General features: G+C 47.7%; 2 protein-coding genes and 1 long non-coding RNA gene across 3 annotated transcripts; 2 read left to right on the top strand and 1 right to left on the bottom strand.

Moving 5' to 3' along the window:
• Positions 1-29,106: 29,106 nt before the first annotated feature.
• On the top strand, positions 29,107-100,734 carry LOC141072527 (uncharacterized). The gene is made up of 4 exons (XM_073559800.1): positions 29,107-29,179; positions 32,739-33,541; positions 53,736-53,749; positions 99,484-100,734. Exons 1-4 carry the CDS (start codon positions 29,107-29,109, stop codon positions 100,523-100,525), a joined length of 1,932 nt encoding a protein of 643 aa, XP_073415901.1. The 3' UTR covers positions 100,526-100,734.
• On the top strand, positions 85,720-86,164 carry LOC141072515 (oocyte zinc finger protein XlCOF8.4-like). Its single transcript, XM_073559787.1, has 2 exons — positions 85,720-85,941; positions 86,024-86,164. Exons 1-2 carry the CDS (start codon positions 85,720-85,722, stop codon positions 86,162-86,164), a joined length of 363 nt encoding a protein of 120 aa, XP_073415888.1.
• On the bottom strand, positions 90,715-93,442 carry LOC141072504 (uncharacterized). The gene is made up of 2 exons (XR_012226690.1): positions 92,466-93,442; positions 90,715-91,260 (listed from the first exon to the last, which is right to left on the bottom strand). It is a non-coding gene; the product is annotated as an uncharacterized lncRNA (long non-coding RNA).
• Positions 100,735-144,179: the final 43,445 nt, after the last annotated feature.

Below are 144,179 nucleotides of genomic sequence, written 5' to 3'. Positions count from 1 at the left end.
ACTCGTTGCTGCTGTGCCTCCGAGTCTTATGTGGGAACAGAGCATTTACAGCCTCCTGTTCCTCCGGTTTCTGTTGCCGGAACATCAGCATCCATACAACCTTGGAGACCAGAATCCCGTCCATGCGCTACAGCTAGAAGTGAGCCTGAATTCCGCTCAATCCTCCAGCTCATCTCTCCCACATCCATACACTTCGCCTTCTCCACACGAACTCACTAACTTCCCTTTCCTGGCCACAGAGAGCAGCTCCTCAGCAGTTTGGGTTCAGAGCTCACTCTGCTGGCCTGGAGTGGGAACTGTGCTGTGTGCTGGATTTACCTGACAGAGAGTTCCTTCATTGCTTCCAAGCAAGACATCACACTCCCTAGGAGGAAGGTAATGCCACTGTGGCGACCATACTCCTGGGGGTGCCACAGAAGCACTCGGCTGAGTGGTTCTGTTCTGAATTTAGACGTTGGGCAGCTGAGATTTCTTGGAGTGATGCTGCCCTTTGGGGGTTCCGTAGAGGCCTGTGTGAACGTCTGAAGGATGCCCTGGCACTTCATCCTCCACCTGACTCCCTGGAGGATGCATGAACCAAGCGGTTTGTATGGATCGCAGACTGCGGTCAAGAGGCGTTATGCAACTCAAAACATCGTTATTCTCCAGTCGAGGTGATACCCGGACTCCTCCTGTGGCTATGGAGGTGAGCGCTGTCACCTGTGAGGAGAAGGAAAGAAGACGCCGCCAGGAGAAGCAGTTGTGCTTCTATTGTGGGGAATCTGGATATTGGAAGAAGGACTGCCCTTCCTGTTCGTCGTCCTCCAAGGTGGCGGGAAATGCCTAAGTCTGGGTAGTAGTGGAGGAGGCTACAAAGACAATCAGGTACACTTTTCCTCACTTGCAAAAATTGTGCTTCAGTTGGAACTGGAACTTGGTGATGGTCCTGTTCAGACTACCGCCTTTGTTGACTGTGGTTCTGTTGTTAACCTGATTGATACCCATATTATGACTCTTAATAAGATAGGGACAGTCAGCAGGATCCTGTTAAACTTGTTACAATTGACTCGTCCCTTCTTACCCAGGATGGTATCTGTTTCAGGTCTGAACTTTTTTCTCTGAAAGTGGGTCCCACTCATGTGGAAAAACTAAGTTGTCTTGTGTTAGATAACTTGCCTGTGGGACTGGTACTGGGGATGCCTTTGCTTCAACGCCATAATCCTACCATTGATTGGGTAACGGGGGAGCTCACTCAATGGGGATGCAAGGATAAATGTTATAACCTGAGACCTCTTGTTAACTCTGTTAAATCTGTATCTGTGTCATCTGTCGGTCTGGAAGGTATTACGGAATACCTGAAGGATTTCGAAGATGTGTTTTCCGAAAGCAAGGCTGAGGTGCTGTCACCACATAGACCATACGATTGTGCCATTGATTTACTACCTGGAGCCAAGTTACCTAAGGCTCGGTTGTTCAATTTGTCTGGGCCAGAGTGCCAAGCCGTGAAGGAGTACATAGCTGAGAGTCTCCGCAAAGGGCATATCAGGCCTTCTGTTTCACCCATGGCAGCAGGGTTCTTCTTCTTTGAAGAAGAAAGATGGTGGTTTGCGGCCGTGCCTTGACTTTCGGGAACTTAACAAGATAACGGTTCGGAACACTTACCCGCTTCCCCTCATCCCTGACTTAAGGCCCCGTCACACACAGCGATCTTGCTAGCGAGATCGCTGATTTTGTGACACAAAAGCGATCTCTCCAGCAAGATCGCTGTGTGTGACGGGGATCAGCGACCGACCCCCCTGCTGGTTATCGCTGATCGTCGTTGAATGTCCCGGGCCATTTTTTGAACGCTGGTTTGTAATGTAAACGTCAGGTAACTAGGAGCCCCGCGGCTCTTGGATACCCGCTGTTTACCTTGGAAATGAGCGTGCACGCTGATTTCCAGGGTAAACAGCGGGTATCTAGGAGCCGGGGGGCTACTAAAAAGAGAAGCAAAATGGATTGTGGATTGCGATGCACAAGTTCCCCTTGGCCTCAGTGATACATTGAATATGTCTGTGTGGCTATGATCTATGTTATATTTCTTTTAATCTTATATATTAATCATCTCACTGTACTCACTTTACATGTTTTGCACTTCTCAGTTAACCATTCCCTAACCCTTGTTAAGAGGAAGTGGTGTTACCCCCTGACAAGCATGTACCGGTAGAAGTGCTAAGCAAGTGCGAAATGGCCATAGTCCGTCAGGCTCTCTCCTCTGTATAGCTCCCTGCTACCTGCACGCCGCACTCTAATATGGTTTGATGTCACGGTTCACCACGGAATAAAATTGTAAGAAGGATCTGGGTGACAATTCTTTCAATTACTTATGATTACTCTTATACGTATACACAATGGTGATGAATGGAAGGCCGCATTCAATACACCTGAGGGGCATAGTGAAAATTTGGTGATGCCATTCAGATTAAACAATGCTCCGGCAGTCTTTGAAAATTTCATTTTTTTTCTCCTCGATGGGTAGATTTGCGGTAGTTTACCTGGATGATATATTGAGTTACTCACGTCCTCTGCAGGAGCATCATGAGCATGTCAGACAGCTGGAATGGGAAAAACATTACCCAGCAATCCCTTTTTGACATTTTGAAGACTTCCATCATTGAAAAATGTCCTAGCACCAATAAACAAAAGAGAAGGAAAATTTGCTAAAAATCGCCTGTCTCCCGAATAAAATCATTACATGCAATCTGAAAACTTGCCTCTGTTGTGACTCGATCTGCCATGGTCTCTCTGAATTCACCCTTATTTCTACTGGTGAAATTTTCCCTATCAAAACTCCCATGTCATGTTCCACCAGTCATGTTACATACGTGATTATATGCTCATACCAGAAATTATATGTGGGAAGGACGACCCAACCCCTCCACAAAAGGCTGAACTCACACCGTTCCAATACTCCATAGGGTTTTCTCCAACATGGGCTTTCACGTCACTGCACCATCAAACACAAGAAAGACTCCACACAACTGAGAATATTCCCCACAGAGGAGATTCCCCCACAGGATCAGAATCGCATTGGACAACTACATCGGGAAGAAATCTGGATTTATAAACTAAACCCCCTTACTCCAAATGGACTCAGTGAGATTACAGATGTTACAGAGGCTCCTGCTGCACCAGCCTGGGATAAGTCAGATCATCAACGAACACCTCCTGTGACCCGGCTCCACCAGCGCTGCCGATTCCCCCCCCCCCCGGGTTTACTGAATTCAGACTGTGGGACAGACCCTCATTTGACACATTAACTTTTGCCCTATTTTCCTTCTGAGAATTTGGGCTGCGTCTTATGGTCCGGTGCGGCTTATAGTCCGAAAGATACAGTATATCTTTATTCATTCTTTTAGGTGACCTCACTTCATTCATAGGCACTTTATAATATAATTATTGTATGTAAGTGTGTTCTGTTTTCTCATGAACTTTATCTTTGTGTGACGGACTTTCTCATGAGCTTTGACATTTTGTGATTTGTTGGCGTTTTTTTCATTTGAAAGACATACTGATAGGGAATTTAGATTGTGTGCCCCTTCGGGGACAGCGATGATAATGTGTGCAAACTGTAAGGTGCTGCGGAATATAAGTAAATAAACATTTTTAATGAAAATCTCCATCTCCGATCGTCTCCATCAGCAGCGCAGGTACAGACACATTATACCCAGATCAGCTCTTCTGGTCGGTCTTTGGCCCCGGGTCCGGCAGCAGCTGATTTATGCATTGAGCATGGTGTAAAGGCGCCACTCCATCAGGTGAGTGTAATACTCCCCTACTCTCATTACATCTGGTTATCAGGTAAGACTCTATTTTTCGCTTGTTTGTTCCTCAGTTTCTCGACTACAAGAAACCTCTGTAACACTTTCAGGTTACTTGGCTAAAACCAATGAAGGGACTGCTGGGACCGTAACGGGGTCCATCTGAGACCCCAATGCAGAAGCCAAATGTCCTGAGAACTGAACCTGCTGTACCACAAATTGTCATTTCTCCAGGTTACCAAATAAATAGTTGTCACATAGAACCTGGAGACCCTGTCTGACATGCTCAGCATGCTCCTCCAGAGGACGGGAGTAACTCACTATATCATCCAGGAAAATTACCACAAATCTACCAATCAGTGAGAAAAAAATATAATTACTGACATTGTCACAGACTGCCGGAGCATTGGTTACCCCGAATGGCGGCATCAGGTTGGGTTTTCTTACAACGAATATTGGATTTATGCTGGGGCCCCCTGTCCCTGACAGCCGGTGTCGTTTCCCCTACAGAGGCTAATCCACAAGGGCACTGAGGAGCGAGACTCGGGCGAGTTTCTCCCAAGTGTGACCCCGGCCTCAGCCGGACTCTGGAAGGGGGGAAATAACCGAGATTTGGGCATTTTAGCTCCTGGTGTGGAGTCGATAGCACAATCATATGCCGCCATATAGTAGACGGCCGGTAACTGGGGAGAATTCCCTCCTGTGTGGGGTCTATTTGTCTCCAGAGAAATCACACGTTACATTCCACACATAACACTGTGTAGAGAAGGCGGCGCGGGGTAATTGTGCCAGTAGTGAGGGGCAAATAATGGCGGGAATATCACTGACTGAGGAGAAGGCTCCATGGAGCCTCTTCACTCCGGAGATCATGTGACCTCTGACTCCTCCCCTCCTGTGACCTCATCACAGGTCCTGTGCGCACAGAGCAGCCATATATGTGGAGTGCGGCTCTGCAGGTTAGTGATGGGCAGTCCGGCTCTTCTGGCTCCTTCCCCCACTTTTCTCCCTCCTGTCCCTTCACTAGACCCCTGTTCAGCTGTATAATGAGGCCCAGGCTTTATAGTGAAGGCTTTTTAGCCCTTTCCTCAGTCTGTAGCTCCTGGGCACAGGCCCTCACTCCTGTCCCTTCACTTTAAAGCCTGGGCCTCATTATACAGCTGTACAGGGGTCTAGTGAAGGCTTTTTAGCCCTTTCCTCAGACTGTAGCTCCTGGGCACAGGCCCTCACTCCTGTCCCTTCACTATAAAGCCTGGGCCTCATTATACAGCTGTACAGGGGTCTAGTGAAGGCTTTTTAGTCCTTTCCTTAGACTGTAGCTCCTGGGAACAGGCCCTCACTCCTGTCCCTTCACTATAAAGCCTGGGCCTCATTATAAAGCTGTACAGGGGTCTAGTGAAGGCTTTTTAGCCCTTTTCTCAGACTGTAGCTCATGGGAACAGGCCCTCACTCCTGTCCCTTCACTATAAAGCCTGGGCCTCATTATACAGCTGTACAGGGGTCTAGTGAAGGCTTTTTAGCCCTTTCCTCAGACTGTAGCTCCTGGGCACAGGCCCTCACTCCTGTCCCTTCACTATAAAGCCTGGCCTCATTATACAGCTGTACAGGGGTCTAGTGAAGGCTTTTTAGCCCTTTCCTCAGACTGTAGCTCCTGGGAACAGGCCCTCACTCCTGTCCCTTCACTATAAAGCCTGGACCTCATTATAAAGCTGTACAGGAGTCTAGTGAAGGCTTTTTAGCCCTTTCCTCAGACTGTAGCTCCTGGGCACAGGCCCTCACTCCTGTCCCTTCACTATAAAGCCTGGGCCTCATTATACAGCTGTACAGGGATCTAGTGAAGGCTTTTTAGTCCTTTCCTTAGACTGTAGCTCCTGGGAACAGGCCCTCACTCCTGTCTCTTCACTATAAAGCCTGGGCCTCATTATACAGCTGTACAGGGGTCTAGTGAAGGCTTTTTAGCCCTTTTCTCAGACTGTAGCTCCTGGGAACAGGCCCTCACTCCTGTCTCTTCACTATAAAGCCTGGGCCTCATTATACAGCTGTACAGGGATCTAGTGAAGGCTTTTTAGTCCTTTCCTTAGACTGTAGCTCCTGGGAACAGGCCCTCCTGTCCCTTCACTATAAAGCCTGGGCCTCATTATACAGCTGTACAGGGGTCTAGTGAAGGCTTTTTAGCCCTTTCCTCAGACTGTAGCTCCTGGGCACAGGCCCTCACTCCTGTCCCTTCACTATAAGGCCTGGGCCTCATTATACAGCTGTACAGGGGTCTAGTGAAGGCTTTTTAGCCCTTTCCTCATACTGTAGCTCCTGGGCACAGGCCCTCACTCCTGTCCCTTCACTATAAAGCCTGGGCCTCATTATACAGCTGTACAGGGGTCTAGTGAAGGCTTTTTAGCCCTTTCCTCAGACTGTAGCTCCTGGGCACAGGCCCTCACTCCTGTCCCTTCACTATAAAGCCTGGGCCTCATTATACAGCTGTACAGGGGTCTAGTGAAGGCTTTTTAGCCCTTTCCTCAGACTGTAGCTCCTGGGCACAGGCCCTCCTGTCCCTTCACTATAAAGCCTGGGCCTCATTATACAGCTGTACAGGGGTCTAGTGAAGGCTTTTTAGCCCTTTCCTCAGACTGTAGCTCCTGGGCACAGCCCCTCTCTCCTGTCCCTTCACTATACAGCCTGGACCTCATTATACAGCTGTACAGGGGTCTAGTGAAGGCTTTTTAGCCCTTTCCTCAGACTGGAGCTCCTGGGCACAGGCCCTCACTCCTGTCCCTTCACTATAAAGCCTGGGCCTCATTATACAGCTGTACAGGGGTCTAGTGAAGGCTTTTTAGCCCTTTCCTCACACTGTAGCTCCTGGGAACAGGCCCTCACTCCTGTCCCTTCACTATAAAGCCTGGGCCTCATTATACAGCTGTACAGGGGTCTAGTGAAGGCTTTTTAGCCCTTTCCTCAGACTGTAACTCCTGGGCACAGGCCCTCACTCCTGTCCCTTCACTATAAAGCCTGGGCCTCATTATACAGCTGTACAGGGCTCTAGTGAAGGCTTTTAGCCCTTTCCTCAGACTGTAGCTCCTGGGCACAGGCCCTCACTCCTGTCCCTTCACTATGAGGCCTGGGCCTCATTATACAGCTGTGCAGGGGTCTAGTGAAGGCTCTTTAGCCCATTCCTCAGACTGCAGCTCCTGGGAACAGGCCCTCACTCCTGTCCCTTCACTATAAAGCCTGGACCTCATTATAAAGCTGTACAGGGGTCTAGTGAAGGCTTTTTAGCCCTTTTCTCAGACTGTAGCTCCTGGGAACAGGCCCTCCTGTCCCTTCACTATAAAGCCTGGGCCTCATTATACAGCTGTACAGGGGTCTAGTGAAGGCTTTTTAGCCCTTTCCTCAGACTGTAGCTCCTGGGCACAGGCCCTCACTCCTGTCCCTTCACTATAAAGCCTGGGCCTCATTATACAGCTGTACATGGGTCTAGTGAAGGCTTTTTAGCCCTTTCCTCAGACTGTAGCTCCTGGGCACAGGCCCTCACTCCTGTCCCTTCACTATAAAGCCTGGGCCTCATTATACAGCTGTACAGGGGTCTAGTGAAGGCTTTTTAGCCCTTTCCTCAGACTGTAGCTCCTGGGCACAGGCCCTCACTCCTGTCCCTTCACTATAAAGCCTGGGCCTCATTATACAGCTGTACAGGGGTCTAGTGAAGGCTTCATAGCCCTTTCCTCAGACTGTAGCTCCTGGTCACAGGCCCTCCTGTCCCTTCACTATAAAGCCTGGGCCTCATTATACAGCTGTACAGGGGTCTTGTGAAGGCTTTTTAACCCTTTCCTCAGACTGTAGCTCCTGGGCACAGGCCCTCCTGTCCCTTCACTATAAAGCCTGGGCCTCATTATACAGCTGTACAGGGGTCTAGTGAATGCTTTTTAACCCTTTCCTCAGACTGTAGCTCCTGGGCACAGCCCCTCTCTCCTGTCCCTTCACTATACAGCCTGGACCTCATTATACAGCTGTACAGGGGTCTAGTGAAGGCTTTTTAGCCCTTTCCTCAGACTGTAGCTCCTGGGCACAGGCCCTCACTCATGTCCCTTCACTATAAAGCCTGGGCCTCATTATACAGCTGTACAGGGGTCTAGTGAAGGCTTTTTAGCCCTTTCCTCAGACTGGAGCTCCTGGGCACAGGCCCTCACTCCTGTCCCTTCACTATAAAGCCTGGGCCTCATTATACAGCTGTACAGGGGTCTAGTGAAGGCTTTTTAGCCCTTTCCTCACACTGTAGCTCCTGGGAACAGGCCCTCACTCCTGTCCCTTCACTATAAAGCCTGGGCCTCATTATACAGCTGTACAGGGGTCTAGTGAAGGCTTTTTAGCCCTTTCCTCAGACTGTAACTCCTGGGCACAGGCCCTCACTCCTGTCCCTTCACTATAAAGCCTGGGCCTCATTATACAGCTGTACAGGGCTCTAGTGAAGGCTTTTAGCCCTTTCCTCAGACTGTAGCTCCTGGGCACAGGCCCTCACTCCTGTCCCTTCACTATAAGGCCTGGGCCTCATTATACAGCTGTACAGGGGTCTAGTGAAGGCTTTTTAGCCCTTTCCTCAGACTGTAGCTCCTGGGCACAGGCCCTCACTCCTGTCCCTTCACTATAAAGCCCGGGCCTCATTATACAGCTGTGCAGGGGTCTAGTGAAGGCTCTTTAGCCATTCCTCAGACTGCAGCTCCTGGGAACAGGCCCTCACTCCTGTCCCTTCACTATAAAGCCTGGACCTCATTATAAAGCTGTACAGGAGTCTAGTGAAGGCTTTTTAGCCCTTTCCTCAGACTGTAGCTCCTGGGTACAGGCCCTCACTCCTGTCCCTTCACTATAAAGCCTGGGCCTCATTATACAGCTGTACAGGGATCTAGTGAAGGCTTTTTAGTCTTTTCCTTAGACTGTAGCTCCTGGGAACAGGCCCTCACTCCTGTCCCTTCACTATAAAGCCTGGGCCTCATTATACAGCTGTACAGGGGTCTAGTGAAGGCTTTTTAGCCCTTTTCTCAGACTGTAGCTCCTGGGAACAGGCCCTCCTGTCCCTTCACTATAAAGCCTGGGCCTCATTATACAGCTGTACAGGGGTCTAGTGAAGGCTTTTTAGCCCTTTCCTCAGACTGTAGCTCCTGGGCACAGGCCCTCACTCCTGTCCCTTCACTATAAAGCCTGGGCCTCATTATACAGCTGTACATGGGTCTAGTGAAGGCTTTTTAGCCCTTTCCTCAGACTGTAGCTCCTGGGCACAGGCCCTCACTCCTGTCCCTTCACTATAAAGCCTGGGCCTCATTATACAGCTGTACAGGGGTCTAGTGAAGGCTTTTTAGCCCTTTCCTCAGACTGTAGCTCCTGGGCACAGGCCCTCACTCCTGTCCCTTCACTATAAAGCCTGGGCCTCATTATACAGCTGTACAGGGGTCTAGTGAAGGCTTCATAGCCCTTTCCTCAGACTGTAGCTCCTGGTCACAGGCCCTCCTGTCCCTTCACTATAAAGCCTGGGCCTCATTATACAGCTGTACAGGGGTCTAGTGAAGGCTTTTTAACCCTTTCCTCAGACTGTAGCTCCTGGGCACAGGCCTTCCTGTCCCTTCACTATAAAGCCTGGGCCTCATTATACAGCTGTACAGGGGTCTAGTGAATGCTTTTTAACCCTTTCCTCAGACTGTAGCTCCTGGGCACAGCCCCTCTCTCCTGTCCCTTCACTATACAGCCTGGACCTCATTATACAGCTGTACAGGGGTCTAGTGAAGGCTTTTTAGCCCTTTCCTCAGACTGTAGCTCCTGGGCACAGGCCCTCACTCATGTCCCTTCACTATAAAGCCTGGGCCTCATTATACAGCTGTACAGGGGTCTAGTGAAGGCTTTTTAGCCCTTTCCTCACACTGTAGCTCCTGGGAACAGGCCCTCACTCCTGTCCCTTCACTATAAAGCCTGGGCCTCATTATACAGCTGTACAGGGGTCTAGTGAAGGCTTTTTAGCCCTTTCCTCAGACTGTAACTCCTGGGCACAGGCCCTCACTCCTGTCCCTTCACTATAAAGCCTGGGCCTCATTATACAGCTGTACAGGGCTCTAGTGAAGGCTTTTTAGCCCTTTCCTCAGACTGTAGCTCCTGGGCACAGGCCCTCACTCCTGTCCCTTCACTATAAGGCCTGGGCCTCATTATACAGCTGTACAGGGGTCTAGTGAAGGCTTTTTAGCCCTTTCCTCACACTGTAGCTCCTGGGCACAGGCCCTCACTCCTGTCCCTTCACTATAAAGCCTGGGCCTCATTATACAGCTGTGCAGGGGTCTAGTGAAGGCTCTTTAGCCCTTTCCTCAGACTGCAGCTCCTGGGAACAAGCCCTCACTCCTGTCCCTTCACTATAAAGCCTGGGCCTCATTATACAGCTGTACAGGGGTCTAGTGAAGGCTTTTTAGCCCTTTCCTCAGACTGTAGCTCCTGGGAACAGACCCTCACTCCTGTCCCTTCACTATAAAGCCCGGGCCTCATTATACAGCTGTACAGGGGTCTAGTGAAGGCTTTTTAGCCCTTTCCTCAGACTGTAGCTCATGGGAACAGACCCTCACTCCTGTCCCTTCACTATAAACCGACCTAACCGACCGCTGCGCTCTGCAAATGACTTTCGACTAACCTCTGCCCTAATCCGTACCTCCCACTCCCGACTCCAAGACTTCTCCCGTGCTGCGCCAATCCTCTGGAATGCTCTACCCCAAAATATTAGGACCATCCACAATTTGCATAGTTTTAGGCGCTCGCTCAAAACACATTTGTTCAGAGCGGCCTATCACATTCAGTAATCAGTCATGTTTGTGTGTGTGTAGCCCATTCACTATCTCCATCTAACCCCCACCCCCTGAAGATGGCTGGACCGTCATTGTAAATACATCATTGTAAATACAAACCTGTGCTTTGTATCCCCCCCACCTCATTGTAGATTGTAAGCTCCACGAGCAGGGTCGTCTTATTTCGCTTTAATTATTGTATTGTTAACGTTGTTACTTATGACTGTTGTGTTTGAAACTGTTCAACTGTAAAGCGCTGCGGAATATGTTGGCGCTATATAAATAAAGATTATTATTATTATTATTATTATAAAGCCCGGGCCTCATTATACAGCTGTACAGGGGTCTAGTGAAGGCTTTTTAGCCCTTTCCTCAGACTGTAGCTCCTGGGAACAGACCCTCACTCCTGTCCCTTCACTATAACACCTGGGCCTCATTATACAGCTGTACAGGGGTCTAGTGAAGGCTTTTTAGCCCTTTCCTCAGTCTGTAGCTCCTGGTCACAGGCCCTCACTCCTGTCCCTTCACTATAAAGCCTGGGCCTCATTATACAGCTGTACAGGGGTCTAGTGAAGGCTTTTTAGCCCTTTCCTCAGACTGTAGCTCCTGGTCACATGCCCTCACTCCTGTCCCTTCACTATAAAGCCTGGGCCTCATTATACAGCTGTACAGGGGTCTAGTGAAGGCTTTTTAGCCCTTTCCTCAGACTGTAACTCCTGGGCACAGGCCCTCACTCCTGTCCCTTCACTATAAAGCCTGGGCCTCATTATACAGCTGTACAGGGGTCTAGTGAAGGCTTTTTAGCCCTTTCCTCAGACTGTAACTCCTGGGCACAGGCCCTCACTCCTGTCCCTTCACTATAAAGCCTGGGCCTCATTATACAGCTGTACAGGGGTCTTTTGAAGGCTTTTTAGCCCTTTCCTCAGACTGTAGCTCCTGGTCACAGGCCCTCACTCCTGTCCCTTCACTAGACCCCTGTACAGCTGTATAATGAGGCCCAGGCTTTATAGTGAAGGGACAGGAGTGAGGGCCTGTGACCAGTAGCTACAGTCTGAGGAAAGGGCTAAAAAGCCTTCACTAGACCCCTGTACAGCTGTATAATGAGGCCCAGGCTTTATAGTGAAGGCTTTTTAGCCCTTTCCTCAGACTGTAGCTACTGGGCACAGGCCCTCACTCCTGTCCCTTCACTATAAAGCCTGGGCCTCATTATACAGCTGTACAGGGGTCTAGTGAAGGCTTTTTAACCCTTTCCTCAGACTGTAGCTCCTGGGCACAGGCCCTCACTCCTGTCCCTTCACTATAAAGCCTGGGCCTCATTATACAGCTGTACAGGGGTCTAGTGAAGGCTTTTTAGCCCTTTCCTCAGACTGTAGCTCCCGGGCACAGGCCCTCACTCCTGTCCCTTCACTATAAAGCCTGGGCCTCATTATACAGCTGTATAGGGGTCTAGTGAAGGCTTTTTAGTTCTTTCCTCAGTCTGTAGCTCCTGGGAACAGGCCCTCACTCCTGTCCCTTCACTATAAAGCCTGGGCCTCATTATACAGCTGTACAGGGGTCTATTGAAGCCTTTTTAGCCCTCTCCTCAGTCTGTAGCTACTGGGAATAGAGTTGAGCGACTTTTGGTTTTTTAGGGTCGCGTTTCGTTTTGTGAAACCCGACTTTTCCAAAAGTCGGGTCGAGCAAGATCGTCCGATTATAGGGAAAAGTCGGGGTCGTCCCGAAACACGAAACCCAATGTAAGTCAATGGGGAATAAAAGTCGGCAGTGAGAGGAGGACAGGAAACACACCTACAGTACCCATTTGAATGCCAAAAGCATCAATTCTTCTTACTTAAGCTTGTCAACCTTAATTAACTTCATAATATAAGTTATGCACTGAAAAATGGGGGTTATTTGGCTAAAGTTGTGGGGGGGGAGGGCTGGCTGCAGGTTTTCATGTGCCCTGGGCGAAAGAGCTCCCCTTTAACACATACCACAACTCATCATGCTCCGATACGGCAGATAAATAGCGGTATAGTACTATGAAAAATACCTCACTTTTTACATCTCATGACGAGGCCCATCTATTTCTCCATACAGAATCATTGGTCCTATATAATGTTTGAAACAGTATATGATGAGCTCCACATAATGCTACAGTATATGTTGGTCCCCATGGATGAAGCTCCACTGTCTTATGGGCCCAAATAATGCTCCAAACATAATGGGCCCCATTTCTAATGCTCTAGTGTATAATGGGCCCTGTAAATGCTGCTCCAGTGTCTGATGTCCACCTTTGGAATGTTCCAGTGTATGGTGGGCCCCATCTATCATTCTCCAGAGTATAGTGCTCCCCAAAAATTGCTGTCCCAACATTGAAAACAATCAAATAAGTCTCCTCGCTAGGGAATCCCTGTACTTGTCTGGACAGGTGCTGTAGCTTGCTTAACAGCTCGCCAGCCATTCTCACGCCCAGTATGGATTGCACGTGATTGCACAAAGGTTAGAAAGGGTACCGTATCCCTGGATAACATGTATGGATAGCGTGCACATTCAAAATATATGTCTATACAGCATGAGGCAGGCTCAGACGGTGTTAGGCCCAGTATGGATTGCACGTCATTGCACAAAGGTTAGAAAGGGTACCGTATCCCTGGATAACATGTATGGATAGCGTACACATTCAAAATATATGTCTATACAGCATGAGGCAGGCTCAGACGGTGTTAGGCCCAGTATGGATTGCACGTCATTGCACAAAGGTTACAAAGGGTACCGTATCCCTGGATAACATGTATGGATAGCGTACACATTCAAAATATATGTCTATACAGCATGAGGCAGGCTCAGACGGTGTTAGGCCCAGTATGGATTGCACGTGATTGCACAAAGGTTAGAAAGGGTACCTTATCCCTGGATAACATGTATGGATAGCGTACACATTCAAAATATATGTCTATACAGCATGAGGCAGGCTCAGACGGTGTTAGGCCCAGTATGGATTGCACGTCATTGCACAAAGGTTAGAAAGGGTACCGTATCCCCGGATAACATGTATGGATAGCGTACACATTCAAAATATATGTCTATACAGCATGAGGCAGGCTCAGACGGTGTTAGGCCCAGTATGGATTGCACGTCATTGCACAAAGGTTAGAAAGGGTACCGTATCCCTGGATAACATGTATGGATAGAGTACACATTCAAAATATATGTCTATACAGCATGAGGCAGGCTCAGACGGTGTTAGGCCCAGTATGGATTGCACGTGATTGCACAAAGGTTAGAAAGGGTACCGTATCCCTGGATAACATGTATGGATAGCGTAAACATTCAAAATATATGTCTATACAGCATGAGGCAGGCTCAGACGGTGTTAGGCCCAGTATGGATTGCACGTCATTGCACAAAGGTTAGAAAGGGTACCGTATCCCCGGATAACATGTATGGATAGCGTACACATTCAAAATATATGTCTATACAGCATGAGGCAGGCTCAGACGGTGTTAGGCCCAGTATGGATTGCACGTGATTGCACAAAGGTTAGAAAGGGTACCGTATCCCTGGATAACATGTATGGATAGCGTACACATTCAAAATATATGTCTATACAGCATGAGGCAGGCTCAGACGGTGTTAGGCCCAGTATGGATTGCACGTCATTGCACAAAGGTTAGAAAGGGTACCGTATCCCTGGATAACATGTATGGATAGCGTACACATTCAAAATATATGTCTATACAGCATGAGGCAGGCTCAGATGGTGTTAGGCCCAGTATGGATTGCACGTGATTGCACAAAGGTTAGAAAGGGTACCGTATCCCCGGGTAACATGTATGGATAGCGTACACATTCAAAATATATGTCTCAGGAGGCAGGCTCAGACGGTGTCAGGCACAGTATGGATTTGACGGCCCAGATTACACAGCGGAGGAGCAGGGAGAGGTAAAGATTGCAAATGCTGGGGCCCTGCCCAAGCAAGGGGGGCCCACTCTTGGGCATCGGTACTGGCACTGGGCCCCTCATAGTACAGCGGTGTGTCTGACGGCGGGTGTGCACCACCACCGTCAGAGACACTTGATTGCACTATGAGGGACCCTGTGCCAGTGCCCGCGCCCAAGAGTCGGCCTACCCACCTGTCCAGGGCAACGGCACTCGCACGGTGTCGTGCGCTAGGTGGTTACCCCGGCCATGGGGGGGGAGGCAGCACAGTTAGGGAGTTTTAGAAAGTGGCATATGTTGATGTTGGACATTCAGCTGATGCAAAAGGCGAAATAGGTGAAGTACCAGGAAGAGGTGGACCAAAGCAAGCCATTTTTCTGTCACCCTATGTGTCATCAGGGGAAGGTGGGACAAAATCCTTGGAAACCCATGCGTGGTTCATTTTAATGAAGGTTAGATCATCCACATTTTGGGTTGACAGACGGGTCCTTTTTTCTGTCAGGATTGATCCAGCTGCACTGAAGACTCTTTCCGATAGCACACTTGCAGCTGGGCAAGCGAGCTCCTGTAAGGCATATTGGGCCAATTCAGGCCAGGTGTCCAGTTTAGCGGCCCAATAGTTAAAGGGGAATGACCTGTGTGGGAGAACATCGATATGGGAGGAAAAGTAGTTTGTAACCATAGTTGACAACTGCTGTCTCCTGTCACTTTCCATCGATGCAGTATTACCAGTTGTGTGAGCGGTATTTGAAAAATCAGTCCACAACATTGTCATGAAACCCCTGTCTCCAACGCCACTTCTGCTGTGTGCACCACGAACACCTCTGCCAAGCTGCCCCCGGCCCGTACGGCTCGTGTGAGAACCATCACCGCTACTGTGTGCTGGGAATGCCTCAAGCAACCGATTTACCAGAGTTGCTTGTTTATTAGCCAATATTAGGTCAAGGTTCTCCTGTGGCATGATGTTTTGTAATTTGCCTTTATAGCGTGGATCCAGGATGCTGGCCAACCAGTAGTCGTCATCGTTCATCATTTTGGCAATGCGGGGGTCCCTTTTTAGGATCCGCAAGGCATAATCTGACATGTGGGCCAATGTTCCCGGTGTCAATGATGCACTGCGAGTGCTGGGTGGAGGAGCACTTTCTGGCAAATCCACATCCCTCCAGTCACGCACAAACCCTGTACCAGACCTTGCCACGCCAACATTTTCACTTGCCCCACGAGATGCATCCTCCTCCCCTAAGTAATCATCCCCATCATCCTCCTCCTCCTCCTCTTCTTCCTCCACCTCGTCCAGGAGAGGTCCCTGAGCAGACAATGGCTGAATGTCATCAAGGATTCCCTCCTCCTCTTCCTCCTCATCAACATTGGCTGCAGACGCCTGCTACTTAAGGTGCGTCAAAGTTTGCATGAGCAGACGCATAAGTGGGATGCTCATGCTTAGGATGGCGTCGTCTGCGCTTACCAGCCGTGTGCATTCCTCAAAACACTGAAGGACTTTACAAAGGTCTTTCAGCTTCGACCACTGCACGCCTGTCAACTCCATGTCTGCTCTCAAAGTGCCTGGCCGTGTATCCTCCCACAAATGCATTATGGCCTGCCTCTGCTCGCACAGCCGCTCCACGATGTGCAGGGTGGAGTTCCACCTTGTTGCAATGTCGATAATGAGGCGGTGGTTGGGAAGGCGGAGCAATCGCTGCAGCTTCTGCATACGAACGGAGTGTACAGGCGACCGGCGGATGTGCGCGCACAGTCTTCGCACCTTCTGGAGCAGGGCTGTTAACTCCGGATAATTTTTGAGGAAGCACTGCACCACCAGGTTCAAGGTGTGAGCCAAGCAAGGTATGTGGCTGAGTTTTGAAAGGGCTATGGCTGCCACAAAATTACGGCCGTTATCACTAACTACCTTGCCTGCCTCAAGATGTACACTGCCCAGCCATGACTCAGTTTGTCGCTTCAAGTACTCGGCCAGCACCTCGGCGGTGTGTCTGTCGCCCAAACACATCATCTGCAACACAGCCTGCTGACGCTTTCCACTAGCTGCTCGATAGGGGGACACATCGTGTGCAACAGTGGCAGCTGCAGATGGAGTGCTCGTACGACTGCGCTCTGTGGACGAGCTTTCGCTTCTGGAGGAGGAGGAGGAGGAGGGTCGAACGCCTACAGCCAACTGTTTCCTATACCGTGGGCTAGGCAGCACTGTCCCACCACCGCTGTCCCCTGTGGACCCTGCATCCACCACATTAACCCAGTGCGCAGTGATGGACACGTAGCGGCCCTGGCCATGCCGACTGGACCATGCATCAGTTGTGAGGTGCACCTTTCCGCTCACTGCTTGAGTGCATGGACAATGCGGTCTTTCACATGATGGTGGAGGGCTGGGATGGCTTTGCGAGAGAAGAAGTGGCGACTGGGTAGGTCATAGCGTGGTACTGCATAGGCCATGAGTTCGCGGAAAGCTGTGCTTTCCACCAACCGAAAGGGCATCATCTCAAACGAGATTAGTTTGGCAATGTGGGCGTTCAAACCCAGTGTACGCGGATGAGAGACTGAGTACTTTCTTGACCTACTCATAGTGTCTGGGAGAGTGAGCTGGACTTGAGAGCTGCATATGGTGGAAGTAGCGGTGGACAGGGCGGACTGAGAGAGGGTTGATGATGGTGATGGAGTTGGTGTTCTTTCTGATGGCCTAGAATCAGTCTTTCGTTGATATAACAGTGGGATTCCCTGACTGCTGTGGCCTTGCAACGACACCTCAACATTTGCTGCTGTGCTAACCGGTGGGCTTACAGTGGGGGAAGCAATGTAGCGTTGCTGACTACCTTCGTTGTGATCAGTTGCACATGTGGCACTTGAGGTTTGGTGTTGTGTCCACGCTTGCAAGTGCATGCTGGTTAAATGTCAAAGCATGCAACTGGTATTCAAATTTTTCAGATTTTTCCCTCGGCTAAAGGTCTTTGCGCACTTCTTACAGATAACCTTGGCCTGATCATGAGGATTTTGTTCAAAAAAGTGCCACACTGCACTCTTCCTACTTTGGCAGACATTTTGCGGCCTAGCACGCTGTGATCTTTTGACCCTCTGGACAAGCTGTCCAGCAACTCTTTTGATGTTTGGAACCTGTCTTTGGAGTGCTCCGGGCCTGCCAGATAACAGCTGTTGCGATGTCGATGTCTGCTGTGGATGCTCCTCATCTGAGCTATTGGAAGCAGCACCCTCTTCCCCCAATGGATGCCAATCTGGGTCAAGAACTGGGTCATCCATCACCTCCTCTTCTATGTCATGTGCACCTTTCTCTGTGTCACCGTGTATGGTGGTATAGTGTGCGGGAAGGGGCACCTGAGTCTCATCAGGGTCAAAATCTGGCTCTGTACACTGCGAGGACAATGTAGTGCTCTGAGTGAATGTACCAGCAGAATCATCCATCAGCGGCTGTGCATCAGTGCACTCCATGTCAGATTCATCTTGGCCTGGGTAATTCACCATTTGACTTGATAATCCAGGCATGGTATGTGAAAACAGCTCCATGGAGTAATCAGTAGTATGGCCTGCGTCATCCTTCAATCTTGGTTGGGGTGAAGGACACAAGGAAAGGTGTGGTTCATGAACATGAGCCTCCAATGACGACTCAGTGCTTTTACTTTTTACAACTGAAGAAGAGGAGGCGATAGAGCTGGAAGCTGAGTCAGCAATGTAAGACAAAACTTTTTCCTGATGCTCTGCCTTTAAAAGCGGTTTGCCAACTCCTAGAAAACTAAGCGTTCGAGGCCTTATGTAGCCAGACGATGACGCAGGGTCAGCAACTCCTGCATTCGGTCCTATTTTGCTCTTGCCACTACCATCAGATCCACCACCAACACCATCATTACCAGCTGCCAACCCCCGCCCAATTCCACGGCCTCTTCCACCAGCCTTCCTCATTTTTGGTAGAAATGTAGACAAAATCCAACAAACTATATAGTAATGTAAAACAAGGTACAAGGTGTCTATAGGACAGGGGAGATTTAGAATTTCTGCACACACTTTTGGACACTGGACACTTTTGGATTGTGTGAGGCCCACTGATATCTGAGCGCTATGTGACACACTCGATGGCACAGCTGCCTGTGACCAAAGTGACGAGAGGATAATGGAGATTTTGAATCTCTGCGTACACTTTTGGACACTTGACACTTGTGGATTGTGTGAGGCCCACTGATATCTGAGCGCTATGTGACACGCTCGATGGCACAGCTGCCTGTGACCAAAGTGGCGAGAGGATAATGGAGATTTTGAATCTCTGCGTACACTTTTGGACACTGGACACTTGTGGATTGTGTGAGGCCCACTGATATCTGAGCGCTATGTGACACGCTCGATGGCACAGCTGCCTGTGACCAAAGTGACGAGAGGATAATGGAGATTTTGAATCTCTGCATACACTTTTGGACACTGGACACTTGTGGATTGTGTGAGGCCCACTGATATCTGAGCGCTATGTGACACGCTCGATGGCACAGCTGCCTGTGACCAAAGTGACCAGAGGATAATGGAGATTTTGAATCTCTGCGTACACTTTTGGACACTGGACACTTGTGGATTGTGTGAGGCCCACTGATATCTGAGCGCTATGTGACACGCTCGATGGCACAGCTGCCTGTGACCAAAGTGACGAGAGGATAATGGAGATTTTGAATCTCTGCGTACACTTTTGGACACTGGACACTTGTGGATTGTGTGAGGCCCACTGATATCTGAGCGCTATGTGATACGCTCGATGGCACAGCTGCCTGTGACCAAAGTGACCAGAGGATAATGGAGATTTTGAATCTCTGCGTACACTTTTGGACACTGGACACTTGTGGATTGTGTGAGGCCCACTGATATCTGAGCGCTATGTGACACGCTCGATGGCACAGCTGCCTGTGACCAAAGTGACGAGAGGATAATGGAGATTTTGAATCTCTGCGTACACTTTTGGACACTGGACACTTGTGGATTGTGTGCGGCCCACTGATATCTGAGCGCTATGTGACACGCTCGATGGCACAGCTGTGACAAAAGTGACTAGAGGATAAGGGAGATTGGATTGCTTTTAAAAAAGCAGTTTGCGGAGCAGTGGGTAAACAGCAATGCCAGCGTGTCAGGAAGCCTTAAAAGGCAGCCCAACAACCAACACCACTGATACACCACAATATAGCCTCCCCTTGCACTGCACACACAGTGACTTGTGTGTTGTGCAGGCCAAATCGCTAGCAGCAGAAGCAGTTTTTTTGTCTTCTTCCCTGCCTAACGCTCTCCCTACAGAATCAGCAGCAACCTCTCCCTATACTAAGATCGGCAGAAGTAAGATGACGGTCGGCGTGCACGCCCTTTTATACCCCCTGTGACGCCCACCAAAGCAAGCCAATCACTTGCATGCCCTTCTGAAAGATGGTGGTGACCCGTGCCTAGGTCATCACGTTGCCCACAGTGTCCGTGGATCCTGATTGGCTGAAAAAGAGCGCAAAACAAACTTTTGAAACGCGACTTTGGCGCGTAAGTCGCCGACCTCGTGGCCGACCTCATCCTAGGGTCGGGTTTCGTTTCATGAAACCCGACTTTGCCAAAAGTCGGCAACTTTTGAATTTTTTCGACCCGTTTCGCTCAACTCTAACTGGGAACAGGCCCTCACTCCTGTCCCTTCACTATAAAGCCTGAGCTTCATTATACAGCTGTACAGGGCTCTAGTGAAGGCTTTTTAACCCTTTCCTCAGACTGTAGCTCCTGGGATCAGGCCCTCACTCCTGTCCCTTCACTATAAAGCCTGGGCCTCATTATACAGCTGTACAGGGGTCTAGTGAAGGCTCTTTAGCCCTTTCCTCAGACTGTAGCTCCTGGGCACAGGCCCTCACTCCTGTTCCCTCACTATAAAGCCTGGGCCTCATTATACAGCTGTACAGGGGTCTAGTTAAGGCTTTTTAGTCCTTTCCTCAGACTGTAGTTCCTGGGAACAGGCCTTCACTCCTGTCCCTTCACTATAAAGCCTGGGCCTCATTATACAGCTGTGCAGGGGTCTAGTGAAGGCTTTTTAGCCCTTTCCTCAGACTGTAGCTCCTGGGCACAGGCCCTTCTGTCCTTTCGCTATAAAGCCTGGGCCTCATTATACAGCTGTACAGGGGTCTAGTGAAGGCTTTTTAGCCCTTTCCTCTGTCTGTAGCTCCTGGGCACAGGCCCTCACTCCTGTCCCTTCACTATAAATCCTGGGCCTCATTATACAGCTGTACAGGGGTCTAGTGAAGGCTTTTTAGCCCTTTCCTCAGACTGTAGCTCCTGGGAACAGGACCTCACTCCTGTCCCTTCACTATAAAGCCTGGACCTCATTATACAGCTGTGCAGGGGTCTAGTGAAGGCTTTTTAGTCCTTTCCTCAGACTGTAGCTCCTGGGAACAGGACCTCACTCCTGTCCCTTCACTATAAAGCCTGGACCTCATTATACAGCTGTGCAGGGGTCTAGTGAAGGCTTTTTAGCCCTTTCCTCAGACTGTAGCTCCTGGGCACAGGCCCTTCTATCCCTTCGCTATAAAGCCTGGGCCTCATCATACAGCTGTACAGGGGTCTTGTGAAGGCTTTTTAGCCCTTTCCTCAGACTGTAGCTCCTGGGCACAGGCCCTCACTCCTGTCCCTTCAATATAAAGCCTGGACCTCATACAGCTGTGCAGGGGTCTAGTTGAGGCTTTTTAGCCCTTTCCTCAGACTGTAGCTCCTGGGCACAGGCCCTCACTCCTGTCCCTTCACTATAAAGCCTGGGCCTCATTATACAGCTGTACAGGGGTCTAGTGAAGGCTTTTTAGCCCTTTCCTCAGACTGTAGCTCCTGGGCTCAGGCCCTCACTCCTGTCCCTTCACTATAAAGCCTGGGCCTCATTATACAGCTGTACAGGGGTCTAATGAAGGCTTTTTAGCCCTTTCCTCAGACTGTAGCTCCTGGGAACAGGACCTCACTCCTGTCCCTTCACTATAAAGCCTGGACCTCATTATACAGCTGTGCAGGGGTCTAGTGAAGGCTTTTTAGTCCTTTCCTCAGACTGTAGCTCCTGGGAACAGGACCTCACTCCTGTCCCTTCACTATAAAGCCTGGACCTCATTATACAGCTGTGCAGGGGTCTAGTGAAGGCTTTTTAGCCCTTTCCTCAGACTGTAGCTCCTGGGCACAGGCCCTTCTATCCCTTCGCTATAAAGCCTGGGCCTCATTATACAGCTGTACAGGGGTCTTGTGAAGGCTTTTTAGCCCTTTCCTCAGACTGTAGCTCCTGGGCACAGGCCCTCACTCCTGTCCCTTCAATATAAAGCCTGGACCTCATACAGCTGTGCAGGGGTCTAGTTGAGGCTTTTTAGCCCTTTCCTCAGACTGTAGCTCCTGGGCACAGGCTCTCACTCCTGTCCCTTCACTATAAAGCCTGGGCCTCATTATACAGCTGTACAGGGGTCTAGTGAAGGCTTTTTAGCCCTTTCCTCAGACTGTAGCTCCTGGGCTCAGTCCCTCACTCCTGTCCCTTCACTATAAAGCCTGGGCCTCATTATACAGCTGTACAGGGGTCTAATGAAGGCTTTTTAGCCCTTTCCTCAGTCTGTAGCTCCTGGGAACAGCCCCTCACTCCTGTCCCTTCACTATGAAGCCTGGACCTCATTATACAGCTGTACAGGGGTCTAGTGAAGGCTTTTTAGCCCTTTCCTCAGACGGTAGCTCCTGGGCACAGGCCCTCACTCCTGTCCCTTCACTATAAAGCCTGGGCCTCATTATACAGCTGTACAGGGGTCTAGTGAAGGTTTTTTAGTCCTTTCCTCAGACTGTAGCTCCTGGGAACAGGCCCTCACTCCTGTCCCTTCACTATAAAGCCTGAGCCTCATTATACAGCTGTACAGGGGTCTAGTGAAGGCTTTTTAGCCCTTTCCTCAGACTGTAGCTCCTGGGCACAGGCCCTCACTCCTGTCCCTTCACTATAAAGCCTGGCCTCATTATACAGCTGTACAGGGGTCTAGTGAAGGCTTTTTAGCCCTTTCCTCAGACTGTAGCTCCCGGGCACAGGCCCTCACTCCTGTCCCTTCACTATAAAGCCTGGGCCTCATTATACAGCTGTACAGGGGTCTAGTGAAGGCTTTTTAGCCCTTTCCTCAGACTGTAGCTCCTGGGCACAGGCCCTCACTTCTGTCCCTTCACTATAAAGCCTGGGCCTCATTATACAGCTGTACAGGGGTCTAGTGAAGGGTTTTTAGCCCTTTCCTCAGACTGTAGCTCCTGTGCACAGACCCTCACTTCTGTCCCTTCACTATAAAGCCTGGGCCTCATTATACAGCTGTACAGAGGTCTAGTGAAGGCTTTTTAGCCCTTTCCTCAGACTGTAGCTCCTGGGAACAGGCCCTCACTCCTGTCTCTTCACTATAAAGCCTGGGCCTCATTATACAGCTGTACAGGGGTCTAGTGAAGACTTTTTAGCCCTTTCCTCAGACTGTAGCTCCTGGGATTAGGCCCTCACTCCTGTCCCTTCACTATAAAGCCTGGGCCTCATTGTACAGCTGTACAGGAGTCTAGTGAAAGCTTTTTAGCTCTTTCCTCAGACTGTAGCTCCTGGGAACAGGCCCTCACTCCTGTCCCCTCACTATAAAGCCTTGGCCTCATTATACAGCTATACAGGGGTCTAGTGAAGGCTTTTTAGCCCTTTCCTCAGACTGTAGCTCCTGGTTACCATGTGATCTCACCATAACCCTAACAAGCTAATTAAGGTGTGAAATCTTGGTCAAAATTATCTCAGTACACAAATCTCCAAGGGTGCCCAAAGTTTTGCATCGCCCTTTTTCGTTTTTGCAATTATGAAATTGTAAAAAAGTCTACATATAAATATTTTATTATTATTGTTGCCTAAAATACAAAGGCCATGTGTCATCTTAGAGGTTCGGCCTCTTAGAGATCATTTCATCTTCCTCTTACTACTGCCCACAATAACGGTCATTTTGACCCGGGGCGCCCACACTTACATGCCGCTGTTAATGCTTCATCCCGCTGGTGCTCAATATTTAATAGGGTCTTACTATTAAACTTAATGAAAAGTTCGGTGAATTCCTTTGAGCTGTAATTACTAGAGATGAGCGAATATCGTCGGAGAAGTTGTTATTGGCTAATATCGCTTACCGAATAGCTGCATCGGGACCCCGGATCCCTGGAGCGCTCCCGATAATCAGCTGCATGTGTCGCCCTCCATGCAGGTGCTGTGACTATCACACAGCGCGACACACGCAGCTGATTATCGGGAGCGTTCCAGCACACTGAGTCCTGCACACACTGAGGCCCCTGATCATGTGAACCCTGATTCCTCCCCTCCTGTGACCTCATCACAGGTCCTGTGTGCACAGAGCAGTCATATATGTGGCAGACACTCCTGGATCTTCTGCTTTCTGGGCCGGTTCCTCCTGTGAGTCCTATTAACCCTTTCACTCCCTGTATTCTCCTTTCTGACAGGACAGTATCTGAATTCGGACAGTGTGACAGGAATATAAGCAATGTGGAAGGAAGAAATGACAATTTTACTTTATTTCCTCACAAAAATGTGACTTTAGCCCCAAAATTGGCAGCGTAACAAATCCTTATTTCCCCACTGTAGTTTGTAGACTCCATATACAGATCCCTTAAGTGTGAAAAGAGCTGAATTCCCCACTTAAGTTATTGCATTTTGGAAATTGCCCCCACTGGGAATTTATCTCCAGGTAAAGGCACAATTGTGTCTCCATGGGGGTTGTGCTCACAGCCCAACATCGTGTGGCCTCCAAAGAAATGCCACCCCACACCATTACTGACCACTGCCAAACCGGTCATGCTGAAGGATGTTGCAGGCAGCAGATCGCTCTCCACGGTGTCTCCGGACTCTGTCACGGCTGTCACATGTGCTCAGTGTGAACCTGCTTCCATCTGTGAAGAGCACAGGGCGCCAGTGGTGAATTTGCCAATCCTGGTGTTCTGTGGCAAATGCCAAGTGTCCTGTACGGTGTTGGGCTGTGAGCACAACCCCCATCTGTGGATGTCGGGCCCTCAGACCATCCTCATGGAGTCAGTTTCTAACCGTTTGTGCAGACACATGCACATTTGTGGCCTGCTGAAAATCATTTTACAGGTCTCTGGCAGTGCTCCTCCTGTTCCTCCTTGCACAAAGGTGGAGGTAGCGGTCCTGCTGCTGGGTTGTTGCCCTCATACGGCCCCCTCCATATCTCCTGGTGTACTGGTCTGTCTCCTGGTAGCGCCTCCAGCCTCTGGACACTACGCTGACAGACACAGCAAACCTTGCCACAGCTCACATTGATGTGCCATCCTGGATGAGCTGCACTACCTGAGCCACTTGTGTGTGTTGTAGAGTCCGTCTCATGCTGCCACGAGTGTGAAAGCACAACCAACATTCAAAAGTGACCAAAACATCAGCCAGAAGCATTGGTACTGAGATGTGGTCTGTGGTCCCCACCTGCAGAACCACTCCTTTATTGAGGTTGTCTTGATAATTGCTAATAATTTCCATCTGTTGTCTATTCCATTTGCACAACAGCATGTGAAATTGATTGTCAGTCAGTGTTGCTTCCTAAGTGGACAGTTTGATTTCACAGAAGTTTGATTTACTTGGAGTTATATTCTGTTGTTTAAGTGTTCCCTTTATTTTTTTGAAGTGTATATAGATAGATTTTTTTTTCTTTACATTGGAGGGTCCAATTCCAGCTATTGCTGTGTGATCTGTGATTTCTATCTACTCCACTGTGTACAGGATAATTGAGTATAATAAAGTAGTTATGGACGTGACGTAACTAACATTGTGCAGTGACTCTGCTTTCCATATAGTGATGGATATTTCTTGTTGCTGAAACTGTGATATTTTTTTCCTCTTTAAACCTTTTTTAAACCCCTCTAATCAGTGCGATCATACAACATACAAGCCTCTGATGGCTCCGGTGATGCCCTGTACTACTGTAGTGCCGTGTATCATCACTGCCTGTCAGTGTAATACTAACGGCCCCATACACATGAGATCAGAGTTGGCTGAACGGTCATTTGGCAGACGGCGATCTCTCCCGACTCCCCCATACACACAAATATTCCAGCTTTCCTGTGGTCTGTATGAGAGAGTCGCCTCCAGACTCCTCTAGAGGAGGATTATCTACAGGAAGAACAAACGGATTATCCTCTGAAATTCAGGATGTCAGATCCTTCTCTGCCCTGACATCATCTGTCGGGAGGCCCCCAAATACATTATATGGTCGGCCAATCCCCCCGAAATCAGTGCTTTCATGGAACTTTAGTCTAATGTGTATGGGGGCGTTATAAGGTAACTTATTGGACGCTGCCTCTGGCCTAATAGACCTTCATACATTGCAGCCCAGACCCCGTTATTAGGCATGTAAGTATCGGAGTAACTAGGCCGCCCCATACTATCGAGTACTTGGAGGCGGGGGGCATTCAGTCAAACTCTGTCACACCTTCTTAGATGTCATGTTTGCTTTTCACAGCAGCAAGTGGTAAAACTGTCAGGGTTTTTGTTGAAGCCTCATCTGTGCCGTCCCTGCGGTGTACATCTATGTTCTGGGGCACAAAAAGATTAATTTATTTTTAATAAATGTTTCACGTTAAAAATTATAAAATGTGTCTTTTGCTTTTTTGTTATTTTTTACTTCTTACAAGAATTGTTGGAGACAATTTTCTTTAGAAACATTTTAATATCGGCTTTTTCTGGAGTTTTTCTTGTAATATAGGAAAGCCTAAGGCCAGAAATAATCCCCATAAATCACTGTACATGGAGACTTTGGGATCAGATCATTTCTGTCCGTTGTGTTTGTCGAAACTAAAAATCTTTTCTAAAAGCCTCAAACTTCTGTGTGTGACTCAGAGCTGAGATCTAACGTGAGAGAAGATTCCAGTGCGGGGAAGACGGGAAACCTTCATATAGACGGCCGGTGGGGATGGAGGCAGTGACCGACTCTGGCCAAATCTGTCTCTAGAGCCGCAGTAGAAGATGAAGATGTCGTCCTCATCATGAAGTAGTTATTTCTCATGTTGCGTGTAATGAATATCTCCTGCAGTATTGCTAATGCCGATTCCAGTGTCGGTAATGAGAAGAGAATTAGCGTTATGGAAGATGAGTCTATGAGGAACGTGTTCAGCTGCCGACTCCGAGGAGGAAACTGCTTGTTGTCTGTGGCCTAAATATATAGGTTTTATTAGTAGATGTCAGGGAAGAAAACTAAACCCTGTAAGATAATAAATCTCATATGTTTCCCTTATTATCTCCAGTAATTGTATTATTACACAGGATTCTTATGATGTTACATCGGATCATCTTCTTCTCATTCAGGTCTCTACAATATCGGATCCTCTCAGTGAAGATCTTCTACAGAGGAGAATTTTCCTGATTTACCCATCAAGATGGATATGGACAGAGACAAGATGGCGGAGAGGATATTACACCTCACCCTAGAGATCCTCTTCCGTCTCACTGGAGAGGTGAGAGATTCTGATGACGTCACATTACATCATTCTTATCTATGGGAATAACAGATGGACAGAACTGGAGAGGTGAGGACTCTGGAAATGTCTGGAGTGAGATTTATTAATGTGTCTCTCCATTACCAGGATTACACAGTGGTGAAGAAGACCTCTAGTGATCGCTGTCAGGACCCTGTGTCTGAGGGATGTGGAAGACCCCTGAGCCTATTCACGGGGCCTCCACCTCACCCCCTGATCCATGAGGACATCAATGACCAGAAGATCCTAGAACTCATCTACAAGATGATTGAGCTGCTGACTGGAGAGGTGACACCGCTGGGAATGCTGGGACATTATACAGTAACACTATGAAGGGATCGGGGGGATGACGGTATCATTGTATGTGTCAGGTTCCTATAAGGTGTCAGGATGTTGCTGTTTATTTCTCCATGGAGGAGTGGGAGTATTTAGAAGGACACAGAGATCTCTACAAGGACGTCATAATGGAGGTTCCCCAGCCCCTCACATCTCCAGGTAATAGACAGGACTAAATACACACGGCCTATAATTATCTGTATGTAGAGAATGAATTCAGTCCCTGTATGTGTTTCCTCCAGATCTATCCAGTAAGAGGACAACACCAGAGAGATGTCCCCGTCCTCTTCTTCCACAGGACTGTAACCAAGAAGATCCCAGTGCTCCTCAGGATCATCAGGTAGATGGAGAGAAGGTGTCAGGAGATCTCCCCTATGATGTGTAGACGGCTGTGAAGGTCTTGTGCTCAGTCTTGTTTTATCCACCAGTATTATATGTTTTATACTTGTGTAATGAGAACGGTGGAGATGGCAGGATTAGAGCTGATCATAGATGGGACTTCTCCATCTGTCGGTGACTTTTACAATATTTGTTTCAGGGTGAAGATCTGACCCATATTAATACTACAGAGACATATGTGAGGGGTGATGAATGGTGTAAAGAGGAGATTCCCATATATGACTACCCAGGTGAGTAGTAACCACTGAATGCAGAGAAGTCACAGATTCCTCTCAGTCACCGGCTGTGGCTGCTTTATCGGTGGTGTAGTCCGGCCGTATTACCATGATCACCATTTTGCCTCTAGACCACAACATTCTCCTCCACCCAAAACTGTTCAAATGACTTTGGGCAGTAAAAGCCCTTTTCTATAGAACTTACCGCCAATTACATTGTTTCTGATCCTAAGGAATTCAGATTACTGCACAATCTCTCCTGAAATGGGGAGCAATATTATTTTCTCTAATCTTCTGCTCAGGATCCATAGTAGCTCCAATGATCCACCATAAATGAGGGCAACTCTGGTTTACTGTTGTGTAATCTGTATTTGTAGTTTTCAGTTAATGAGATTCTCGTGCTCTGGGGCGGGGCTGTGGGTGGGGCTGTGGGCGGGGCTTTATGTGGTGCTCTGATTACATATTCATCTGTATTGGCTTATGACAGGTCGCTGATCCCTCACTGACCTGCCCCCATTATTACATAATGCATATAATAGCATTGATATTATTGGTGATAATGCCTATAATATTGTGGCTATTGTGAGGCTTAGAAAAAAATTACATCCAGCAAAATGACACCAGCGGCGCTTGCGCAGTAGTATCTATATCAACTATATCACATTTTTTTTGTTGGGAAGTTATAAGGGTTAAAAGTTAAACAGCGATTTCTTATTTTTACAACAAAATTTAGAAAACCATTTTTTAGGGACCACCTCACATTTGAAGTGAGTTTGGGGGGTCAATATGACAGAAAATACCCAAAAGTGACCCCTTTTTAAAATCTGCACCCCTCCAGGTGCTCAAAACCACATTCAAGAAGTTTAATAACCCTTCAGGTGCTTCACAGGATTGAATGGAATGTGGAAGGAAAAAATAAACATTTACTTTTCTATAACAAAAATTTTCCTTTAGACCTAATTTTTTTTACTTTCACAAGGCTAACAGGAGAAAATGGACGATACATTTTGTTTTGCAATTTCTCCTGAGCATGCCGATACCCCATATGTGGGGGAAATCGACTGTTTTGGCGCACGGCAGGGCTCGGAAGGGAAGGAGCGCCATTTGACTTTTTGAATGTAAAATATTCAGGAATAATTAACGGTTGCCATGTCGCATTTGGAGAGCCCCTCGGAAAAAGCTAAACACGAAACGCATGTCGGGGTACCAAGGCCATTTAAAGGTAAAGTACTTTATATCCAGAAATTAGCTATTTTCTCCCTATAATTCGCTATATTGCATTCCTATACACCACCACATGGCCAAGATCTGAATCTGAGCATGCGCCGCCTACAGCGGCCATTTTTGCGAAGACCGCCGCATCGCAGCAATGGAACTGCGTGGGTCTCCGGGCTTTGACAAAATGCCAGCGGAGCCCTCCACACAGCACCACCGCCGCAGCATTTGTAAGTATATTCCGATTATTAGACACACCCCCATTTCCCCCCAAAATTTCTTAGGAAAAAGTACGTCTTATAGTCCGAAAAATATGGTTTATTTTACAACTAAAATGTTGTTTTAACCCCAGATTTTACATTGGAAAATAGGTAGATAGGTAAATGGTCACTACACCCATAGATGAATTCACAGAGGGGTGTCATTTCCAAAATGGGGTCACTTCAGGGGGGATTCTGCTGTTATTGCACTTTGGAGAGCCGCTAAGTGCCAGAACAACAGAATCCCACCTGAAGTGACCCCATTTTGGAAATGACACCCCTCTGGGAATTAATCTATGGATATAGTGACCATTTTCACTACATGGATGATTTCCAGAAACACGTAGTAGAAGTTTCAGAGCAAAAATTGCAAAATGTCATTGTAGTGCCCAATATATTGTGCCCAGCTTGTGTCTCTGGAGACCTCCCCCACCTACCCCCGGAAATTGTTAAGTCAGCTCTACTCAAATGTGTCTGTCACTAAATAATCCAAATGCTTGAATGTCAAAACAGTTCAAAAACGTGGTTCTGTGTGGAAGATTGTAAAGCCGTCATGGAGGCATAAGGCTGGCAGTGATGGGCATTGTGGGTAATAATAGCGGGGATCATGCCTCATTCCTCTCTAGGAACATACACGACATCTTCTCTGGGGGTTCTTTCTTGTTTCAGTTACTGGGATGAGTGCAATAAAATGTCGCTCAGTGAGTCTTCTCACATCTTCACATTCTAAAGGATTGGCGGGGACAAAATTTTCAAAAACAAGATTTTCAGTGACCTTTTCCTGATAATCAAGGAAAGTATCTGCATTTCCGGCTTTTTTGTATAATTCAAAAGAATTATATGTGGCCACCTGAAACAAATACATGACTAACTTTTTATACCAGATATATGATTTTCTTGATACCTGGTATGTCTGTAGAAACTGATCTGCAAGGTCCACACCCCATATATTTGTTGTAGTCAATGACAGACACAGGTTTTGGAGTAGTGGATCCCTGTTGGTCTGCAGTGGCCCTTGTGGCATCTGTGGGGATCGAGCTCAGGATAAAAATATCTTTTATTTATCCTTGTACTTAAGGGCAAGCAGCTCTCCATTGTCTAAAGCCCCTGACTGCCCCTTTCGGTACTTTTTGTTGACCAATGATTGTGGAAACCCCTGATGGTTTTTGTGAATGGTCCCACAATCCCCTATGTTATGTTCAACCAGACTTTTAAATAGGGGTATGCTGGTGTAGTAGTTGTCAACATACAGATTGTAGCCTTTTTGTAAAAAAAGGCTCAAAACCATTTTTCCAGATGTCCCCAGATAAGTAGGGCCTCCTGGTGGGTTTAGTTGGCTGTCTTTCCCCTCATAAATGCGAAAAGCTGTTTCATTTCTAGGACATTAGTTGGTTCCATAAATTTGACCTACCATAATAGGATTGTGGATTCTGGCTGATGAACTGGGACACATACTGTATAAATTTGTAGGACAATATGCTCTAGCAAACTATCTGTCATAAACAAATTAATATAATTGGTCCAAAATTTTCCACCTCCACATTTATACCAGGAATGGCATTAAAATTAGGGATGAATGGAGTAGCCGAATCCGAAGCCTCCCATCTGGGAAATGCTACATCAAGAGGCAAAGCCCCTTGGACATTGGTATGCGCCAATTCACGAGCACTAGGGACAGCGCTAGTACTGGGCATTGTTCCCTGAGTTGGAGACATTTCTCCAGAAGCGCTATTTGTCCTTCTTGTTGTACTGGTCCTTGTGTGTGAGGATGGACCAGAATCACTGCTCATTTCTGAGCTATCACTGTCGCTGCTACTAAAGCCCTCGAAATCCACATCGCCATCTGACACTGCACTTTCTTCACTGTCAGAACATAAAAGTGCATAAGCCTCCTCTGCACTATAATACTGACGGGACATTTTATTCGTTTTTATTTTTTTACCGGAAATAGAAAACTCTGACATGACTGACGTGACCAAATTATTGGGGAGACAATTGAGAAAAGCCTAATTCTTTACCCTACCCCTAACTTTAGCCTAACACTAACCCTAACTTTAGCACTAACCCTAACCTGCCTTATCTGTTTTTTACTTTATACCACAATCGCTGACTGACACAGCTGTTGGCAGCAGCACTTGTAACACTGTTTCTCCTCTATTCTCTCACTGACAGGAGATCTGAGGAGAAACAGCGTTTTTATGAGGCAGATCACCCGGGAAAGTTCGCTGCTACAACAACCTTCCAATGATTTGTCTCATTGGCTGGTGTGACGCTGACGTCATCAGGACCTGAACCAATCAGATGTCGATGAGGGCGGGGTCACAGGAAGCGATGTGCGCCGGAATCGTTATAAGATACGTGGGGGTCCTGATGAGCATAAAACCGCCAACAGAAGACAAACAGCGCTAGCGCCAACGTTTATCTATCGTTGGCAGTCATGAAGCGGTTAAGTTAAGGGTACCATCATTTCTGTAAAGGCAATTTCTTGAGTTGTTTTTTATTTATTTTTTTTAAATTCTGTGGAAGCATGGATGAAAAGCAATGTCTGACTTTCATTTGTTAATTTTGATAGATTTTTGATTTATTATTACTTTTTGTCAGATTCAAGTTATTTCTGTGACCATTGTGGGTTTTTCTGTCATTAAACGAGGGGTACCAACAATTTTGACCATGTGTGTAGGAGGAGTGAATGTTTTGACTCCACAGCCACTTCACCGGAAATTAACACGCAGTGGATGTTGGAGAGTGAAAATTACACATTTGCCATTTTATTACCCAGCACATAGTGCCCAGATTGTGCTCCAGGAGACACCGCAAATTAAGTGGGTTCTTCTCACTATAATATTGGTAAATACAGGGATCCTAAATGTTGTTTGCGCACACTGCAAGACTCCGAAGTGAGAGCGGATTTTGCTGGATTGGTTTATAGAAACCTTGTTGCTTTTCAGCAGCCTTTGAGCCACTAATAGTGTGGGAACCTCTGTTTTTCCATTGACAGATGATGGACCTGAGTGGGGACTTGTTTTTTGTGAGATAAGAATTGGTATTATTTTCGCCTACATAACATTGATTGGTTTCTTTTTATTCGATATTTGGGAGGCAGAATGAACAAACAGTTGAACACCGCACACTACTGGCTCATCCAACAAGATTTTCTATTAGACTGTGAACTGTCATTGTCTTGGTAAATAATTAAAGCTTTTACATAGCTTGCCATTTTTATGGACAATACGAGTAGACATGTTCAAACATATAAAACTCAAGGATATTTTATTAATAAATAATAATTGTTTTTTATCTTAGCAGATGACTGTACCAGAAGATCAGAGGGACAGCTGACATCTTCAACTTTTAAATCAGATGGTCTTGAGATCCTAAAAGATACAACTGAAGTGATTGCCATTACTCCAGATATATCATCATCCATTCACAGCAAAGATCTCTCATCTGATCCTATGAAACAGGTCCCATCTTCTGATTCATTACCGACTACTAAGGAAAATCAAAGTCACAAAAGAGGCAATAACAAACAAACTGCTCCTAAAGCAAAGAAGTCATTTTCCTGTTCAGAATGGGGGAAATATTTTAACCAGAAATGGAATCTTGTTAGTCACCATAGAACTCACACAGGGGAGAAGCCTTTTTCATGTTCAGAATGTGGGAAATGTTTTGCACGTAAATCACATTTTGTTGACCACCAGCGAACTCACACAGGAGAGAAGCCATATTCATGTTCAGAATGTGGGAAATGTTTTATAGATAAATCAACCCTGAGTAAACATGAGAAAATTCACACAGGGGAGAAGCCTTTTTCCTGTTCAGAATGTGGGAAATGTTTTAAACGGAAATGGTGTCTTGTTAGTCACCAGAGAACTCACACAGGGGAGAAGCCTTTTTCATGTTCAGAATGTGGGAAATGTTTTATAGATAAATCAGCCCTGACTAAACATGAGAAAATTCACACAGGGGAGAAGCCTTTTTCCTGTTCAGAATGTGGGAAATATTTTAACCATAAGTTGCATCTTGTTACTCACCAGAGAACTCACACAGGAGAGAAGCCTTTTTCCTGTTCAGAATGTGGGAAATGTTTTAACCAAAAAGCGCATCTTGTTAGACATCAGAGCAGTCACAAAGAGGAGAAGCCTTTTTCATTTTCTTAATGTGGGAAATATTTTACTTGGAAATCATGTGTTAATAAACATCAGAGACATCACATAGGGGAGAATCCTTTTTTATGTTCATAGTGTTGGAATAGTTTTAGCTAAATTTGAATTTTCTTAAATGGGTTGTCTCTTGTCATTCCTTATGCTTGCTGACAAAAGGATAAAATTTAACTTTATTAATTCCAAATGTAAAACTATAATTCACCCCCTGAAGGTTAGACAGTAGGTGACTAATAGAAAAAACATGTACTCCACAGTTCAGTATATAGGGTGAGGTGATGTATACACACTCACTCTTCAAGCCTCTCATTTTTAAGGGTTTCATCGTCCTCACCAAAGGCGACTCATCAGGAGACTATTTAATATTGACCTATATTCAAGAGAAACTAGACAAAAAAAACTAAAATCATGTATCATGTTATCCGAAACAGAAAACTAGCCACATATTGGCAGATCCCAGACCTCAAACTATATACTTCATGAGTTTATAAGCCACTCCAGTGTCAGGAATAGATAGTATGTAAGAGTGAGCGTCAGCATGTGAGTGCGTCAGCATAAGTGAAAGCATCAGCGTATGAGCGAGTGTCAGCATGTGAGCGTTGGCATGAGTGTAAGCCAATCACGTTGGTGGTTATTGTTTATACCGGCCCTTTCCTATCCAGGTTCATGTTATTGACGTGACACCTAATAGTGGTTGGGACGGGAGTTGGAAGTTTCGCCCCCAGCAGTTCGCCCCCAGCATTTCGCCCCCAGCATTTCGCCCCCAGCAGTTCGCCCCCCGGTACACTTCGCCCCCGAACATTTCGCCCCCAGCATTTCGCCCCCAGGTTGTTTCGCCCCCGCACATTTCGCCCCCGCACATTTCGCCCCCAGCAGTTCGCCCCCGGATGTTTCGCCCCCGGATGTTTCGCCCCCAGCAGTTTGCCCCCGGATGTTTCGCCCCCCGGAAGTTTCGCCCCCGGATGTTTCGCCCCCAGCAGTTCGCCCCCGGATGTTTCGCCCCCGGATGTTTCGCCCCCGGATGTTTCGCCCCCAGCAGTTCGCCCCCGGATGTTTCGCCCCCAGCAGTTCGCCCCCGGATGTTTCGCCCCCAGCAGTTCGCCCCCAGCAGTTCGCCCCCGGATGTTTCGCCCCCAGCAGTTCGCCTCCAGCAGTTCACCCCCGGATGTTTCGCCCCCAGCAGTTCGCCCCCAGCAGTTCGTACCCGGATGTTTCGCCCCCAGCAGTTTGCCCCCAGATGTTTCGCCCCCAGCAGTTCACCCCCGGATGTTTCGTCCCCAGCAGTTCGCCCCCGGATGTTTCGCCCCCAGGAGTTCACCCCCGGATGTTTCGCCCCCAGCAGTTCGCCCCCGGATGTTTCGCCCCCAGCAGTTCGCCCCCGGATGTTTCGCCCCCAGCAGTTCACCCCCGGATGTTTCGCCCCCAGCAGTTCGCCCCCGGATGTTTCGCCCCCAGCAGTTCGCCTCCAGCAGTTCACCCCCGGATGTTTCGCCCCCAGCAGTTCGCCCCCAGCAGTTCGTACCCGGATGTTTCGCCCCCAGCAGTTCGCCCCCGGATGTTTCGCCCCCAGCAGTTCGCCCCCGGATGTTTCGCCCCCGGATGATTCACCCCCAGCAGTTCGCCCCCGGATGTTTCGCCCCCAGCAGTTCGCCCCCGGATGTTTCGCCCCCAGCAGTTCGCCCCCGGATGTTTCGCCCCCAGCAGTTCGCCCCCGGATGTTTCGCCCCCAGCAGTTCGCCCCCAGCAGTTCGCCCCCGGATGTTTCACCCCCAGCAGTTCGCCCCCGGATGTTTCACCCCCGGATGTTTCGCCCCCTACTTTTTGCCCCCAGATGTTTCGGCCCCAAATTAGGCAGGGAATTTTGGCCTTGTGTTTTAGCCCTAAGACCGCTTTCACAGTAGCCACTTTCCCAAGTGCTAAGCACTGGAAAATCGCTAAGAAGATTGCCAATTTTGAATATACTACATGGTGGCCCGATTCTAATGTATCGGGTATTCTAGAAGGCACAGCCACGTGGTATGTTGCACAGGTTATGTAGTATATTGGACAGTCCACGTAGTACATTGTACAGGCCACGTAGTATATAGGACAGCCGACGTAGTAAATTGCACAGTCCACGTAGTAAATTGCACAGCGCACATAGTAAATTACACAGCGCACATAGTATATTGGCCAGCCAACGTAGTATATTGCACTGGTCACGTAGTATATTGCACTGTCCACGTAGTCTAGGAATGTGGGCACTATATTCGTGTTTAAAAAAAAATAATAAAGATATACTCACCTCAGCCACGGGCCCTGAAGTCCTCGCGCCTCTCTGCAGTGCTGGCGGTGGCTTCCGGTCTGAGCGTAGGACCTGCAATGATGTCGCGGTCACATGACCGTGACATCATCGCAGGTCCTGGACGGTGTGCATTGGAGAGAGGCGCGGAGGACAGCGCGACGTTGGAGGGGGTGAGAATAACTTTTTTTTTTTATCATTATTATTTTTAACATTATATCTTTTCACTATTGATGCTGCATAGGCACCATCAATAGCGAAAAGTTGGTCACACAGGGTTAATAGCAGCGTTAACGGAGTGCGGTACACCGCGATCCGTTAACGCTGGCATTAACCCTGTGTGAGCGGTCAGCGGTGAGTGCAGGGCAGTGAAGCAGCGGCCATTTTTATGGCAGACTGTGACCGTCGCTGATTGGTCGTGGGCGTTTTGCCACGACCAATCAGCGACTTGGATTTACATGACAGACAGACGCCGCAACCAATGAATATACGAATAAAACGTTACAGACAGAAAGACGAAAGTGACCCTTAGACAATTATATAGTAGATAAGTCAATGGCTAGAAAAGCGAGGTGTTGTTTCGGCCAGCTCTTTTTATTTTATTACAGGAGCTATTTTTGAGCACTTAGCGTTCATCAATAGCCTGTATCTTATGGGTCATTACCGAGAGCGCTCACAAAAGCGCTCTGAAAAATGCCAGTAAAGCACGTGCTTTGGAGTTCTAAAACAGTGGCAGCATAAGGGTGCTTTCACACTTCCGCTACATATGCACTACAGGCCGCCCGTTCGCTTCTGTAATGCCGCATTCCGCTAACCTGCAGCGGAACGAAAAGAAGAAAATGCTCTTCTTTTTGTTCTGACACTGATAGCGGAATGCGGCATTACGAAAGCGAACGGGCGTCTGCAGATCGCGGAACCCAGCCGTTCACTTCTATGGGCAATGCAAGCGGAATGCCAGCATTCAGCCAGCATTGCCCTGGGGTCAGCTGGATGTCAGATCCAGAGCGGATCGACCTCTGGCGGCCACAAACACAAGTGTGAAACCACTCTAAAATGACAGTGTGCAAGAGGCCTAAAATCTAAACAATTTTGAACTTTTACCTGACCCAGCACTGACCTGCTTTGTTGCAAGTTTTGTTGCAGATGTAACAAGTAGCATGGTCACATGTCCTGCAAGTTACATTAGACTAGCTTTTATTCCATCTGTATATCAGAATATAGCAGTGTCTGAAATCTCCACAAAGAGAGAAGTGTACTGCCACAAAAAATCAGTCAGCTTCCACAGCAATTCACTTTCTACAACTATGAATTCAGTTCTGTCCAAACGTGGAAGGAGGAAGTTGGTCCATGAGAATCACATTTACTTATTTTCCAAACGAACCGCTGACGATGTTCATTCCATCTGGGTATGTGAAAAACGGTCGACTTGCAAGGGACGTGTTTGGACCAATGAAGAATCTGGCGAAGTTGTGAAAGTAGTCAATCTTCACAATCACGCAGCACAAGCTGCAAGACCTGAAGCAATCCGACTTGTTAATGAGGCTGTGACCAGGGCAAGGACAACACAGGAGACACCACAACAGATTCTCACAGACGTCGTTTCAGGAGCCCATTCTAATGTTGCAGCACTTCTCCCAAGGAAAGCATCACTGAAGAGGACAATACGATTAGCAAGGCAACTTGGCAATATCCCAAGGTTACCTCAAACCCTTGATCAACTTGTTATCCCCCTCGAGTTCCAGGAGATCAGTATTGATGGTGTCCAGCAGCAGTTCCTTCTGCATGACTCTGGTAAGCTACTTAACCATTTAACATTGTATTAAAACAATTCCATTAGGCATAATTATTGCAAAGTTTATTTTGCACAAATGTGAAAAATGCTACACTATAAGGTGCTGATATAAAATACTATGTGATTTTTGCCTTCAAGGGAAACTTTGAGGGTAATATAATGTAGTGAGGCCTACTGATTCCAACTAGTGTTGGCCGATCACTGGAAAGATAGGATCAGATCGGGCTGATCATACCGAAAGATTGGAATTAATTCAGAATCAATCTCCAGAGCTAGATATATATATATATATATATGCACACTGTACGCCCGAACAGTGTGTGTGTGTATATATATGCATATATGTGGGTGGGTGATGGTGGTCTGGCACTTTTGGAACTTTGAAATGCAATAAAGGATTTGTATAGGACTTCAGGAGCGCGGAGGTCTTTCTTCATGGATGCATGTTAAGTACGGGCGGAAGCCAACCCCTGCTCTAGCAGCACACTGAGTCCTCAGCAACAATCTCAGTTGAGCCACTCTTCTTCCAGCTTTCTTGCATATATATATAATGGCCCCAAGCTGTGCTATTAAAAAATAAACAAACCCAGTTATTCAACTCTCTCTCCGGTGTCCAGCGCTGTCTCCGGCGGTGCAGGGAATTCCGAAATCCCAATGCTATGCATTCTGGGTTGTGCATCACCACCTCTGCACATGTGCCGGGCTGTTCTGTGACGTGATGTGGTGCTTTCCCAGGACCGTCTAGTGAGCGGTCCTGGGATCACTCTCCACTGTAGTTATAGTACGGCAGGCACAGAGGCGGCGATGCGCCGCCTGGATTTCGGGATTCCCTGCACTGCTGGGCTAGGAGCCGGAGCCAGTACTGGACACTGGAGAAAGAGGTGAGTAACTGGGTTTGTTTATTTTTTAACAGCGCAGCCTGGAGCCATTTACTAAAGCTAAATATGCACACACGCTGTACACCTGTATAGTGTGTGTGTGTGTGTGTGTATATATATATATATGCGCACACTGTTCGGGAGTGTATGCCCGGACAGTGTTTTCAGATTACGGAGGATTCCGATTTCTAATTCAGATCATCATCATGATCTGGCTACAAATCGGATCGTAATTTAAAATAACGATCAGCCTGAAAATCGTAATAAATTACGATCTTCAGTGATCGGAGCGGCCAACACTAATTCCAAATATGCAGCATTGTACTGGCCATACCTGTCCTGGATGCTGCCCCGGAGTTCAGCCTCGCCTGTCTGCGGCATGCACGGACTGAACTGCCATCGCCGGCTGATTCCTCGGCTCTCGTAGTTCAGTCCTGCAGATCCGTGGACAGGTCGGGCTGAACTCCGGAGCTCAGGTGAGATACGCCATGATTTGCAGATGCGTTTTGCCTGCTGCTTCCAAGCACTTTTTAAGCACTTTGCAAGCGCTTTGGCAAAACGCTTCTGCAAATAGGGGACGTGGCCAAGCTCTGCTATGGGCGTGGCCATGCCCTGCTATGGCCTAAACCGAGCGTATTTGGTGTGGTTTGCAGGCATTTTTCGGGAGGTTTCCCTCTTGCCCATTCCCATTCCTTCTGGGATCCGCCGGAAAATAGCTTTGAAGCTATTTTCCGGTGGGGTGTTTTCCGGCCCCGGCCAGAATCCGCCCGTAACCCGCACCATAGACATGAAAGGGCGGGTTTCAGGCAGGAAACACAGCACGGAATACGCCTGTAAATCCAGCTTGTCTGGATAAAGCCTGAGGCCTCGTGCCCACTGACGGAAGGGGATTGTGGAGCGGCATCTCCGCAGCGGCTGTAATTGCGGTAGCAATTGGAGATCCCACAGGAATCTATTTGTGCCTGCAATTGTGGCCACTATTGTGGTACCCTAATTCTGTATCAAAATCTTCACTTAACTCTATGGATTTAGGTGAAGGTTTTAGTGCAGGATTTCAGCCCCTTGTCTGAATGGCTGGAATTTTGTTTGTATAATGGCAGCATACATTGACATCCTGCACTGCATGTTTTTTTTTGTAAACAAAATTTTTTCATCAGCATGTGGATGGGATTTACACATTAATGCTGCATATGACCCCAGCCTAATGGACCATTCAGTTATGCCTTAGGCCAAAAGCACACTGGTGATTTTACTGGCGTTTTTTGCGTCCTGCACAATCCTCTCAATGAGACAGCATAGGCAGCGCGGACGTCACGAACGTCCGCGCTGCCCACCCGACGGCTAGCGTGCCCATCCGCCTGAATGGAATGCCCCATTCAGGCGGGCGGACCGCCCAGTCGTTCATTCAGACGTCCAGCCGCACGCCGCGTCTGGATGCGGCTGTCAACTAGACGGCCCATTTAGCATAGTGGCGATCGGCCGTGCTGAACGGCCGTCTAGTTGAAGGGTCTAAAGGTACCCTAAAAATGTGACCTATTTCAAGTTTGGAAGTAATTTTAATTTTAAACAAAAATATATAATTTTCCACTGGGACAATATATGCTGTAAAAAACTATTGGATGGCCCCTTCACACTAGATTTTGCTTCAGTTTTTTTATTATGAAATCAGAAAATCTGGAGCAAAATGTGAGTATTTAATGTGAGATATGAACAGAGGCTTCTGATTAGGATATTTTTTTTGTGAATTTATCCCAAAACTCTGTCTGCTGCTTGTTACACTTTTTCTGTTATTTCCTCTACTAATACTTTCATTTTAAATTAGGAAATGGACACAGCCGTATGTTGATATTTGGAACAAGAGACAATCTCCATCTACTGGCACAAAGTAAAGAGTGGTTTGCTGATGGCATGTTTTTCACTACACCAGCCTTGTTTAAGCAACTTTACACAATCCATGTAGTCCACAGCGGCCTTGTTGTTCCTGTAGTGTACACCTTGCTGACAGACAAGAGCCGTTCTACATACCAGAGGTTGCTGCAAGAGCTGAAGAACTTGCAGCCTGGACTGCAGCCAGACAACCTGATGTTGGATTTTGAACTAGCTGCAATACAGGCATTTGAAAGTGAATTCCCCAACCTTGTGAAGACTGGTTGCTTTTTCCACCTTTCACAGTCGGTTTGGCGTAAAGTTCAAAATGAAGGACTCAAGATGCAATACCAAGGTGACCATGAATTAGCTCGTTGGATACGCATGATACCTGCCCTGGCCTTTCTACCACCACAGAATGTTGTGCAATCATTTGAAGAATTGGTGGAAGATCCTGACTTTCCACAAGAAGCAATACCTATTGCCAACTATTTTGAAGACAGCTATATCGGTCGAATGAATCGCAGAGGACGTCAAGCACCTTTGTTTCCAGTTCAATTCTGGAATGTGTATGAACGAACATTGAATGATCAACAGCGAACAAATAATGATGTCGAAGGATGGCACCGTAGCTTTCGAGAAACATGTGGTACTCTTTTCCAAAATATATACCGGTTCATTAACTGTCTGAAACATCAGCAAGAGCTCCATAGTTTTGAAATTATTCAGATAATAGCAGGAAATCCCATCGCTGCAAGAAACAAAAAGTATGCTGCAATTTCAGCAAGGGTTAAACGTATCGTGCAAGATTTCGATAATAGAAGCTTGATGGATTATCTGAGAGGCATTGCCTACAGCTTTGATTTTTAGTTCATGGTCACATATTGTATGTTTTGAGAGCAGTATTTTTAGCTGTAAAATAATTCAAGCATTATAACCTGCAATTTGTATTTTCTCTTTTTCTCTAACCCTTCCCCTCTATACCTTTTTATGTTTCTTGTTAAAACAGTTTTGATATATACAGTTAAAGCATAACTCTGCAAAAAACATGTTATGTTATAGTACCTGTGCCCATGATTTTCATTTCCAAAGGAGACCTTCCAGCAGCTTCACTTCTGTGTGAAAAGTCTCATCCAAGTTAAAGCTCCATGTGCTGCAGGATTTCAGTGGTTGCTAAGGAGGTTGTTTCTCCTTAGTAGCAGTACTTGTGGATGGATTCTAGAGGGCGTGGCTGCACAGGAGCATGCAGCTAACAATATATTCCCTATGATGTATAAAGGGCTGCTGGTTTACAGCCCTCTGCAAAGCCCCCCCTATGTGTTCCGTCCTGTAACGGCTTTACACAGGCAGGGGGGAGCCCTCCTCTTGTCCAGGACAGAGCACATGAGCGGAGGGTGAAGGGGAGCTTTGCAGAGGGCTGTGAACAAGCAGCCCTGAATGTATCATAGGGAGCCAGGATCCGTTCTGCTCCCAAGGGGGAACGACCTCCTTAGTAACCAATGAAATCCTACTATTTTCCTGTCTGTTTGTAAAATTACTCATCTAGAAAACAAAGTTTGAGAATAAAAAAAAATAATTTGATCAGAATTGTATATCTTAGACTCATATGGTGTATTATTAGTGATAAGCAAACCTGCCAATGTTCAGTTCAGGCAGGTTTTTCCCGGATGCGAAAGATCCAGGAGCAAATTGCTAGAGGCAAAACATCCAGGGATGAACTGCTGGGCGCGAACTGACAGGGGGCGAAACATCCAGGGGTGAAACATCCGGGGGTGAACTGCTGGGGGCGAAACATCCGGGGGTGAACTGCTGGGGGCGAAACATCCGGGGGTGAACATCCGGGGGTGAACTGCTTGGGGCGAAACATCCAGGGGCGAAACAGCCGGGGGCGAACTGCTGGGGGCGAAACATCCGGGGACGAACTGCTGGGGGCGAACTGCTGGGGGTGAAACATCCGGGGGCGAACTGCTGGGGGCGAAACATCTGGGGGCAAACTGCTGGGGGCGAAACATCTGGGGGCAAACTGCTGGGGGCGAAACATCCAGGGGTGAACTGCTGGGGGTGAATCATCCGGGGAAGAAACATCCGGGGGCGAACTGCTGGGGGCGAAACATCCGGGGGCGAACTGCTGGGGGCGAAACATCCGGGTACGAACTGCTGGGGGCGAACTGCTGGGGGCGAAACATCCGGGGGTGAACTGCTGGAGGCGAACTGCTGGGGGCGAAACATCCGGGGGTGAACTGCTGGGGGCGAAACATCCGGGGACGAACTGCTGGGGGCGAACTGCTGGGGGCGAAACATCTGGGGGTGAACTGCTGGGGGCGAAACATCCGGGGGCGAACTGCTGGGGGCGAAACTGCTGGGGGCGAAACATCCGGGGGCGAACTGCTGGGGGCGAAACATCCGGGGGCGAACTGCTGGGGGCGAAACATCCGGGGGCGAAACATCCGGGGGCGAACTGTGGGGGCGAAACATCCGGGGGCGAAACATCCGGGGGCGAACTGCTGGGGGCGAAATGTGCGGGGGCGAAACAACCTGGGGGCGAAATGCTGGGGGCGAAATGTTCGGGGGCGAAGTGTACCTGGGGGCGAACTGCTGGGGGCGAACTGCTGGGGGCAAAATGCTGGGGGCGAACTGCTGGGGGCGAAACTTCCTAAAACCGGTTGGGACATACCCCTGATGACTTATTGGTAGAAACTGAACCACCTGGGGCAAATGCCAATCAGAGGTCACAGGGAGCGAGTATACCCCACGTGAGTAAATGTATCTGTGACGCCCCCGGGTGGTGGGTCACGTGCGGGATCCAGAAAAGAGCGTCACACACCATCCCGGGTAACTCCGCCTCCAGGCACCTCCGATTGGATGGCGTCACAGAGGGAGAGTGACCAGAATGATGCTGGATGGACTCGTTGCCATGGAGACCAGACGGGCCCACACCACGCAAGCGTTTAGCATCCTCAGGGAAGCAGGAGGTTCAGGATGAAAGCCTGTTGGTAAGACCATGATGAATAATGCTGTATAGAGCCATCTAATAGCGATCAATCAGGTGAAGTGATAGTGAGGGGGGTCCGGAAACAAAACAATGCAGGTGAAAAGAGCCAAATGTGACACTACCAAGTGACCAGTGAAAGTGCAACTGTGCAACGGGTAAGAAAAGAGAATAAAAAGTGATATGGTAAAGATAGTCATGCCCGCCATGGCTGTTATGCCGCATGACCCCTGGAGCAGTGTGCACATGCACCTCATAACTGTTGTGCTGCAAGATGCCTGGAGCAGTGTGCACGTGCACCCTATCTCATGGCTGCCTGCCATTGCCAGTGCGCATGTGTGCTTTACCTCATGGCTACACGTCGTTGCTGTGTGGCCATCCGTCTCTGCTCTGCCTGCAGCTGTCCTCTCTGTGATCCTGGAGACCCTGACCATGTGACCTTTCCTATGGTCCAGCACAGTCTGATCCAGCAATCCTCTCTATGTTCCTGGAGACCCTGACCATGTGACCTTTTCTATAGTCCAGCACAGTCTGACCCAGCTATCCTCTCTATGGTCCTGGAGGACTCTACCATGTGGTCCTCTCTATGGTCTTGGAGGACTCGAACATGTGATACTCTCTATGATCCTGGAGGATCTGAACCAGAAGTCCCCTCCTGGTTCTGATCCGGAAGTGCAGGTGCTAATGCCCTATATCAGACCGCCCCTTCCTATGGTCGGGGCCTGAGTATCGTGTTGCTTCCCTGCATAGCTGCTTGGTCTGCTTGGTCGCTCCCTGTATTCTGTGCCCCTGCACTCTGCCCTGTTGTGCGTCTTTGCACACGCTCTGTGCTTGTTCTCTGCCTCTTGTCCCGTGCCTTGTCTTGCGTTGTCTTTTGTGCCATGTTTTGTCCTTGCTATGCTTTGCCTTGTAATCCTTCCTATGTTCTCTGCTTTTGCCTGTTTTTCGCCATGTATTGTCCTTGCTATTCTTGGACTTGTAGTACTTCCTATGTTCTCTGCCTTTGCCTGTTTCGCCATGTCTGGCCTTTGCTATTCTGAGCCTTGTAGTACTTCCACGTTCTCTGTCTCTGCCCTATGATGCTCTCTTGCACATTTCCAGGCTAGTCTCAAGGCTCTGTCTTGACCCGGCTCTGGACTTCGGCCTACACTCCGCTGCTAGTCCTATACTCTCTCTGACCCAGCTCTGTGCTTCTGCCTATGTTCCGCTCCTTGTTCTGTACTTTGCCTAGCCTTGCCTTGTTTCTTGCCTTGCTTTGTTTCTTCAAGTGCCCTTTGCACACGCCTGGCCTTCCTAGCCTCCTGTCTGTGCCTCAGCCGTGCCCGTCTGCTTGTGCCTCAGCCGTGCTCATCGGCCAGTGACAGCTGTGTCGCCTGTTATGCCTCAGCCGGGTTCGCCTCAGTCTTGCCCGTCTGTCTGTGCCTCAGCCCGACCAGCTAGCCAGTGCCTCAGCCGTGCTCTCTGTGCTTTCTTGCACCCACGCTGTCTCTGCACTGGGCATTGCGTGCCCTCTTAGCACGCGCAGGCCATAGCCTGCTCCTTGGCATACCTCCCCGTGCTTCTCTAAAAGTACGCGCAGGTCTTGCCATGTACCCTGTCGTGCCCTCATGTACGTACAGGCCCTAGTCTGAACCCTGTCGTGCCCTCTTGCAGGTATAGGCCCTAGCCTGAACCCTGTCATGCCCTCTTGCATGCACAGGCCCTAGCTCGAACCCTGGCATGTCTCCTAGCATGCACAGGCCCTTGCCTTAGCCTGAACCCTGGCGTGCCTCCTAGCACACGGGGGCCCTTGCCTTAGCCTTAACCCTGGTGTGCCCCTCTGCACGTGCAGGATCTTGGACTTTGAACCCTGACGTGTCCCCTACACACGCACCTTGCCTTGCCCTGGACCCTGGTGTGCCCCTAGCACACACCCTGCCTGGAACTTTGCCTTGGACCTTGGCATGTTCCCTAACACGCACCCTGTCTCGACCTCTGTCGTGCCTCCTTGCCTGAACCCTGCTGGCTGTTGGATGCCCAGAACCTGCCGATCGCTGCCAGATATTGTAAGCCTGGCGACTGCGGCCTGATGTCCGGAGCTGATGTCTGCAGCCTGATGCCCTGATCCTGTCGATCGTTGCCAGCTGTCTGGAGTCCGATGCCATCGAGCCCTTGCCTGTACCCAGGCGTGCCACCTGGCACATACCATGCCATGGACCTTGGCGTGCCCATGCACGCACCTTGCTGTGTTTTTCCTGTTATCACGTTTTGCACCTGATGTTACCAAGTTCGCCTTAATGAAGATACCTTGAATTCACGTCTTGTCTGGTTTCCTGCACATCCTTTGTCGTCAGACACTCTCAGTGTCTACCTGAGCCGGCTGTCTGTTTCCAGCAGTCGTGGTGGCTCACCCTCTTGGTCTTGCCCCTGACACTCCCTGTATATGGGGTGGTTCCTCACAAGGTCAGCTCGCCCTAGGTGGGTGGGTGCCACGACCCAGAGGGTCCACTCTAAAGAAAACGACTCAGCGTAAGCTGACTTCGTCACAGAATACTTAGGCCATGGACTTCACTGGTACCTCGGCCACTGTTCTGATGAAGAATCAGACCCGACCCATGTCCTCTGAACTCGCCTGGAAAATTGTGGCCGCCAGAAAAAGAAGACTTCCTTGTCTACTCACAGTCCTCCTCACTGGATCTCCATGTCTTCATCTTCGGCTCCCGTATCTTGACGGGTGCAGATGTCCGTTTCAAGATGGCGGATCAACGTTGTTAGGAGTGGTGTTATGAATGAGTCACCGGAGGAGAAAACAAAAATACAAGCTAAGTCCAGAAAACCGGAGAGGTTGGTAGCTATCGGATTGCAGACCCCTGATTCTATTCACCACAACTAACAGTAGCCGTGGGGGGTTCCTACGGTGCCCTAGACCCCTCGTCACAGCCGGAGAACTACATAAGCCTAAAGAAAGAAAGGGGAAATCTAAACTGCCCCAGAGCAGACCCCAAAGCAATAGACAGCCCCCAACATGTATTGTCAGTGAAAAACAGATGAAAACACAAACACAGACAGAAAGACAGGCCGAGCAAACGATGGGGCCCAACTAACTAGATAGGACAGGACAGAAAAGATGCTGACTGCAATCCGCAAAAAACCCTACAAAAAAAATTTCCCAACCGTCTGATAGGAAAAAAGGCCCTGAAGTCGCTAGACTTCAAAATCACTATATCAGCACTCAGGTATATCCTGAAAACAGAGCAAAGAGATAAACTGATCAGAGACAAAAATGGAATTCAGCCAGTCCCAACCAGGACTGACTGAATACAAACACTAAGGAAACCAGGCAAAATCTCATGGAATAATAGCAGGGCAAAAACATAGCTTTTAGTAGACAGGAACTAAACTGGAGGCAAGAGCTCAGAGCAGAAAGGATCACCAGCAGCCCTGCAGGGCGTCAGCTGCCTTATATCCACTCAGAAATTCCAGATGTCCATTCACACTCCGCCTGTTCAGATGACAGGTTCTTCCCATCCCAATCAATTTCACTACCTCTCTTCACCAGCAGAGGGAGTTCATCAGACATCAAAGATGAAGGAGAAAATGAACTCACAACAGAGTGGCTTGTACTAAAACTCTGGATTCTGCCAAAGAATTGTTTTTTGCAGCCCTGGTAAGAGGGGGCTTAAGAAGGGGGGGTACTGTCATGCTCGCCATGGCTGTTATGCCGCATGACCCCTGGAGCAGTGTGCACACGCACCGAACTGTCACACCCGCCTTGTCTGTTATGCCGCATGACCCCTGAAACAGTGTGCACGCGCACCGAACTGTCTTGCCCGCCATGTCTGGTATGCCGCATGACTCCTGGAGCAGTGTCCACGTGCACCGAACTATCAAGCCCGTTATGTCCTATGCTGCAAGATCCCTGGAGCAGTGTGCACATGCACCTCGTGACTGTTGTGCTGCAAGATGCCTGGAGCAGTGTACACGCGCGCCTCATCTCATGGCTGCCTGCCATTGCCAGTGCGCATATGTGCTTTACCTCATGGCTGCACGTCGCTGCTGTGTGACCATCCGTCTCTGCTCTGCCTGCAGCTGTCCTCTCTGTGATCCTGGAGACCCTGACCATGTGACCTTTCCTATGGTCCAGCCCAGTATGATCCAGCAATCCTCTCTATGTTCCTCGAGACCCTGACAATTGTGACCTTCTCTATGGTCCAGCAAAGTCTGACCCAGCTATCCTCTCCATGGTCCTGGAGGACTCTACCATGTGGTCCTCTCTATGGTCTTGGAGGACTCGACCATGTGATCCTCTCTATGATCCTGGAGGATCTGAACTGGAAGTCCTCCCCTGGTCGTCACCCGGAAGTACAGGTGCTAATGCCCTATATCGGACTGCTCATTCCTATGGTCGGGGCCTGAGTATCGTGTTGCTTCCCTGCATAGCTGCTTGGTCTGCTCGGTCGCTCCCTGTATTCTGTGCCCCTGCACTCTGCCCTGTTGTGCGTCTTTGCACACGCTCTGTGCTTGTTCTCTGCCTCTTGTCCCGTGCCTTGTCTTGCGTTGTCTTTTGTGCCATGTTTTGTCCTTGCTATGCTTTGCCTTGTAGTCCTTGCTATGTTCTCTGCTTTTGCCTGTTTTTCGCCATGTATTGTCCTTGCTATTCTTGGACTTGTAGTACTTCCTATGTTCTCTGCCTTTGCCTGTTTCGCCATGTCTGGCCTTTGCTATTCTGAGCCTTGTAGTACTTCCACGTTCTCTGTCTCTGCCTGGTTTTCCTTACTCTGCCCTATGGTGCTCTCTTGCACATTTCCAGGCTAGTCTCAAGGCTCTGCCTTGACCCGGCTCTGGGCTTCGGCCTACACTCCGCTGCTAGTCCTATACTCTCTCTGACCCGGCTCTGTGCTTCTGCCTATGTTCCGCTCCTTGTTCTGTACTTTGCCTAGCCTTACCTTGTTTCTTGCCTTGCCTTGCTTTGTTTCTTCGAGTGCCCTTTGCATGCGCCTGGCCTTCCTAGCCTCCTCTCTGTGCCTCAGCCATGCCCGCCTGCTTGTGCCTCAGCCGTGCTCGTCGGCCAGTGACAGCTGTGTCACCTGTTATGCCTCAGCCGGGTTCGCCACAGTCTTGCCCATCTGTCTGTGCCTCAGCCCGACCAGCTAGCCAGTGCCTCAACCGTGCTCTCTGTGCTTCCTTGCACTCACGCTGTCTCTGCACTGGGCATTGCGTGCCCTCTTAGCATGTGCAGGCCATAGCCTGCTCCTTGGCATACCTCCCTGTGCTTCTCTTAAAGTACGCACAGGTCTTGCCATGTACCCTGTCATGCCCTCTTGCATGTACAGGCCCCAGCCTAAATCCTGTCGTGCCCTCTTGCACGCACAGGCCCTAGCCCAAACACTGGCATGTCTACTAGCACGTGCAGGATCTTGGACTTTGAACCCTGGCGTGTCCCCTACACACACACCGTGTCTTGTACTTTGAACTTTGAACCTTTGCGTGTCCCCTACGCACGCACCTTGCCTTGCACCTTGCCCTGGTGTGCCCCTAGCACGTATCCTGCCTGGAACCTTGCCTTGGACCTTGACGTGTTCCCTAACACGCACACTGTCTCGGCCTCTGTCATGCCTCCTTGCCTGAACCCTGCTTTGCCTGCAGGATGCCCAGAACTTGCGATCGCTGCCAGAGATCGTAAGCCTGATGACTGCGGCCTGATATCCGGAGCTGATGTCTGCAGCCTGATGCCCTGATTCTGTCAATCTTTGCCAGCTGTCTGGAGTCCGATGCCATTGAGCCCTTGCCTGTACTCAGGCGTGCCACCTGGCACGTACCATGCCATGGACCTTGGCGTGCCCATGCACACACCTTGCTGTTTTTCCTGTTATCACGTTTTGCACCTGATGTTACCCTGAGTTTGCCTTAATGAAGATACCTTGAATTTACATCTCTTCTTGTCTCCTGCACGTACTTTGTCATCAGACACTCTCACTTAGTGTCTACCTGAGCCGGCCGTTTGGTTCCAGCAGTTGTGGTGGCTCACCCCCTTGGTCTTGCCCCTGACACTCCCTGTATAGGGGTGGTTCCTCACAAGGTCAGTTTGCCCTAGGTGGGTGGGTGCCATGACCCAGAGGGTCCACTCTAAAGAAAATGACTCAGCGTAAGCTGACTTCGTCACAGAATACTTAGGTCATGGACTTCGCTGGTACCTCGGCCACTGTTCTGATGAAGAATCAGACCCGGCCCATGTCCTCTGAACTTGCTTGGAAAGTTTTGGCAGCCAGAAAAAGACTTCCTTGTCTACTCACAGTCCTCCCCACTGGATCCCCTTGTCTTCGTCTGCGGCTCCCGTATCTTGACGGGTGCAGGTGTCTGTTTCAAGATGGCGGATCAACGTTGTTAGGAGTAGCTTGTACTAAAACTCTGGATTCTGCCAAAGAATTTTTTTTCCAGCCCCGGTAAGAGGGGGCTTAAGAAGGGGGGTACTGTCATGCCCGCCATGGCTGTTATGCCACATGACCCCTGGAGCATTGTGCCCGCGCACCGAACTGTCATACCCGCCATGTCTGTTATGCCGCATGACCCCTGGAGCAGTGTGCACGCGCACCGAACTGTCTTGCCTGCCATGTCTGGTATGCCGCATGACTCCTGGAGCAGTGTCCATGTGCACTGAACTATCATGCCCGTTATGTCTTATGCTGCAAGATCCCTGGAGCAGTGTGCACATGCACCTAATGACTGTTGTGCTGCAAGAAGCCTGGAGCAGTGTGCACGCGCGCCTCATCTCATGGCTGCCTGCCATTGCCAGTGCGCATGTGTGCTTTACCTCATGGCTGCACATCGTTGCTGTGTGGCCATCCGTCTCTGCTCTGCCTGCAGCTGTCCTCTCTGTGATCCTGGAGACCCTGACCATGTGACCTTTCCTATGGTCCAGCAGTCTGATCCAGCAATCCTCTCTATGTTCCTGGAGACCCTATGTGACCTTCTCTATGGTCCAGCACAGTCTGACCCAGCTATCCTCTCTATGGTCCTGGAGGACTCTACCATGTGGTCCTCTCTACCGTGGACCTTGGCGTGCCCATGCACGCACCTTGCTGTGTTTTTCCTGTTATCACGTTTTGTACCTGATGTTACCCTGAGTTTGCCTTAATGAAGATACCTTGAATTCACATCTTGTCTTGTCTCCTGCACATCCTTTGTCATCAGACACTCTCACTTAGTGTCTACCTGAGCCGGCCGTCTGGTTCCAGCAGTCATGGTGGCTCACCCCCTTGGTCTTGCCCCTGACACTCCCTGTATAGGGGGTGGTTCCTCACAAGGTCAGCTCGCCCTAGGTGGGTGGGTGCCACGACCCAGAGGGTCCACTCGAAAGAAAACGACTCAGCGTAAGCTGACTTCGTCACAGATATAAAGATAAATGCAGTTTAAAAAACAGTGATGATAATAAAATATATGGAAAAGTGTTTGTTGTGAAGTATATACACTCATAATAAAGGTTTTCATTAAAATATAGAAATATAAATACGGTAAGTAAATCAGTATTAGCATGTGTAACAAAGAGATATGATAATTTATTAAGGAAATGTAATGAACAATAAACAAAGTGAATAATCGTGAATGAAATTGTTATTAAAAAATCTAATTAAATCCCAGAACCTGAGATACTCTAGTTCCCGGTATATATGGGCTTATACACTGCTCAAAAAAATAAATGGAACACTAAAATACCATCCTGTAGCATGTAAGCCCGAAAGGGCAGGGTCCTCTCTCCCCTCTGTATCAGTCTGTGATTGTTAGTTTGTTTACTGTAAGTGATATCTGTAATCTGTATGGAACCCCTTCTCATGTACAGCACCATGGAACCAATGGTGCTATATAAATAAATAATAATAATAAAATACCACATCCTAGATATCTCTGAATGAAATATTCCAGTTGCAAATTTTTATTCATTGCATAGTGGAATGTGTTCAGAACAAAAAAACATAACAATTATCAATGTAAATCAAACTGAATATCCCATGGAGGTCTGGATTTGGAATGATACTCAAAATCAAAGTGGAAAATAAAATTACAGGCTGATCCAACTTTAGTGGAAATGTATCATGATAAGGAAAAGATGTTCAGTAGTGTGTGTGGCCTCCACGTGCCTGTATGACCTCCATACAATGCCTGGGCATGCTCCTGATGAGGCGGCAGATGGTCTCCTGAGGGATCTCCTCCCACGCTTGGACTAAAGCATCCTCCAACTCCTGGACAGTCTGTGGTGCAACATGATGGTGGATGGAGCGAGACATGATGTCCCAGATGTGCTCAATTGGATTCAGGTCTGAGGAACGGGCGGGCCAGTACATAGCTTCAATGCCTTCATCTTGCAGGAACTGCTGACACACTCCAGCCACATGAGGTCTGGCATTGTGCTGCATTAGGAGGAACCCAGGGCCAACCGCAGCGGCATATGGTCTCATAAGGGGTCTGAGGTCTCATCTCGGTACCTAATGGCAGTCAGGCTACCTCTGGCGAGCACATGGAGGGCTGTGCAGTCCTCCAAAGAAATGCCACTCCAAACCATTTCTGACCAACTGCCAAACCGGTCATGCTGAAGGATGTTGCAAGCAGCAGATCGCTCTCCACGGCGTCTCCAGTCTCTGTCACATCTGTCACATGTGCTCAGTGTGAACATGCTTTCATCTGTGACGAGCACAGGGTGCCAGAGGCGAATTTCCCAATCCTGGTGTTCTATGGCAAATGCTAAGCATCCTGCATGGTGTTGGGCTGTGAGCACAACCCCATCTGTAGACGTCGGGCACTCAGACCATCCTCATGGAGTTGGTTTCTAACCATTTGTACACACACATGCATATTTTTGGCTTGCTGGAGGTCATTTTGCAGGGCTCTGGCAGTGCTCCTCCTGTTCCTCCTTGCACAAAGGCAGAGGTAACGATCCTGCTGCTGGGTTGTTGCCCTCCTACGACTCCCTCCACATCTCCTGGTGTACTGGCCTGTCTCCTGGTAGCGCCTCCAGCCTCTGGACACTTCGCTGACAGACACAGCAAACCTTCTTGCCACAGCTCGCATTGATGTGCCATCCTGGATGAGCTGCACTACCTGAGCCACTTGTGTGGGTTGTAGAGTCTGTCTCATGCTACCACGAGTGTGAAAGCACAACCAACATTCAAAAGTGACCAAAACATCAGCTAAAAGCATTGGTACTGAGATGTGGTCTGTGGTCCCCACCTGCAGAACCACTCCTTTACGGAGGGTGTCTTGATAATTGCCAATAATTTCCATCTGTTGTCTATTCCATTTGCACAACAGCATGTGAAATTGATTGTCAATCAGTGTTGCTTCCTAAGTGGACAGTTTGATTTCACAGAAGTTTGATTTACTTGGAGTTATATTCTGTTATTTAACTCTTAGGCTGAGTTCACACGTGGCGTTTTTTTCGCGTTTCCACGGCTGTTTTAACCGCGCGATTTTGCCGCGAAAACGCGAAAAATAAGCATCCCATGCATTCCTATGGGATTCCGCAATGCTGTGCTAATGCTGCGGTTTTTACCGCGGCGGAATCGCTTCGCGGTAAAAAACGCAGCATGCTCATTATTTTGCGGAATCGCGGCGATCCCGCACCCATAGGAATGCATTGTTCCGCTTACTTCCCGCATGTGGCTGTGCACAACATGCGGAAAGTAAGCAGAACATTTGCGGATGGTACCCACGGTCCGGAGGAGAGGAGACTGTCCTCCGGGCTTTGGGTACCATATCCCTGTAAAAAATAGAATTAAAAATAAAAAATATTGTTATTCTCACCCTCCGACATCCCGCGCAGCCTTCTCGCTTCTCTCCACGCTCCGGTCCCAGTAATCCTTTGCGAAAATGCCCGTGATGGCGTCCGATCTCACGGGATCGCGAAGTCTCGCGGTCATTCGCGAGACATCGCGGGCATTTTCGCAAAGGTTTACTGGGAACGGATGCGCGGGACGTCGGAAGGTAAGAATAACAGTATTTTTTATTTTTTTTTACATTCTATCTTTTACTACTGATGCCGCATAGGCAGCCTCAGTAGTAAAAAGTTGGTCACACTTGTCAAACACTATGTTTGATGAGTGTGACCAACCTGTCAATCAGTTCTCCAAGCGATGCTACAGATAGCTTGGAAAACGCTAGCATTTTGCAAGCTAAATACGCTTGCAAAATGCTAGTTTTTCCGTGGGAAAATCGCGGGAATTTAAAATGTGATTTTCCCGCGGACTGGAATTCCGGAATTCTCGCGGTAATTTCCGCGAGAGTTCCGGTACGTGTGCACTTAGCCTTATAACTTCCTAACGAAAAAAATATTGATATAGTTGATATAGAGGCTACTGCGCAAGCGCCGCCATCGCCGGTGACATTTTGCTGGATGTAATTTTTTTCTAAGCCTCACAATAGCCACAATATTATAGGCATTATCAGCAATAATATCAATGCTATTATATGCATTATGTAATAATGGGGGCAGGTCAGTGAAAGATCAGCGACCTGTCATAAGCCAATATAGATGAATATGTAATCAGAGCACCACATAAAGCCCCGCCCACAGCCCCGCCCAGAGCACGAGAATCTCATTAACTGAAAACTACAAATACAGATTACACAACAGTAAACCAGAGTTGCCCTCATTTATGGTGGACCATTGGAGCTACTATGGATCCTGAGCAGAAGATTAGAGAAAATAATATTGCTCCCCATTTCAGGAGAGATTGTGCAGTAATCTGAATTTCTTAGGATCAGAAACAATGTAATTTATGACGTGGAGTGAATCCATGAAACCAGGGCTGGAGCCAACACATCTCCTGCAGGCGGGAATAAATGTACCGTATTTTCCGCTTTGTAAGACATCCTTTTTTTCCCCCAAATTTGAGGGGAAAATGAGGCACTGAAATCTCGGGAGATGAGATTTCAGGCTGAAATCTCATCTCCCGAGATTTCAGTGCCGAGATTTCCATCTGCGCATGCGCGGCGGCCATTTTCCAGGAAGAAATCCACAGGAAAGCAGGCATGAAGCGGCAGAGACCCCCCACGCTAAATGGGACAGAGCGCGGCGGTGGCGGTAAGAACCGGGGGACAGCGCCGCGGCAGGCAGCACTGGGGGACAGCGTCGCGGCAAGTACTGGACACCCACACGCTGAACGGGACAGAGCGCGGCAGTGGGGGTATGAAGCGGGGGACAGAGCGCGGCAGTGGTGACAAGCACCAGGGACAGAGCACCGCGGTGGCAAGCACTGGGGGACAGAGCACAGCGGTGGTGGCAAGCACCGAGGGACAGCGCCGGGGCAGCAAGCATCAGGGGACAGAGGGCGGCAGCATGCTGCACATCAAAACACCCCCTCATCCCAGCAGCAATGTTCCACTCTGGCCTCCTCCAGCAACACCCCCAGTAAGCAATAATACACATGGATTATAAGATGCACCACCATTTTATTAAAAAAAGTTTTTTCCCTATTTTTCTCCTCAAAATTTGGGGTGCGTCTTATAATCCGGAGCGTCTTATAAAGCGAAAAATACGGTATATTACAGCCCTCAGCCACGCACAGCTTAGAGATCTATCATGGCACAGGCGGAATGTTTGTCCTGGAGATTATCACAATCCTCCTGAAGTTAGTTGGTTTTAATACAAATTGAAAAGTCAGGATAAAGGGAAGCTCTGCTGTTATTGGACAGAAATTCACACTTGGCCTCACTGCACATTTACTGTTGTCCATCATAAAAGGGAATTTTGGCCAGAAAGACTGGACCTGGTCTTGTAGGAACCATGAGACATTCAGCAGCACAGAAGGGAGAGAAGATTCATCCGATAAGATCTCAGGGATCTAGGAAGCCAACAGCATCATTACCCTCCGCTTTCTCTTACAGGCCCAGCATAAGATTTTTCTCCAAGTGATTTTCTATCTTGTCAGCACATTCTACGTACGCTGTCATTTGGCTTTATAGTTTACAGATCTGCTCAGGAAACAACGTCTCCTAATCCCAGGGGGTAGGTGGATCCTCCAGGTTGTAAGTTCTATGGAAAAGGGCTTTCATTGCCCAAAGTCATGTGAACAGTTTTGGGTGGAGGAGGATGTTGTGGTCTAGAGGCAAAATGGTGATCATGGTAATACGGCCGGACTACACCACCGATAAAGCAGCCACAGCCGGTGAATGAGAGGAATCTGTGACTTCTCTGCATTCAGTGGTCACTACTCACCTGGGTAGTCATATGTGGGAATCTGCTCTTTACACCACTCATCATCTCTCACATATGTCTCTGTAGGATTAATATGGGTCAGATCTTCACCCTGAAACAAATACTGTAAAAGTCACAGACAGATGGAGAAGTCCCATCTATGATCAGCTCTAATCCTGCCATCTCCACCGCTCTCATTACACAAGTATAAAACATATAATACTGGTGGATAAAACACGACTGAGCACAAGACCTTCACAGCCGTCTACACATCATAGGGGAGATCTCCTGACACCTTCTCTCCATCTACCTGATGATCCTGAGGAGCACTGGGATCTTCTTGGTTACAGTCCTGTGGAAGAAGAGGACGGGAACATCTCTCTGGTGTTGTCCTCTTACTGGATAGATCTGGAGGAAACACATACAGGGACTGAATTCATTCTCTACATACAGATAATTATAGGCCGTGTGTATTTAGTCCTGTCTATTACCTGGTGATGTGAGGGGCTGGGGAACCTCCATTATGACGTTCTTGTACAGATCTCTGTGTCCTTCTAAATACTCCCACTCCTCCATGGAGAAAAAGACAGCGACATCCTGACACCTTATAGGAACCTGACACATACAATGATACCGTCATCCCCCCGATCCCTTCATAGTGTTACTGTATAATGTCCCAGCATTCCCAGCAGTGTCACCTCTCCAGTCAGCAGCTCAATCATCTTGTAGATGAGTTCTAGGATCTTCTGGTCATTGATGTCCTCATGGATCAGGGGGTGAGGTGGAGGCCCCGTGATTGGGCTCAGGGGTCTTCCCCATCCCTCAGACACAGGGTCCTGACAGCGATCACTAGAGGTCTTCTTCACCACTGTGTAATCCTGGTTATGGAGAGACACATTAATAAATCTCACTCCAGACATTTCCAGAGTCCTCACCTCTCCAGTTCTGTCCATCTGTTATTCCCATAGATAAGAATGATGTAATGTGACGTCATCAGAATCTCTCACCTCTCCAGTGAGACGGAAGAGGATCTCTAGGGTGAGGTGTAACATCCTCTCCGCCATCTTGTCTCTGTCCATATCCATCCTTGATGGGTAAATCAGGAAAATTCTCTTCTGTAGAAGATCTTCACTGAGAGGATCCGATATTGTAGAGACCTGAATGAGAAGAAGATGATCCGATGTAACACCATAAGAATCCTGTGTAATAATACAATTACTGGAGATAATAAGGGAAACATATGAGGAGATTTATTATCTTACAGGGTTTAGTTTTCTTCCCCGACATCTACTAATAAAACCTATATATTTAGGCCACAGACAACAAGCATTTTCCTCCTCGGAGTCGGCAGCTGAACACGTTCCTCATAGACTCATCTTCCATAACGCTAATTCTCGTCTCATTACCGACACTGGAATCGGCATTAGCAATACTGCAGGAGATATTCATTACACGCGACATGAGAAATAACTCCTTCATGATGAGGACGACATCTTCATCTTCTACTGCGGCTCTAGAGACAGATGTGGCCAGAGTCGGTCACTGCCTCCATCCCCACCGGCCGTCTATATGAAGGTTTCCCGTCTTCCCCGCACTGGAATCTTCTCTCCCGTTAGATCTCAGCTCTGAGTCACACACAGAAGTTTGAGGCTTTTCTGGAAGAACAGGACAGGAGAGATCTGAGGCCGATGTCTCCATGTACAGGGTTTCCCCTCGGGATAAGAGGCTTTTCTATCCCTTTCCCCCAATTAGAGGGGACACCTGTGGATATCGGGGTCTTTACCGGCTGCAGTCCTGGGGGGATTTACTCGGTAACGTGGACGTTGGACAAACGTCACCATCAATTCCCATCAGAGTGAAGGAACAAAGCTCCTCTATTCAGCTCTATGGATCCAGGATGAAATCCACTGCGGCCTCTGCAAGAAAAGAGCGAAGTCTGGTGAGACCCCCGAGGCCGGAGATTTCTACAGCTGCTCTGTGCACACAGGACCTGTGATGAGGTCACAGGAGGGGAGGAGTCAGGGGTCACATGATCAGGGGCCTCAGTGTGTGCAGGACTCTGCTGTGCTGGTTGTCATGGTGCTGGATGAGGGGAAGTTTCTGTGTGGGGTCAGGTGGGGTTTACAGGGTGGATGTAGCAGAGGCGTGTGTACAAGGTGTACGGAGCGGAGCCGTGTGTGTACAAGGTGTACGGAGCGGAGCCGTGTGTGTATGAGGTGTACGGAGAGGAGCCGCGTGTGTACGAGGTGTACAGAGCGGAGCCGTGTGTGTACGAGGTGTACGGAGCGGAGCCATGTTTGTATGAGGTGTACGGAGCGGAGCCGTGTGTGTCGAGGTGTACGGAGCGGAGCCGTGTGTGTACGAGGTGTACGGAGCGGAGCCGTGTGTGTATGAGGTGTACGGAGAGGAGCCGCGTGTGTACGAGGTGTACAGAGCGGAGCCGTGTGTGTACGAGGTGTACGGAGCGGAGCCATGTTTGTATGAGGTGTACGGAGCGGAGCCGTGTGTGTACAAGGTGTACGGAGCGGAGCCGTGTGTGTACGAGGTGTACGGAGCGGAGCCGTGTGTGTACAAGGTGTACGGAGCGGAGCCGTGTGTGTACGAGGTGTACGGAGCGGAGCCGTGTGTGTACGAGGTGTACGGAGCGGAGCCGTGTGTGTACGAGGTGTACAGAGGGGAGCCCTGTGTGTACGAGGTGTACGGAGCGGAGCCGTGTGTGTACGGGGTGTACGGAGCGGAGCCCTGTGTGTACGAGGTGTACGGAGCGGAGTCCTGTGTGTACGAGGTGTACGGAGCGGAGCCCTGTGTGTACGAGGAGTACGGAGCGGAGCCCTGTGTGTACGAGGTGTACGGAGCGGAGCCGTGTGTGTACGAGGTGTTTACGGAGTGGAGCAGTGTGTGTACGAGGTGTACGGAGCGGAGCCGTGTGTGTACGAGGTGTACAGAGCGGAGCCCTGTGTGTACGAGGTGTACGGAGCGGAGCCGTGCGTGTACGGAGCGGAGCCATGCGTGTACGAGGTGTACGGAGCGGAGCCGCACGTGTACGAGGTGTACGGAGCGGAGCCGTGTGTGTACGAGGTGTACGGAGCGAAGCCGTGTGTGTACGAGGTGTACGGAGGGGAGCCCTGTGTGTACGAGGTGTACGGAGCGGAGCCGTGTGTGTACGGGGTGTACGGAGCGGAGCCCTGTGTGTACGAGGTGTACAGAGCGGAGTCCTGTGTGTACGAGGTGTACGGAGCGGAGCCCTGTGTATACAAGGTGTACGGAGCGGAGCCCTGTGTGTACGAGGTGTACGGAGCGGAGCCGTGTGTGTACGAGGTGTTTACGGAGCGGAGCCGTGTGTGTACGAGGTGTACGGAGCGGAGCCGTGTGTGTACGAGGTGTACGGAGCAAAGCCCTGTGTGTACGAGGTGTACGGAGCGGAGCCGTGCGTGTAGGGAGCGGAGCCGTGCGTGTACGAGGTGTACGGAGCGGAGCTGCGCATGTACGAGGTGTACGGAGCGGAGCCGTGTGTGTACGAGGTGTACGGAGCGGAGCCCTGTGTGTACGAGGTGTACGGAGCGGAGCCGTGTGTGTACGAGGTGTTTACGGAGCGGAGCCCTGTGTGTACGAGGTGTATGGAGCGGAGCCGTGTGTGTACGAGGTGTACGGAGCGGAGCCCTGTGTGTACGAGGTGTACGGAGCGGAGCCGTGTGTGTACGAGGTGTACGGAGCAGAGCTGCGTGTGTACGAGGTGTACGGAGCGGAGCTGTGTGTGTATGAGGTGTACGGAGCGGAGCCCTGTGTGTACGAGGTGTACGGAGCAGAGTCGTGTGTGTACGAGGTGTACGTAGCGGAGCCCTGTGTGTAAGAGGTGTACGGAGTGGAGCCCTGTGTGTACGAGGTGCACGGAGCAGAGCCGTGTGTGTACGAGGTGTACGGAGTGGAGCCGCATGTGTATGAGGTGTATGGAGTGGAGCCGTGTGTGTACGAGGTGTACGGAGCGGAGTTCTATGTGTACGAGGTGTACAGAGCAGAGCCCTGTGTGTACGAGGTGTATGGAGCGGAGCCGTGTGTGTACGAGGTGTGCGGAGTGGAGCCACGTGTGTACGAGGTGTACGGAGCAGAGCCGTGTGTGTACGAGGTGTACGGAGCGGAGCCGCGTGTGTATGAGGTGTATGGAGCGGAGCCGTGTGTGTACGAGGTGTACGGAGCGGAGTCCTATGTGTACGAGGTATACAGAGCAGAGCCCTGTGTGTACGAGGTGTATGGAGCGGAGCCGTGTGTGTACGAGGTGTGCGGAGTGGAGCCACGTGTGTACGAGGTGTACGGAGCAGAGCCATGTGTGTACGAGGTGCAGACATTCTATGTGACTGCAGACTTCTGAATTCTCACAGTGCTCACTGAACGCTGTCAGGATTCTCTCGTGCCGGTAATTTACATACATAATTTACATACATGCTGACTAGACATGTGTGGCCTCACTCCATGAAAATGAACAGAGCGGGGCCGGGCACGTCTAGTCGGAATGTGGCCAGAAGTATATAAATCACATACTTGTGCTGACATGATTGTACAACGGCAAGGGAGAATCCTAAGTGTGCAGTGCATTAGTTGTGAGAATTCAGAAGCTGCAATGTCAGGATTCAGCTCTGCAGGTTCCCGTGTCATCACATGGACACGTCACTCATATGTGACTCTCATACTTATGGTCCTGTGACATCGAGCTTCTCTTCCTGCTTCTCTCAGATTCTCACTGAACATTGAGGGCATTAGGGAGAGCAGCTCGTGGGTACAGGACTAAGTGTGCAAGTCGCATGTGTGTGTGTGGGGGGGGCGAACCAAATTCTTGCCCCGGGTGCCAGAAAGCCTAGATACGCCTCTGTCGGACACACACGGTAAAACTGCGGTCATCGGTCTCTCATCTCTCGCACTTATACTAATATTGCTGTAAAAGAGAAATAGCACAATAGTGCATTATCCGGTGTGCAGATAACAATTGCAAGTAATACACTCGCCAAATGGAGATTTGTAACCGGCAATGGAGGATTCGCTGCTGCAGAACCACAGATCCACGAGGGACCAACATAGAAGATTCAGGACAGGAAAAATGTGATCAGTCAATCCGCGCTGCGAATCACGAAAAACTCGGATTATTAATACAGTGGACTTTATTCTATGCGTTTCAGAGTCTCACAGAACTCCTTCCTCAGTGATTCACAGCGTGGATTGACTGACCACATTTCTCCTATCCTGCACTTATACTGATAACTAGTGTTGAGCATTCCGATACCGCAAGTATCGGGTATCGGCCGATACTTGCTGTATCGGAATTCCGATACCGACTTCCGATATTTTTTCAATATCGGAATTCGGCATCGGAATCGGAAGTTCAAAGTTGATTGACAGCCTGACGTCATCATGATGCGCGGTGTGTGCGCATCATGATGCGCCGTCATTTCGGGCTTTCCGGGGGTCTCTGCCGGCCTGCCGGGGGGCTGTGTGGACTGCCCGGGGTCTGTACCGGCCTGCCGGGGGGCTGTGCCGGCCTGCCGGTGGTCTGTGCACCCTGTGGGGGTCTGTACCGGCCTGCCGGGGGGCTGTGCCGGCCTGCCGGTGGTCTGTGCACCCTGTGGGGGTCTGTACCGGCCTGCCGGGGGGCTGTGCCGGCCTGCCGGGGGGCTGTGCTGATGTCCGGGGGTCTGTGCAAGCATCGTCCGATGGGACTACAAGTCCCATCTGGCGATGCCTGCTACCATGACAGTGATTGACACATTAGCCAATGATGGGACAGTAGTAGTCCCATCATCCGGCTAATGTGTTAAATGTTAAAAAAAAAAAAAAAAATACTACATACATACTACATACATACTACATGCATACTACATATATACTACATACATACTACATACATGCTACATACATACTGCATGCTACATACATACTACATACATACTACATACATACTACATGCATGCTACATGCATGCTACATACATACTACATGCATGCTACATACATACTACATGCATGCTACATACATACTACATGCATGCTACATACATACTACATGCATGCTACATACATACCACATGCATGCTACATACATACCACATACATACTACATACATACTACATACATACTACATGCTACATATATACTACATGCATGCTACATACATACTACATGCTACATACATACCACATACATACTACATACATGCTACATGCTACATACATACTACATACATACTACATACATACTACATGCATGCTACATACATACTACATACATACTACATACATACTACATGCATGCTACATACATGCTACATACATACTACATGCTACATACATACCACATACATACTACATACATACTACATACATACTACATACATGCTACATACATACTACATATATACTACATGCATGCTACATACATACTACATGCTACATACATACCACATACATACTACATACATACTACATATATACTACATGCATGCTACATACTAGCAGTCCACGAGTGTGTCCCACGACGATCTTGGGTAGAGAACTGCAGCATCAGATGATGCTGCCGTTCTCTACGGGCTGCAGGAATCCAATGACGGAAGGTAGGTATCCTTCCGCACTGTATTCCTCCGCCACTTAAAAAAAAAAAAGTCCCTAGTCTCACTTTATGCCATTGCTGCGTGGGGAATTCCCACACACAATCACAATCACAGCAATGGCATACAATTGTACAATGTGTACAATTGTACACAGCAATGGCATAAAGTGAGACTAGGGACTTTTTTTTTTTTTTAAGTGGCGGAGGAATACAGTGCGGAAGGATACCTACCTTCCGTCATTGGATTCCTGCAGCCCGTAGAGAACGGCAGCATCAGCTCGTGGACTGCTTCGGATCGTGGGTGAGTATTTTTGTGGTTTGTTATGTTAATATTTATTCCGGAAAAGACAATGGCTTCGGGGAACAATGTGACAAGTATTGGTAAGTATGTTACTCTATGTTATATGTACTGTATGTCTATGTATGTATTGTATGAATGTATTGTATGTATGTAGTATATATGTGGTATGTATGTAGCATGTAGTATGTATGTAGTATGTATGTAGCATGCATGTAGCATGCAGTATGTATGTAGCATGCATGTAGTATATATGTAGTATGTATGTGGTATGTATGTAGCATGTAGTATGTATGTAGCATGCATGTAGTATGTATGTAGTATGTATGTAGCATGCATGTAGTATATATGTAGTATGTATGTAGCATGTAGTATGTAGCATGCATGTAGTATATATGTAGTATGTATGTAGCATGTAGTATGTATGTAGCATGCATGTAGTATATATGTAGTATGTATGTAGCATGTAGTATGTATGTAGCATGCATGTAGTATATATGTAGTATGTAGCATGTAGTATGTATGTAGCATGCATGTAGTATGTATGTGGTATGTATGTAGCATGCATGTAGTATGTATGTAGTATATATGTGGTATGTATGTGGCATGTAGTATGTATGTAGCATGCAGTATGTATGTAGCATGCATGTAGTATATATGTAGTATGTATGTAGTATATATGTAGTATGTATGTTGCATGTAGTATTTATGTAGTATGAATGTAGCATGTATGTAGTATGCATGTTGTATGTATGTAGCATGTATGTAGCATGTAATTTTTTTTTTTTTTTTTACATTCAACACATTAGCCGGATGATGGGACTACTACTGTCCCATCATTGGCTAATGTGTCAATCACTGTCATGGTAGCAGGCATCGCCCGATGGGACTTGTAGTCCCATCGGACGATGCCTGCACAGACCCCCGAAGCCTGCACAGACCACCGGCAGGCCGGCACAGCCCCCCGGCAGGCCGGCACAGCCCCCCGGAGCCTGCACAGCCCCCCGGCAGGCCGGCACAGCCCCCCGGCAGGCCGGCACAGCCCACCGGAGCCTGCACAGACCACCGGCAGGCCGGCACAGCCCCCCGAAAGGCCCGTACAGACCCCAGAGAGGCTGTACAAGGCAAAAACAGGGTTTTTCTTATTCCGATACCGGAAGTCCCATAGACTTGAATGGGACTTCCGGTATCGGAATCGGCGATACCGATACTTTTTTTAAAGATCGGCCGATCCATTCCGATCCGATACTTTGAAGCATCGGACGGTATCGCTCAACTCTACTGATAACATAAGATGGAGTCAGACGAACCCTCCTACAAAACGTGAGAACAAAGTCATTACTACAGGACTGTGTGAGAAAGGGATTTATTCTACAAGAAACGCTGGGGCCACAAATGAGAGAATCCGGGCCCCGTGGCTGGATACTCCGGGCCCCCAGCGTGTTAGGACCAGACGGGGTCTTTGTCCCTGGAGCTTCTCTACTCGGGATAATGAGACTCTGATCTTGGTCATCCGTATGGATAATGGAAATGGAATTACAAAGCTTCTCATAGACTTTCCATGTTACACACAGACGGCACATGTACAGCACACGGACGGCACATGTACAGCACACGGATGGCTCATGTACAGCACACGGACGGCACATGTACAGCACACAGACGGCTCATGTACAGCACACGGACGGCACATGTACAGCACACGGACGGCACATCTACAGCACACGGACGGCTCATGTACAGTACACGGACGGCACATGTACAGCACACGGACGGCTCATGTACAGCACATGGACGGCACATGTACAGCACACGGACGGCACATGTACAGCACACGGACGGCACATATACAGCACACGGACGGCACATGTACAGCACACGGACGGCACATGTACAGCACACGGACGGCACATGTACAGCACACGGACGGCACATGTACAGCACACGGACGCTCATGTACAGCACACGGACGGCTCATGTACAGCACACGGACGGCTCATGTACAGCACACGGACGGCTCATGTACAGCACACGGATGGCACATGTACAGCACACGGACGGCACATGTACAGCACACGGACGGCATATGTACAGCACACGGATGGCACATGTACAGCACACGGACGGCACATGTACAGCACACGGACGACACATGTACAGCACACGGATGGCACATGTACAGCACACGGACGACACATGTACAGCACACGAACTGCACATGTACAGCACACAGATGGCACATGTACAGCACATGTACAGCTCATGTACGGCACACAGATGGCACAGGTACAGCACAGGTACAGCACATGGACAGCACATGTACAACACGCGGACAGCACATGTACAGCACACGGACGGCACATATACAGCACACGGACGGCTCATGTACAGCACACGGATGGCACATGTACAGCACATGGACGACACATGTACAGCACACGAACTGCACATGTACAGCACACGGATGGCACATGTACAGCACATGTACAGCTCATGTACGGCACACAGATGGCACAGGTACAGCACATGGACAGCACATGTACAACACGCGGACAGCACATGTACAACACGTGGACAGCACATCTACAGCACATGGATGGCACACGTACAGCACACGGACGGCACATGTACGGCACACGGACGGCACATGTACAGCACACGGACTGCACATGGACGGCACATGTACAGCACACGGACGGCACACGGACGGCACATGTACAGCACACGGACGGCACATGTACAGCACACGGACGGCACATGTACAGCACACGGACGGCACATGGACGACACATGTACAGCACACGGACGGCACATGTACGGCACACGGACAGCACACGTACAGCACACGGACTGCACACGTACAGCACACGGACGGCACGTTTACACGGACTCATAGACTTGTATTGGCCCTTTGTCATCTGTGATGCTGGGAAAACACGGACATGAGAGGAGCACCGTAGATCAAATAGGGGACACGTGGCATCTGTGAAAAACATGACAGGTCGTGTGAAGGGGCCGTACAGTCACATAATAGAAAACATTAGCAGAATTGCCGTCTTTATCGACATCCTACCTCACAAACAGCAGAATAAAAAGAGATTAATAACAAGTCCTACGTGTCCCCCAAACTACTCTGCTAAATCTCCTCTGGCTCCGTGGCCGATGGTTCGGGGGCCCTGATGGTTATTATTCATTTTGCAGCTATAATATAAGGTGAAGCCACAAGACCCCTGCAGACCAGTGCTGAGACTGATGGAGACCCCCGGAGCCACAAGACCACTGCAGCCCAGTGCTGAGACTGACAGAGACCCCCGGAGCCACAAGACCACTTCAGCCCAGTGCTGAGACTGGCAGAGACCCCCGGAGCCACAAGACCACTGCAGCCCAGTGCTAAGACTGACGGAGACCCCCTGGAGCCACAAGACCCCTGCAGCCCAGTGCTAAGACTGATGGAGACCCCTGGAGCCACAAGACCACTGCAGCCCAGTGCTAAGACTGACGGAGACCCCCGAAGCCACAAGACCCCAGCAGCCTAGTGCTAAAACTGACAGAGACCCCAGTAGCCACAAGACCTCTGCAGCCCAGTGCTGAGACTTATGGAGATCCCTGGTGCCACAAGACCCCTGCAGCCCAGTGCTAAAACTGACAGAGACCCCAGGAGCCACAAGACCACTTCAGCCCAGTACTGAGACTGACGGAGATCCCCGGTGCCACAAGACCCCTGCAGCCCAGTGCTAAAACTGACAGAGACCCCCGGAGCCACAAGACCACTTCAGCCCAGTACTGAGACTGATGGAGATCCACGGTGCCACAAGACCCCTGCAGCCCAGTGCTGAGACTGGCAGAGACCCCCGGAGCCACAAGACCCCTGCAGCCCAGTGCTAAAACTGACAGAGACCCCAGGAGCCACAAGACCACTGCAGCCCAGTGCTGAGACTGGCAGAGACCCCCGGAGCATCGGTGCTGGAGCCGCGGGGAATTTATCAGTTCATGCTAATTATTTTTACATTCTCAGAAATCCCCTGTAGTGTCTGTTCACACCCACCATTGTTGCTGTGGATTTATGTACAGTGTTGGCAGGAAATATTCTGCTTTTTTGCAGCCTTTTCACTTGCATTTTTGTGCCCCATTCAGCTGCAGAAACGCTGAAAGACAACACCAACAGATTTATAAAAAAAGTGTCTTCTGGCTGATGTCCGTGTCTGCCTGGTGTCCGTGTCTGCCCGGTGTCCATGTCAGGCCGGTGTCCATGTCTGGCCAGTGTCCATGTCTGGTCGGTGTCCATGTCTGGTCGGTGTCCATGTCTGCCTGGTGTCTGTGTCTGGCCGATGTCCATGTCTGCCTGGTGACCGTGTCTGGCCGTGTCCGTGTCTGGCTGCTGTCCCTGTCTGTCTGCTGTCTGTGCCTGGCCAGTGTCTGGCCAGTGTCCGTGTCTGGCCGGTGTCTGTGTCTGGCCGGTGTCCGTGTCTGGCCGGTGTCCGTGTCTGGCTGCTGTCTATATCTGACAGGTGTCCGTGTCTGCCCGCTGTCCGTGTCTGCCTGGTGTCCGTGTCTGGCCGGCGTCTGTGTCTGACCGGTGTCCTTGTCTGCCCAGTGTCCATGTCTGCTTGGTGTCCATGTCTGGCCTGTGTCTGGCTGGTGTCCGTGTCTGGCTGCTGTCCCTGTCTGACCGGTGTCCTTGTCTGCCCGATGTCCATGCCTGGCTGGTGTCCATGTCTGGCCGGTGTCCATGTCTGACCGGTGTCCGTGTCTGGCCGGTGTCTGTGTCTGGCTGGTGTCTGTGTCTGGCTGCTGCACCTGTCTGGCCAGTGTCCATGTCTGTCTGCTGTCTGTGCCTGGCCAGTGTCTGTGTCTGTTCGGTGTCCGTGTCTGGCTTCTGTCCGTGTCTGGCTGGAAACCGTGTCTGCCTGGTGTCTGTGTCTGCCCGGTGTCTGTATCTGACCAGTGTCCATGTCTGCCCACTGTCCATCTCTGCCCGCTGTCCGTGTCTGACCGGTGTCCGTATCTGGCCGGTGTCCGTGTCTGGCCGGTGTCCGTGTCTGGCCGGTGTTCGTGTCTGGCCGGTGTTCGTGTCTGGCCGGTGTCCGTGTCTGCCCGGTGTCCGTGTCTGCCCGGCGTCCGTGTCTGCCCGGTGTCCGTGTCTGCCCGGTGTCCGTGTCTGGCTGGTGTCCGTGTCTGGCCGGTGTCCGTGTCTGGCTGCTGCACTGGGACAGTGCGGAATAGTATAGTAGACAGCACTATTCCACACAATAGGATATTAAGCCCTGTTTACACTTGCTTCTGCAGTGCGTCCGGGGGCTCTGCCTGAATCCCCCTAAAATAGGAATCACATAAATCCCCGTTGGGGTCACAGACGGCACTGACACCAGCAGAGGTCAAAGGAATTTGTTTTTTTTCTGAAATTGACTGATTTATTCCCTTAGGCCGGGTGCACACGATCAGGAATTGGCAGCGCTTTGGACGCAGCACATGTCCGCTGCCGGCTACTGAACACAGGTGACTCCACATGTGATCACTGAACCGTGTGGATTCACCGCGTCCAATACATTGTAGGGTGAGATCTATCGCGTCTCTGCAAATAAACAGACATGCTGCGATCTGGAAAGACGTGCCGCATGTCCGTCTCTAAAGATAGGGAATTTAGATTGTGAGCCTCATTGGGGACAATGCCACTAATGTCTGTAAAGTGCTGTGGAATTAATAGCACTATATAAATGAGTAAATATAAATATATAAATTGCGGGGGTTCTTGCCTTTCACAAAATGTCGGCAGAGCCCCCGCAGCACCGTACACCCACAACGGCACGCCACACATTCAAATGACTCTCATCCCAGCCTGTGGCCTGCAGCAATGCTCCCCTCTTGGCTCCTCCAGCAGTGTCCGAGTGTTATAATAATTGTAATAAAGTTCTTTCTTTTATGTGCATGTATATATATATATACGTATGTGTGTATGAGTATGTGTATATATATATAATATACACATGACTGCATTCTTATGCTTTGATTGAAACTCCTTTCAGCTGGTGTAATGAGAAGACATGGGTGTAATGCTTAGTTTGCTATCCTTGTCTTGCGTGCAAATAAAATGTCATACTTCTCTGGTAACATAGATAAGGATTGCTAGCAGCTAAGCATATTTCAATGTATGTACTATTTTGCAAACGTAGTATTTTGAACGCCCTCCTCTTTTCTTATTTAAACTCTTTGAATATGTATAGAGTCAGACAGACTGCTCACATATGGTGTGGCTGTCATTCTGCCTCCATGCCGGCATGATCAATAAAGAAACATCTTACTTATTCAGGTCTGGAAGATTTCTAATTGGAAGACTAAAACTCCACTGACATTACTGAGATCTCACTGTAAAGACCTTATTTTGCGGCCTCCAGTCATTCAGCAGAGTATGGGGGTCTGGCACTGTGGGGGCTCTTGTTATCACCGCCTCGCTTACAGATGGGGGCGCCCTCCCTACTGGAAACAAGCTGTGTTACAAGGTGAGCTGGACAGAGTATAATCACCCCTTTTATCAATCCCACATCTGCAGGTCATGAGGACCACAAAGATTCTGGGTATGTGGTCAATTCCTCCTCTAATTCTAGGAAAGGATCAGCATTTCTCACTCGTTCCCCTGCCTCGCTGCAGGTGGACACTGGGTTTAGAAATGGTGTTCCACTTTAGTACTTGTGAACATGCCTGCAGTCTGGCATTGTAGAATGAGCCATCGCCCAAATCCTCCCATTGTTACTTTCCTTACACTCTTCAACAAAATCACCAAGGAATTTCCATGATCTACCTTTACATCTGGAGAGGGAAACATGTGGCACAGAACCTCTAAAAAGCAAAAAACAACAATGTAATTAGTTCTGCAAGTTTAAAACTGATGACACATTTCCCTTCATGATCCCAGTATAGAGTGTCCAAGAACAATCTAGAGCATGGAAATTCTCATATTTTACATCAGGACCCCTAAAATACCTGTAGTACATGGTGCAGTGTAGTTCTTCTGGTGTGTGAACATCTACATTTGTATACCTTTATCTATTGCTTCCTTGATGAAGGACTCAGTAACTAAGGATGGTCCTGCAGTTATTAGATCTAGACTGTAATAATATCTGGATTCTCCATACCCCTGGAGCACCATTGTCTCAGTCATGGATGTTACCTATAGTCCGGCAGCAGTAGGAATTATTCCCAGGCTCAGGGCTTGCATCATATCCCTCCCACACAGTTGATAATATAATTTGTGCAACTGCACTTTTAACTGTGCTGAGGGCCCGGTATCTCCACAGGCGTAGACAATGGTTCTCTGTGTCTTACCACTTGCTCCTTTTACCACTATGCAGGCAGCAGACAGTTCAATAGTAGGTATCTCTTCTAGTCCAGTCAAAATACGGAAAAAAAAATCCTTTACCCTGAGCAAATTCCAAGAAAGCGTTTTATTGTTTTTTTTGGTAGTATTACATGTAGGGAAAAACATACTAAAAGTTTACCAAGATAGGGTTACCACCAAGGGTCCAAATGTGACATCAAAGAATATGGCCGCCAAAGCTGTAAAATGTTAAATGCGACTCGCCTTTCAGTGTCTATCATATTTCTTTTACAATTACTACTATTATTATATTTATTATTTAACGATTTATTTATCTTCTTTTACAGAGCTGAGAATGATGGAAAGTCAAGAAACTTGCCCCTTATGCAGCCATGAAGTAGAAGATGACGGAGAAAGAGTGGTGATTGGTGCAAAAGGAGCTGAAGGGATCAATAAAGCCAGTATTGAGAGGGGCGTTAGCACTGTGGTAGCTGCTGGAGCAGTGGTGCACAAGAGATGTCGTATGAACTACATAAACAAGAAGCAAATAGACTTGCATAAGAAAGCTACTTCCGTTCATCGTTCACCTGCCAAGAGAGGTACTCAGGTGTCTACTGGATCCTATGATAGCACGACGCAGTGTTTGTTTTGTGGACATGAAGTGGTGAAGACAAGATCTAGTAGTGATTTCGATGACTATAGCTTTGTTAAAACGGATGGATTTGTAAGGTCCATCTTGTCACATTGCAAACAGCATAATGATGACTGGGCAATCACCATTCAAGGGAGAATCGCGTACTTTGGGAAGGACTTACATGCTGCAGACTGTCTGTATCATCGTTCATGTGACATTAACTTTCGGACAAATTACGGAATTCCTATGCGTCATGGTGGTGGATCTACTACAAAGAAACCGCGGAAGGTAGGGAGGCCGATGAACATGGACCAAGAGCAAGCGTTCTTGAGAATGTGTGCATTTCTCGAGGACAATGATGAAGAGCAACTGACTGTCACAGATCTTGCAAAGACAATGACGGAGTATCTTGTAGAAGGAGACAGTGCTGCCTATAGTAATAAATGACTGAGGTATAGGCTGGAGGAGAGGTATGGCGATTCGCTATTCATAGCAGAGTGTGAAGGGTTGCCTAACATTGTAACGTCCCGTGAAAAGACCAGAATAATCCTGAGGGACTATTTACGTAGTCAGGATACGGATGAAGAAGCCCAGAAGAGAGCCATCATAGAGACTGCGGCCAAACTAATCAAGAGCGATATCAAGTCTAAGATCCCATCTTCAACCGTTGAATATCCGAAGACTTCTTCACTTGAATGTCAGTCTGCCTTAGATTATCTCCTCCTGAGTTTGCTTTGCTTGCTTGAAACCCTCTTCGTTGGAAAGGACATTCACAGGAAGGTCGCAAGCATTGGACAATCAGTTGTTCAGGCTGTACGTCCCAGGGCTATAGTAGCTCCATTGCAGCTTGGGTTAGCAGTCCAGCTCTATCATCATTTCAGGTCTCGATTTCTTGTAGACAGTCTCTCAGCCAAGGGATATTGTTCATCATATTCGGAAGTTCAGCGATTCGAGGAAAACGCTGCCACTTCTGTTGGCCAGGATGTACTCGGTGGTACCATAGACAGACTGGATACGGCACTGCTGTTCGCTGCGGACAACGTCGATCGTAATATCATCACGTTAGATGGGAAGGGGACTTTCCACGGCATGGGGATGGTAGCTACTGACTCCAGGAAGGAAGGTCAGTCGCACTGTTCTCAGACGGAAGACTGCTGACTTGGAGATAGTTGAACAAAGCAGAGTTGATGTAAGGGAATACCGTTTTGCAAAACACACTCGCCGAAACATAAAATTCAAGCCCTTGCCATTTCTCGACACCATTGACCATCGTGTTGATGTATTGTGGGAGATGTCTTTATGCTTCAAACAGCCTGCACCGAGCTGGAATGGAATGATGCACATGCTACATAAAGACTGTGATCATCCGGTGTCGTCTTCGGTAATCTTCCTGCCCATTATTGACATGTATTCCGGAGACAAATCATGCATCTTCTCTACTCTTGAGTATCTGTGTAACCTTGCTAATAAACACCGATCCGCTGCAGTTGTTACATTCGATCAGCCACTCTACTGGAAAGCGTCAGAAATCAAACACGAGGTGCCTGAAGACAGCCCGGTTCGAGATGTTGCCTGATGCTCGGGAGCTTCCACACATTGATGAATCTTATGGGTGCCATAGGAACGTTGATAGATGGAGTGGAATCAAAGAGATCTTGGGAACAATTTACGGTGACAATGCTGTGCAACACATCATGACTGGAAAGGCAGTTCAGCGTGCAGTTTGTGGCCATCTCCTCCTTGATCAGTGTCTTACTCAGCAAGTTGCAGACAAAGTACTTTGCGACCATCCTGGTTTTGCAGACCTGTTGCAAGAACTTGAGCAGTTGTATGCTCGGACACAGACAGGGGAGAGTGACTTGAATTCGGTCATCACTTCTACCTGCCTTAGTGAAATTGTCCACCTCTTGTCCACCAAAAGAAATGGATTATCTGCTCACTCTCACACCAGTAAACTATGGCTGAATTACCAACAGATGGTTGGAATTGCAAGGGAGCTTATCAAGGCCGATCGTACAGGATCCTGGCTGATGCACCTTCATGCTGTAGCCGAATGTTTGCCCATATTTGCAGCTGCTGTGCATGGGAAATATGTGAAGGCCGCCTACCTTTACCTCCAGTCTATGACCACTTTGGAAGATGATATGCCATCAGTCTTCCATAGATTTATGAATGGCTTGCATGTTGTAAGGCGGACTGATCAGTACTGGGCAGGCCTGGGTTGCGACCTAGTCATCGAGCAAGCTCTGATGCGCTCCCTAAAAACTGCAGGAGGACTCAGCAGAGGAAGTGGAATGTCCCAACATCAGAGGGCCTTATGGACTCTGTCTGTGTCAGTGTCCTCTTCCTACAGTGATGCAATGCAGGGTTTCACTCGCCAGAGCTTTGTCACCAGTGAACACCACAAGGAGGCAAGAATGTCAAGGATGAGAAGAGATCGTGAAGACCTGGAGAAAATTGCAGAAAAACTCGAGACCTTTTCAACTTTCTCTGATGAAGTGTCTCTTCGCAACATTATCACCGGTGTCAATGCAAATAAGGATGTGAATGTCGATAACCTGTTCACCATTGGCAGAGAAATAGTGGCAACAATGGAGGGTCAATCACTGTTTTCAGTTAAGTACAAGCGGTCAATGAAAGCCAAGACCCTGGCATCCAGTGAGGCTATTGACATTGCTAAGGACAAAACAATAGACCCCGCTCTTTTGTTCCAAAGGTTTCTTGTGGTGTCTCAAACTGCTGATCTTTCCCTTGATGAGGTGATGGCCTATGAACTTTCACCATACCCACCATCCCTCTTTGAGGCAAAACATCTCTTACGCAAACCAAACAAAGCACAACTTATGGCTGCTATAAAAGAACAGAGTTCAGATGACGCAGTACTCAAGGATGTACCAGAAGTGGAACATTATGTTCTTGACGGAGGTTCTCTCCTCCATCGACTGAAGTGGTCAGAAGGAAAGACATATTGTTCATTCCCTGAAGACTCTGCATCTTTCACACTAAAGCACTATGGTAAGGCTATGATAGTATTTGATGGTTACATTGGAGGACCAAACACTAAGGACATTACCCATCAGCGACGGCGCAAAAAACGAACAAGTAACAAAGTGAACATTGCTGAAGGAACGAAATTTGTCGGGAAAAAGGAGGACTTCCTTTCAAATGTGGAGAACAAACAGTCTCTTATCAATCTCGTTTCACAGCGCATGAATGACAGAGGTTGCCACGTAATACAATCAGAGGGGGATGCAGATGTGGCGATTGTTAAGGCAGCAGTGTCAATGTCATCCAACAAAAGTACGAGTCTCATTGGCGAAGATACAGATCTTTTGGTGTTGTTACTTCATCACGCGTCAACCATTGATGGCAACAAGCTTTTTTTCTACTCGGATAAAGGAAGTCCTGCAACAGTATACGACATTAAGGAAATTAAGAAGTTCCTGAGAAACCATGTGTGCAGCTGTCTTCTGTTCCTTCATGCATTCACGGGTTGCAATACCACTTCCGCGGTTTTTGGAATCGGAAAAAAACTCGGTCTACACAAGGTTTTGAAGGGAGACTCTGTCTTAAATAGCTGTGCTAAAATCTTTTCCACACCTAACAAAAACAGAGCTGAGATTGAAGACGCTGGGTGTAAAGCGATGGTGGCATTGTTTGGGGGCAAACCTGGAGACAAACTGTCTGCAATGAGGTATTCTACTCTCTGCAAAAAAGTTGGTTCAGCCAAAATCTTTGTTACACCTGAACGACTGCCACCGACCTCCTCTGCAACGAAGTATCATGCCCTTTGGAGTTACCTCCAAGTGATGCTTTGGATGAACAATGGTGAGGCCATGGACACTACTGAATGGGGATGGGAATTGCAGAACAACAGTCTAGTTCCAGTGATGATGGATACTTCACCCGCGCCAGAAACACTTCTGAAAATAATTCACTGCAATTGTTCTCGTGGTTGTAGTACTCTTCGGTGCACTTGCAAAAGACACGGACTTATCTGTTCACGGGTATGCGAACCATGTCAAGAAGGGCATTGTGACAATATGAGTGAGAAAGCAGTGTCTGATGATGAAAATAGTGACTATTGACCTGACACGCTTATTCAGTGATGAAGTAGGTCTTAAAATGCACTGTGTATTAATTCTATAATTTCTAGAAATGTACATATATGTCATGACGTGATTGATGACGTCATGACCTCGCCTGTCCATGTAGTTAGTATAAAACTTTGTATAAAAATTGTTATATGAAAATATATAGTATACAAAATGCAAACTCTTCTGTAACCTAAAGCTACAGCTTTGAAATAGGGAAATATTCGTTATTTTTAGTGCGATGGCTGTCATCGTCTTATGACATCATAGTTAGGACCTTTGTGGTGATCAATTTTTGGAAAACTTTTAATATGTTGTTCCCCACATATAATAGTAATAAAAAAATCATAAAACGCTTTCTTGGAATTTGTTCCGGGTCAAACCGTATCTTGACTGGACTATTCTGGATGTACTAAGGTTCTAGTGCTCCTGAATCAACAAGAAAAGTGACCTCATGGCTTCCCACGAGGACGGTTACTTCTGGAAATACAGTGTTTTATAAATGTATTTCTACTTTAGTCAAATTAAATTTTTCCTCTCATTACACATTTCTTGTACCAAATTTTCACATTTTATCAAAGTAAGTTTTATCATCAAATACAACCCATCTGTCAGGGGACACCCTCAGCTCTTCTAGTGGTCCCTTCTTATCTTAAAGCCACAAACAACCACATTCCAAAACATTTCTCATGTTCACAGCTTATCTCCCCACCTCAGGACTGTTTGCTCTGGGTGGTACCTTCTCCTAGTTTTTCAAGATTAAAAAAAACTTGTCAGGGATCTACAATGTTTACTCTCTATTTGTTATAATATGTAAGAGTTAGGCCTATAAGTTACCAATAAGGACACATTGCACATCTGATCTGAAGACTGTTCTCTCTGGGTACCCGATGAGAAAGGACCATATCCAGTGTCATTCCAGGGATACCCTCTTCGTACAATCTTAATAACTTTCCAGCCATCAGATGAAATGGTCAATAACAATTCTGCCTTACAATGAGGACAAGACATTAAAATATAGCTATGGGACAAAGTCCCATAAGGATGTTACATAAAATTCTTAAACACAAAAGACAAACAAGATGAGGACTATACACAATATAAATGCTGGAGCACAATGGATTTCTAACCACTTATAAGAAGTCTGACAGATATCAGTGAAATTCATATGTCAACAAGAAGATAATAAACCAATAGCAACAATTCAATTACTGCTACTAATATCCAGGATCTAAATAATCCTCACTGATTACACCATGTCCTAGATATTCACCAGCTTGTATCTCTATATCTTGCCTCCTCCACATAATGAAGGCCTGTAAGGGACGAGTGTGACAACACAGTGTAACAATAACAAAGTTCCCCAAGGGCTATGGTCACTGATATGACAAAGATACATATGCTCACAAGGACTTCTGACTAGTGTAACAGTACAAACACACAACAATCTTCACAGTTACGGACTGGACATACACACATACGCAGAGACTTATAAGACAAGAGAGTAAAGTTCCCTCGTACTCCTAGACCTGAAGTGCTGAGATACAGTCCAATGACACCGCCTCTTTATATCCAGAGACGTTCCCGTTCTTAATATCAGGTATTCAGAGCACCACCGGCGCGGACTCTCCTCAGTGATCGTTATAAGATCTTAATCTGACTTTGTGTCCACTTTTTAAATGAGGAGGGTTCAGTCACTCTGTGTTATTAAAAGAAAAACATATAACAAAACACCATAGAATATTCTCTATGGGAATCAGGTGGCGTGTACCTAGGTGATTTATACCACTATAATAACCTATGATTTGTCTCCAGTTCACAGGTGACTGTCAACCACGCCTACTGAACTCCCTTATACACTCACTCAGGATTTTATATTCCAATCCTCATACATTCACTCAAGAGATTATTCAAGGAGTCTCATGTGTAACATAAAACATATATTTATGGCATTTTAGTTCTATGTAGTTTTAAAAGACAGACAAAACAGCACACTTACCAGAAAACAACATTCAACAAAGTACAGAAGACTTTACAGAATACCGGCAAAAATTCATCTTATACTGGGTTCTATTTTAGGTTAATCCAGCGGATTCCTTAATCCGACGAGAATCTCCCTCGATTCTCCCATCTAGATCAATTTAACGTGCACACGGAGTTGCCTTCTCACACTGGCTTTGTACCCATTCTACAGAATTTTTTACAAGAACAAACCCCATTCCTATGGAGCTTCGCAACTTACGGGAGTTATTATAACTCCAATTGCATGTAAACAACTTCCAACTTACAGGAGCCTCTCACAAACCCCAATTGGAAAAGTCCACAATCACAGTCCCCATTCAATTCCCAGAATAACATTCATACTGGATTAACAAGGTTACTGAATATAATGAAAATTATTAAATGTTCTTACCTGTTTTCAGATACAGACAATTCCCAGAGATCCTTAGACTATACGAAATCCGTCACTTTCCCTCAGTCCGGGATAACTGATAATGCCCCTGGTGACACCTACTGTCAAGGCGGAGGACTTACTTAAGGAGTTCCAGACTCCCCCGTGCACGGTTTACAGTACTCACCGGTGAGGGAAAGGTGTTGGATTTCACGGCCAACGCACCAAATGTCAGTGGAGTTTCAGTCTTCCAATTAGAAATCGTCCAGACGTGAATAAGTAAGATGATTTGTTCTTTATTGATCATGCCGGCATGGAGAGAGAATGACAGTCGCACCAGATGTGAGCAGTCACCTGTCTGACAGGCATTACACCCATGTCTTCACAATACGTCAGCTGAAAAGAGCTTCTAATTCAAGAGATTTAAATGTCATACATGCAATCATATATGTATATATATATGTATATATATATTGACATGCATACACGTATACACATATATATGCACATAAAAGAAAGGACTTTATTACAATTATTATAAAAGTCTCTGCCAGTCTCAGCACTGTGCTGCAGTGGTCTTGTGGCTCCAGACTTCTCCGCCAGTCTTAGCACTGTGCTGCAGTGGTCTTGTGGCTCCAGGGGTCTCTGCCAGTCACAGCACTGGGCTGCAGTGGTCTTGTGGCTCCGGGGGGACTCTGTCAGTCTTAGCACTGGGCTGCAGTGGTCTTGTGATTCTGGAGGTCTCTGCCAGTCTTAGCACTGGGCTGCAGAGGTCTTGTAGACCAAAGGGTCTCTGTTAGTCTCAGCACTAGGCTGCAGGGGTCTTGTTGCTTCGGGGGGGTCTCTGCCAGTCTCAGCGCTGGGCTGCCGTGGTCTTGTGGCTCCGGACTTCTCCGCCAGTCTTAGCACTGTGCTGCAGTGGTCTTGTGGCTCCAGGGGTCTCTGCCAGTCACAGCACTGGGCTGCAGTGGTCTTGTGGCTCCGGGGGACTCTGTCAGTCTTAGCACTGGGCTGCAGTGGTCTTGTGATTCTGGGGGTCTCTGCCAGTCTTAGCACTGGGCTGCAGAGGTCTTGTAGATCAAAGGGTCTCTGTTAATCTCAGCACTAGGCTGCAGGGGTCTTGTGGCTCCGGGGTTCTCCATCAGTCTCATCACTGGGCTGCAGTGGTCTTGTGGCTCTGGGATCTCCACCAGTCTCAGCACTGGGCTGCAGTGGTCTTGTGGCTCTGGGGTCTCCACCAGTCTCAGCACTGGGCTGCAGTGGTCTTGTGGCTCTGGGGTCTCCACCAGTCTCAGCACTGGGCTGCAGTGGTCTTGTGGCTCTGGGGTCTCCACCAGTCTCAGCACTGGGCTGCAGTGGTCTTTTTTTTTTTTTTTTCCAATCAATTTTTATTGTAGGAAGTTACATTAGAAAAAGGAAAAAATTCAGGTATCAATGGCATTAATACACAAAGAGAACAATGCTGTAACACGTGGTAGTATATCTTTTGATTATGATTCACATTTCCCATCACACCACCAACAATCATGTCTGATACAAGTTACAACTTTTTTTTTTTTTTTTGGTTAATCAACACCTAATACGTATAAAGTCAACCTACCATTTACTCTTTAATCCTCAAAACGAGGGTTTCAAACAACCAGAACCAGAGAGTAAGAAAGGAAGATAAGAAAGGGGAAGGGAGGAAGAGGTGGGGGGGAGAACCATGGATGGTTGCAAAGAGGCAACCAGGGAGGGGGGGGGAGCTAGGGAATTAGATGGCGTTCCGGGGTAGCCCGAGCAGTAACAACAACATAGATATAAACACCTTGAATATTGACATGTGGTACGGATGAACTCCCTGCGTAACACTCTCTTTGACCCTATTTGACCCATTTTATTAATCTCAGACAGTTTGCCCTGGAAACAGATGCCTGACAGGGGATGCATATACAGAGTTTAGCCACGTGTCCCAAGTCTGAAGTATTTTGTTTTTGGCGCGGATGGAGTGAGCCAGACAGAACTCGTATTGGCAATGGAGATTAATTCGGTTATTTCCAATAGCTACTTATGCAATATCTGGCAGCAACTAGAATGTGAACCAATAATCCCCTGGATTCCCAAGAGAACTCCTCTATACCCACGTTTAGCACTGCCAGACCCGGATTCGGATTAATAGTATTGCCTGTCAGCTCACCCATCAGGCCAAACACCTCCAGCCAGAACAAGAAAACCTTGGGACAAGCCCACCAGCAGTGACCAAGAGTACCCCTTTGGAGGCAGCCCTTCCAACAATGTGGCGAATAATTTGGGAGGAACTGTGCTAAGTTGGCTGGGGACCGATACCATCGCAGGTGTACTTTTTTCAGTTGCTCCAGATGATTTATGCACTTGGAATATTTTTGGATATTTGCTGAAGCCGAGTGCCAGTTTGAAGGAGAGGTAGAAACATTCAACTCCACGTCCCATTTATTCATATAAGGAGATTTTTGCTCTTCGGGGGGGTTATTGAGCCATTTGTATGTTGAGGAGATACCTTTGGATTTAATTATCTATTTAAATACCAAAGCCTTTGTTGTAGGTAACAGAGGATTCGACTTTAGAGGAAATTTAGAGGCCAGAAAATGACTAATTTGGATGTGTTGATAGAAACAACCCTTTAAAGAGGGGTGTTTCCGTACTATTTCATTAAAGGGGTTAACACCCAAATCAGAGAATAGATCCGCCAGCACTGTAATGCCCGATCCCTCCCACCTGGCTAGATTCAAAAAGGGGATTTGAGATTCCAACGACTTGAGGGAAATCTCTGAAAGAGGAATCTGAATCTTATGAATCAAGTCATTTCGCCAGACCTCCAGGGAAGCTGACATGGTGGGAACACACGGGGAGAACCGTGAACGGCTCAAATATTCTGCTTCCATCATTCTTCTGACCGAGCCCTGGCGGGACAGGAAATTTTCAATCTGATCCCATCTATGTGAATTACCTGGACGCCACCATTCCTTTAGTGATTCAATTAGTAAGGCTTTATAATATGCCGATATGTTTGGGGTGCCCAGTCCCCCTGAGTCATATGGGGGATATAACACTTTACCTGCGACCCTGGCCCTTTTATTACCCCAGACAAATTTGTTAGTCAACGATTGAAGTTTCATCAGGGTTTTGTGAGAAATTTTGATGGGTAAGCATCTGAGCACATACAATATTTTGGGTAAGAAAACCATTTTAAAGGACTGTATCCTGGCCATCCAGGACAATGATATTTTTTCATACCTTCCCAATTCCTTTTCTAAATTTTGGATCAGAGGTTCCAAATTTTCTGGGCTGCAGTGGTCTTGTGGCTCTGGGGTCTCTGCCAGTCTTAGTACAGGGCTGCAGTGGTCTTGTGGCTCTGGGGGTGTCTGCCAGAATCACCACTGGGCTGCAGGGGTCTTGTGGCTCCTGGGGTCTCTGCCAGTCTCAGCACTGGGTTGCAGGGGTCTTGTGGTTCACCTTATATTATAGCTGCAAAGTGACTAATAACCATCAGGGACCCCGAACCATCGGCCACGGAGCCAGAGGGGATTTAGCAGAGTAGTTTGGGGGACATGTAGAACCTTTTTAATCGCTTTTTATTCTGCTGTTTGTGAGGTAGGATGTAGAAAATGACGGCAATTCTGCTAATGTTTTCTATTATGTGACTGTACGGCCCTTCACACGACCTGTCATGTTTTTCACAGATGCCACGTGTCCCCTATTTGACCTACGGTTCTGCTCTCATGTCCATGTTTTCCCAGCAGCACAGATGACAAAGGGCCAATACAAGTCTATGGGTCCATGTAAACATGCCGTCCGTGTGCTCTACATGTGCTGTCCGTGTGCTGTAGATGTGCTGTCCATGTGCCATCCACGTGATGTACATGTACCATCCATATGCCATACATGTTCCGTCCGTGTGCTGTACATGTGCCGTCCGTGTGCTGTACATGTGCCGTCCGTGTGCTGTACATGTGCTGTCCGTGTGCTGTACATGTGCCGTCCGTGTGCTGTACATGTGCCGTCCGTGTGCTGTAAATGTGCCGTCCATGTGCTGTACATGTGCCATACGTGTGCCGTCCGTGTGCTGTCTGTGTGCCATCCATGTGCCGTCCATGTGCCATCCGTGTTTAACATGGAAAGTATATGAGAAGCTTTGTAATTCCATTATCCATACGGATGACCAAGATCAGAGTCTCATTATCCCGAGTAGAGAAGCTCCAGAGACAAAGACCCCGTCTGGTCCTAACACGCTGGGGGCCCGGAGTATCCAGCCACGAGGCCCGGATTCTCTCATTTGTGGCCCCAGCGTTTCTTGTAGAATAAATCCCTTTCTCACACAGTCCTGTAGTAATGACTTTGTTCTCACGTTTTGTAGGAGGGTTCGTCTGACTCCATCTTATGTTATCAGTATAAGTGCGAAAGACGAGAGACCGACGACCGCAGTTTTACATTGTGTGTCCGGGTTTAGTTCTACAGTGTGAGTGACGCAGGGTCTGTGACCGAAGCTGGGGATATACAGGTGTAAACAGTGTACACAGGGGTCTGTTACCGAAGCTGGGGGTATACAGGTGTATACAGCGTACACAGAGGGGTCTGTGACCGAAACTGGGGGTTTACAAGTGTATACAGTGTACACAGGGGTTTGCAACCAAAGCTAGGGGTATACATGTGTATACAGTGTACACAGGAGTCTGCGACTGAAGCTGGGGATATACGGGTGTGTACAGCCTACACACAGGGGTCTGCGACCGAAGCTGGGGGTATACAGGTGTATACAGTGTACACAGGGGTCTGCGACAGAAGCTGTGGGTATACGTGTGTACACAGTGTACACAGAGGTCTGTGACCGAAGCTGGGGGTATACAGGTATATACAGCATACACACAGGGGTCTGCAACCAAACCTGGCGGTATATGGTTGTATACAGCATACTGTTATGATTGGGTCACCGAGGAGGAGAGCAAGCCCAAGCTAAGCCACAAAAAACCAGAGGTTGGTAACCAGGCAGATTGCAGACCTCTGATCCTATCCACACAACTAGCAGTAGCCATGGAGCGTGCCTACGATGATCCTAGACGCCTTGGCACAGCCGGAGAGCTAACTAAGCCTAAAGCAAGAAAGGGGAAATCTAAACTGCCCCGAAGCAGACCCCAAAGGAATAGATAGCCCCCAAACATATTGTCAGTGAGACAAGATGAAAACACAAACACAGGCAGGAAAATAGACTGAGCAAATGATGGGGCCCACACTAACTAGACAGGACAGGAAAGGAAAGACACTGTCTGCAATCACGCAAAAAACCCTGCAAAAAAGTCCAACACATCTGATGCAAAAAATACTGAAGTCGCATGACTTTACCCACTATATCAGCACTCTGGTATATTCTGAAAGAAGAGCAAAAAGAGGCCAATCTAATACGGGAGAAAAACAAACTGGCACAAGCAGTAACATATGGATGGAGATTCAGCACAACCCCAGCTGGAGCTGGCTGACCCGCATAAAACTGAAATAGACAAAACCAGATCAAATGTGAACAGAATAGCAAAAGAACACTTAGCTGAACATGCAGGGACTGAGCTGGAGACTAAGACCTCAGGAGGCAGGAAAAAATCACCCGCAGGGATAGAGGAAGTTGGCTGTCTTAAATCCAGTCTGAAACCCCAGATCTCCAATCGTCATCCTCATTATCAGGTGGCAAGCCTCTGTTAATCAGATCAGCTCCATTACCTCCAGTAACCACCAGAGGGAGCGCAGAAAGAGAACTCGCAACCCCTCTGTCAATTTGACCAGCTCAACTATGTTCAGTAGTAACCAGAGGTAGGCCAGAAAGCGAATACACAACAGCATTCACACACGGGTCTGGAACTGAACCTGGGGGTATGCGGGTGTATACAGAGTACACAGAGGGGTCTGCAACAGAAACTGGGGGAATACAGGTGTATACAGCATACACAGAAGGGTCTCCAACTGAAGCTTGGGATATACGGGTGTATACAGCGCACACAGGGGGGGTCTGCAACCAAAGCTGGGGTATATGGGTGTATACAGCATACACAGAAGGGTCTCCAACTGAAGCTGGGGATATACGGGTGTATACAGCGCACACAGAGGGGTCTGTGACCAAAGCTTGGGGTACACGGGTGTATACAGCATACACAGATGGGTCTGTGACTGAAGACGGGGTATACAGAGTACACAGATGGGTCGGCACAAATGTGGCTCCGCTCCGTACACTTCGTACACATGAGGCTCCGCTCTGTACATCTCACACACTTGCGGCTTCGCACCGTACACCTCCTACACATGCGGCTCTGCTCCGTAAACCTCATACACACACAGCTCTGCATCATACACCCTGTACAAACAGGACTCCGCTCCGTACACCTCGTACACACGACTCCGCTCCCTACACCTCGAACACATGCGGCTCCGCTCCGTACACCTCGTACACACAGGGCTCCGCTCCGTACACCTCGTACACACACGGCTCCGCTCCGTACACCTCGTACACACGCGGCTCCGCTCCGTACGCCTCGTACACACACGGCTCTGCTCCGCACACCTCATATACACATGGCTCTGCTCCGTACACCTCATACACACAGGGCTCCGCTCCGTACACCTCGTACACACGCGGTTCCGCTCCGTACACCTCGTACACATGCGGCTCCGCACCGTACACACGGCTCTGCTCCGTACACCTCGTACACACAGGACTCCACTCCGTACACCTCGTACACACGCGGCTCCGCTCCGTACACCTCGTACACACACGGCTCTGCTTCGTACACCTCGTACACACACGGCTCCGCTCCGTACACCTCGTACACACACGGCTCCGCTCCGTACACCTCGTACACACGCGGCTCCGCTCCGTACACCTCGTACACACGCGGCTCCGCTCCGTACACCTCGTACACACACGGCTCCGCTCCGTACACCTCGTACACACACGGCTCTGCTCCATACACCCTGTACAAACAGGACTCCGCTCCGTACACCTCGTACACACACGGCTCCGCTCCGTACACCTCGTACACACACGGCTCCGCTCCGTACACCTCGTACACAAACGGCTCCGCTCCGTACACCTTGTACACACACGGCTCCCCTCCGTACACCTCGTACACACACGGCTCCGCTCCGTACACCTCGTAAACACACGGCTCCGCTCCGTACACCTCGCACACACACGGCTCCGCTCCGTACACCTCGTACACACACGGATCCGCTCCGTACACCTCGTACACACGCGGCTCCGCTCCGTACACCTCGTACACACACGGCTCTGCTCCATACACCCTGTACAAACAGGACTCCGCTCCGTACACCTCGTACACACACGGCTCCGCTCCGTACACCTCGTACACACACGGCTCCGCTCCGTACACCTCGTACACACACGGCTCCGCTCCGTACACCTCGTACACACGCGGCTCCGCTCCGTACACCTCGTACACAAACGGCTCCGCTCCGTACACCTCGTACACACACGGCTCCCCTCCGTACACCTCGTACACACACGGCTCCGCTCCGTACACCTCGTACACACACGGCTCCGCTCCGTACACCTTGCACACACACGGCTCCGTACACCTCGTACACACACGCCTCTGCTACATCCACCCTGTAAACCCCACCTGACCCCACACAGAAACATCCCCTCATCCAGCACCATGACAACCAGCACAGCAGAGTCCTGCACACACTGAGGCCCCTGATCATGTGACCCCTGACTCCTCCCCTCCTGTGACCTCATCACAGGTCCTGTGCGCACAGAGCAGCTGTAGAAATCTCCGGCCTCGGGGGTCTCACCAGACTTCGCTCTTTTCTTGCAGGGGCCGCAGTGGATTTCATCCTGGATCCATAGAGCTGAATAGAGGAGCGATGTTCCTTCACTCTGATGGGAATTGATGGTGACGTTTGTCCAACGTCCACGTTACCGAGTAAATCCCCCCAGGACTGCAGCCGGTAAAGACCCCGATATCCACAGGTGTCCCCTCTAATTGGGGGAAAGGGATAGAAAAGCCTCTTATCCCGAGGGGAAACCCTGTACATGGAGACATCGGCCTCAGATCTCTCCTGTCCTGTTCTTCCAGAAAAGCCTCAAACTTCTGTGTGTGACTCAGAGCTGAGATCTAAGGTGAGAGAAGATTCCAGTGCGGGGAAGACGCGAAACCTTCATATAGACGGCCGGTGGGGATGGAGGCAGTGACCGACTCTGGCCAAATCTGTCTCTAGAGCCGCAGTAGAAGATGAAGATGTCGTCCTCACCATGAAGGAGTTATTTCTCATGTCGCGTGTAATGAATATCTCCTGCAGTATTGCTAATGCCGATTCCAGTGTCGGTAATGAGACGAGAATTAGCGTTATGGAAGATGAGTCTATGAGGAACGTGTTCAGCTGCCGACTCCGAGGAGGAAACTGCTTGTTGTCTGGGGCCTAAATATATAGGTTTTATTAGTAGATGTCAGGGAAGAAAACTAAACCCTGTAAGATAATAAATCTCCTCATATGTTTCCCTTATTATCTCCAGTAATTGTATTATTACACAGGATTCTTATGATGTTACATCGGATCATCTTCTTCTCATTCAGGTCTCTACAATATCGGATCCTCTCAGTGAAGATCTTCTACAGAAGAGAATTTTCCTGATTTACCCATCAAGGATGGATATGGACAGAGACAAGATGGCGGAGAGGATGTTACACCTCACCCTAGAGATCCTCTTCCGTCTCACTGGAGAGGTGAGAGATTCTGATGACGTCACATTACATCATTCTTATCTATGGGAATAACAGATGGACAGAACTGGAGAGGTGAGGACTCTGGGAATGTCTGTAGTGAGATTTATTACTGTGTCTCTCCATAACCAGGATTACACCGTGGTGAAGAAGACCTCTAGTGATCGCTGTCAGGACCCTGTGTCTGAGGGATGGGGAAGACCCCTGAGCCCAATCACGGGGCCTCCACCTCACCCCCTGATCCATGAGGACATCAATGACCAGAAGATCCTAGAACTCACCTACAAGATGATTGAGCTGCTGACTGGAGAGGTGACACTGCTGGGAATGCTGGGACATTATACAGTAACACTATGAAGGGATCGGGGGATGACGGTATCATTGTATGTGTCAGGTTCCTATAAGGTGTCAGGATGTCGCCGTCTATTTCTCCATGGAGGAGTGGGAGTATTTAGAAGAACACAGAGATCTGTACAAGAACGTCATAATGGAGGTTCCCCAGCCCCTCACATCACCAGGTAATAGACAGGACTAAATACACACGGCCTATAATTATCTGTATGTAGAGAATGAATTCAGTCCCTGTATGTGTTTCCTCCAGATCTATCCAGTAAGAGGACAACACCAGAGAGATGTCCCCGTCCTCTTCTTCCACAGGACTGTAACCAAGAAGATCCCAGTGCTCCTCAGGATCATCAGGTAGATGGAGAGAAGGTGTCAGGAGATCTCCCCTATGATGTGTAGACGGCTGTGAAGGTCTTGTGCTCAGTCTTGTTTTATCCACCAGTATTATGTGTTTTATACTTGTGTAATGAGAGCGGTGGAGATGGCAGGATTAGAGCTGATCATAGATGGGACTTCTCCATCTGTCAGAGACTTTTACTGTTAGCAGCGGATTAATCAGCGTAACATCCAGAGTCAGCAACACAGAATGTAGATTTATTCATATCCAGGTTGAACAGCTTACAGCATGAAATGTGATCAGTCTGGTATCTGCTGTGGCTTGCAGCATGGGAGCATTACAACAACAAGAAGGGAAGAGAAGGAGGGGGCATCCTGTCTGTTTTTTTTTTGTCACTGAACTTTGTTAACAATCTCACAATATGTACAAATATAAAACAGTACAGTAGTTGTTGTTGCAATACATACAGATCAATATGCATTATTCCAACACTTACAATATTTGTTTCAGGGTGAAGATCTGAGCCATATTAATACTACAGAGACATATGTGAGAGATGATGAGCGGTGTAAAGAGGAGATTCCCACATATGACTACCCAGGTGAGTGTCATGCCGTGCTCACCTGGGGGCGGGACCTCGGTCCTGACGTCATCTCTTCCGGAGCCGCGGTCACTCCGGGGGTCCCGTCGGGTGCGCACGCGCAGCTCTCGTCCCCAGGTCTCCTCCTACATGTCACGTTTGCGCTTGCGCGCTCCTGTCAGTGCTGTATAGGGCTCGGTCCTCTCTATGGTAATGGAGGACCTGACCCGGAACCTGTAGTGGTCATGTGCTTTCTGGCTAGGTCCTGACCCGGAACCAGTAGTAGTCATGTGCTATATCAGACGACCTCCCCCTAGGGGAGGTGCCTGATTATTGTTGTGCTTCCTGGCTTGGTCTGCCGTGTCCCTGCCTGGCTGTGCGCTGTATTCATGTCCCCTGCCTTGCACTCTGTTGTGCCTCTTGGCACACGCTCTGAATCTGCACTCTGCTTTGTACTTTGTGCCTCCTGGCACATGCTCTGACCCTGTGCTCTGTCTCGTACTTGGTTGTGCCTCCTGGCACATGCTCTGACCCTGTACTCTGTCCCATCCTCAGTTGTGCCTCCTGGCACACACTCTGATTCCGTGCTCTGTCTTATACTCAGTTGTGCCTCCTGGCACACACTCTGATTCTGTGCTCTATCTCATACTCGGTTGTGCCTCCTGGCACACACTCGGACCCTGTGCTTTGTCTCATACTCAGTTGTGCCTCCTGGCACATGCTCTGATCCTGTACTCAGTCTCTTACTCTGTTGTGCCTCCTGGCACACGTACCAATCCTGCGCTCTGTCTTATGCTCAGTTGTGCCCTCTGGCACACACCCTGCTCCTGTACTCTGTTACACCTCCTGGCACACCTGCTGCCTGACTCAGTGCTCTGACGTGCTCTTTGCACGCATTCTGCTTCACTCACACCCGGACGAACGAAGTCTCTGTATACCACGTGTTCCCGTGTCCACGCTTTACACGTTCCTGCAGACACATTCACCCACTCGTGTCTCCTGTGAGCCGGCCGCCTGGTGCCAGCAGTCATGGTGCCTCACCCCCTGGGGCTTGCCCCTGACACTCCCTGTATAGGGGGTGGTCTTCACTAGGTCAGCTCGCCCTGGGAGGGCTGGTGTCACGACCCAGAGGGTCCACTCCAGGAGTCGTCACAGTATAATCAGGCCATGGACCCCGCTGGTACCACCACCTCCATCCAAAAAGAACTGGTGTTTCTACGGGAGAGTCAGACCAGGATTATGGCCTTTTTGTAATCCATGGAGTCCCGTTTGTCGGCCATACAATCCGTTTCTGCCCAGTCCTCGGTCCCGCACCCGATGCCGCGCCTCGGCAAGCCACCCCGATATAGCGGGGACCCTAAGTTTTGTCGAGGATTTCTGAACCAATGCCGGTTACATTTTGAGCTTTTGCCGCAGCACTATCCCACTGAGCGCGCCCAAATTGTCTTTATTGTTTCACACTTAGAGGGGGAGGCGTTAGCATGGGTGAACCCCCTCTGGGAGCGCAATTACTCACTCGTCTCTCAGCTTTCCATCTTTTTGGACACCTTCCGCAAGGTGTTCGACGAGCCGGGTCGGCTGGTCTCTATCACCGAGTCCCTCTTTAACCTCCATCAGGGTACGCTACCGGTGGGACAGTATGCCATCCGTTTTCGTACCTTGGCCTCCGAACTCGGTTGGAACAACGAGGCTCTCGTAGGGATCTTTTGGCGTGGCCTGTTCGGTCGGATCAAAGACGTACTGGCAGGTCGGGATACTCCCACCTCTTTAGAGGATCTGATCTCTCTGGCGACACGCATTGACCTGCGGTTTCAGGAACGTGCCCGTGAATTAGCCAGAGAGAGGAGCTCCTCTCACCTCTTCCGTTCCTGCTCCATGAAGCCGGGAAACTTCTCCGCCTAGGGTTGATAGGAGAGGCCTCCCTAGGTGAACGTGATTCCTCTCCCCCCCTGCTCGTGTCCGTATTATTGAATCTCGGTGCCAAGCGTTATTCTGAGGAGGCTTTTCTGGATTCTGGCGCAGAGGGGAATTTTATCACACTCGAGGCGGTTAAAAAATACCGGATTCCTGTCAGATCCCTGGAGACTCCTCGGTCGATTGTTTCGGTCAATGGTACATCCGTGCAGGAGACCGTTACCCAGGCCACCGAAGAGATCGAGCTGCAGATCGGAGCCCTGCACCTGGAGAAGATCTCCTTCCTCGTCTTGTCTACCATGTCTCACACGCTTCTTCTAGGCCTCCCTTGGCTACGGACTCATGAGCCAACCCTGGACTGGCGGTCGGGCGAGATACTCTGGTGGGGACCGTTCTGTCAGGAGAAGTGCCTGTTGCCCGTCCGTCCGATGAACTCTGCCGGTCCATCCCCGGCACCTACAGGTCTGCCGTCGGCTTACTTGTCCTTTGCAGATGTCTTCGACAAGAAGGAGGCCGAGACTCTGCCCCTCCATCGGCCATATGACTGTCCGATTGACCTCATTCCTGGTTCTACGCCACCCAGGGGTAGGATATACCCACTATCCCCTGCCGAGACCCAAGCTATGTCTGACTATATCCAGGAGAACCTTGCGAGAGGTTTTTTCCGTAAGTCCTCCTCGCCCGCGGGAGCGGGATTTTTCTTTGTAAAAAAGAAGGACGGCTCCCTCCGTCCTTGCATAGACTACCGAGGCCTGAACGATATCACGGTCAAGAACAAGTACCCATTGCCATTGATCCCGGAGCTCTTTGACCGACTTAGAGGAGCTCGAATTTTCACCAAACTGGATCTTCGTGGGGCCTACAACTTGATCCGCATTCGTTCTGGGGATGAGTGGAAGACCGCCTTTAACACCAGAGACGGTCACTACGAGTACTTGGTCATGACCTTCGGCCTCTGCAATGCCCAGCGGTGTTCCAGTAGTTCGTGAATGACGTCTTCCGGGATATGCTGTACTCCTGCGTGGTAGTCTATCTGGATGACATCCTCGTTTTCTTATGATGGGCCTGTAAGAGAAAGCGGAGGGTAATGATGCTGTTGACTTCCTAGATCCCTGAGATCTTATCGGATGAATCTTCTCTCCCTTCTGTGCTGCTGAATGTCTCATGGTCCCTACAAGACCAGGTCCAGTCTTTCTGGCCAAACTTCCCTTTTATGATGGACAACAGTAAATGTGCAGTGAGGCCAAGTGTGAATTTCTGTACAATAACAGCAGAGTTTCCCTTTATCCTGACTTTTCAATTTGTATTAAAATTACCGTATTTTTTGACTGTGTGATGCACTGTTTTCCTTCAAAAATGTGGAGAAAAATAGGGGGTGCGTCTTATAGTCCAGGTGTACCTGCTTTGGATGTGGTGGGGGGTGGGGGAACGGCATCCGCGGAGCAGCGGGTCACAGGAGGCTGAAGCTGGTGGCTGCGGCTAACTCCTGTTCCCGCTGCTAAAGAGAAATGAATATTCACTGCATTCCACGCCCATGGGCTTGGAGGGCAATGAATATTCATTTCTCTTTAATAATAGTATCTTGATATGATTAGCCCCCTACCCTGGTCCTGGTATGCAGGGCCCCATCCTTATAATTGGCCCCCACCCCCATCCCCATCCTGGTATGCATGGCCCCATCAGTAAACATTTAAAAACAATGTGACGAGCATCAGCTTACGCTGAGTCGTTTCTTCTTTGAATGAGTGGACCCTTTGGGCCGTGGCACCCACCCACCTAGGGCGAGCTGACCTAGTAAGAACCCACCCCCTATACAGGGAGTGTCAGCGGCAAGACCAAGGGGGTGAGCCACCACGGCAGCTGGACCAGACGGCCGGCTCAGGGAAGCAAGACAAGGCGAGACGAGACGTTAGTTCAAAGAAACTTAATTTACGGAAGGCTTCAGGGATAACATCAGGTACAAACATAACCAGAACAGGGATAAGATAGCAGGGTGCGTGCAAGGGCACGCCAAGGTCCAAGCATGGTGCGTGCAGATGGTAGGCGGAGGCACGATGACATCAGACTCCGGACAGCAAGCGAAGATCAACCGGGACATCAGGTTCTGAAGCTCTGTAGGCAATCATCAGGATCCGGACATCCGAAAGTCAGCCAGGGTTCCATGCAAGGAAACAAGACAGGGTTAATAACATGATGCGTGTCAACGGACATGCCAGGTTCGGGTTCACAGGACGGAGGCCTGCGCATGCAAGGGGCATGCCAAGGACAGGTACAGGGAAGGTGGCCTGCACGTGCAGAGGATGCGCCAGGGAGAGACAGGATACGGTGGCATCGGAATCCGGGTGCTGGCATCGACCGACAGGATCCAGTAATCCGGCCGCGGACATCAGCTCCGGACATCAGGCCACAGTCATCTAGGTCCGGACCTCTGGCAGCGGTCGGCAGGTTACGGAATCTGGCAGGCAAGACAAGGTTCAGAGCAGAGCAAAGTAAGCAAAAGAGTTGTCCAAGAGTAGCACGAAAAGGCACAGTGCGAGAACCAGCGTTAGTGCAAGGGAGCACGGAAACCATGTCTGGGGCACCGGCAGGTGGTACCGACGATGGCATAAGCAGGCGGGCACGACTAGAGGCGGCACCGCTGCGGCCACACAGCCGGAAACCGCTATAGCACTGGACGGGGCACGGCTGAGGCACACAGGCGAGCATGGCTAGAGGCAGCACAGCTGAGGCACACCAGGCAGGCACAGGCGACCAGGCACGTGCATGGAGGCACGGAGCCACATAGCAGGGCTAGGCAAAGGTACAGGACAGACGCGTGCGATACCGTACGGCAAAGCCTAGTACGAAAAGTGCAAGAGCGCACGAAACATCAGAGCCAAGGTATAAGGAAAGAGTCAGAGTCCTGCGCATGCAGAGGGCATGCCAGGGGCAAGGTACAAGACGACGCCTGCGCATACCAAGGGGCCCGCCAGGAACAGGGCACAGAGAGGAGACCTGTACGTGTAGACAGACACATCAGGGACAGGGACAGAGTCTAGCAGCGGAGCGTAGGCCGAAGCCCAGAGCCGGGCCAAGGGAGAACCTTGGGACTAGACAGGGTGCAGAGCGTAGACCTGTACGTGTAGACAGACACGTCAGGGACAGGGTACAGAGACAGAGGCCTGCACGTGTAAGGAGACACGTCAGGGACAGGGTACAGAGACTGAGGCCTGCACGTGTAGGGAGACACGTCAGGGACAGGGTACAGAGATGGAGGCCTGCACGTGTAAGGAGACACGTCAGGGACAGGGTACAGAGATTGAAGCCTGCATGTGTAGGGAGACATGTCAGGGACAGGGTACATAGAGGGGTACCTGAAGCCACAAAGCAAAGCGAGACAGGAAACATGGAAAGAAACACGGAACAAGATCAGAGCAAACAAGGACTACAAGGCAAAGCAGGGCAAAGACAAAACATGGCACAAAGGACAAACACTAGACAAGGCACGAGACAAGAGACGGAATACGAGCACGGAGCGTGTGCAGAGACGCACTAGAGTGCAAGGTGCAAGGGCACAGAATAGAGGGAGCAACCCCACAGACCAAGCAGCCATGCAGAGAAGCAACACAATACTCAGGCCCTGAGCATAGGAAGGGGCGGTCTGATATAGGGCAAAAGCACCTCCACTTCCGGGTCAGGACCAGGGAAGAACTTCCAGTTCAGATCCTCTAGGATCACAGAGCGTTGTCACATGATCAGGGCTTCAGACCTGCAGAGACGATTGCAGAACCAGACAGTGCAGGATCCTAGGAAAGGTCACATGATCAGGGTTTCTAGACATGCAGAGTCGATTGCAGAACCAGACAGTGCAGGATCCTAGGAAAGGCCACATGATCAGGGCTTCAGACCTGCAGAGACAATTGCAGAACCAGACAGTGCAGGATCCTAGGAAAGGTCACATGATCAGGGTTTCTAGACATGCAGAGTCGATTGCAGAACCAGACAGTGCAGGATCCTAGGAAAGGTCACATGATCAGGGTTTCAGACATGCAGAAACGATTGCAGAACCAGACAGTGCAGGATCCTAGGAAAGGTCACATGATCAGGGTTTCAGACATGCAGAGACGATTTCAGAACCAGGCAGTGCAGGATCCTAGGAAAGGTCACATGATGAGGGTTTCTAGACATGACTAGATGATCACAGAAGGCAGAGCAGAAACGCAGGCATCCCGCAGCTCAGCAGTCATGAGGTGACTCAGCAGTCATGAGGTAAGCAGGATAGCAGACACGAGATGCACGTGCACACCGCTCCAGCGGTTCTTTAGGCAAAACAGACATGGCAGACATAACAGACATGGTGGACATGACAGTACCCCCCTCCTTAAGCCCTCTCTTATCGGGGCTGGAAAGAAGAAAGAAAAATTCTTCGGCAGAAACCAGAGTTTAGTACAAACCACTCCAACAACGTTGATCCGACATCTGAAACGGACACCTGCAGCTGTCAAGACACAGGAGCCGTGGACGAGACACGGGGATCCAGTGGGGAGGACTGCGGGTAGACAAACAAGTCTTACTCTGGCTGCCATCATTTCCAAACAAGTTCAGAGGTCAAGGGCCGGGTCTGATTTACATCAGAAGAGCGGCCGGGGTACAGCCAATTTCAAGCGAGTTCAGGAGACATAGAGCAGATCAGATTCTTCATCAGATGGGTAGCCGAGGTACCAGCGGAGTCCATGGCCTGAGTATTCTGTGACGAGCGTCAGCTTATGCTGAGTCATTTCTTCTTTGAATGAGTGGACCCTCTGGGCCGTGGCACCCACCCACCTATGGCAAGCTGACCTATTGAGAACCCACCCCCTATACAGGGAGTGTCAGGGGCAAGACCATGGGGGTGAGCCACCACGGCAGCTGGACCAGACGGCTGGCTCAGGGAAACAAGACAAGGCGAGACGAGACGTTAGTTCAAAGAAACTTCATTTACGGAAGGCTTCAGGGATAACATCAGGTACAAACATAACCAGAACAGGGACAAGATAGCAGGGTGCGTGCAAGGGCACGCCAAGGTCCAAGCATGGTACGTGCAGATGGTAGGCGGAGGCACGATGACATCAGACTCCGGACAGCAAGCGAAGATCAACCGGGACATCAGGTTCTGAAGCTCTGTAGGCAATCATCAGGATCCGGACATCCGAAAGTCAGCCAGGGTTCCATGCAAGGAAACAAGACAGGGTTAACGACATGATGCGTGTCAATGGACATGCCAGGTTCGGGTTCACAGGATGGAGGCCTGCGCAGGCCAAGGGGCATGCCAAGGACAGGTACAGGAAAGGTGACCTGCGCGTGCAGAGGACGCGCCAGGGAGAGACAGGGAACGGTGGCATCGGAATCCGGGTGCTGGCATCGACCGACAGGATCCAGTAATCAGGCCGCGGACATCATCTCCGGACATCATGCCACAGTCATCTAGGTCCGGACCTCTGGCAGCGGTTGGCAGGTTACGGAATCCGGCAGGCAAGACAAGGTTCAGAGCAGAGCAAAGTAAGCAAAAGAGTTGTGCAAGAGTAGCACGAAAAGGCACAGTGCGAGAACCAGCATGAGTGCAAGGGAGCACGGAAACCACGACTGGGGCATTGGCAGGTGGTACCGACGAAGGCATAAGCAGGCGGGCACGACTAGAGGCGGCACCGCTGCGGCCACGCAGCCGGAAACCACTATAGCACTGGACGGGGCACGGCTGAGGCACACCAGACGGGCACAGGCGACCAGGCACGTGCACGGAGCCACATAGCAGGGCTAGACAAAGGTACAGGACAGACGCGTGCGATATAGCACGGCAAAGCCTAGTACGAAAAGTGCAAGAGCGCACGAATCATCAGAGCCAAGGTATAAGGAAAGAGTCAGAGTCCTGCACATGCAGAGGGCATTCCAGGGGCAAGGTACAAGACGAGGCCTGTGCGTACCGAGTGGCACGCCAGGGACAGGGCACAGAGCGGAGACCTGCACCTGTAGACAGACACGTCAGGGACAGGGACAGAGTCTAGCAGCGGAGCGTAGGCCGAAGCCCAGAGCCGGGCCAAGGGAGAACCTTGGGACTAGACAGGGTATAGAGCGGAGACCTGCACATGTAGAGAGACACGTCAGGGACAGGGTACAGAGACGGAGGCCTGCACGTGTAAGGAGACACGTCAGGGACAGGGTACAGAGACTGAGGCCTGCACGTGTAGGGAGAAACGTCACGGACAGGGTACAGAGAAGGGTGTTGTGAGTTCATTTTCCCCTTCACCGTTGATGTCTGATGAACTCCCTCTGCTGGTGAAGAGAGGTAGTGAAATTGATTGGGTTGAGAAGAACCTGTCATCTGAACAGGTGGAGCCTGATTGGACACCCAGAATCACTGAGTGGATATAAGGCAGCCGACGCCCTAAAGGGGTGCTGGTGATCCTTTCTGCTCTGAGCTCTTGCAACCAGTTAGTCCTGTCTACTGAAAGCTAAGTTTTTGCTCTCTTATTTTTCCATGAGATTTTGTCTGTTTGCTTCGTGTTTTGTGTTCAGCCTGCCTTTGTTGAGACGGGATGAGCTCCATTTTTGTCTCTGATCAGTTTATCTCTTTGCTCTGTTTTCAGAATATACCTGAGTGCTGATATAGTGATTTTGAAGTCTAGCGACTTCAGGGCCTTTTTCCCTATCAGACGGTTGGGACATTTTTGTAGGGTTTTTTGCGGATTGCAGCCAGCATCTTTTCTGTCCTTTCCTATTTAGTTAGTTGGGCCCCATCGTTTGCTCAACCTGTCTTTCTGTCTGTGTTTGTGTTTTCATCTGCTTTTCACTGACAATACATGTTGGGGGCTGTCTATTGCTTTGGGGTCTGCTCTGGGGCAGTTTAGATTTCCCCTTTCTTTCTTTAGGCTTATTTAGTTCTCCGGCTGTGAACGAGGGGTCTAGGGCACCGTAGGAACCCCCCACGGCTACTGTTAGTTGTGGTGAATAGGATCAGGGGTCTGCAATCCGATAGCTACCAACCTCTCCGGTTTTCTGGACTTAGCTTGTATTTTTGTTTTTTCCTCCTTCAGTGACTCATTCATAACAGAAGGGTACCTGAAGCCACAAAGCAAAGCGAGACAGGAAACATGGAAAGAAACAAGGAACAAAATCAGAGCAAACAAGGACTACAAGGCAAAGCAGGGCAAAGACAAAACATGGCACAAAGGACAAACACTAGACAAGGCACAAGACAAGAGGCGGAATATGAGCACGGAGCGTGTGCAGAGACGCACTACAGAGCAAGGTGCAAGGGCACAGAATAGAGGGAGCAACCCTACAGACCAAGCAGCCATGCAGAGAAACAACACAATGCTCAGGCCCTGAGCATAGGAAGCGGCGGTCTGATATAGGGCAAAAGCACCTCCACTTCCGGGTCAGGACCAGGGAAGAACTTCCAGTTCAGCTCCTCTAGGATCACAGAGCGTTGTCACATGATCAGGGCTTCAGACCTGCAGAGACGATTGCAGAACCAGACAGTGCAGGATCCTAGGAAAGGTCACATGATCAGGGTTTCTAGACATGCAGAGACGATTGCAGAACCAGACAGTGCAGGATCCTAGGAAAGGTCACATGATCAGGGTTTCAGACATGCAGAAACGATTGCAGAACCAGACAGTGCAGGATCCTAGGAAAGGTCACATGATGAGGGTTTCTAGACATGACGAGATGATCACAGAAGGCAGAGCAGAAACGCAGGCATCCTGCAGCTCAGCAGTCACGAGGTGACCCAGCAGTCACGCAGCTCAGCAGTCACGAGGTAAGCAGGATAGCAGACACGAGATGCGCGTGCACACTGCTCCAGCGGTTCTTGAGGCAAAACAGACATGGCAGACATAACAGACATGGCGGACATGACAAACAAACAATTACACTTACCTACCCTGCGCTCCCTCACAGCGCCCTGTGTTGTGAATTCGCTTTTTGGCCTCCCTCTGGTTACTACTGAAGGTAGTGGAACTGACAGAGGGGTTGCGAGTTCTCTTTCTGGGCTCCCTCTGGTGGTTACTGGAGGTAATGGAGCTGATCTGATTAACAGAGGCTTGCCACCTGATAATGAGGACGACGATTGGAGATCTGGGGTTTCAGACTGGGATTTAAGACAGCCGACTCCCTCTATCCCTGCTGGTGGTTTTCTTCCTGCCTCCTGAGGTCTTAGTTTCCAGCTCAGTCCCTGCATGTTCAACTAAGTGTTCATTTGCTATTCTGTTTAAATTTGATCTGGTTTTGTCTATCTCAGTTTTGTGTGGTCAGCCTGCTCCGGCTGGGGCTGTGCTGAATCTCCATCCATATGTTACTGCTTGTGCCAGTTTGTTTTTGTCCCTTATTAGATTGGCCTCTTTTTGCTCTGCTTACAGAATATACCAGAGTGCTGATATAGTGGGTGAAGTCATACGACTTCAGTATTTTTTGCATCAGACGTGTTGGACTTTTTTGCAGGGTTTTTTGCATGATTGCAGGCAGTGTCTTCCCTTTCCTGTCTAGTCAATGTGGGCCCCATCATTTGCTCAGTCTATTTACCTGCCTGTGTTTGTGCTTTCATCTTGTTTCACCGTCAGTACTTGTGTGGGGGCTGTCTATTCCTTTGGGGTCTGCTCTGGGGCAGTTTAGATTTCCCCTTTCTTGCTTTAGGCTTAGTAAGCTCTCTGGCTGTGCCGAAGCGCCTAGGATCATCATAGGCATGCTCCATGGCTACTGCTAGTTGTGTGGATAGGATCAGGGGTCTGCAATCCGCCTAGTTACCAACCTCTCTGGTTTTCAGTAGCTTAGCTTGGGCTTGCTCTCCTCCTTGGTGACCCAATCATAACAGCCCTGCTCCGGTGCCAGCAACTGCTATATGCTTGTAAGCAGTGGATGGCAGGGATGTCATGTGCACGCAAAGGGCAGTGAGTATTCATTGTTCTTCAGTAGCGCGCATTGTCAGCCACCCACTTCCTGCTGCTACAGCGGTCACGTGTGCCGCTACTTAAGAGAAATGAATATTAATGAATTTTCACTGTTCTCAGCACTGCTTACAAGCATATAGCAGTTGCTAGCAATGGAGCAGGATGCTATGAGGGAACGCCGGGTAGGTAAGTGTAATGGTTTACTTTTTAATGTTTTCTGATGGGGGCCATGCATACCGCATACCAGGATAGGAATGGGGGTGGAGGCCACTTATAAGGATGGGGCCTTGCATACCAGGACGAGATGGGGCCCTGCACACCAGGACAAGATGGGGCCCTGCATACCAGGATGAGATGGGGTGCCTGCATACCAAGACGAAATGGGGCCATGCATACCAGGACGACATGGGACCATGCATACCAGGATAAGGATGGGGCCATGCATACCAGGATAGGGATGATGGGACCCTGCATACAAGGATAGGGATGGGACCATGCATACTAGGACAAGATGAGGGCCCTGCATACCAGGATAGGGATGGGACCATGCATAAGGAAACGAGATGGGGGCCCTGCATAACAGGGTACGGATGGGACTATGCATACTAGGACCAGATGGGGCCCTGCATACCAGGACGAGATGGGGTCCCTGCATACCAGGATAGGTATGGGACCATGCATACCAGAATAGGGATGAGGCGGCATGCATACCAGGATAAGGATGGGGCCATGCATACCAGGATAGGGATGACGGCGCCATGCATACCAGGATAGGGATGAGGCGGCATGTATACCAGGATAAGGATGGGGCCATGCATACCAGGATAGGGATGAGATGCTATGCATACTAGGATGAGATAGGGGACCCTGCATACCAGGATAGGGATGGGATCATGCTTACTAGGATGAGATGGGGTCCCTGCTTACCAGTATGGGGATGGGGCCATGCATGCCAGGATAGGGATGAGGGATCAATGCATACCAGGATAGGGATGGGGCCTTGCATAACAGGATAGGGATGAGGGATCCATGCATACCAGGATAGGGATAGGGCCATGCATACCAGGGTAGGGATAAGGGGGCCATGCATACCAGGATAGGGATGAGGGGGCCATGTGTATAAGAATGGGGATGAGGGAACCATATATATCAGGATAGGGGATATTAAGTACAGAATTGACCACATTTTTTGCTTCAATTTTTTTTCCTAATTTCTTCCTCTAAAACCTAGGTGTGTCTTATGGTCCAAAAAATACGGTAATTTCAAGGAGGATTGTAATAAACTACAGGTAAAACATTACACCTGGTTTTCTATCAGACTGTGAACTGTCATTGTCTTGGTAAATAATTAAAGTTTTTTTACATAGCTTGCCATTTTTATGGACAGTTTAAGTAGAAATGTTCAAAAATATAAAACTCAAGGAAATTTTATTAAAAAATAATTGTTTTTTAATCTTAGCAGATGACTGTACCAGGAGATCAGACAGACAGCTGACATCTTCAATTTTTCAATCTGATGATCTTGAGATCCTACAAGATACAACTGAAGTGACTGCCATTACTCCAGATATATCATCATCCATTCACAGCAAAGTTCTGTCATCTGATCCTATGAAACAGGTCCCATCTTCTGTTTCATTACCGACTACTAAGGAAAATCAAAGTCACAAAATAGGCATTAAAAAACAAACTGCTACTAAAGCAAAGAAGTCATTTTCATGTTCAGAATGTGGGAAATGTTTTGCACGGAAATCAAATTTTGTTACCCACAAGAGAACTCACACAGGGGAGAAGCCTTTTTCATGTTCAGAATGTGGGAAATATTTTAGTCTGAAAGGGAATCTTGTTAAGCACCAAAGAACTCACACAGGGGAGAAGCCTTTTTCATGTTCAGAATGTGGGAAATATTTTAGCAATAAATCAGATTGTGTTAAGCACCAGAGAACTCACACAGGGGAGAAGCCTTTTTCATGTTCAGAATGTGAGAAATGTTTTGCACATAAATCACATTTTGTTATCCACCAAAGAACTCACACAGGGGAGAAGCCTTTTTCCTGTTCAGAATGTGGGAAATGTTTTGCACAGAATTCACAATTTATTACCCACAAAAGAACTCACACAGGGGAGAAGCCTTTTTCATGTTCAGAATGTGGGAAATATTTTAGCAATAAATCAGATTGTGTTAAGCACCAGAGAACTCACACAGGGGAGAAACTTTTTTCATGTTCAGAATGTGGGAAATGTTTTGCACATAAATCACATTTTGTTGTCCACCAAAGAACTCACACAGGGGAGAAGCCTTTTTCCTGTTCAGAATGTGGGAAATGTTTTAACAATAAATCAGATTGTGTTAATCACCAGAGAATCCACACAAGGGAGAAGCCTTTTTCCTGTTCAGAATGTGGAAAATGTTTTAACAATAAATCATATTGTGTTAAGCACCAGGGAACTCACACAGGGGAGAAACCTTTTTCATGTTCAGAATGTGGGAAATGTTTTGCACATAAATCACATTTTGTTATCCACCAAAGAACTCACACAGGGGAGAAGCCTTTTTCCTGTTCAGAATGTGGGAAATGTTTTAACAATAAATCAGATTGTGTTAAGCACCAGAGAATCCACACAGGAGAGAAGCCTTTTTCATGTTCAGAATGTGGGAAATGTTTTGCACATAAATCACATTTTGTTATCCACCAAATAACTCACACAGGGGAGAAGCCTTTTTCCTGTTCAGAATGTGGGAAATGTTTTAACAACAAATCAAATTGTGTTAAGCACCAGAGAACTCACACAGGGGAGAAGCCTTTTTCATGTTAATGTGGGAAATATTTTAGCCAGAAAGCGCTTCTTGATCCCAATCAGAGCAGTCACACAGAGGAGAAGCTTTTACATTTTCTTAATGTGGGAAATATTTTACTTGGAAATTAACTGTTAATAAACATCAAAGATGTCATATAGGGGAGAACACTTTTTTATGTTCATAATGTTGGAATAGTTTTAACCAAAATTAAATCTTAAATGCGTTGTCTCTTGTCATTCCTCATGTTTGCTGACAAAAGGATAAAACTAAACCTTATTAAAGGGAACCTGTCACCCTCCAGGGCGTCTTTAACTAAAAGCCACCTTCAGCAGCACTAAGGCTGCATTCTGTGAAGGTGGCTCTTCTGTTCTGATAATAATTTTATTTCTATAGCGCCAACATATTCCGCAGCACTTTACATTTCAGAGGGGACTAGTACAGACAATAGACATTACAGCATAACAATAATCATATAGATCATAGCATGTACCAAGAGGAATGAGGGCCCTGCTCGCAAGCTTACAATCTATGAGGAAAAAAGGTAGACTGTTATGAATGGGTCACCGAGGAGGATGGCAGGAACAGGCTAAGTCACCAGAAAACCAGAGAAGTTGGTAACTAAGCGGATTGCAGACCCCTGATCCTATTCACACAACTAACAGTAGCTGTGGAACGTACCTACGATGCCCTAGACGCCTCGGCACAGCCAGGGAGCTAACTAAGCCTAAAGCAAGCCTAAATCTAAACTGTCCCGGAGCAGACCCCAAAAGGAATAGATAGCCCCCAAACATATATTGTCGGTGAGACAAGATGAAACAAACGCAGGCAGAAAAATAGACTGAGCAAATGATGGGGCCCAAACTGACTAGACAGGACAGGAAAGAAAAGACACTGTCTTCAAGTAAGCAAAAACCCAGAAAAATCCAACACGTCTGATGTACAAAAAAACACTGAAGTCACACGACTTTGCCCCCACTATATCAGCGCTCCGGTATGAACTGGAAGCAAAGCAAAAGAGACCAATATAACAGGGGACTGAACAAACTGACACAGGCTGTAACATATGGAGCGGTGGTCCAGCACGGCCCTCAGAGGAGCAAGCTGAACCCACACAACAAGCAGAGAGAGACAAAACCAGATCAGATGCAAAGGATTAGCAAATGCACAACTTAGCTGAACAATGCAGGATCAGGGCAGGAGACATCAGACCTCAATGCACAGGAAAGCAATCACCAGCAGGGATTGAAGGAAGTCTGCAGACTTAAATACTCCAATCAGTAACTCCAGATCTCCATTCGTCATCATCATCATCAGGTGGCAGACCTCTGTCAATCTGGCCAGCTCCACTACCTCCAGTAACCATCGGAGGGAGCAGGGGGAGCTTCGGCTCAGAAGTCTGAGCCAGGGAATTCACAACAGTAGACTCAAAAGTTGGGTGGTAACAGTTGCCTTCATTGTTCGGACCAACCATAATGTTAAGTTTGTAACAGTACAGACGCAGAGGGCTAATAGATGCATAAAGCATATGGGAACATGATGTGGGAAACCTGGTTGTGGTAAAACTTTTGACTGTGCCACATGGAGTAGTTAGGCTAATGTGTTGAGGCAGTAGGCCAGTCTGAATAAATGTATTTTCAGGGCACGCTTAAAATTGTAGGGATTGGGGACTAATCGTATTGACCTGGGAAGTGCATTCCAAAGAATTGGCGCAGCATGTGTATAGTCTTGGAGACGGGAGTGGGAGGTTCTGATTATTCAGGACGCTAACCTCAGGTCATCGGCAGAACGGAGGGCATGGGTAGGGTGGTAGACTTAGACGAGGGAGGAGATGTAGGGTGATGCTGAGCCGTGGAGTGCTTTGTGGGTGAGGGTAATAAGTTTGTACTGGTTTCTGGAGTGGATGGGTAACCAGTGTAAGGGATGGCACAAGGTAGAGGCGTCGGTGTAACGATTAGCGAGGAATATAATCCTGACTGAGCATTCAAGACAGATTGGAGGGAGGAGAGTTTGGTAAGAGGGAGACCAATTAGAAGAGATTCACAATAGTCCAGATGATAATGAACAAGAGAAACAATAAGAGTTTTTGCGGAGTCAAAAGTAAGAAAAGGTTGAATTCTAGAAATGTTTTGAGGTGCAGATAACAAGAGCAAGCCAGTGATCGAATGTGGTGTGTTGTGAGTTCATTTTCCCCTTTACCACTGAGGCCCGATGAACTCCCTCTTGTAGTAAAGAAAGATAGTGAGCCTGATTATCAGGCATCTGGGTCTAATGATGATGATTGGCTGAGTGGAGTTTCTGACTGGATATAAGGCTGTCCACGCCCGTCTGCTCTGCGGGTGATTTCTCTGTGGATCCTTGGATACCAGTCTGAATTCCTGCTCTCCAAAAGCTAAGTTTTCTGCTCTTCCGTTTGCATTTGTACGTTGTTTTTGTTTTGCTGGATTTCTGTCATTCCCTGCTGGGGTGATCTGAATTCCTTTAGCTCTGTCTTCAGAAAATACCTGAGTGCTGATATAGTTTTTGAAGCCTAGCTGCTTCAGGGCCTTTTTCCATATCAGCCTGTTGGTTTATGTCTTTTCAGGGTTTTTGCAGATTGCAGACAGCAGCTGTCCTATCCTGTCCTATTTTAGTGAGTTTGGGCCCCATTGTTTGCTCAGCCTATCTTTCTATCTGTGTGTGTGTTTTTTCATCTTGCTTCACCGTCATTATATGTTGGGGGCTGCCTTTTACTTTGGGGTCTGCTCTGGGGCAGTTTAGTTTTCCTTTTCTGTCTTTAGGCTATTTAGTTTCTCCGGCTGTGATCGAGGGGTCTAGGGCACCGTAGGAACCCCCCACGGCTACTGCTAGTTGTGTTGTTAGGTTCAGGGGTCTGCAATCTGATAGTTGCCAACTTCTCCGGTTTTCTGGACTTAGCTGCTATTTTTGTGTCTGCCTCCTACGGTGACTCATTCATAACAGAATCACCCGCCGAACCGCAGATCCTAGGGTACTCAATAGCAGGAAAGAATTGTAAAAAAAAAAAAGGTGTGTATATTTTTTCCTCTATATCTCTGAGGCCGTAGGGGGAATTTTTTTTTTTTTCTCTCAATGGAGATAAAGCAATTGTGTGATCGTGTGGAGCAGCTCGCTGCGGAAGTGCGGGGAATTTCCGCCTACCTTGCTAATTCTCATACTGCTGAACCAAAGATTCCCACACCTGATGTATTTTTTGGGGATCGGTCTAAATTTTTGAATTTCAAAAATAATTGTAAATTATTTTTTGCCTTGAAGCCTAACTCGTCAGGGAGCTCCGCGCAGCAGGTTAAAATTGTCATCTCTTTGCTGCTTGGCGATCCCCAGGATTGGGCGTTTTCTTTGAAACCTGATGATCCTATTCTGACTAATGTGAACGCATTTTTTCATGCCTTGGGGTTGTTGTATGACGAACCTAATGCCATTGATCAGGCTGAAAAGACCCTGCTGGCATTGAACCAGGGTCAAGATTCTGCAGAATCTTACTGTCAAAAATTCCGAAAGTGGGCGGTACTTACTACCTGGAATGATAATGCCTTGGCTGCTCTCTTTCGGAAGGGTTTGTCAGAAGCCGTAAAAGATACTATGGTGGGATTTCCTGTTCCCTCTGGTCTTGACGATTCTATGTCATTAGCCATTCAGATTGATCGGCGTTTGCGCGAACGCAAAACTGCACGAGTGGTGTTGCCACTTGTTGAACGAGTGTCTGAGCCTATGCAATGTGATAGAGTTTTGTCCAGAGAGCAGCATCAGGAGTTCAGAAGGCGTAATAAGTTGTGTTTTTTCTGTGGAGATGCCTCGCATATTATTTCTGTCTGTCCTAAACGAGAGAAACGCTTTGCACACACGTTTTCTGTTGGTGGTGTTCAACCTAAGTTTCTTCTGGCTATTACTCTGATCTGCTCCCTGTCCACATTTTCCGCCAAGGCTTTTGTGGATTCGGGAGCAGCTCTAAACCTAATGGACTTGGATTTTGCTAAACGTTGTGGATTTCCGATGACACCTCTGCAGACGCCTATTCCTTTGAGGGGGATTGATGCTACTCCTTTGGCAAAAAATAAACCTCAGTTTTGGACCCAGGTGGTAATGCGGGTCGCCCCAGACCATCAAGAAAATTGCAGATTTTTGGTGTTGCATAATCTGCATGATACCATTGTTCTGGGGTTTCCCTGGTTGCAAATTCATAATCCAGTTTTGGATTGGAAATCTGTGTCTGTGGTGAGTTGGGGTTGTCGGTGTGCCTTTAGTGAGGCTCCGGTGTTTTCCACCTCTCCTCAGTCGCATGATGTTCCTGATTATTTGGCGGACTTTTATGATGTATTTAGTGAGAATGAGTCTGCGTCTCTGCCTCCTCATAGAAGTTATGACTGTGCAATTGAACTGAGCCCGGGGTGTAAATTCCCCAATGGTCGGCTCTTCAATTTATCTGTACCCGAGCACGAGGCTATGCGATCCTATATTAAGGAGGCGTTGGAGAAGGGTCATATTAGACCATCCTCTTCACCCTTAGATGCCGGTTTTTTTTTGTAGCCAAAAAAGATGGATCATTAAGACCTTGTATTGATTATCGTGCCCTCAACAAAATTACTGTTAAATATCAGTATCCGTTACCCCTGATTTCGGATCTATTCTCTAGAGTTAAAGGTGCTTGTTGGTTTACCAAGCTTGACCTCAGGGGGGCGTATAATCTTATTCGCATTAAGCATGGGGATGAATGGAAGACGGCGTTTAATACTCCGGAGGGACATTTTGAGTACCTGGTGATGCCTTTTGGGCTCACTAATGCCCCTTCTGTCTTCCAGTGCTTCATGAACGATATTTTCCGAGATTTTGTCGATAAATTTTTGATTATCTATCTGGATGATATTTTGATCTTCTCCAAGGATTGGGATTCTCATGTGGAACATATTCGGACTGTGTTCCGGATCTTGAGGGAGAATTCCCTGTATGTCAAAGGATCTAAATGCCTTTTTGGAGTACAGAGGATTTCTTTTTTGGGATTTATTTTGTCTCTGTCAACTATTGAAATGGACGCGGCCAAGGTACAGGCCATTCACGATTGGGTTCAGCCCACTTCTTTGAAGGCCCTTCAGAAGTTTTTGTGTTTTGCTAATTTTTATCAGAAATGTATAGCAAAATTTTCTAGTATTGCCAAGCCATTGACTGATTTGACTAAGAAGGGTGCTGATGTGTTAAATTGGTCTCCAGAGGCTGTTTCTTCCTTTCAGGAGCTGAAGCGAAGATTCCCCTTCCTCCCTGGTTTTGCGGCAACCTGATGTCTCACTTCCGTTCCAGGTAGAGGTGGATGCTTCTGAGATTGGTGCAGGAGCTGTTTTGTCCCAAAAGGATCCTGTAACATCTAAAATGAATCCCTGTGCTTTCTTTTCCCGAAAGTTCTCTCCATCTGAACGTAACTATGATGTGGGGAATCGGGAACTGTTGGCCATGAAATGGGCATTTGAGGAGTGGAGACATTGGTTGGAGGGAGCTAAGCATCAAGTCGTGGTCCTCACTGACCACAAGAATTTGATTTACCTAGAGTCGGCTAAGCGCTTGAACCCCAGACAGGCTAGGTGGGCCTTGTTTTTTACACGTTTTGATTTTGTGGTTTCTTTTCTTCCTGGAACTAAGAATGTCAAGGCAGACGCCCTCTCTAGGAGCTTCTTTGCTGATTCTCCTGTGGTGACCAAACCTGCTACCATCTTAGGCGAAGGGGTAGTTCTTTCTGCCATCTCGCCCGATTTGAGACGTGCTCTGGAAGAGTTCCAGGAGGACAAACCTGAGCGTTGTCCCAGTGGAAAGTTGTATGTTCCTGACCAGTGGAAGAGGAGAGTGATGTCTGAAGTTCATTGCTCTGCTTTGGCTGGTCATCCAGGTATTTTTGGTACTAGAGATTTGGTGAGTCGGTCTTTTTGGTGGCCCTCCTTGTCTCGTGATGTCAGGAATTTTGTGCAGTCCTGTGGGACTTGCTCCCGGTCTAAATCGTGTTCTCGCTCTAGTGGGTTGTTGATGCCTTTGCCTGTCCCCAAGAAGCCATGGACCCATATTTCAATGGATTTTATCTCTGATATACCTGTCTCTCAGAGAATGACTGTTATTTGGGTGATTTGTGATAGATTCTCTAAGATGGTCCATCTTGTACCACTCCCTAAGTTGCCGTCTTCCTCTGAGTTGGTACCCCTGTTTTTGCAACAGGTGGTTCGCTTGCACGGGATTCCTGAGAACATTGTATCTGACAGAGGGGTTCAGTTTGTGTCTAGATTTTGGAGAACTTTCTGTTCCAAGCTGGGAATTCAGTTGTCCTTCTCCTCTGCTTTTCACCCTCAAACCAATGGACAGACAGAACAAACCAGACCTTGGAGTCATATTTGAGATGTTTTATTTCCGCTGATCAGGATGATTGGGTTTCATTTTTGCCCTTGGCCGAATTTGCTTTAAATAATAGAGCTAGTTCTGCCACTTTGATGTCACCTTTTTTGTAATTTTGGGTTTCATCCTCGATTTTCTTCAGGGCAGGTGGAGCCCTCTGCCTGCCCAGGTGTTGACACTGTGGTGGAGAGAATGCACCAGATCTGGGACCAAGTGGTGGATAAGTTATCTCTCTCCCAGGAAAAGGCCCAGCGGTTTTCCAACCGACATAGGACCATTGGTCCCCAGTTTAAGGTTGGTGATATGGTGTGGTTATCATCAAAAAATATTGCTATGAAGGTGGCTTCTCCTAAGTTTAAGCCTAGATTTATTGGACCTTACAAGATTTTGGAGATTATTAATCCAGTCTCTTTTCGTTTGGCTCTTCCTGTCACATTTAAAATCCATAATGTGTTCCATAAGTCTTTGTTGAAGAGGTTTGTTGAACCTGTTGTTCCTGGGGTGGCACCTCCAGACCCTGTATTGGTTGAAGGTAACATGGAATATGAGGTAGAGAAGGTACTGGATTCCCGTCTGGCTAGACGGAGACTCCAGTATTTGGTTAAGTGGAAGGGTTATGGTCAGGAGGATAATTCCTGGGTCTCTGCCTCTGATATTCATGCCAAAAGATTGGTGCGTGCCTTTCATCGGGCCCACCCTGATCGTCCTGGTGGCGTGGTTGAGGGTTCGGTGACCCCTCCTCAAGGGGGAGGTACTGTTGTGAGTTCATTTTCCCCTTTACCACTGAGGCCCGATGAACTCCCTCTTCTAGTAAAGAAAGATAGTGAGCCTGATTATCAGGCATCTGGGTCTAATGATGATGATTGGCTGAGTGGAGTTTCTGACTGGATATAAGGCTGTCCACGCCCGTCTGCTCTGCGGGTGATTCCTCTGTGGATCCTTGGATACCAGTCTGAATTCCTGCTCTCCAAAAGCTAAGTTTTCTGCTCTTCCGTTTGCATTTGTACGTTGTTTTTGTTTTGCTGGATTTCTGTCATTCCCTGCTGGGGTGATCTGATTTCCTTTAGCTCTGTCTTCAGAAAATACCTGAGTGCTGATATAGTTTTTGAAGCCTAGCTGCTTCAGGGCCTTTTTCCATATCAGCCTGTTGGTTTATGTCTTTTCAGGGTTTTTGCAGATTGCAGACAGCAGCTGTCCTATCCTGTCCTATTTTAGTGAGTTTGGGCCCCATTGTTTGCTCAGCCTATCTTTCTATCTGTGTGTGTTTTTTCATCTTGCTTCACCGTCATTATATGTTGGGGGCTGCCTTTTACTTTGGGGTCTGCTCTGGGGCAGTTTAGTTTTCCTTTTCTGTCTTTAGGCTATTTAGTTTCTCCGGCTGTGATCGAGGGGTCTAGGGCACCATAGGAACCCCCCACGGCTACTGCTAGTTGTGTTGTTAGGTTCAGGGGTCTGCAATCTGATAGTTGCCAACTTCTCCGGTTTTCTGGACTTAGCTGCTATTTTTGTGTCTGCCTCCTATGGTGACTCATTCATAACAGTGGTGGGCGAATGAAAGCTCGGAGTCAAGTATGACCCCAAGACAGCGGGCATGTTGCTGGGGAGTAATAGTGGAACCACACACAGAAATGGCAATGTCGGGCATAGGTGCATTAGTAGAGGGAGGAAACACAAGGAGTTCAGTCTTTGACAGGTTCAGTTTCAGATATAGTGAGGACATGATGCTAGACACAGCGTTTAGACAATCGCTGGTGGTTTCTAAAAAGGCAGGTGTGATGTCAGGAGAACAAGTGTATAATTGAGTGTCATCAGCATAGAGATGGTACTGGAAACCAAATCTACTGATTTTTTGACCAATAGGGGCAGTCTACAAAGAGAAGAGGAGGGGACCTAGAACCGATCCTTGAGGAACCCCAACAGTAAGTGGAAGATGTGGGAAGGAGGAGCCAGCAAAAGATACAGTAAAGGAACAGTCAGAGAGATAGGAGGAGAACCAGGAGAGAACAGTGTCCTTGAGGCCGATGGAGCGGAGCATAGTGAAGAAGAGCTGGTGATCCACATTGCCGAACGCTGCAGAGAGATCCAAGAGAATTAGCATGGAGTAATGACCATTAGATTTAGCTGTTAGTAGATCATTAGAGACTTTAGTGAGGGCAGTTTCAGTAGAGTGTAAAGAGTGGAAACCAGATTGGAAAGGGTCGAGAAGAGAGTTATCAGAGAAATAGCGGATAAGATGGGAGTGGACCAGGCGTTCCAGGAGTTTAGAGATGAAGGGAAGATTAGAGACAGGTCTATAGTTAGAGGCACAGTTTTGGTCAAGGGATGGTTGCTTAAGTAGTGGATGTATGAAGGCATGCTTAAATGAGGTAGGAAAGATATCAGGAGAGAGAGGTTAAATATTTTAGTTAGGTGGGTGGTGACAATAGGGGAAAGGGACTGGAGGAGATGTGACGGAATGGGGTCAATGGTGCAAGTGGTTGGGCTAGAAGATGCAAGGAAACTGCTTACTTCTTGTTCTGTGATTGGTTCAAAATCAGAGAGTGAGCAAGATGCAGTGGGGGAGGGAGGACAGTGCATGGTATGAGGGGATTGGGAGATAATTTCCTGTCGGATCTGGTCAATTGCTTCATTGAAGTAATTGGCCAGATCATCAGCTTGAAGCTCCATGGTTGGGGCATGCACTCTTGGGTTGAGTAGGGAATGAAAAGTGTCAAAGAGACGTTTCGGGTTATTGGACAGTGAAGTGATGAGGGTGTTGAAATAGGTTTGTTTTGAGAGGTGAAGGGCAGTGTTGTATGTTCTAAGCATAAACTTATAATGGATGAAATCTTCAGGTAGGTTGGATTTTCTCAACAGACGTTCGGCGCACCTGGAGCATCGCAGCAGGAAACATGTTTGCAGGGTGTGCCACGGTTGTCGCCGTCTGTGTCGTGTTGTTTTTTGTATAGGAGGTGAAATTTCATCCAGGGCACTTTGAAGTGTTTCATTGTAATGCTTCAATGCAGAATCAGGACATGAGAGGGAGGAGATAGGGGCCAATGAAGACTGCAAGTTCTTCATAAGTTTCTGGGTGTTAATGGCCTGTATGTTTCTATAAGTATGGACAGTGGGGGTGACCTGAGCAGCCTGACAGTTCTTGATAGAGAATGAAAGAAGGTTGTGGTCAGAGAGCGGGAGAGGGGAGTTTGCAAAATCATCCACTGCACAAAGCCGAGAGAAGACCAAGTCGAGGGAGTTTCCGTCTTCATGCGTTGGAGAGTTAGTAAGCTGCGAGAGGCCGAATGAGGAGGTTAGAGATAACAGGGGAGTAGCAGATAGGGAGAGGGGAAGAGCAATGGGGATGTTGAAATCTCCCATGATGAGGGTAGGGATGTCATAGGAGAGAAAATGTGGAAGCCAAGTGGCAAAATGATCCAGGAACTGATGGGAGGGTCCGGGAGGACGATATACCACCGCCACTCGCATGGAGAAGGGGGTGTAGAGTCTGACGGCATGGACCTCAAAAGAAGGGAAGACAAGTGAGGGTACTTGAGGGATAACCTGAAAGGTACATTTTGGTGATAGGAGCAAACCAACGCCTCCACCTGCTCTATTGTCTGATTTTGGGGTATGAGAGAAGTGTAGTCCCCCGAATGAAAGAGCAGCAGCAGTAGTATCTGATCCCCAGTAACGCCGAAATATTGACTTTTATAAATAGGTCCTCATACCTGGATTCAGTCACAGAGGTTTGATATGTCCCTCTGTTTAAGACGCCTCCCAGCTGTTTCGTCCCTACGCCGCCTCCTCCTGTGTTGCTGTTGGCATTACATGCCGGTGGGCGCCTGCGCTGTTCCACTAGTTCTCGGGTATGCGCAGTGTGTGCTGCCAAGGAACTGACATCAGGCTATCGAGCCCATGTGTTTTGGAGTCCCCAGATCCCGCCCCACAGTGTGTTATTAAGTATTCACACTGCAGGGCTGTGAATCTTGCGCCTGCACATTGAAAATCTATAGCTTCACCTCCCCCCATCTCCCTCCTCGTCTTTCGTTTTCCTCCCTTGCGCCTCTTTTGTTTTCCTCGGCAGCGTCTGATGAGCTGAGCAGTTCACTGGCAGTTCAGCTCATCACCTAAGGTGTGTCACTGTAAAAACCCCGTACATTGCCATAAAATTGCATTATTGTATATATTATAAAGTCCCCTATTGGCTTCATAGTTCACCATCCCTCTATCTCTACCTCTATCAATTTTTCTATATATCTATCAATCCGTCTTGCTATCTATCTATCTATCAACTATCTATCTATCTATTATCCATATCTCTCTATCCATCTATCTATTCATCTATCTATCTATCATCTATTATTCATCTATCTCTCTATTCATCTATCTATCCATCTATTTATCTATCATCTATGTATATATTATCTATCTCCATCTATATATCCATCTATCTATTTTTCTATTATCTATCTATTATCCATCTATCTCTCTATCCATCTATCCATTTATCTATTATCTATCTATCCATCTGTCTATCTATCTGTCTCTCTATCCATCTATCTATCCATTTATCTATTATATTTCTATCTATCATCTATCTATCCATCTATTTATCTATCTATCTATCCATCCATCTATCATCTCTCTATTTATCCATCTGTCTATCTATCTATCTATCATCTATCTGTCCATCTAGCTATGTGACGGACTCAGCTTCTGCTGAGCCGATTTTTTGAGTGGACCCTCTGGGCAGTGGCACCCACCCACCTAGGGTGAGCTGACCTAGTGAGAAACCACCCCCTGTACAGGGATTGTCAGGGGCATGACCAAGGGGGTGAGCCACCACGACTGCTGGGACCAGACGGCCGGCTCAGGGGGACACTAGTGAGTGTCCGGCAGCAGGACGAGCAGGATGCAAAACATAAAGCGAGATCATTGGGTTTCTTCAATAAACGTGGTTTCAAGCTTTAATCAGGTGCAAGGCATAAACAGTGAAGCACAGCAAAGTGCGTGCAAGGGCACGCCAAATGTTCAAGGCATAACACGTGCTAGAAATCATACCAGGGTCCAAGACAGGGTGCGTGCTAGGAGACACGCCAGGGTCCAAGACAGGGTGCGTGCTAGGAGACACGCCAGGGTCCAAGACAGGGTGCGTGCAAGGAGACACGCCAGGGTCCAAGACAGGGTGCGTGCTAGGAGACACGCCAGGGTCCAAGACAGGGTGTGTGCTAGGAGACACGCCAGGGTCCAAGACAGGCTGTGTGCTAGGAGACACGCCAGGGTCCAAGACAGGCTGTGTGCTAGGAGACACGCCAGGGTCCAAGACAGGCTGTGTGCTAGCAGACGCGCCAGGGTCCTAGACAGGCTGTGTGCTAGGAGACACGCCAGGGTCCTAGACAGGGTGCGTGCTAGGAGAAACGCCAGGGTCCAAGACAGGGTGCGTGCTAGGAGACACGCCAGGGTCCAAGACAGGGTGTGTGCTAGGAGACACGCCAGGGTCCAAGACAGGCTGTGTGCTAGGAGACACGCCAGGGTCCAAGACAGGCTGTGTGCTAGGAGACACGCCAGGGTCCAAGACAGGCTGTGTGCTAGCAGACGCGCCAGGGTCCTAGACAGGCTGTGTGCTAGGAGACACGCCAGGGTCCAAGACAGGCTGTGTGCTAGCAGACGCGCCAGGGTCCTAGACAGGCTGTGTGCTAGGAGACACGACTGTCACGTCCGCCATGTCTGCCATGTCTGTTTGTCTCAAGAACTCCTGGAGCGATGTGCATGCGCATGTTTTGTCTGCTGTCCTGCATGTTCGCTAGAGCTGTGTGCAGACTCACCTCATGTCTGAGCTGCAGGATCCCTGCGTTTCTGCTCTGCCTTCTGTGATCTTCTCGTCATGTCTGGAGTCATTGATCATGTGATGTTTCTTAAGATCCTGCACTGTCTGGTTCTGCAATCATCTTGTCATGTCTAGAATCCCGGATCATGTGTTCTTCCTAGGATCCTGCACTGGTTGGTTCGGTGATCATCTCGTCATGTCTGAAACCCTGATCATGTGACGTTTCCTAAGATCCTGCACTGTCTGGTTCTGCTATCATCTCGTCATGTCTAGAATCCCGGAAGTGCTCCCCTGGTCCTGACCTGGAGGAGGAGGTGCTATGCCCTATATCAGGCCGCCTCTTCCTATGCTCAGGGCCTGATTATTGTGTTGCTTCGCTGCAAGGCTCTGGGTCTGTGGGGTTTCTCCCTCTATTCTGTGCCCTTGCACTTTGCTCTGTAGTGCGTCTCTGCACACGCTCCGTGCTCGTATTCCGCCTTTTGTCTTGTGCCATGTCTTGTGTTGTCTCTCGTGCCATGTTTGTCTTTGCCTTGCTTTGCCTTGTAGTCCTTCTGCTGTTCTTTGTCTTAGTCTGTTTTGCTATGTCTCGCCTTAGCTATGCTTTGACTTGTAGTCCTTCCTGCGTTCTCTGCCTCGCCTGTTTTGCCATGTCTTGCTTTTGCTATGCTTTGACTTGTAGTCCTCCCTGTGTTCTCTGCCTTGCTATTCCTTGCTTTGTGTTCCTCCCTATGGTCTCAGTCTTTGCTTGCTCTGCCTCGCTCTCTCTCCTATGGTGCTCTGTAGTGCTCCCTGGCACACGCACCATTCCTCCTCTCCTTAGTCCTCATTTCTTTGTCTAGTCCCAAGGTCTTCCCTTGGCCCGGCTCTGGGCTTCTGCCTACGCTCCGCTGCTAGACTCTGTCCTCTCTCTGACCTGGCTCTGTTTCTGCCTGTATTCCTTGCCTTGTTCCCTGCCTTGTCCTTGCATTGAACCCCGGCGTGGGTTCCCCTTGGCCGTCTCCTGTGCCGTGGTAAGTGCCACGTGTTTGTGTACAGCCGTGTGTACTGGCCAGTGTGGCGTGCCCCCTGCGTGGCTCCTAGCACGCAGCCCTTCCTTGTGCCCTGGCGTGGCTCCTAGCACGCACCCTGCCTTGAACCCTGGCGTGGCTCCTAGCACGCACCCTGCCTTGAACCCTGGCGTGGCTCCTAGCACGCACCCTGCCTTGAACCCTGGCGTGGCTCCTAGCACGCACCCTGCCCTGAACCTGGCGTGGCTCCTAGCACGAAGGTTCCTTTGCCCCCTCCTGTGCCTTAGTCGTGCCTCGTGCTGGCGTTACAGCCGTGCGCATTGGCCAGTGAGGTGTGCGTCCCTGCGTAGCTCCTAGCACGCAGCCCTGCTCTGAACCCTGGCGTGTCTCTACACGCACTCTGTCTTGTATCTTGTGCCTTGGCGTGTCTCTACACGCACTCTGTCTTGTATCTTGTACCTTGGCGTGTCTCTACACGCACTCTGTCTTGTACCTTGGCGTGTCTCTACACGCACTCTGTCTTGTACCTTGGCGTGTCTCTACACGCACTCTGTCTTATCCTATGCTTTGGCGTGGCTCTACACATGCACCCTGTCTCGTTTGTGAACCCTGGCGTGTCCCCTACACACGCACCTAGCCTTGGACCCTGGCGTGTCCCCTACACACGCACCTAGCCTTGGACCCTGGCGTGTCCCCTACACACGCACCTAGCCTTGGACCTTGGCGTGTTCCCTAAACACGCACCCTGCTTGGATATCTGTCGTGCCTCCTTGCCTGAACCCTGGTTTGCCTGCCGGATGCCCGAAACCTGCCGACCGTTGCCAGAGGTCCGGAACCAGATGACTGCGGCCTGATGTCCGGAGCTGACGTCCGCAGCCTGATCCCTGGACCCTGTCGGTTTGCCAGCAGTCCGGAGTCCGATGCTATCATGCCATTACCTGTGCCTAGGCGTGCCATCTGGCACGTACCATGTTATGGACCTTGGCGTGCCCACGCGCGCACCTTGCACGTTTTGCGTGTTTTCTCTGTATGTGATCTTGTGTTATTCTAATGAAGATACCTTGCACCTACGTCTAGTCTCGTCTTGCTTCCTGCTCGTCCTTGTCGTCAGACACTCGTCTAGTGTCCCCTGAGCCGGCCGTCTGGTCCCAGCAGTCGTGGTGGCTCACCCCCTTGGTCTTGCCCCTGACACTCCCTGTATAGGGGGTGGATTCTCACAAGGTCAGCTCGCCCTCGGTGGGTGGGTGCCACGACCCAGAGGGTCCACTCAAAAAATGGGCTCAGCAGGAGCTGAGTCCGTCACAACGACAGGGTCCTAGACAGGGTGTGTGCTAGGAGACACGCCAGGGTCCAAGACAGGGTGTGTGCTAGGAGACACGCCAGGGTCCAAGACAGGGTGTGTGCTAGGAGACACGCCAGGGTCCAAGACAGGCTGTGTGCTAGCAGACACGCCAGGGTCCTAGACAGGCTGTGTGCTAGGAGACACGCCAGGGTCCTAGACAGGGTGCGTGCTATGAGATATGCCAGGGTCCAAGACAGGGTGTGTGCTAGGAGACACGCCAGGGTCCAAGACAGGGTGTGTGCTTGGAGACACGCCAGGGTCCAAGACAGGGTGTGTGCTTGGAGACACGCCAGGGTCCAAGACAGGGTGTGTGCTTGGAGACACGCCAGGGTCCAAGACAGGGTGTGTGCTTGGAGACACGCCAGGGTCCAAGACAGGGTGTGTGCAAGGAGACACGCCAGGGTCCTAGACAGGGTGCGTGCTAGGAGACACGCCAGGGTCCAAGGCAGGGTGCGATGGCATCGGACTCCGGACTACTGGCAACGACCGACAGGATCCAGGCATCAGGCTGCGGAAATCAGCTCCGGACATCAGGCCGCAGTCATCTGGTTCCGGACCTCTGGCAGCGGTCGGCAGGTTTCGGGAATCCGACAGGCAAGCCAGGGTTTAAGGCAGGGTGCGTGCTAGGAGGCATGCCAGGGTACAAGCTAGGCCTGTGCGTGTAAGAGGGCATGACAGGGAATAGGCTAGGACCTGTACGTGCAAGAGGGTACGACAGGGTATATGGCAAGACCTGCGCATTCCTTAGAGAAGCACGGGGAGGTATGCCAAGAAGCAGGCTAGGGCCTGCGCGTGCTTTACAGAGCATGCAAAGCACAGTGCACAGACAGCATGGGTGCAAGGAAGCACAGAGAGCACGGCTGGGGCACTGGCTAGCTGGACTGGCTGCGGCACAGACAGACGGGCAAGACTGAGGCGAACCCGGCTGAGGCATAACAGGCGACACAGTTGTCACTGGCCGACGAGCATGGCTGAGGCACAAGCAGGCGGGCACGGCTAGGGCGGCACGGCTGAGGCACAGACAGGAGGCTAGGAAGGCCAGGTGCGTGCAAAGGGCATGCGAAGAAACAAGGCGAGGTACAGAGCAAGGTACAGAGCAAGGAACGGAACGTAGGCAGTAGCAAAGAGTCGGGTACAAGAGACATAGAGCTAGCAGCGGAGCGTAGGCCGAAGCCCAGAGCCGGGTCAAGGCAGAGCCTTGAGACTAGCCTAGAAATGTGCAAGAGAACACCATAGGTCAGAGAGCAGAGATGGTGCGTGTGCCAGGAGGCACAACAGAGCACTAGGCAGAGAACAGGACTAGCAGCGGAGCGTAGGCCGAAGCCCAGAGCTGGGTCAAGGAAGAACCTTGAGACTAGCCTGGAAATGTGCTTGAGAAGCACCATAGGTCAGAGAGCAGAGGAATGTTGCGTGTGCCAGGAGGCACAACAGAGCACCATAGGTAAGAGAGGAGGAATGGTGCGTGTGCCAGGAGGCATAACAGAGCACCCCAGGTCAGAGAGGAGGAATGGTGCATGTGCTAGGAAGCACAACAGAGCACCCTAGGTCAGAACAAGGAAGACCAGGCAGAAACAGGGAAGCGGAAGCAGTACAAGGAAAGCATAGCATAGACAAAACATGGCAAAGTAGGCAAAGGCAGAGAACACAGGAAAAGGACTACAAGTTCAAGCAAGACAGAGACAAAACATGGCACAAAGGACAACATAAGACATGGCTCAGGACAAGAGGCAGAGTACAAGCACAGAGCGTGTGCAGAGATGCATGACAGGGCAAAGTGCAGGGGCACAGAATACGGGGAGCGACCGAGCAGACCAAGCAGCCATGCAGGGAAGCAACACGATACTCCGGCCCCGACCATAGGAAGGGGCGGTCTGATATAGCACCATAGCACCTGCATTTCCGAGTCGGGACCAGGGAAGGACTTCTGATTCAGATCCTCCAGGATCATAGAGAGCATTGCTAGATCAGACTGGGCTGGACCATAGAGAAGGTCACATGATAAGGGGCTCCACTGAGAGGTTAGCTGGGTCAGACAGTGCTGGAACATAGGAAAGGTCACATGATCAGGGGCAGGACCACAGAGGCAACCACAGCAGGCAGAGCAGAGACGGGCGTGCACACAGCAACGGCATGCAGCCATGAGGTACGCGTGCGCATACACACTGCTCCAGGAGTCACGCAGCACAGCAGTCATGAGGTGCGCAGGCACACTGCTCCAGGGATCTTGCAGCATAGCAGACATGGCGGGCATGACAATCTTTCTATTTATCTATCATCTATCTATTTATCCATCTATCTATCTATCTATCTATCTATCTATCATCTATCTGTTTATCCATATATCCATTTATTTATTTATTATCTATCTATCATCTATGTATCTATCCATAAATCTATCCATCCATCTATTTATCTATCATCCATCTATTTATCATTTATGTATGGCCATGGAACAAGGAGGTGGAATAAGATTCTGCAGGTGAACAACTGGCTACGTCGATGGTGCCGTCAGCAACGATTTGGATTTCTGGATCACGGAGTGAACTACTTATACGATGGACTACTTGCTAGAGATGGGGTGCACCTTACGAAGACTGGTAAGCATGTATTTGGAAGTCGCCTTGCTACACTTGTAAGGAGAGCTTTAAACTAGAACAACATGGGAAGGGAAGCAAAAGACCAGAAAAAGCCATACACCTGACAAATGCTATTGAGAACTCTGCTATTAGAAGTGGAAAGGAAGAACAAAGACGAAAGAATCTAATTAATAAAAATATTGGAGAAAGAGAAACCAATCACAAACTAAAATGTTTCTATACTAATGCACAAAGCATGGGCAACAAACAAGGAGAATTGGAACTACTAACACAGGAAAAGAAATATGATGTCATTGGAATCACTGAAACTTGGTGGGACAATACACATGATTGGAATACAAGACTAGAAGGATACAACTTATTTGCAAGAAACAGACTTGATAAACGAGGAGGGGGTGTCGCATTGTATGTTAGAAACGCGTATATCTGCACAGAGATTGAAGCTTCAGAGACTGGGAGTTCTGTGGAAACTGTTTGGGTAAGAATACAAGGACAGAACAATGGAAAGGACACCATTGTAGGCATTTACTACAGGCCGCCTGTGCAAGCTGAAGCTATGGATGAACTCTTTATGCATCAAATGGCCAAGTTCTCCAAAAAATATGACATAGTTGTCATGGGAGATTTCAACTATCCAGACATTTGTTGGGAATCTCTCTCAGGCAAAACTAACAGGTCAAGGAAATTCTTATCCTCTCTTGCTGACAACTTTATCTTCCAAAAGGTAAGGGAGAAAACAAGGGGAACTGCTACCTTGGATCTAATCCTTATAAACAGGGAGGAAATGGTTGAGGAGGTAAAAGTGGCTGGGACCCTAGGAGGTAGCGACCATGCTATTTTAGAATTTTGGATAACTAGAGGCGGAAGACCTGTGAAGACTCAGACGTCAAGGTTAGATTTCAGAAAGGCAGATTTTAAGGGATTCAGAAAGAGAATTGGAGGGATCCAATGGCTGGATATCCTTAAAGACAAAAATGTCCAGGAAGGATGGGAAATCTTGAAAAATGAAATTCTCAAAGCACAGTTGTTAACAATTCCGAAAAGAGGGAAGAATAGGAAGCAGTTAAGGAAACCAGGATGGATGAACACAGAACTTAAGCACATGCTAAAAAGGAAGAAAAAAATGTTTATAAAATGGAAAGAGGGAGGCATATCTAAAGAAGAATATAATGCTGTCTGCAGAACCTGCAGGGCACAAATCAGATTAGCTAAAGCTGAAAATGAATTGAGGCTTGCAAGAGATGTCAAAAGCAATAATAAAGGATTTTGGGGATATGTCAAAAGTAAAAGAAAAGTCAAAGATGCTATAGGATTTTTACAGGATGAAAATGATGAAATGGTAAGACAGGATGTTGAGAAGGCTGAACTTTTAAATTCCTATTTTGCATCTGTTTTCTCTCAGAAAGGAAATGTAACATCAACTGTTATTCACTGTCCTATTAAGGGAATAGAAGAATCCAGGATATCTATAAACAGAAAGATAGTGAGGAAACACTTAGCTAGCCTAAATGAATTCAAGTCTCCAGGTCCAGATGAATTACACCCCAGAGTACTGAAGGAGATAGCAGAAGAAATTTTTGAACCCCTCTCTATAATCTTTGAAAATTCTTGGAGAACAGGAGAAGTGCCAGAAGACTGGAGAAGAGCAAATGTTGTTCCTATCTTCAAAAAGGGGAAGAAGGTGGACCCAGGTAACTATAGGCCGGTGAGTCTGACTTCTATACCAGGAAAGATCTTTGAACAAATTATTAAACAACATGTATGTCAATACCTGGATAAGAATGAAGTGATTAAACAGAGTCAGCATGGGTTTGTAACTAATAAGTCATGTCAGACTAACTTAATTTCCTTCTATGACGGTATCACTGATTGGGTGGATCAAGGAAATGCTGTAGATATAGTATATCTTGACTTCAGCAAAGCATTTGACAAAGTCTCTCATACAATCCTTATTGAAAAAATGATTAAGTATGGAATGGACAAGGCAACTGTTAGGTGGATTCATAACTGGCTTAGTGATCGGACCCAAAGAGTGGTCGTAAATGGCTGCACATCCAGTTGGAAGAATGTCTCAAGTGGGGTACCACAGGGCTCTGTCCTGGGCCCTGTATTGTTCAACATCTTTATCAACGATTTAGATGAAGGAATTGAGGGTAAACTGATTAAATTTGCTGATGACACAAAGCTAGGAGGGATAGCTAATACTAGAGAAGAGAGAGAGAGGATTCAAAAAGATTTAAATAAACTGGAGAAGTGGGCAGCAAATAACAGAATGGTTTTTAACAGGGAGAAATGCAAAGTACTACATCTGGGCAATAAAAATGGAAAAAGCATATATAGAATGGGAGGAATAGGGCTAAGTGACAGCACATGTGAAAAAGACTTGGGTATACTAATAGATCACAGACTGAATATGAGTCAACAGTGTGATGCAGCAGCAAAAAAGGCAAATGCAATTCTAGGATGTATTAACAGAAGCATACAGTCTAGATCACGTGAAGTCATTATTTCCCTCTACTCCTCTTTGGTCAGACCTCATCTGGAATATTGTGTCCAGTTTTGGGCACCACATTTTAAAAAAGACATCAACAAACTGGAGCAAGTTCAGAAAAGAGCGACCAGAATGGTGACCGGTCTGCAAACCCTGTCTTATGAGGAAAGGTTGCAGGATTTGGGAATGTTTAGTTTGCAAAAGAGAAGACTGAGAGGAGACTTAATAGCTGTCTACAAATATCTAAAGGACTGTCACATTGTAGAAGGATCAACTTTATTCTCATTTGCACAAGGAAAGACTAGAAGCAATGGGATGAAACTGAATGGGAGGAGACACAGATTAGATATTAGAAAAAACTTTTTGACAGTTAGAGTGATCAATGAGTGGAACAGGCTGCCACGAGAAGTGGTGAGTTCTCCTTCAATGGAAGTCTTCAAACAGAGGCTGGACAGACATCTGACTGGGATGATTTAGCGAATCCTGCTTTGAGCAGGGGGTTGGACCAGATGGCCCAGGAGGTCCCTTCCAACTCTACGATTCTATGATTCTATGTATCCATTCATCTATCTATTTATCAATTCATCTATCTATCCATCTCTCTGTTTATCTACCAACCATCCATCCATCTATTTATCTATCCATCTATTTATCCATCTATCTATTCATCTATCTATCTATCTATCTATCTATCTATCTGTCATGTATCGGTCTATCTATTTATCTATCATCTATCTATCCATTTATCTATTTATCTATCAATCTATCCAGCTATCTATCATCTATCTATCTATCTATCTATCTATCCATTTATTTATCTATCATCTATCAATCTATTTATCCATCCATCTATTTATCTATCATCTTTCTATCCATTTATCTATCTATCCATCCATTTATCCATCCATCTCTCTATTTATCCATCCTTCTATCTATCATCTATCTATTTATCTATCCATCTATTTATCAATCCATCATCCATCCATCTATTTATCTATCTATCTATCTTGCTATCTATCTATCAATCATCTATCGGTCTATCTATTTATCTATCATCTATCTATCCATTTATCTATCTATCCATCCAGCTATACATCCATCTATCATCTATCTATGCATTTATCCATCCATATATCTATAATCTATCTATCTATTTATCTATCTATCTATCATCTATCTATCTATCTATTTATCTATCTATCCATCCAAACAGAATGTAAGTGTGGTTGTTTTCACACCTATATGTGCCTACACCTGACCCTCACACCTGATAAAAGAACTTTTATTCTCTCTTGCAATGAATCCTCTTCGGTTCGGTGGGATGCTCGGAGCCCCATGTGGATAAGGTCCTTGACGACCACTTGGCTGCCAAGCCTGCACTTGCGCCTGCGCAGTGGAGCGTGTCACGGTGCTCCATTGAAGATAGTGCCAATGTCTCACAAAACACGTGAAGTCTCCAAAGACTTTGGCACTTCTATCGAGGAGCACGTTGACCCGCTCCACTGCACAGGCGCAAGTGTGCCTGTCAGACAATGAGTATGCCACCGGAGGTGCGGGATTTTTAAAAGTGACAGCCGTGCTTTCCTGCCCCTGGCGAGGCAAGTACATTAGACACCAAAATGGCAGAGCAGCCTCCTGGATCTAATGGGAAAGTAATGTGGCGTCCCCCCCAAAAAATAGGGATGAAATATCTTGTCCTAAAAAGGTTTTTCCTTTTCTTATGAAATTGTTATATATAGAGAGGGACATATTTAGAACGTGTACCTTTTTTCTTTATATTACAGGCCGAAACCTAGAGAATGCCAAATTGCCTAGTAAATGGCGGTGTTAGCACGACTGGCAGGCCTGCTCAGGGCAGTCGGGCCTTTTTACACTTTTCCAAAAGATGTTGCCAAAATTAAGCAATGGCTTATCGCAACAGGTCAACAATTTCAAAATGTTGATTCATTCGCTCCAAGAATTTTCGATGAAAACAAAAACAAAAAATATTGCTTGTGTTCATGTCACTTTGATTCCGATTGCTATATGGTGGATAATCGAGGAAGAACATTGAGAACAGGCGCAATACCTTCCATATTCCCTCCTGTACAAGAGGGACAAACTTTAAGTAATGAACGTTTAGCAAGGAGAAAGTGTGGGCCAAGGAAAAGGCCGCGTCAGCAGCCTGAATCTACAGAATCCGTTACACATGATCCTTTATCCGGTCCAGAATCTGTTTATACAGATACTCTATACAATCCAGAATCCCTTGCAGCAGATCCTGGGAGCATGTGTGAACATTCTGCATCATCTGAAGCTAGGGTTACTAAATATGTTAGTATTGCCATACAGACTGATTATACTTTGGAAAATTCAAGCATGTCCTACACTGAAACATTTTCTAAAACAAGCAATTTTTGAGCATGCCTCTCCAGCCAAGTGTGACCAATGGATGAGTAACATAGTAAGATAGTTTTGAAGGCTGAAGGAAGACCTTATGTCCATCTAGTTCAGCCTATTTTTAGTGCAGCTGTTCTGCATTGTTGATCCTGGGGAAGGCAAAAAACCCACAGAGTAGAAGCCAATTTTCTCCATAGGGAAAAAAATTCCTTCCCCTAAGCTGGGTGAACCATCTACCTATAATATTCTATTATTCGTAACCTTCTATACTGATACTCACAAGAAAAGCCTCCATTCCTTTCTTACATTCATTCAGTGAGTTGGCCATCACCACTTCCTCAGGAAGAGAATTCCAGAGCCTCACTGCTCTTACCGTGAAGAACCCTCTTCTATGCTGGTGCAGAAATTGTCTTTCCTCCAAACTAAGAGAATGCCCCCTTGTTCTTGTCACAGTCCTTGGTACAAACAGTTCATGGGAGAAATCTCTGTATTGCCCTCTGATATACTTGTACATATATATTAGGTCTCCCCTAAGACTTCTCTTTTCTAGAGTAAATAGACCTAATTTTGATAACCTTTCTGGATATTGTAGTGAACCAACTCCATTTATCATTTTAGTAGCCGCCTTTGAACCCTTTCAAGTTCAGTAATGTCTTTCTTGAGCACCGGCATCCAAAATTGCACACAATACTCCAAGTGTGGTCTGACGAGTGATTTGTACAGAGGGAGAATTATGTTTTCATCTCGTGTCCACCAGACCTCTTCTAATGCATCCCATGACCCTATTTGCTTTGGTGGCAGCTGCCTGACACTGGGCACTCCAATTTAGCTTCTTATTGACTAAGAGGCCTAAGTCTTTTTCCATGTCTGATTTCCCCAGCAGTTTCCCATTTAGTAAGTAATTGTAGCATCTGTTTCTCCTTCCCATGTGCATAACCTTACACTTATCTGTGTTAAACCTCATTTGCCATTTTTCAGCCCAATTCTCCAATTTACTCAAATCTGTCTGTAGTTGCAAACTGTCCTCCTTTGTGTTAACTACCTTACATAGTTTTGTATCATCTGCAAATACTGATATTTTACTGTGTAAGCCATCCACTAGATCATTAATAAATATATTAAATAGTAGAGGGCCCAATACAGAACCCTGTGGTCCCCCACTAGCAACCCTGGCCCGATCTGAGGATGCCCCATTAATAACCACTCTTTGTTTTCTATCACTAAGCCAGCTACCTACCCATCTACACACATTTTCCCCTAGCCCAAGCTTTCTCATCTTACTTACCAATCTTTTATGTGGGACAGTGTCACATGCTTTAGAGAAGTCGAGATAAATGACATCCAATGATTCTCCTGGGTCCATTTGAGAGCTCACATCCTCATAGAAGCTGATCAGGTTAGTCTGACAGGAGCGATCCTTCATAAATCCATGTTGATATGGAGTTAAACATTTATTAACATTGAGATATTCCATAATGGTATCCCTTAGAAACCCTTCAAAAATTTTACCCACAACAGAAGTTAAGCTTACCGGCCTATAGTTTCCAGGTTCCCTTTTACACCCCTTTTTGAATATTGGTACCACATTTGCTTGCCGCCAATCAAAAGGAACAGACCCTGTTTCTATAGAGTCTTTAAATATAAGGAATAGAGGCCTGTCTATCACATTACTTAACTCCCTTAATCCCCGAGGGTGAATGCCATCAGGGCCTGGTGATTTGTCCATTTTAATCTTACTAAGGCGGTCCTGCACTTCTTCCTGGGTTAGGCAGGTAATACTTAATGGGGAGTTTACATTATCACTCTGCATTTCCCCTGGCAAATCCTTTTCCTGTGTGAACACTGTGGAGAAAAATGTATTTAAAACATTTGCTTTTCCCACATCGCTCTCTATGATTTCACCCTCATTGTTCTTTAAAGGGCCGACACCATCAATTTTAATCATTTTACTGTTTATATAATTAAAAAATAGTTTGGGGTTTGTTTTACTTTCCTTAGCAATGAGTCTCTCAGTTTCCACTTTTGCTAAATGTATTTGTTTTTTACACATTTTATTTTTTTCTCTATAACTTTTTAATGCTTCTTCATTGCCTTCTTGTTTTAGCTTCCTAAATGCCTTGTTCTTGTTCTTTATTGCCCTTTTTACATCCTTATTTAGCCACATTGGTGTTCTCCTGCTCCTAGCCCTTTTATTTCTGTACGGTATGGGGAGCTCGCAGTGGGGGTGTAAAACTGATTTAAATATTTCCCATTTATTTTCTGTGCTCCTATTTTTGAGGACATTGTCCCAATCAGTTCGGGGAAGGTCCTCTCTAAGCTGATCAAACTTTGCTTTCCTGAAATTCAGCGTTTTCGTAACCCCCTTCCAGGGCACCTTACTGAAGGACAAGTGGAATTGTGTTGTATTGTGGTCACTGTTCCCTAGGTGCCCATCGACTCGGACTTCTGTTATTCTATTTGGCCTGTTGCTTAACATTAAGTCCAGAAGGGCCGTCCCTCTAGTTGGGCCCCGCACAAGTGGTGACAGATAATTATCCTTGGTCACTGACAGACATTGCTTTCCTTTCTGAGATACGCAGGTTTCAGTTTCCCGGTCTATGTCGGGGTAGTTGAAGTCCCCCATAATAATCACCTCATTGGGATTTGCTGCTTTGTCTATCTGTTTCAATAATACATTTTCAGTGGTTTCTGTTATATTTGGTGGCTTATAACAAACCCCTATGAGGATTTTATTACTTTTCCCTCCTTGTATCTCCACCCATAGAGACTCCACCTCTTCATTTCCCTCTTGTATATCTTCTCTCAGTGTGGGCTTTATATATATATATATATAGACAGACTCCACCCCCTTTCCTTTTTTTACGATCCCTCCTAAACAAATCATATCCTTGCAAGTTAGCCGCCCAGTCATAGCTGTTGTCTAACCATGTCTCAGTTATTCCTACTATGTCGTATTTTCCTCATACATTACCAACTCCAGATCTTCAATCTTATTGGTCAGGCTTCTTGCGTTGGTCAGCATGCAGGAAAGAAGTTTTGCTTCCTTTTTCTTAGCTTCCTTCTGAGTACCCTGTCTTGGGTCCTCTGTACCACATCTAGTATCCTTGATTAGTTTGTCTTTCAGCTGCATGTTCTTATCTGCTGTTTTTTCTCTCAAAAATTAAAGATTTTTTTACATAGCTTGCCATTTTTATGGACAGTTTAATTAGAAGTGTTCAAAAATCCAAAACTAAAAGATATTTTATTAATAAATAATAATTGTTTTTTATCTTAGCAGATGACTATACCAGGAGATCAGAGGGACAGCTGACATCTTCAATTTTTCAATCTGATGATCTTGAGATCCTACAAGATACAACTGAAGTGAATGCCATTACTCCAGATATACCATCATCCATTCACAGCAAAGATCTGTCATCTGATCCTATGAAACAGGTCCCATCTTCTGATTCATTACCAACTACTAAGGAAAATCAAAATCACAAAAGAGGCAATAAAAAACAAACTGCTCCTAAAGCAAAGAAGCCATTTTCATGTTCAGAATGTGGGAAATGTTTTACATGGAAATCACGTTTTGTTACTCACCAAAGAACTCACACAGGAGAGAAGCCTTTTTCCTGTTCAGAATGTGGGAAATGTTTTAACGAGAAATCACATTTTGTTAGACACCAAAGAACTCTGTTAGACACCAAAGAACTCACACAGGGGAGAAGCCTTTTTCCTGTTCAGAATGTGGGAAATGTTTTGCACATAAATCACATTTTGTTACTCACCAGAGAACTCACACAGGGGAGAAGCCTTTTTCATGTTCAGAATGTGGGAAAAGTTTTAAACAGAAATTAGAGCTTGTTACTCACCAGAGAACACACACAGGGGAGAAGCCTTTTTCCTGTTCAGAATGTGGGAAATGTTTTGCACATAAATCACATTTTGTTACTCACCAGAGAACTCACACAGGAGAGAAGCCTTTTTCATGTTCAGAATGTGGGAAATGTTTTAATCAGAAATCACATTTTGTTACTCATCAGAAAACTCACACAGGGGAGAAGCCTTTTTCCTGTTCAGAATGTGGGAAATGTTTTTGCAATAAATCAGATTGTGTTAAGCACCAGAGAACTCACACAGGGGAGAAGCTTTTTTCCTCTTCAGAATGTGGGAAACATTTTGCAAGTAAATCCCATTTTGTTACTCATCAGAGAACTCACACAGGGGAGAAACCTTTTTCATGTTCAGAATGTGGAAAATGTTTTAAACAGAAAGGGAGTCTTGTTCCACACCAAATAACTTACACAGGGGAGAAACCGCTTTCATGTTAAATGGAAAATAAATCTTGATCACCATCAGAGATCTCACACAGGGGAGAAGCCTTTCTCCTGTTCATAATGTGTGAAATGTTTTAACCAGAAATGGAATCTTACTAATAATAATAACCTTTCTTTTATATAGCGCTAACATATTCCGCAGCCCTTTACAGTTTGCACACAGTATCATAGCTGTCCACAATTGGGCTCACAATGTAAATTCCCTATCAGTATGTCTTAGGAATATTGGAGGAAACCCACACAAACACGGGGAGAACATACAAACTCCTTGCAGATGTTGTCCTTCGTGGGAGTTGAACCCTGGACTACAGTGCTTCAAGGCTGCAGTGCTAAATACTGAGCCACCTCACCAGAGAACTCACACGGGGAGAAGCCTTTTTCCTGTTTAGAATGTGGGAAATATTTTAACCAGAAAGCGCTTCTTGTTAGACATCAGAGCAGACACACAGGGGAGAAGCCTTTTCATTTTCTTAATGTTGGAAAAGTTTTAACCAAAATTGAATCTTTTTAAATGGGTTGTCTCTTGTCATTCCTCATGTTTGCTGACAAAAGGATAGAACTAATCTTTATTAATTCCAAATGTAAAACTATACCCATAATTCACTGCCTGAAGGTTAGTCAGAAGGTGACTAATAGAAAAAACATAAAGCCCACAGTTCAGTATATAGGGTGAGGTGACGTATACACACTCACTCTCCAAGCCTCTTATTTCTACGGGTTTCATTGTCCTCATCAAAGGCGACTCATCAGGAGACTATTTAATAGTGATCTATATTCAAGCGAGACTAGACAAAATAAAACTAAAATCATTTATCATATTATCCGAAACCGTCAGAAAGCTAGCCACATATTGGCAGATCCCAAACTTCAAACTATATACTTCATATAGTTTTTACATCACGAGGGACACGGATCTATCATTCTACAGGAAACAACCTAGGGGTTTTCAGCCTCGGTTGGAAGAACACAGATCTCTTCCACTGACCATCGCTGAACCATGGATACGTTTGGAGAAGCCAGGTTGCGATCCTCGGATCAACTGGCCTTTTACCTTGTATGGACTGTATGGATTGTCATCTTCCTACACTTGTCGTTACCTCCTCTCTGTGCGTGCCACAGGTGGGGTAGCGACCCTGGGAGTGAATCAGCGGAAGGGTGAGACTCTGTAATGTGCACTCTGTTGGGTATGTTGCTGGGACTGTTCTATGTGTTATCTGCCTGTTTTGTGGTACAATAAAGCATTGCCCACACTGTTTTACCCTCACTGTGTGTTGTCTGAGTAGCGTTATGCCCATGTTAAAGGGAGAGCATTCGATGGGACGATCCCTGTTCCATGTGGTTTCAGCCAGCTGACTGGGGCGCCCGCTGACCACCCCATGTCTCCACAGGCATGCTTCAATAGTCTCAATGGGAGGCTAGAAGCTGCTATAACCCGATAGGCTCTGCCACATACAAGCAATGATCAGATCACCTGCATGTAGCAGAGTTGCTCACTTGCTATGAGCGCCAACCACTGGGCAGCACTCATAGGATACGGCAGTGACAACCATAGAGGTCTGCTGGAGACCTCTGGTTGTCATGTCAACCTATCAGTGACCCGCAATCACGTGATAGGGTCACCAATGTGCGGGATTTCTGGCCCATCATGTGCGAGAAAAGATGTAGGCTCAGTGCCAGAGCCCACATCAAAAGGAGGGAGTCCGACATCAGTGTACATTTACACCCGATGTCAGAAAGGGGTTAAAGGGGATTGTTTTTACAGAGACAGAAGTGGTAATCAATCATGTATACGTACAAATAATTACAAAAATGCACAGCTTCTAATGGTAAATAGTAAAGAGTTACCACAAGAAAATATAATTTGTGTAAATCATGTGTAGATATAAAAATTCAGGCAAATGTCAAATGTTCAAAAACAGCAAAAAGCAGAGATGCCGACCTGCCCAGACCTCCAAACAAATGCACTATCAGGGTGAGTGGGCCCATATAGTTAAGATGGCGGCAACACAGGTGCAAGAATACCGATGAGACAACCGCTCACAACCTACCAGTGTATGGAGGGGCGGTTACTTGGTATATTAATGCACAATGAAGACTTGTATGCTCCGCTGTTCACACAATGGGAATGCACAGCATCCAGGCTAACAGCCTATTAGTTACACCCATACTATTAGATCAGGCGGGCTGCCTAGTGCCATCCAAATGCATCCCATGTGAACAGACACCACAGTTTACAAGACTGAATGGACCCAACTGCACCCTGAAAAATAAAGTGCAAAAAACACATATAAAAAATATGAGAGGTATTAGTTAATATTTTGGCCAAAATACATAAGCAAGTAACCCACGCCATGCGTTGGCCTAAAAAAGTTTCAAAGGACTCACAGAAATTGCTTCTTCTACTTCCACCACTGCTGCTGCTGATAATATTTTGGCGTTGAAGAATTGACGGTTCGGAGGTGGGAAGTCTACAACCGCGATTTGAACAGTGTGCTTCACTGCTGTCTTGGGGAAAAGCTCTCTTAAGGTTGTGTAAAAGCGTGTTTCAATACTCCAGCATTCGCTGTTCCCTTTCTAGGGCGGGGATCATCTGGCAAAATTTGGTTTTATAACGTGGATCTAATAAAGTGGCAACCCAGTAGTCAGCATTATTCCTAATCATAACTATACGGGGATCATGTTGCAGATAGTGCAGCAAGAAGGCGCTCATATGTCGGGCTCTACCATGAGGTCCAAGCCCATGCTTTGTTGGTGGCTGGGTAACAATGAGGCTCGTTTCCTCCGTCCCATCCCGCCAATCACGGATAACAGAGAGGGGAGTATTATCCTTTACATCTGACAGTTACTCGCCCATCACCTCTTTCTCCTCCATTTGTTCCTCGGATCTTGCACCTTCCATAACAGCTTGTCTGTTATCACTAGCCCCCCTCGATCACAGTAATCCACCCTCCCTTGGCACCCACCTGTGTGGCGACAGTCTTGAACGTAGAGACAGTATTATCCCTTCTGCATCCTCCTCTGCTTCCTCCTCTTCTTCTGGGACCACCATCTCTTCCCGCAGGCTATTCAATGTCTTCTCCAGCATATAGATGACCGGAATAGTGTTGCTGACGATGGCGGCATCAGTGATAACTATCTCAGTAGCCATTTTGAAACTGTGCAGAAGGATGCAGAAGTCCTTAATCTGTGCGCACTCTGTAAATGTGACATGCGCCAGGTCCATACCGCGTTGGCCCAGGCTATATGACATGACATACTGCGTCAGGGCTTGTTGCTGCTGCCACAGTCGCTCCAACGTGCAGAGTGGAATTCCACTGCAAGTCGATGAGGAGAGGGGTGTGAACGGCAGAAATGAGCACACAGCTTACGTGCCTTCTTGAGCAGTTCACCCAGGCCAGAATTGTGGTGGAGAATACGCTGTACCACCAAGTTGAGGACATGAGCCATGCAAGGCACGTGTGTGGGCTTTCCTTGCCATAGGGCCACCACCAAGCTTGCACCATTAACACCTTCCCTGCATGTAGGTTCAGCGGAGACAGCCATTGATCAAACTGAGCCTGGAGAACTGTCCACAACTCTTCAGCTGTATGACTGCAATCTCCAAGACATATCAATTTTAAGACTGCCTGATTGCAGAGAGCCCTGGCTGTGCAGTACAGAGGTGGTGGGGGTCTGCTCCACACTTAGAACGCGTGTCTGATTAAGGCAGAGGTTGAGGGCACAGGTGGAGGCCCTAGAGGTGATAGAGGATGCAAAAGCAGTGGAGGAAGTGTTAAATGTAGAGGTTTGTCCTGCAAGCCTTGGGGATTCCAAGACTTGTGGAGCAGCACCTGTCCCCACAGCCAGTAGAGTCCCCCAGTGCCCAGTCAGCGAGATGTAACCCCCTTGGCCATGCTTACTCGTCCAAGTGTCTGTGATGACTCACACTCCCCGTGCAGACTAGATTGTATAATCTCTAGACTACTATCTAGACTATACTGACTAGATGTTTCTTATCAAAAACATCCACAAAGGCACTATAAGCCGACGGTAATCCGGAGGGAACAGGAGAAGGAAGAGGGGTACCCACGGGATGCAACGGCAGCAGACACCGAGCCTGACAAGACTCCCCCAGCGCAAGACGTTGCCGCTATGCCAATCTAAGGTGGGCTCGTGGAGCCGCAGGCAAGGGAGACCGAGTAGGATTGGATGGGAAATACCTGCCAAGACATAAAATTTAATTTTCTCCTTGTGCAGGGCTCCTACCTGCAACTCTACCTCATGAGTGACATGGGTCGACCATCTACGGAAGTGAGACTTTGAGGGTTCTCTAAGGGCCTCACAGGAACAGAAAATTTGTTGACCTCCTCAAGCCTATTAAAATTTCCGGCGGCACCTGAATCCACATAGGCCACCAGAGAAGCCCGCTTCCCATCAACATGCAAGAGGACAGACAAAGTGAGGGGTAGAGAGGTATCACAAATACCCAGGAAGGCCTCTCTTACCTGGCCTAGGCGGAGGAGTTTTCCGGACGGTCAGGACAAGTTTGGAGCAAATGGGAGCCGCTACCGCAGTAGAAACAAAGACCCTGTAGGGTTCTCTCCCTACGACGCTGGTCAGAGAGCTTCAGGCGGTCCACCTGCATAGGTTTGGGAGCAGAGGCAGAGGAGAGGATCCTGGGTCGGGGACTGGGTGGTCTGCGAAGAGAAGATAAAGGACGAGAAAAACCAGGGGAAGAGTCTTGAGGAGATCATTTGCATATTCCCAGTGCCTTCTGGGATAAGTGAAGAGTCTCCGCGAGCTCAACGATCACTGGGTTTTGGCCGTTGCAGCTGAAAAGAGGAAATCGGAAAAACCGTGCGCCTATCGGCGCGCGAATTTGGGCTCATCTTTCATCGTTTTTAAGAAATCTCAAGATGGAAGAGGCCAGGAGCCATTTGGTGAGCTGCATTTCTTGCTACATGTTCACAGACTTACCAGTGGAAAAGCCAAACTTCACATGCCACAAATGCAAGCTTGTGTCCCTGTTGGAGGAAAAGTTGCAAAATCTCGAAGAGAGGTTAGCTACGTTGAAGATCATTAAGGAAGGTGAAGAGTTCTTGGACAGAGCAGAATTATCTCTTCATGTTACAGAAAGAGAAGAAATTCGAAGTGCACCTGAAGAAACAGAGGAATGGAGACATGTGACCCAGAGAAGCAGGAGGATCAGGAGGCAGTCAGCACCCATACTGCTCAGAAACCAGTACCAGGCTCTCACGCAGGAAAACAATGAAGAAATACATCAGGATAAGACTTTGCCAACAAGCAGCAACCTTGTATGCCTTCAGAGTCCTCCTGGATGGAGAAAGAAAAATGTTGTGAAGAAGAAACGGAGAGTGGTGGTCATGGGGGATTCCCTGTTGAGAGGAACAGAGGCCGCTATCTGCAGACCGGATATAACTTCAAGAGAAATGTGCTGTCTTCCAGGTGCAAAAATTAATGATGTGTCTGACAGGATATCAGGACTCTTCAGACCTACAGATGACTACCCATTCCTGCTACTACATGTGGGGACAAATGACACTGCAAGAAACGACCTGGAAACCATCTGCAGAGACTTTGAAGACTTAGGCAAGAAAGTGAAAGAACTGGGAGCGCAGGTGGTCTTCTCTTCCATCCTCCCAGTGGATGGCCATGGAACAAGGAGGTGGAATAAGATTCTGCAGGTGAACAACTGGCTACGTCGATGGTGCCGTCAGCAACGATTTGGATTTCTGGATCACGGAGTGAACTACTTATATGATGGACTACTTGCTAGAGATGGGGTGCACCTTACGAAGACTGGTAAGCATGTATTTGGAAGTCGCCTTGCTACACTTGTAAGGAGAGCTTTAAACTAGAACAACATGGGAAGGGAAGCAAAAGACCAGAAAAAACCATACACCTGACAAATGCTATTGAGAACTCTGCTATTAGAAGTGGAAAGGAAGAACAAAGACGAAAGAATCTAATTAATAAAAATATTGGAGAAAGAGAAACCAATCACAAACTAAAATGTTTCTATACTAATGCACAAAGCATGGGCAACAAACAAGGAGAATTGGAACTACTAACACAGGAAAAGAAATATGATGTCATTGGAATCACTGAAACTTGGTGGGACAATACACATGATTGGAATACAAGACTAGAAGGATACAACTTATTTGCAAGAAACAGACTTGATAAACGAGGAGGGGGTGTCGCATTGTATGTTAGAAACGCGTATATCTGCACAGAGATTGAAGCTTCAGAGACTGGGAGTTCTGTGGAAACTGTTTGGGTAAGAATACAAGGACAGAACAATGGAAAGGACACCATTGTAGGCATTTACTACAGGCCGCCTGTGCAAGCTGAAGCTATGGATGAACTCTTTATGCATCAAATGGCCAAGTTCTCCAAAAAATATGACATAGTTGTCATGGGAGATTTCAACTATCCAGACATTTGTTGGGAATCTCTCTCAGGCAAAACTAACAGGTCAAGGAAATTCTTATCCTCTCTTGCTGACAACTTTATCTTCCAAAAGGTAAGGGAGAAAACAAGGGGAACTGCTACCTTGGATCTAATCCTTATAAACAGGGAGGAAATGGTTGAGGAGGTAAAAGTGGCTGGGACCCTAGGAGGTAGCGACCATGCTATTTTAGAATTTTGGATAACTAGAGGCGGAAGACCTGTGAAGACTCAGACGTCAAGGTTAGATTTCAGAAAGGCAGATTTTAAGGGATTCAGAAAGAGAATTGGAGGGATCCAATGGCTGGATATCCTTAAAGACAAAAATGTCCAGGAAGGATGGGAAATCTTGAAAAATGAAATTCTCAAAGCACAGTTGTTAACAATTCCGAAAAGAGGGAAGAATAGGAAGCAGTTAAGGAAACCAGGATGGATGAACACAGAACTTAAGCACATGCTAAAAAGGAAGAAAAAAATGTTTATAAAATGGAAAGAGGGAGGCATATCTAAAGAAGAATATAATGCTGTCTGCAGAACCTGCAGGGCACAAATCAGATTAGCTAAAGCTGAAAATGAATTGAGGCTTGCAAGTGATGTCAAAAACAATAATAAAGGATTTTGGGGATATGTCAAAAGTAAAAGAAAAGTCAAAGATGCTATAGGATTTTTACAGGATGAAAATGATGAAATGGTAAGACAGGATGTTGAGAAGGCTGAACTTTTAAATTCCTATTTTGCATCTGTTTTCTCTCAGAAAGGAAATGTAACATCAACTGTTATTCACTGTCCTATTAAGGGAATAGAAGAATCCAGGATATCTATAAACAGAAAGATAGTGAGGAAACACTTAGCTAGCCTAAATGAATTCAAGTCTCCAGGTCCAGATGAATTACACCCCAGAGTACTGAAGGAGATAGCAGAAGACATTTTTGAACCCCTCTCTATAATCTTTGAAAATTCTTGGAGAACAGGAGAAGTGCCAGAAGACTGGAGAAGAGCAAATGTTGTTCCTATCTTCAAAAAGGGGAAGAAGGTGGACCCAGGTAACTATAGGCCGGTGAGTCTGACTTCTATACCAGGAAAGATCTTTGAACAAATTATTAAACAACATGTATGTCAATACCTGGATAAGAATGAAGTGATTAAACAGAGTCAGCATGGGTTTGTAACTAATAAGTCATGTCAGACTAACTTAATTTCCTTCTATGACGGTATCACTGATTGGTTGGATCAAGGAAATGCTGTAGATATAGTATATCTTGACTTCAGCAAAGCATTTGACAAAGTCTCTCATACAATCCTTATTGAAAAAATGATTAAGTATGGAATGGACAAGGCAACTGTTAGGTGGATTCATAACTGGCTTAGTGATCGGACCCAAAGAGTGGTCGTAAATGGCTGCACATCCAGTTGGAAGAATGTCTCAAGTGGGGTACCACAGGGCTCTGTCCTGGGCCCTGTATTGTTCAACATCTTTATCAACGATTTAGATGAAGGAATTGAGGGTAAACTGATTAAATTTGCTGATGACACAAAGCTAGGAGGGATAGCTAATACTAGAGAAGAGAGAGAGAGGATTCAAAAAGATTTAAATAAACTGGAGAAGTGGGCAGCAACTAACAGAATGGTTTTTAACAGGGAGAAATGCAAAGTACTACATCTGGGCAATAAAAATGGAAAAAGCATATATAGAATGGGAGGAATAGGGCTAAGTGACAGCACATGTGAAAAAGACTTGGGTATACTAATAGATCACAGACTGAATATGAGTCAACAGTGTGATGCAGCAGCAAAAAAGGCAAATGCAATTCTAGGATGTATTAACAGAAGCATACAGTCTAGATCACGTGAAGTCATTATTTCCCTCTACTCCTCTTTGGTCAGACCTCATCTGGAATATTGTGTCCAGTTTTGGGCACCACATTTTAAAAAAGACATCAACAAACTGGAGCAAGTTCAGAAAAGAGCGACCAGAATGGTGACCGGTCTGCAAACCCTGTCTTATGAGGAAAGGTTGCAGGATTTGGGAATGTTTAGTTTGCAAAAGAGAAGACTGAGAGGAGACTTAATAGCTGTCTACAAATATCTAAAGGGCTGTCACATTGTAGAAGGATCAACTTTATTCTCATTTGCACAAGGAAAGACTAGAAGCAATGGGATGAAACTGAATGGGAGGAGACACAGATTAGATATTAGAAAAAACTTTTTGACAGTTAGAGTGATCAATGAGTGGAACAGGCTGCCACGAGAAGTGGTGAGTTCTCCTTCAATGGAAGTCTTCAAACAGAGGCTGGACAGACATCTGACTGGGATGATTTAGCAAATCCTGCTTTGAGCAGGGGGTTGGACCAGATGGCCCAGGAGGTCCCTTCCAACTCTACGATTCTATGATTCTATGATTCTATGAGAAACCCTTCTCTCCCTGGCCCGTTCCTGAAACCGGAGATCTATCCGTGTGGCTAGGGAAATCAAATCCTCCAGAGCTGTAGGGGTATCACGACCAGCGAGCTCATCTTTAATACGACTTGAGAGACCTCGCCAGAAAGCGCCCACCAACGCCTCGTTATTCCAACCTAAGTCGGCGGACAGGGTCCTGAACTGTATGGCGTACTGGCCCACGGTTAGAGAACCTTGGCAGAGGCTAAACAAAGCCTCAGTGGTGGAGGCTAAATGACCCGGTTCGTCAAAAACCCGACATATAGCCATATAGCTGAGGATATGTGACTGGGTGTCACTCTGCTGCGCCAATTCTTGCTGTAAGCCAGCCAACTGGGCAGCGTTACGGTCAGAGGATTGGAGAGCGGAAAGACGCGAGTCCATAGTTTTCATAAAGGACATCATGCGCGTCTGGTTTTCCCGAAGGAAAACCAAATCTTTTTGGGCAGCCGTGGCTCCAGCGGGGTCCATGGCCTGTTCTAACTATTACGGTTGCTGTAGCAAGAGGAACGCAGAGGCAACCCAGAAGTGGACCCTCTGGGTCACGGCTCCAGAGCCCCTGAGGGCGAGCGCCCAGGTGAGAACCACCCCCTATACAGGGAGTGTTAGGGGCAGACCCCCAGGGGATAGAACCGCGACAGCCAGAACCAAAGGGACGACTGGGCTTAGACAGGAGAGGAGGCACAGGCGAATCCATACAGGGAGCCCAGGGGAACACAGAGGCCGTGGAGAACGGGCAGAGCGCAGGACCGGAGCGCAGCGGGTGGCAATAGCTGGACGCTGCAAAAGCAGAAGTACTGATAAAACACAAAGCGGGAGGGTAGAAGGAGCAGGACAGGGAAGGAGTAAGGACCAACAGAGGGTACCGTATAGCAAGAGTGCAGAGTGAGAGCTGTCGGAGACAGCGTAGGCGGAGGCAAAGGGAGAGGGAACTGAAGATACAGCACACAGCGAAGGCAGAGGCAAGAATAGAGGTACTTAAGACCAGGAACACTGTACAGACAGAGGCAGGGTAGAAGGGGCCTGTAACATAGAGAACGCTGCTATGAGACAGCGTCACCGCATTAGTAGAACAGGCGCCTTACCTGTCCAGACGCCGGGCATAAGTAGCACTGGGCGCCGCCATATTGGAGGCGGGGCCAGTGCGTCATACTACCCAGGGGGCTGCGCACCAGGAGGGAGGCAGTGCGCAGGCGCCCGACGCCGAGGGAGCCGAAGGCCGGGCACGGGGAAGCGCTTGCAACAAGGTAAGTGGAACCCGGGGCCGTGACAGCCACCTTCAATCCCTTCATGGACATCACTGTTGAATGAAATATTCATTGTTATTTTTTCTTTTTCACTTACCTGGGATGACAGTCCAGTATTGCTGAGTCTCTCGGATGGGCTCTGCTTACAGAAATCAATGTTTTACAAACTTTCCTCTTCTTCATAGTCCTGGTTTGTACAGTACACGATCTGGATGTTAGGAATAATTTTCTCCCTCCAGTTGAAAAGTTGCAAGGGAGATAAGATTTGGTCTGAATATGTCCTCTGGAGGCTAGCCCGAGCTACAAACCGTTTCACGGGGCATCCTAAATCATCACATACACATTTGTCATGACCTGTGGCTAAAAGGGCAATTCAGCTTCCACTCCAAAATCTTTCTTGTGATGCCGGCATTTATAAAGTTTTTCTTATGCTTGTACTGTGCAGAAGAGGCATCCGGGAAGTAGTAGACCTTGCTCAAACTTGGCAGGATGTCAGTTTTTATCACTGAAATCATTTGTTGGGGGAACAGATGAACAGCTATGAATCATAAAGTAAGCACTCAGATACTATAAGTGCACTGTTGTATTTTATTTCTGACTGTAAGCAGAGACGGCTTATTAGTATTCAGCTAAGCAGACAACAGCCTGGACGCTGCTCTCATCACACAGGATGCTGGGGGAGACATTGCACAAGGGAGACAATCCAGGGACCAGCCCATGAAAGGAGCGTGACTGATAATGCTTTGTTTCCGGGGGTAAAACTAAGTAAGCGGAGTGTTGGGATATCCCAGCCCCCTTCAATGATGCTACATTTCAGGGTAGAAAGGGGAGTGACAGCAGTGTCAGCCAGCAGATGATGAATTGTTTGAATATCCCATCATGCACTGAGGATTCTCAAATGAATCATCATAGGAGGCGGGTAATATAAGCAGAACCATAAGTTCAGTACAGAGTGAATGGTGTGGAATCAAAAAAATGACTTGAATTACAAAAGTTGTTAGTTTTAAAAGATTTATTAATTGAAGTATACTTTTTGGTTTTGGACTAACCTTTTAAGGACTAACAGCTGGTCACAAAAGCGTTCTACAGAGGCGTGATCTGGCTCTTGTTGTGTGGGGAAGTAGGGGTCTGGAGCTCCCACAGGACTTCCCCGAAAAGCAACAAAAAAGCAGACTTTGAGGTTCCACTTCATCCTCTTTCACTGAGGGATTATTGCCACTTATCCCAGGACCATTTTGAGACCTTAATGTCAGCTACCCTCCCTGGGAAGGGTTTTGTCCCCCTCTCCCTGGACAGCAGAGGAAAGTGTCCTGTATTGAAGAGCCTGCATCTTCCTGCTGCCATAAAATTGTACAATACTTCGCTGCTCTACTGCAAATGTCTACCCCCTCTTGTGATCCACGAGGTCACTCACAGCCTGACAAATGTGAATCTTGCTGCAGTTTCTTTTCCACCTAACAGAAACAGACCACTTTGATTGTGTGGCTTCCGGGTCGTGGGCCGGTCATGTGAAAGTTGTGTAGTTGGTGTCCCTTGCCCTCCGTTAACCCCGTGGAAACATCTGCATCTTGCTTTCCTTGCAAATACGACCTTGTGACCTGCTTAGAATTAAAGACGTGCAATAATCTGCATTTACAACATATCTTTATATGGACCAATACCTTTTGCACAGCGGGCAGAAACAGCGCCAGCCTTCTGGGGAGTCCGCTAACATGACTTCTTCCAATATGACCTCTGTCAGGGAAGCTGTGATGCCCGTTTCCACCTCTTTACCATCACCTGGTAACTCAGACTTGCAAATAAATATCCCCTCTATAGTTGATAACATTATGGCTAAAATTCTGCCGGAAATCAAATCTACTATTGAAGATTCATTAAATTCAGCCTTAAGGGAATGCAAGACAGACAGGACGAACAAGCCGAAAGTATCTCTGAAATAGGAAAAAGACTGTCAAATCTTGAAGATGACACCTATAGTGACCATAATAAGCTCTTGGCACTTGCAAAAGAAAACACCTTACTATGGGATAGAATTGATGACCTGGAAAATCTTTCCCTACGTAATAATTTCCGCTTGGTGGGCCTGCCAGAATCTTTTCTACCTAAGGATCTAAAGCCAATCTGTGAAATTGATCTTCCCAAGGCCTTGCATCTTTCCACGGGACGAAAAGTGGAGGGCCCACAGAGTAGGGCCTATGGCACCCTCGACTACATCTGAGGGAAGGGCCCTGAAGTGCCCACGCCAGACGATCATGCGCTTTTTGGATTACAATGACAAAATTGATATATTGCAAGCATACCAGAGATGCAACCAACCTTTGAAGATCTGTGGCCACAAAAGTCTCATCTTTGATGATTTCTCAGCTGATGTTATAAGGAGGCGCAAGGCTTTTAGCCCTATCTGTACGAAATTGTACCAGGAAGGCATCCGATATCAACTTGAATAGTCTGCAACCTTGTTGGTTAGAGAGAGCTCGGGGATATCTCACACTTTTGTCTGCCCTGACAAAGCAGAAGCTTTTACTAGAGAGCTGTTCAAATCAAAAAACCTCCCCAAGAACAACCACTCCCTGAGAAACTCTGAAGCTCGACAGTCACCGCGGAATTCTGAGGACAATAGAGGAAGTGAGACCCCGTGAAAATGGATGATTCATCCCTGACTGATGTGGATCTTTTGATTCTAGTTAAGCCTATTTTGATATGACGGAGGGTTAGAGGGACCCTTGTCTCACAGGGTCGGGTAGAAGTGTAGTCCATTTGTTAAATGTTTTCCATTTCTCCAGTTGGTGAATGCTATTTTATTCATCGTCGCCGCTTGGATGAAATGTTTGTGGTGAGACTGCGATCTTATCTCCTAGAACAGTTTGCTGTAATTCCTTGTTTAGTGTCTTTTCCACTGCAGCTAATGTTGTTTCCTATTGAATTTCACTCTGATGTTCGTTTTTTCCCCACTGTCTTTCCCCTTCTCCTGCCTCTACCCCACCTGCCTCAATCTGTTTAAGATACAAGCTTAATTCACAGACCTACATATTATACATTTAACATGAGAATAATTTGCTGGAATGTTAAAGGCCTGCGCTCCCCACAAAAATGAATGATGGTCCTTAGACATCTAAAATGACTTAAACCTGATGTAACTCTCCTTCAGGAGACTCATTTGCGTGAGGCTGACTATCACAATGCGAAGGTTGTGGGTGGGGAGTGTATATGGGTCTCCATCGCTGCAGGGCTGGTGCGCTGACTCATATTAGCAAACACTTTACCCACCACCTGATCTCTCACCAAACTGATGAAGAGGGAAGACTATCGCACTAAACTTTGTCGACGCAACTAGGTGACGTCTCCATTTTTATGTGTATGGCCCAAATGAGAGCAATAAGCCTTTCTTTAAATATTTGGAGAATACAATTAATGCAGACCAGAATCTTAACAAAATAGTAGGGGGTGATTTCAATTCGGTGATATCTACCTTGGAAGATAGAAAACATGAGATTCCATCCAGTAGCTCTGAGTCTTCATGAGGCAGGGTAATGGCTCCACTCTTGGCACAGTGTTCTGTAAAAGATGCTTTTAGATTCTTACATCCTGATGGCACAGAATACACATTCTTTTCTCACGCTAAAAACTCATGATCCCGGATTGATTACTTCCTGACTTCCCTCCCCCTGATTCCCAAACTAATAGATGCAACAATTGGAGATTTGATCCTCTTGGACCACTCCCCTATGCTGTTAGACCTGAGGGAGACCTATCAGAAGGGTACTGATTTCCTCTGGAGATTCCCTAACTTTTTGTACGCAGATGACTCCTTTACCTTCTCCCTCAGGATGTGGTGGCAGGAATTTTTAACCGACGAGGAGCTACATCAAAATGAGCCTTCACTCCTGTGGGAGAGAGCGAAGGCTGTACTCAGAAGGAAAATTATGGCACCTACGTGTGCACCTTGAAAAAGCGTACATTACAGAGGTACGGGGAGTTAACAGAGGAGCTCAGTCTACACTGCGGTTTTTGATTCCCATAGGGTATCATGGTACTGTACACCGCAGCAAAATCTGCAGCGTGTGCACACAGCCCAAATCTTCAAGCAGAAAGGAGAGAAAAGCGGTTTTTGACCCAAAGGGACATATATTTTTATAGATATGGGAACAAAGCCGGCAGAATCCTGGCTAATCTGGCCAGGGGTATCAGACCCCAACAGGGGATTTACCAGCTCAAGGACCCATTGTGATTAATTCAATCTAACGCCCAGGCGATAAAGTTTTGGGAGCATACTATGGAGAACTATATAGTGAACCTATCACGCCAAAAATGACCCACCCGACCTTACTAAACAAGGTGACCATGCGGGCAGATTTTTGCATGTTCTTGAGTTCATTTTTGTTGATTTTTGCTCTTGTACTGCCAGACCCATAGAGCAACCTATGATATGTTATACATTTTACAAAGGCCTATCCTTTTCATTTCTTTCCTTCACTATATTGTTTTCCCACCTATATTGATAGGGTTACATCAGGGCAGAGAGGGACAGTCCACGTTGAGTGGGGGCGCCAAACAATTGTTTCTTAGGGTGCCAACCTCCACAGCAAGGAAGGAGTAAGACTAGGCTTATTGTAGGGTTTTGGCAGGCAGGTGTTTTGGTCATTTATGGCTTTTGCATCTTTTGGTTTATGTGCCTTTCTACACTGCGTTAGGTGTTTTTTAAAGGAAAAATGTAAATTTTTTTTTGAAGGAGAGTACTGGTGTGAGGTTGATACTGGTTGGAGGGGAGGTGAGATATGCCACTGGGTTGGCTGAGTGAGGCGGCTTGGGGGAGGTTCCCCCCTTTCCTTCCCGATCCCTTTCTGTTTTTGTTGTTTATTTATGATACTGTTGTTAGTGCTGTTAACACTGTTACACGGGAAGCAAAGTATTACAAGGTCATCTCTTCTACTTCTAGAGAGAGACATTCTTAATCTAGGCCTTCAGCCTATAAATACTGTGACAGTAGTAAATATAATACATGGTTGTCATGAATAATGCTTTCTATGTTACCACCCTTTGTTGTTACCGAAAAGGTTTCAATAAAAATTTATATTAAAAAAAACGCTCATCTGCTCGGCTTTGTTTTATTGTTTTGTTGAAACAATGTTTAAATTTTGGAATGTTGTGTATATTTTGATATTCCAATTTATTGATCCACTACATGTGTTTGCATATAATTAATTCTAGTGATGTCACTGCGGGGGGAGTGTGCTAATGTTTGTAACATGCGAGGAACAGGTTACTATTGAGATTTGCGCTTCCTGGGTCGTCTTGCATGCACTGATATTTTGAGGTCTAACCACAGATTTACAATGATGTTCACATCAGGGGACTGTGAGGCTGAGTTCACACGTGGCGTTTTTTCACGTTTCCGCGGCGGTTTTAAACGCGCGATTTTGCTGCGAAAAATAAGCATCCCATGCATTCCTATGGGATTCCGCAATGCTGTGCTAATGCCGCGGTTTTTACCGCAGCGGAATCGCTTCGTGGTAAAAACCGCAGCATGCTCATTAATTTAGCGGATTCGCGGCGATCCTGCACCCATAGGATTGCATTGTTCCGCTTACTTTCCGTATGTGGCTGTGCCCACCATGGGAAAAGTAAGCAGAACATTTGCGGATGGTACCCACGGTCCGGAGGAGAGGAGACTGTCCTCCAGGCTCTGGGTACCATATCCCTGTAAAAAATAGAATGTAAAATAAAAAATATTGTTATTCTCACCTTCCAGCATCCCGCGCAGCCTTCCCTCCTCTCTCCACGCTCCCGGTCCCAGTAATCCTTTGCGAGAATGACCGTGATGGCCTCCGTTCTCATGGGATCGCGACGTCTCGCAGTCAATCAGTTCTCCAAGCAATGCTCCAGATCGCTTGGAAAACGCTAGCATTCTGCAAGCTAATTACGCTTGCAAAATTCCCGCGGAATGGAATCCGGAATTCTCGCGGTAATTTCCGCGAGAGTTCCACTACGTGCCTGAGGGCCATTGTAAAACCTTCAGCGGCGTCCGACTGCTGTCTCCTATACCCAGGGACTGCCATATTTGAGGACAGAAAGTGGTAAACTGGCAGCGCCCAGTGGCTGCACTAAAACAGTAAAAAAATGAATGAACATAACAGAATCAAGTTTAGGTGAAAACATCTTTTTACATATTTTCATTTTTACAATAAATTATCAAAAATCACGGCACCTTCCATTTATTCTCATCTCTGCCTTGATAGTGACACTCTCTTAGGATACATGTTACTCTATGATGGCACTTTTGCACATGGCCACTAGGTGGAGCTACATTTGACATTTGCATGAATTTTTATATCTACACATGGTTTACACAAATTATATTTTCTTGTGGTAACTCTACACTATTTACCATTAGAAGCTGTGTATTTCTGTAATTATCTGTATGTATACATGATTGATTACCAATTCTGTCTCTGTAAAAACAATCCCCTTTAAACCCTTTCTGACATCAGGCGTAAATGTATGCCGATGTCGGACTCTCTCCCTTTGATGTCGGCTCCAGCGCTGAGCCCACATCTTTTCTGGCACGTCATACAAGGAGAGTTGATCTGAGGATGACAACCTGGCTTCTCCAAACGTATCCATGGTTCAGTGATGGTCAATGGAGCAGATCAGTATTCTTCCAACCGAGGCTTGAAACCCCTAGGTTGTTTCCTGTAGAATGATAGAGCCATGTCCCTTGTGATGTTGTGGCTTCTGTCCTGTCGCTTGTCTTTTGGATGTATGGATGTCTTGGCAGAATCTCTCTGGCTGTTTCTCTCTCTCTCTCAGTCTCTTTATACAGAGGCATGTAAACTATTTTTAGACTTAACAAGTGTCCCTCACTCAGTATTTAACCTTTTTGCATAGTTTTTCCCTCTCTGCCTTAGAAATCAACAAACTGGCTCCATAACACAATGCATAATTAGCATATCAGTAGACATCACTAGTGATCAAGGATAAGCGCACAATAAAAGTCAATATTACCGGCTTACACAAATAAAAGTCTGTTTTCTTGACCAACCAGAAATCAACACTTAAAATTTGAAAGCCAACATACATATAAAGTTGTATTATTCTTTGTTTGCTAAAAAATAGTCATCTGGTTAATTAAGATACAATGCTGTATGTCTTCACAATGCCAAGAAGAAAAAAATGTTTGTAAAAATATATAAAAAAAAATATAAAAGTTCAAATC

The sequence above is a fragment of the Dendrobates tinctorius genome, unplaced genomic scaffold, assembly GCF_039654945.1.
Source record: "Dendrobates tinctorius isolate UK_male_01 unplaced genomic scaffold, ASM3965494v1 ptg000274l, whole genome shotgun sequence".
Lineage (NCBI taxonomy): Eukaryota > Metazoa > Chordata > Amphibia > Anura > Dendrobatidae > Dendrobates > Dendrobates tinctorius.
Note: the sequence above shows the minus strand (reverse complement) of the source record. Positions and strands in the feature narration are given on the sequence as shown.

Excerpts from the sequence above, each read along its gene's own strand:
- LOC141072515 (XM_073559787.1), top strand. The coding sequence starts at position 85,720 with ATGTCTGTAGTGAGATTTATTACTGTGTCTCTCCATAACCAGGATTAC. Across the intron at positions 85,942-86,023 it reads TTGAGCTGCTGACTGGAGAG|GTTCCTATAAGGTGTCAGGA; the intron begins GTGACACTGCTG and ends TGTATGTGTCAG.
- LOC141072527 (XM_073559800.1), top strand. The coding sequence starts at position 29,107 with ATGTCGCATTTGGAGAGCCCCTCGGAAAAAGCTAAACACGAAACGCAT. Across the intron at positions 29,180-32,738 it reads GGTACCAAGGCCATTTAAAG|ATGACTGTACCAGAAGATCA; the intron begins GTAAAGTACTTT and ends TTATCTTAGCAG.